This window comes from Cyprinus carpio, chromosome A20 (genome assembly GCF_018340385.1).
Source record: "Cyprinus carpio isolate SPL01 chromosome A20, ASM1834038v1, whole genome shotgun sequence".
Taxonomy (NCBI): Eukaryota; Metazoa; Chordata; class Actinopteri; order Cypriniformes; family Cyprinidae; genus Cyprinus; species Cyprinus carpio.
In genome coordinates this window covers 19,699,959-19,843,717 of record NC_056591.1, presented here as the reverse complement: position 1 = coordinate 19,843,717, position 143,759 = coordinate 19,699,959, and the positions used below count along the sequence as shown (strand labels likewise).

Sequence of the window (143,759 nt, the reverse complement as noted above, 5' to 3'; positions counted from 1 at the left end):
TAGCTAAACATTTGTGCATCTCAGTGCTTGTTAAGTTTTTGAACAAATCATTGATTCAATGATCCATTCATGAAGACAGTAACTTGCTTCATTTCTAAATGAATCAGCCATCTTGAGCAAATCATTTGAATGAAGATTCAATGAATCACTCATTAAGACCCCCACCCCCTGACAAGCTGACAAAACTGACAAGCTATGCAATACCCCGTTCATTATCGGCGATGTATCACCTGCGATTATGAACGTGATATTGCGTAGCTTGTCAGTGAACTACACCTCAGTGTATTAAATGCCGCTCCATCTGAAAGCATGTGATGGAGATTTACTACTAATCACAGAACTGCCTTTACTGACGATATGCGCATGATCATTGCATTCGATTATTTGCACAGCCCTATTGAAAAAAGTCCCAAAAAAGAAATTGGGATCTCATTTTTGTCAATATTGCACACATCTACTATTTAGCAGATGTTCACCAAGTGTAAACAGTTTGTTTTACAGATTAATTTCATTGCAACAAAAGGAAGTCACAGTGCAATACTCATGTTTCAGTACAAGTCTCAAAAATATATGCCAGTTAATTGAGACAGCAGAAAACAGTTTTACAGCTTCGCCTGAGGAAACTGCAGTGAGGGGAATGTAACTAGTGACTCAAATAAGCAGGTCATGCAAATAAAGCCAGATTAAATCTATATTCAACATCAGACACGGTATCTAAACTGCTAAAGCAGGCCTGCCCTGACCTCACAGACAAGCTGGAAACAACAACAACACTTGCAACTCCATAAATCAATAGGAACCTTGATGAACTGTGGAGGCGTAATTGTTGCAAAAGTTGCCTCATGCCTCAGCACTTTCTAATTGACTGAACTTATCCCCACATCTGCCATGCGTACACACACCACTTAAAAGGCTAAATGAATTGATTTATGGCGACTTTGTCGAAAACTGGCTCCAAAGTCCGTAAACATCCTGTCTTTGCAGAATGAACAAAAGTAGGTTTGAGAACATGGTCTGCCTTCCCACCATGGGATGGCTGAAATATGGCGATCACATACACACATTCTTGCTGCAGTCCATCGAAATCATCATTTTAGACCACCTTGGAGCAGCTTGTTCAGTGGAAAAGACAAAACACCTTCTGGATGTGCAACATGCACTGTGAAAACCAGACTGACATAAAAGGAAATCGCACACAGAGGAATTAACTAGCAATTTAGACAAATTCTCCATGACACCCAGTCATGAAGAACAAAAATAAGATCAAGAAAACTTTTTTAATAAATGGGAATGACTTCAAAACAATGGCATGACCACATGAAATGTGTCATTGTCAAATGCATTCTGTTCTAGAAAAAGTGTGCTGGTAAATTGCTTTGCACATCAGTGTAAATCAATACACTTGGATGACACCGTAGATGAATCATTTGAGAATATTGACAGACCTTTCAAGCAATGACAAAGGCAATGCATGGCATCCTCTCTCTAATGTGATGTCAGAATCTCATAGGGGATCTCAAATGAACAGTCCTACCTTCAATACACACAAACGTGACTTACACTTTAACAGTTCATTAACAACAACTAGTGGTCACATTTGTACTAGAAAATTACATGTTTACTTATGCTTATGAAAACTGAATCCTTAACATCTGAAACCTCTCTACTCAAAAATATAGACAGGAATTAATCAATTCACTTGCTAGGTCCACAAAAAAAATGCTTTTTAACTTGAAATTAACATTTAAAGAAGTTCTACTATTAACTATATACTGTGACATTGGCTATTTTTTTAGGTTAACTGACAAAAAGTGACGAGTTAAAAGCTGTTGACTTAGCAAACATGTTTTGTATGTTGAAGAAAGAGTTTGTGAAGGTATGCATTAGAATCAAAAGCATGCAAATATCGCAGTTCATTATGTAGTACTTTCTTCTTACAGGCAAGCTAAAAATTTGACTCATAATTGCCATTTACACAGTTGGCTGGCTTTGATATACATGCACAAAATCCAATATATAGCTAATAGGTATGTAAAAGAAAGAAAGAAAGAAAGAAAGAAAGAAAGAAAGAATGTATGGCTGGTTTGTATGTAAAAGAAAGAAAGAAAGAAAGAAAGAAAGAAAGAAAGAAAGAAAGAAAGAAAGAATACACTGTCTGAGTCTAAATTAAAGAGTGGAGAGTGAAGAAATGGGTCAATGTCTATTCCACAGACAGACATTCATTCATACCATGAAAGAAATGCCAGACAATAAGTGGAGAAAGGCAGGCTGATACATGCTTAATGCACCAGAGCTTACTGACCCCAAAAAATCTTATTTTCACCTTCATTTGACCCGCTTATATGCTAAACTATAAGTTATATTCTGAAATACTGATATTTTCATCTGTAGAATATTTACTGAATAAGTAAAAACATCTCTGGTGCTATAGCTATACACTATTTATCTATCTATCTATAGCTACAACATATTCATCAATGCCACAACATGCTTATTCACCATTGCAATAAATAGTCAATTTACAATAAGAAACTAACATGAAGGCTCAACACATCATTAACCAGATTAAATCTAGACAAAAATCTTAAGTAAATGTGTGTGTGTGTGTGTGTGTGTGTGTGTGTGTGTGTGTGTGTGTGTGTGTGTGTGTGTGTGTGTGTGTGTGTGTGTGTGTGGTGGTGGGGGTTATAATACAGGGAGATCAAAACCATTTTACAGCTGCCAATTTTATAAATGTTATTAAGCCAATAAAACAAAAATCAATTCGATTTGAATTAATTAATTACTGTGTCCACAAAATAATGTTAACATTTAGTTACAGCAGATGGAGATAACATTGTACTTTAATAGATAGCATACCATTTCCATGCAATAGCTATTTACCTGCCACTTAAAACAACTGAAAGTTGTTTACCTTCAATATCCATTTCAAAAACATTCTGAAGGTACGCTGACTTCCGATAACGCGAATCGCTTCTGTTTCCCACATATGTTCTTCGGTGAGCTGATATTAATAGTATTCCGTGAAAAGGATTGATTGCTTTACAGCAACAACACATGCATGTGTACGGCTATCCATTGTAATTACTACAATGCATTCCACTCACTGTAGAGGGCTCCAAAGTCGCAAAAATACACAAAACTGCATACAGTTGCTTTAATTTACTTCAAAGATTACCATGGTTCATGTAAAATAAAGCAATGGTACTATAATGATACTTTTGTGTTACTGTTTTGTTACACTTGTGTTGCATGGTGTTTACCTTCAGAGTGGTTCGCAAGATGCACTGGTTAGTATTCGTAACTTAATAAAATCTACAACGCTGGAAAACGACAGAATGCAGGTTTGGTTTCGATGGATTGTTGTTAAATTCTAAAAATCACTTTTTATGTACTTTTTGTTCCTAGTGTACTGAAGTATTGCTTTGCTGTCCAGACAGCGAATCGACTCTCCAAACTATTCAAACTACGATGTGATTCAGACAGTTGTATCGATTCGCTGAAAAGAACCGACTCAAACAGTGATTCATTTACAAACGGAAATCGATTCGCTAGTTTTTCGACGGAAAATGTTCTATTTGGCATTTTCTGTTATTATTAAACCTTTCTGTATGCTTAAACTGTTTTAACCAGACGACTGGCCATCTTAAACATTTACTAGAATTTACATTTAGACATTACATTTAGACATTTATTTACATTTATTTTATTTAGGCTTTATTGCTGAGGTTTCTGTGGCTGGCAGGCTTGTAGTTGATTCCCATAGAAGGGTAGGATGAGACGTGCAAATCCCACCTTTATATGCACTCTAAACGAGAAAGCGAGATATCGTTTATTCATCTTTATCATCTATATAAAATAAATGTTCATGATTGAGTCATGCATGGATAAATATTGCAGGCCAGTTCCCTCACAGTGCTGGCCTTGTGCCAGTTCTATAAAACGTAACCAGCTTTTGCCCTTTGGGTAAACAGAAGAGGGGTTTGCTGTACTTTTACTATAATGCTCTGTCTTATGAAAACATTGCTACACAGAAAAAGTAGTCCAGAGAGTTGTCTACTTTAGTTCACTGGCCAAATACTGCTGAATACTGCTTTTTATTTTTTCCATAACTAAAATGGATTTTTATAGTGAAAGCTGACACTATGTCTGCATTTTTGCTTATGATAATACAAAAAAATGATTCAAGTAGTCCCAACCCGAAAGAAAAAAGTGAACTTATATTTTACAAATCAAATTTAAATGGGTTGTATGCATTTAATATAGGGTTGAATGCATCTAAATTAATTTAGAAAAGTTGATAGACAAAATGATTAAAAATGCTACATTATTTTAATTTAGTATATTTCACCAAGCAGCTAAAAATTTTTTTTATTAAGATTGAAGATTGAATTCAAGACATGATACTTTTTTATATTTATATGTTTATGTTCACATATCCGATGACATCTAAAAATACATAAAAAGCCAGGTTATTGAAATAGTCAGGTTAGAGGTTTTTATGTTAAGCTACTCAACAAATTTAACCTCCTCAAGTTTACCTAAACAACATGCTAAATGCTTGTACATGCATGACTGTTCACATGCGCAGTGAAGTAAAAACAACAGAGACGGAAAGTGATTCAGAGTGATTTTAAGATAAGAAACACATGGGTGTTACATGTGCTGCTGTTATGCTTTCAGTTTTCAGTTGTTATTTAACTTGTCATTATCATTCACACACAAGCATGGCTAGATTTTTATTGACAGTTCCAGATCATAAACGGGTAAATTGGAATCATGTAACAATGTTCCAAGTGACCCAGGTGCAAACAATACAACTAGGTGCTCTGGGGTGAGAAATTATTTGAGGTTCTATACCAACTCATTTATGTGTGCAGTAAAACTCTCCTTAGCTTATATTGTCTCACGCAATGTTCTCCACTGAAGGGTGGAAAAGATGTTACACATTTGATATTTTATTTTTATTAACATGAAATAAATATCCTCAGGATCCTTCAAATTAAACCTCAACATCATGGAGTATAGCACAGGCAACAATTTATCTGTAATTTATTGTCCATAATAAACCCAGTTCTCTCAAATAAAATCATATGGCCCCTGACGGTTTTATTGGTAGGTTACAATACACAAAGTATATATTTTTTACACCATGTCTTATATAAGAAAGTGTTGTTGTTTTTTTTCTTTCAAAGGTTAAGGCACTACATTTGATCCAATGCACCAAACAGAAAAAGTCTATTGAAATAATAACAGAGCATGTTGCTTTCGAAACAAAAGCTCCCAAATCAATGAGTGTCTTCTTGTGACACAAATGTGCAATAGGTTTCGAACATAAGGCTTAGAGGGTGTAAAGCTCATTAGTTAGTTTCCCTACTGAGGCGGATTCAGGCATGACTATGGGATTAAACGGCTTTTGGAATGCTATTGTCTAAGCAGCCTCTAAAATTGAAGGAACACAGATGGGTCCAGGTCTTTCTATGTACAAACTCTAAAGATACAGATAACTTCTTGTTTGACAGAATTAGAAGAGTGTTTTTGAAATTAATGAAGTCTAATCCATTAATCTGTTGTCGATTATGCTTGTCTATTTATAGATATTTCATTAAACATGGACATTCTACTTCTGACTTCCAAACAGTGTGTCATTTTAGATCCTATTGAAATTAAGAAAAATATAGATAATTTCACCCGAAAGCTACTTTCAATCAGTTCCTGTAGAGCACCATGCACTATTACAATAGGATGGGGAAATTATGGGAAAACATTTCTGATTCATATATTTGTTTGAACATTTTTGTGTGTGTGTGTTTTATTTTTACATTGAAATATTAAAACCAAAAAAAGTGAGTTTGATTAAAAATGTAAACATTTAAAAAAAATGCATTATATATTAAACATCTTATAATATGTTTAATTATTTAAAAATTGCCCATGTTTTTTAATTAAGTTTGGTTTTTGGCCTTTCGTATTGAAAACTTCTGCAGAGGAATATGAGGAATATGTGCCTGTCCCAAAAGTACAATGGTCACATTCACACATCACACACTACAAAACATTTCAAACATGCATGCAAGTAATGATGGCCATAAAATAATTAATTAATGACCTTGTTAATGGGCCCATTAAACAAATGATCATATCAACCAATGGTGCTGCTTTCTTGTAAACACATACATATTATAATTGAACTGGAATGGCTTGTATTTAGTGTTTAGATGTTTAAAATACATGAAGCTCTGATCAACATTGCAATTAATTTTGACATTAGTGCCAGGCTGTTGAATTTAAAGCAGGTGTTGTTTTCATGTTTATCTTTCAGAACATTTTTTGACTTTCTTACCCATCTATTAAGGGCAGCATCTATATCGAGACTCACAATGAGATTCTTCTTAGAGGTAATTTTCTCAAATAATAATTTACAAACTCGTAGTGATAAGAACATATGCCTTCCATGTCAGATAAGTAGCTAAACAGCTCAAGAAGTGTAATTTGTTCACTTTTACAGTGAATGGCTTTAAGAGCATTATATGCATCTGACATAATTACACATGATAACATACATCTCTAAGGTATGGTTTGTTTACTTGATTTCTTGAGATCAAACGAACTGTCAACTGTCTCTCAGCAGGCATATTGGTTTGGACGTGCAGAACGTGAAGATTCTTTGGCAGCAGTGCACACAGACTCGTCTTATCAGCACTCCTGGGATTTAATTGCTGCTCTTTTTTTTCTTGTCCTGTTTTATGTTCTTAAATTTGACTATGGACAAAACTGACACTTTGCATTAGTGTTCAAGTTACAATGTGAACATTTAACAAATACTAACAATTGCAAATCAAATTATAACTCACAAATTAAATTATATACTTTTACTTAGATTTTTTTTTGCTTTGTAAATCCTTTTTATTTTAGAGACGTTCAACTGACTTTCAACTTTTGCTGTCATCTCATTAGGATGATGCTTATGTATCACTATTCAAATTTATAATTGGTTAAAATCATTATGTCACAACTCAGTTCAGCTCATATTATTGCAAGTGTTGGTATAAATTACATGTGCATGAAAAAATGTGTGACACGGGCACTGCAGTGTAAAGTGTCACCAGCCCTGTTTATCTCAATCAGTGTATGGTGTTAATGGATGTTAGAGCACGCACACTGCCTTTAAAACCATGTGAAACGTGATTCCATGTTTTGCTCACTCTTGTCGTGAACAGAAATAGCCGCAATGAGGTAATGTGTGCAGCGGTGTTGCTCTATGCGCGCGAAAGGCGATTGGTTGCGCGCTTCAGCTCCACGTTTTGCACGAGTACAGAGCCAGACTTTTGCGGCAAGCTGTATTAATATTTATCCATTATACGTACTAGTGTCTATTTTTTTGTGACTAGTCAATATTTTAATTACTAGTACACTGTAAAATATTTTTCGAAGTTGTAAATAAAACAAAGATTATTGGAGCATGTTTTACAATAAAATACTTCAGCTTTTCTTAAAAATTGCATGTTTATTCAGTGTGTTACTTGCATTTCTTTATAATTGTTTTTGAAATTTACTACCAATTTTTGAGTTAAATTTACTTCTACACCAATTTTTTCAGTGTAAGTAATAGTAGCATCTTTTTTTATTTTACTAGTAACTCAGATACTAGAATGGTCTACTAGTAAGCTATACTTATTTAATAGATACTACTACTTATTCCAATAGTGACTAGTATCTATTCAGTTTCATTTTAATTGTATCCCAGTTTCACTACTACTTATTGATTGAATGAATAATTAGATATAATTTTTACTAGGCCTAACATTTTTATCTTACCAGTTATAGTTGTTTTTTTCTTTGTCACGTTTAAGGGGTGTTTAGTTGACATTTTCAACTAAAAACTGAAATAAAAACTTTTTTGTGTTTTGGCCATTCATTTACATGACAACAGCACTTTGGCTGCCTGAAAGTGCAAACATTTGACAACAGGTTTAAAAGTGCACGTTTTTTAAACCAATACTATTATAGTCTCTATGTAATCTACAAAAATGTGAAATTGTGAAAATGGTGAAGTTATGCACATGCATATTACGTATTCAGTCTATAAGTTTGTAGGTGTGTAATGTTTCTCTTGCATAGTGACATCACCAACTACTGACCTGGCATGCAGTGTTTTTAGTCATTTTCGCACATCCATGTGAACAAGTATTGTTTTGACAATGTCATCATCTGAACATTCAACTTTTTAAAAAATTCTGTTTTTAATACATCGTCATGCAAACATGAACTTAGTGAAAAGTCAGAAGGACTGTTATACTTAAATTAAAAACCAAACCACTTTTATTATTTTTTTTTTTTTTTTAAAGAAAAAGCATTGCTAGTAACAATAGTAACACAATAGTGTCTAATAAAATGGTCCAAGTCTATAATAGCTATACTACACTGAAAAAGCAATTGTGTAGAAAAATGTAATGTTTTCAAACAAATGGCAAATAACACATTGAATTTAATGTGAAATTTTAAAGTAGAAAGTTAAAAAAAATAATAATAATAAAAAATCTTGTAAAACATTTCTTGCATAAAATCTTTTTGTTGTTGTTTTGTTTTTTACACATAGTGTAGGAATACTGGAACAACTATCTTTTATAAAACAGATTCAAGAAAAGGGGAAAATTTAAGAACTATCCCCAAGGAATAGTTACAAGTAAAGCTGACTTCTTCAAAGTAGTTTGGATGAATAGACTACATGATAATACCGCTTGCCACAGGCTTGAATGTAGTCAGATTGAAGGTTGGCTTTGCTCCGCCCCTGGCTTGATTGTATATGAGTGCTCACCGAGAAGCATGCAGCAGTTTTTCGTAATGTTTTTGATGCGGAGGCTGGTGCTTAATGCGGTCTGTATTTGGAGAGCATACGCTTTTTATTGACTTGGATTAGGAGGGACTGTGAACTCTTTCATCTCTGGGATTGTCAGTTACTTTTTGCTGTTGCCGTCTGCGGTGCGACGCACTCAGCAGATTCAAGCAGAGAGGTAAAGGTTACAAAGTTTAGCCTGCTTGTGAATGTTCATGACACAGTTACACGCGTGTGTTTAATCGTGCATATTGCAAACAAGCTTCGATTTAATGTTGAACTATATAAACCAGATCCTTGTGCCTTCTGACGATTTATTTACTCTATGTTTACGCAAATTGCCATATTAACTTTTGCAAACTGTTTTCCAGTGGAATGGCAGACCGCATGATGGCAATGAACCATGGACGTTTCCCAGATGCAGTAAATGGGCATCAACACTCCGCGCGCAGGATGGGAATGGGACAGTTTTCTAACGCGCTTCCACAGCAGCAGCATTATAACGTTACCATGGGAGATCACCTGCATTACGCTGGAGGGAATGTAAACGCAAACCACGGGATCCGGCATTCCATGACCTCTGGGAATAATATAAACGGAGGGATCCCCAATGGTAACTTGCCTGCCCGCTTTAACTCCCAGTTTGTCGGACAAGGGCAGCAGCTCGCTGCCAGCATGCAGTTGCAGAAGCTCAATACGCCTTACTACGGTCACCACACGCATCCTTCCCATCATCACCATTACATGCACGAACTGCACCCCGCCAGCCACCAGTTAAACGGGACAGGACAGCAGTTCCGAGACAGTAACGCCAAGCAGAACACGTCTGGGGTTCCTCTGCCTGGCCACCACATGCCTGCAGCAATGCTGCCCCCCAGCGTTATCGACACGGATTTTATTGACGAGGAGGTCTTGATGTCACTGGTGATAGAAATGGGCTTGGACAGAATAAAGGAGCTGCCAGAGCTCTGGTTGGGACAGAATGAATTCGATTTCATGACAGATTTTGTTTGTAAGCAACAGCCCAGCCGAGTGAGCTGTTAATCTCACTTTTTTTTTTTTTTGGCTTTGTCCTTTTTTTTTTTTATGAGACTGATATTACTGGTGTGTTTCCTAGATCCATAAACGAGAGGGTTCCCACAGTCCTGGATGTATCAGGGAATTTCAAAAGTTTATTTTCAGGCCTGAAAAAGTCTTGGAGATTAATTAAAATGTAAAAAGTCATGGACATCTGTGTGGTCAATATAAATTTTTCTAGATATGCTGAAGTATTACATTGACCAAAAAGAAAAAAAAGAATGCAATCTCTATATTTTTAAAAATCCTTCACGTCACAGATGACTGGAGAAGGGGTAAATGATGTAAATTTATTAGTCAGAAAGTGTGGGAACCCTGAAATCCAAATGACGAACCCACAAAACATGGAAGTACCATTCAAGAGTAAACTTTCATCAGCTGGTTCATGCCATTATGTAACAGAAATGGATTTGTTTTGCATGAGGATGGTTTGGACACCCAAGAGTCATGCTATGCATCACATACGCAGGGGCTAGAGAGTGAGAAATGCAAGGAAATCCCAGACAACTCAAGAATATCTGTTCAGTATTAATGTAGCAGACAAACTAGACAAAAAAAAATCATGTTTTGCTCCTTCAGACACTTTTAACATGAGACCTCCAGTGGTATCAGATGTCAGTGAATGCATATTCTAAATAATGTTGGTGGTTATGTGACATGATTGTAGATAATAGTGTGTAATTGTCTCAATCAGCAATGTACTATAAACTTTAGTGGCCATATTTACCAGATTCCTGTGCTGCTCAAAGATTCATTGAACTATGAGCAGATGCTTCAAGTTGTTCTTCTCTCCACCATTTCTACATCTACTCAGGCCCATGTTGCCTCCATGATGCTTGTGTGTATATCAGAGCCTAAAACACATACGGAAATTATATGAATGTGAGTGAGAGTGTGCATTTGCCGGCTACTCTATATGTGATTACATTGAATACAGTGTATCGAAAAGTCCAAGAAAAGACATTACGATCCTGAATGTCATAGTCTGGAATGTTGTAAAGGAAGGGAATGTGGAAATATCCCAACACAGAAGAGTTTCATCTTCATCAGTTTTCAAAAATAGATAGACCACTGTGCTTATAGTATGCGGTACATGGCAATACTACTGTGTTGAGGCTTTCTAGGAAAGTTTTACAGTATTTTTGTATATTTTTAGAAAAAAAAATGTTAATTTATTTTAATTTGCAAACATGAATAAAGCAGCAAAGGCTCATTACTGAAATCAATGCCCTGTTCTTTCGGGTGTCAGCATCATTTACGATTCCAAATTGTAATTATGATGTTCTATTCATGTCAGTTTTACAATTAAAGTTCTGTTCTAATCAACATAATACAGTGTTTTTGTTGTAACATTATAAAGCTGTATATAAATTGCAGCAAGAATTTCATTTTAACTCGCACTTTTTCATGATAATTGGTTTTAGCCTTTGTTGATTTGATTTGTTAATTCTACACTTAATTATATCTAAATAACATATATCTAGCTTTTATTTGGCGAAGAATGTCCTTTTTTAGTACTCTCTTTAAAAGAAGTCATATGACATGTCATATGACACTTTGGGCAGCTTGTCCATTTCTTTTTCTGGTGGAAAATGTGCACATTTAAAAGGCTCACTGTAGATGTTTATTAAAATGCAAGTCTAAGTGCTGGATAAAGAGTCCAGTTTCACTGCATGAATAATTATCATGCAAATAGGTAGCATTCAGCAGAATTTGTCCTCCAGTGAAATTAAGCTTCTCAGAGTTGACAGCTTACTAGTACCAAACACAGTCTAAAAACCATCAAGGGTTGATAGAGTGAGCATTAGCATAATTTGGAATTCAAGATATACAGAAGTGGGAAATAAGAGCTCGTCCTCATCCAGAACTGTATTCAACAATGATCTCAAATGTTCTTCTGGAGTTATATGCAATGCAAATCTGATAATGCAAATGATGATAAATTTCAGTGTGCATCAGGAATGTTAATTGCTGATGTAATAACTATATCTAGTCATGTCAGTATTTTAGTCATGTCTGAAATGTCTACATTTTTGCATTAAAATTGCTACATTCCATCACCTTTTACCCACCCTCATGTCATTCCAAACCCATAAGGCTTTGGTTAATTTTCAAAACACAAATTAAGATATTTGTAATGAAACCTGAGAGGTTTCTTTCCCTAGAAAATCCAAGTAACCAAAATTAGAAGATCCAAAAAGGTTATAAAAGCATCAAAAAACAAATCGATTTGATCCAAGTTTTGTAAAGAGATACAATCACTTTATATGATGATTCAGATTTCATTTGTTGTCTTACATCTTAACGATGAAACCACTTGATTTATATGGATTAATTTTACGCCGCCTTTATGACCTTTTTGTATCTTCTAAGTTTTGGTTACCTGTATTTTAAGTTTTGGTTAATAATGGTGTTTGGTTTTATTAAAATTATTTTGTTTTGTTTTTTTAATTTTATTTTAATTTTTGTTTGTTTGGAATGACATGAGGGTGAGTAAATGATGAAAGATTTATATTTTTGGACTAAACTATCCCTTTAAGAGCAAGTAAGTACCTTTTCTACTGGCCAAAATATACAGACCTAAGATTTAAAAGTTTGTTTTTTTTTAGTAACAATTTAATAGAACTTAAAAGAAAAAAAACTCAATATAAACTAGAAAAATTAATCTCTTTTGATATACTTTTACATTCATCTTAAGTCCCTTATTGAATTACAGTTATGTTGATAAGTGTTTGTTCAAAAGTTGCCTCTTTAGTTCTAGTTTCAGTGCTTCCCTGTGGTGATATTGACTTATAATGGATGTTTCCATAATGCCATTTTTAATAGCAGAAACCAACAGGATATCAACAACCTCTTGATAACCTGCTAAATGTGAAGCAGACCTTCAAGTAAAGAGCCTGTGGAGTCAAACTGTGTTTGCTTGATGGCTAACTTCTCTAGTTCCTTCATACATTAGTTCTTGCAAAGGTAATTATTCAGAGCTCCATTATGTATCCATTACAGCAAGTTAATTTGAAAAGAATTTTAAACACAGCTTATATCAATAATTGAGACTAATAAAAAGGAAATGTCAAAAGACTCCCAGATGAATATTGCAGAGAATATGCGGGCACACGCTCTTCCTCAAGGTCTGCTGTCCTTCAGTTTTTTGGCAGAGCTTCAAATTCTGCCACTTCATTCAGAATTAAGTAAAAAAAAAAGAGACAGACTCGTGGAAGTGGAGGAGAATTAAAACCATCTTATTTGCGATGACGAGAGAAATTACATTTACAGAGCAGGGCAGAGATAAGTAAGAATGGTAATTATGGAAACACATAGGCATCGCTATTGAAAAAGGATAAATGGAAGTGGAATGCCAAATGTCTCCAATAAGAAATCCATTTTGGGAAAATAATTTGACTGTGTCAGATATACCCTGCTCACAAATTTAATGAATGATTGCGTTAATCAATGATATATAGCATATAAATTTAAACTATTACATTAATATTTCACACTGATAGAGACACTTAACCTTTAAAGAGAGTAAAACTACATAGTACTACAGCTGCCTTGCTCAAGGAGATCTTTGCACATGGGAGCACAGAACTTTCTGAGCCAATCTCTTGAGCTGTAAATGTCATGTGACTAATCACACTGTAACATGGGAACACACACAGCCTCAATCCCATCACTAATGACTTGAACTGCGAAAGGCTGCATTAACATTAAAATACATTATTACAAATTATACATTTCTTTAAAAAAGAATTCTCCTATTCTCCTATTCTAAAAACATTTCATTAAAAAGTTTGGGGTCAGCAAGACCTTTCCCCTTTTTTAAAGAAATTAATACTTTTATTCAGCAAGAATACATTAAATTGATCAGAAATGATAGTAAAGACAAATAATTTTTTTCAACAAAAATATATTATTTTATAGAAAAATTTCATTTTTTTGAATAAAAATATTAAGCAACTGTTTGCAACACTGATAGATGTTTCTTGAGCACCAAATTTTATCATTTTAAAATGATTTCTGAAGGATCATTTGACACCAAAGGCTGAAAATTCAGCCTTGCCATCTTATGAATAAATATTTTATATTTTAAATCATAATAATATTTCACAATATTACAGTTTTACTGTATTTTTGATCGAATAAATGCAGACTTGTTAATTGGTTATTGTTATATATTTTATTCCCAAAAAAAAAAAAGTTTCATCAGAATACACTGCTGTTTTTAAATGGCCATTTATGGAAACAGATGTTTTTTTTTAGAACCAAATGGTATGGTTATAACATCTACCAGAAGGGGGTAACTAGATCATGTTAGTAACCAGTTAAAACGTTGACCTTTTTCTCTTGATCATGTTCTTAAATATTATTTCCAGTGTGAAATATTCACTTAAATCCTTTTTTTTTTTGGTATATTAATCATTCTACTAACACAGTCATAACACTAAATCAGTGTGTAGAACATTCTGTAAACAGGCAAACGCTACATGACACTGATCTGGATTGTGACATTGTTTAATATACTAAGTGTGATCCATTATAACAGTCTGTCAATGGAGGTTCTGCCCTGCTGCTCAGAGGTGAGTTTCACAACATCATGTTTTTACAGCTTAATGCTCTGCAGATGCTGTCACTGCACTGCATGAAAGAGCACTGGCCACTTACATGGGCCCAGTCAACATATCCATTAACACTGCTATGAGTCAGTCTGTGATCACCATTTTAAGGGCTAAAGAGGTATTTTTCATTTAATAAGGCTTCATAGCCATTGCTGCTGTTGATGTCTTCCTCTGAGATGTGTAATTGTTCCTTTTTGCTTGCTTTGATAACTTCGAGAGTAATTATGTTCCCATTTTCTTTTCCTAAAGGAAATAGTACTTGTGAGCCAGCAAAATAGGGTTAGATTTTTAATGAAATTATCAAAAAGGAGGAAAAAAAGGGAAGCGCAATAGACACAGTTCACATCACATGAAAGAAAAACCACAAAACAGATATGATATGATTTTGATTTTGATTTTTTTTAGTCTTGGTCAACTGTGGGATTAAATTGAGAGCAAATTGAGGCTGGCCTAACCCCATTCATCTCACATCTGTCTCCATCTAGTGTTGAGAAGTCACACATTGTGCTCAAAGTTTTAAACCAAACCAAAGTCGAATGTCAGAGAATTCTCAAACATTGTCATTAAAATTAGCTCAAGATGATCTTATGTCAACAATTGTTTCATTTTAGTTTTTCTCCTAAAAGGTTTTAGGGGAACATCTGATTCAAAGTTTAATTAAAGTCCAGGTAAAACAATATTAAACTGTGTGTTCTGAGTTTGTCACACCACAGAAAAATGTGTTATTAACCACCCAGCCAAAGTTGAATAAAAGAAAAAACGGCAAGCAAATAAAATAAGGTATCAAAATCTTGAAAAATTAAGCAATATTCTCTGCTCTCAAATGCTGGGGGCGTGTCCACTGGTGGCACTGAAACCACGCCCACTCGCTGGAAAGCTGCCGTCTCTCTCAGCTGTCAAATGCAAATAAATTTAATAAATGAGACTGAGCTGTTTTGCAAATTATCGCAACCAGGTGTTATGCATTTATGGGACATAAGCATAGCTAGAAAACTGCAGGCTGTAGTAACTAACGGTAATGACAGTAACTCGCGATTGAGCTCTAGGTATGTCGACTTGAAGCAGCACTGTGCAGAACAATCAGTGTATGAATTCAAAGTAGTACTGCGAGAGCGATTCGAAAGCAAGGAGCAATCTGTACTTTGATGACACACACACACACACCAATCGGTCTGTGCAACGCTACTTCAAGTTGAACACACCTCTTAATACAGTGTAAGGGGAGGGGCCATACTCGGTGGCTCCATTGCATCATCGAGTCATGGTTTTATGACTTTTAGAAATATCCTGAAATCGTAGAACACTGAAATGCTGTTTAAAATGTTTAACGGTATAATTGAGTAATTAATTGTTAAATGTTTTTAAGTTTTTTAAGTGTTGCATTTCTAACATTTATAATGTGTTTAGAAACAATTCTTAGAATTGCCTTTACTCAGACTTTAAGCAATATGGATTCGACTTATTCACAAAGAGCTTTCGTTTTTAAATGAATCAACGTTTTTTTTTTCCCAGTTCAATAAACAAGAAATTAAAAGTTGAGTAACTTACATTTCAGACACAATATTTGCAAGTTTGATAGTAGGCTACTACTTTGTCTTCTTTGCCAGGCTAATGAAAATATAGGCCTACCCAAAAAATGAAGACACAGTAGAATTTCCGTTGCATTCCAGAATGAATAGGCGCCTTCGAACCATAGACAGTAAAAGAAATGGACACAGCGACCCCATTGGAACTCAATAGGGCTTGGGCGTCGTGACGTCATTACTTGGCGTGGCCGCCATGCTGATGGCCTCCTTTACTGCTACTCGGACTACTGCGCAGTGTTTAGACATACTCCCTCTCAGCCGTGTGTCTTAATTTGATTAATTAAAAATCTATTTCAACCATGGTAAACCGCTGCTGTATTGTGGGGTGTAATAGCGGAACACATAATCGCCCTTTGAAAAAAAATGGATTAACTTGTACTGCTTTCCTGCTTGGAGGCGCGACCACGGAGACCAAGTGAGGTATAATATCTGAATATTAATTTATATAGCTTAAGTAAACACTGAAAATAAGGGAAATTTCCTGGGCTACTCATCCAAAAAAAAGACCGAATTTTTCTACATTCATCTTTCTGTTGCTGTCCCTCTGCTGACAGCAAAAATTCGTACTACAAAACTGCTGCATTAACTAAGCGAGATTGTGAAGCTATGTCTAACGTGACTTTGCTTACATTGGTGTGAGATCGTGCTCTCACAACAACCACGCTGTTATCTTAAAAAGGCCAATATCACGCTAAGGTTGCTTTCAAGTAACGTTAAGCAAAACGATGGTTTGAAAATATCTGTTTTGCTGGAAGGGCAACTGTGTAGCAACAGGACAACAGCACAGAGACTGACAGGTCCGATGGAAGGGCTAACGGGATATTTTACAGGAAAATACTACAACGGGAAGACAGCGGGGAAAGGAGCTCAAATACATGAGAACCCCTAAAAAACGGGAGGTTTGACAGTCTACTAACTAAACTTTTGAAACACATAAGTTAGTTAAAAGTACATGTGAATGGTTGTTAGCACTAACGGTTAGTAAACTAGCAACTAGGCGGAGTGCAGTTTTACCTTTGTACCCGGATTACTGTATACTGTTTGCCGGCTTTATGATCTGCAGCTCCTTAACCCATCCATTTGTGAACTGCACATGAGACTCCAATGACTTGTAGCTTCGGAACTGTTCTGAAGTGTAGGCGCTCACAAAACAAACAAGGTAGCCGAAGATATCTGTAATGCAAAAATGCGGCAGCAACTCGTCGTCGGTGCTCCACTCTTTGTTGGGATTTTCATATTGATCCAAACCGTTAATAGTGCCGATTTTGTCCACATACCGGTCCCTGGCATCCCTACTTAGCGTATCCCTGTAAATCCCACAACATTTTCGCGATTTTAACATAAAACATATTTTTTTCCCAACTCTGTTTCTTCTCGTTCGACTTGCTGTATGTTTACATTCACGACGCCATCAACATGGCCGCCACGTCCCAGAATGCAACGCGGCGCCCAAGCCCTATTGATCAACATGGATTTTTAGTGATTTTTTGAAATTCGGTTTCTGACGCGCAGACTCAAACTAAGCTTGATGACGTCAGCAACCTGTCTGACAGATGTAAATCTTCTAGTAGCTGTGCGTGCAAACTGCCATCGTTAATCTTGCAGAGACGGCGAGTTTGAGCGGGGAGTTCTTTGGCGTGAGTGAGCAGGAGTAAGTATTCTGATTAATTATTTTGTATAGTATTTTAAAATGTAACGACAGTACGCCATATCTCTTGTCGTCTCCCCCGATTGCCTGCGAGCTTCTCCTCCTGTCTGTACGGTAATTTCTCGACTGTGCGACAGAGAGTCGAGTGGTTATGACGCAATCGTTAGCCTATTTTTACAAAAACTGTTTTTCTACGGGGCCATAATGTAACATAGAAGGTAATGGAGCCCTTTATACATTGTCGTGTATCTTTAGAAATAAATAATGGACAAATTGAGTCTTTAAACGACTCAGATGTAAAGTTATTCGCTGTCAAAGTGACGCAAAAATGAATGGGAGTCAATGGGATGCTAACGCAAGTGAAGTTCTGCTACAAGATGGCGGCACGCGGCCGACTTCAACTTCCGGTCGACTTCCTTGCCCCCTGCTTCGAACGAATCGGTTGAATGAAGGATTTAAAAAATAACTCGGCCTCATCACCACCTAGCTTATTGGAGTAACTCTAAAAGGAAATACTACAGTCGATCTGAAACACCGAACGATACAGTGCTGTTGAACTGTAGCTACTATTATAAACGCTCTTGAAACGCTAATTCAAACAAACTAAATGATAGCCTAACACTTAAATGAAATAGGCCTATAACTGAAACTCCAAGTCTCCATAAAATATTAAACTTCTGTTAATAAGTAAAATGTTGAGATCTGTGTTGTTGTTTTTTTTTTTTTTTGTACATTATCGCATTCCGTTGCTTTTAGGGGACTGGGTGCAAATTGCAATGTGTAAAGTCATGCAGAGGGATGTTGACTGTTATAATTGCCTTCACTGTGGGAATGTTGGTCGTGCTCATAACAGCCAGCTCTGAGCCCCCCTGTGCTTTCTAGTCTCTGTTACTGTGAATCCAGACACCTCCTCCAGCCTGCATTGCAAGGAGATACTGTAGCCTACAAACAAGTCAGTGATATACAATGTCAGGAGAGCTGCTGGATTTTGTCTCCTTGAGAGCGTGAGGAGAAATTCTCACTGTTAGCTTATGCTACACGCATGTGTGACTAATCGCCCCATCAAATGCTGCTCCATCTTTGATATTTAGATATTTTGTGACAGTTTAGAAAAGTAAATATGACTCAAATAACCATCTCATTTAAATTTTTTATCATCTGCTATCAACTTTAACAACAAATCTGCAATTTAAAAATGACAAATGGCAGAAATCTTAGAATATAGCAAGCCTCATTATCAACCTTTAAATACAATGTGTGACAGAGCAAATTATATGCAGGATATGTTAGCATTCCACGTATCAGAGTGCTTTTGATAGCACCTGGAGAGAAAGGAGAGCGAGGCAGGAGGAGACGTGGACATCTTACTTAATTTGACTGCATGAGTCAGCAGCTCATTTAGAGGAGCTCTCAAGCCAAAAATAAATAAAAAATGGCGCAAGATTCTGTTGTAACTTTATCAAACAGCTAGTCTTATGCCATGGAACACAGGAACTGAGCAGTTCATAGAAATACCGTTCATTCTTACCAGCTTATCTGTGCCTATGACCGCAAAAAATAAAAGGCCAGAAACATTGGTTGAGCCCTTGCCTCTCCAGCTTTCTAAAATGCTGACAGTTGCAGCAAAATGCAACTCAAGGTTAAAGAGACATATATCAAAACACCCAAGCAAGAGACACTCTATACTCATTTGTGCTTTTAGTAAGAGCTATTGCAAATAGCAACGTAATGATTCTGATGCTCAAATTTGCTAATATCAGTGCGTAAAAATGCACTGCAAAGGACATACATTAAAGACCCCATGATATTGTTTGATGAATGGGTGAGTAGCCGTGTTTCACAGTTGCATGCCAAATATTTTTAAATATTTAGAAATGTGCAGACAAAAACACTGTTATGGAGTGAGTTTCACTGGAGATGCTAATCACTTCACAACTCTCCATTTGCATGATTTGAAGTGATTAGAGTGCAATTGACTGGAATTATGGTGGACAAATGTGATAATAAATGCTAACAGGAGCTGTGAAAACCCAATACTAAGCAGATTGTTACAAGAAATTGGTCCTTAGGCATTCAGTACACAAGTCAATAACTGTGAGGGCTGCTCAGATTTGCATGTTAACCCTATAAAGCCAAGTGTATCATATTTAATATGTAAATTTCTGAGTTCTAAATTATGAATATGATCAATACTTTGATGTTAAACCTGTTGTACAGAACCTACTAAATGCCTTCTGTCGTCTGACTGTGAGTAACCTCCAACCTCCTGACGACTGATATTTAACATGGATTTTATGTAAGTAGTCTGCTATACTGTAATAAAAATCTCATAGATTATATTACAAGCTATCAGAATTTAAATTATTATACTTTTTTGGCTATATTAATATTTGCAACTGCACCAAATTGCATATTTTTTCTTAAGTTTGGCCTCTGAGATTTTTTTGATGTATGCACTCCATATTCTCATTATATCATACTTCATATCATACAAAAACTCTGACAATCATTCAATAAATCATGCTTTTTTTTTTACTTCTAACCAACTTCCAGTTCTAAACCAGAATTACTTTTGGATTAGTAGATCTATAATAACTATCTATAATAACAAGTCTGAAGCCTTTCAAAGGATATTACAAAATTAGCTCCCCGGCAAAATTAGCTCCTCAGCCTGAGTAGAAAGATCTTGACAGGCCGATTCATTCAGAGTGTTCGGACAACGCTTTCATTGGTGTTCCAGTGTAGGTTATTTTGAGCGACTCATGCTGTCAGCTGTTGTCTTGAGTCCTTTTGGACCCTCCTCACCTCTCTTTTTCACTCTGATAAAACTCATGACTGGCTGGTTCATTGTCCTCCTTTTCTATTTGAACCTGAACAGACACGTGTAGGGTAAGTCTTGAGCTGTCCTATTTTATTTAACTTTAGTTGACGTTAAGCTGAATGTCACCAGTGTGTCTTTGAGAAACTTTTGGTTGGATTTATTTGACTGTGCGTTTTGTTTCAGTCATTATAGTGTGGTTTCATTATCGTGAATAGTAATAAGAAGACAAAACCAATGTGCTTATGTGCTTCACTCTTAGCCTTGTTTAGATGTAAACCGATGTTTAGAATAGTCATAGTTTTTTCCACTTTGCGTAAAACTGCTTCCATTGACATCAGAGTGTACGTGGCTAGAATAACAAATAGCTTGTCCATATTTAGAGGGTCCAAAAATAGCGTGTGGCTTCACAACAGGTGTCATGTTGCTGAAGGAGGAGGAGTGATGGGCGAGGAGGAGGGGTAGATGCATGCACATGCATGGGTTTGGAATGGGGGCTATAATTTTAACCTGATAAGCAACAGAGCTGGGACATCAACAACCTCTGGTATCTCAGAGTTCATTCCACATGAAATCAGCTGTGTAGAGCTGAAGGGCTTCAGGCCTTGCGCTATCAGTGACACATCAGATTTAGAGGCTCAGTGATACTCTGCCTCTGTGATTTGTGCTATTTTCTCCACACCCCGTCCTCTAGCCTTCTGTGTCACAAGCTGCTTGTTGTCTCTCTTCAAATGTCCACCAGGCATGGAGGCAGCTAAGTGATCAGATGTGACTTTCTTTTTTCTTTCATTGAAAATGTTTAAGAATTTATCTAACTGCCACTATGTAGATCTGTATCTACTCTGTGTATGTCCCCATAAGGATAGTAAAATCAGTCAGTTTTGACCTTGTGAAAACATTTTGTTTAGGTCCCCATGAGGAAAACCATAAATCATACAGAATTAAGTTTTCTGAAAATCTAAAAATGCAGGTTTGGGGGTAGGGTTAGGGTAAGGGGATAGAAAATATAGTTTGTACAATATAAAAACCACTTCACCTATGTAATTTCCCCATAAAACATGGAAACCCAATGTGTGTGTGTAGTACATTCAAAAGTTTGGGGTCAATATGTTTTTATTAAAAAAAAAAAATACTAATTTAATTTTTTCAAAGAATCATGAAAAATATATATCAGTTTTCACAAAGAATATTAAGCAGCAAAACTGTTTTCAGTATAATAATAAGAAATGTTCCATGAGCACTAAATCAGCATATTAGAATGATTTCTAAAGGATCATGTGACACTGAATACTTTCCCATTATATGATTAAATTATGTTTTTTAAAATATATTAAAATAGAAAACAGTTATTTTAAATTGGAATTAAGTAAACATATATGTAAACATGAACAAAATATCAGTACACAACCGTATCAGTGCATGTCAAAATCAAAACAAGACAAATAGATAAATAGAACTAAGTAACTTGGCCATCGTTATTACATTGACAATTTACTTCACATTTCCCTTCAGTTATATCCAATTCTCAGTTTTAAGTTTCTGCAATTATTTGTTTTTCAAGGTCACTTCTCTATTATCCGTATTGTTTGTGCCTAAGGAAAACACATTAATCAAATGTTCTTTAATTTCCCCCAAATTTAAATTCCCATTTCTCACAAATAACCTCATGCATTTCGAACATACATTCCTTCTATGCATGCAAACATACCGCAAACTGGCCAAAAGCCATCCGTCTTCACTTTAGTGGCTGGTGATTTGAGGGAGTCATATCAAACCTCTCTACAAGTAATGCTCATTTCAGCATCAAGCTAAGAGTGTAATCAAGGAATTGGCTGTTCTACCTCTGCTAATGAATCTGCTTTCTCATGAAGATCTTTAATGATATATTTAACTTGATTTTTGCAGCATATGATGGAGGGCAGTGACCAGACCTCTGAGAACACCAATGAACAAGTCAATGAGCCTGAAGAGCAGCCAGTGGACCCGATGGAGGACTTCAGCCGGCAGCTAGAGGATATAATCAACACGTATGGAGCGGCATCGAGCCTGATGCAGGAGCAGATCTCCATCCTGGAGTCTGAGGAGAAAAAGGAAGAGGAGGCAAAGGCTGATGAAGAGGCTGACCCACAAGAAGCTGGTGCCAGTCCAGAGAAGGAGCAAAAAGCTGATAAGAAACTCCTCACGGGCCTGGGTAAGCAATCTGCCTTTCATCTGTTCATTTGATAAATGGAGGAAAAGTCTTAAGATTAAACAGACAAACTAAAAGACTAAACCTCACAAAGAGAATTTTCATTTTGCTCAGCATCATAAAAGGTCAATAATTGGTCAAGAAATCACATGGGCCATTCTTTGATATAGGTGCCATTTTAAGGTTGACAACCACATAAATAATAAATTAAAATGTGCCATATCAAGTTAATCAAAAATACAGCATAAAAGTCTTTTAAAATAACTGTTTTCTATTTGAATATATTTCAAAAACAATTCCAGTGATGGCAAAGCTAAATTTTCAGCGGTCTTCATTGTCATCTGAACCTTCAGAAATCATTCTAATATGTTCATTTGGTGTACAAAAACATTTTTTATTCTTATTAATGTTGAAAGCAGCAGTGCTTAATATTTTTGTGGAAATATTACCGTGATACATAACAATGTATACATCATTTATAGGATTCTTTGATAAATAGAAAGTTCAAAAGAACAGCATTAATAATTTGAAATAGATTTTATTGTAACATAGTCTTCACTGTCATTTTTGATCATTTTAATGTGTCTGAAATCAAATCTTTTAAACAAAAAATCTTACTTACCTCAAATATTTGAACAGTAATCTGTGATTTAGTGACATGAATGACAACCGTTTTCTTAAACGACCCACAGAGCAGAGATTTCAGTGAGAAAACTGATTACTGTTTTATGTTTGAAAAATAATGCCATATGTAGCACCTCTCAATCGCACAGATGGAGAGTCATAAACAGTGATTGGGTTTTTCTATCAGCAGGATGGTCGAGTGCCATGAGTGTAGTAATCAACTGTCTGGAAAATTTCCATTCTCAAGAAAAGAATACTCACGGCAATACTAAAGCCCACTTCACCATCAAAATGCAGACAGCTATGGTGCTTGACTTAGTTTTCTGACACACTCTGGGCTTAAAGGAAAATTTCACACAAGAAAGAGAATTCACTCATCATTTACTTGCCCTCATGTTGTTGCAAACCTGTATGACTTTACTTTGTGGAACACGAAAAGAGAAAATATGAATAATGTACTGCTCACTCAATTCAATTTAGTTACAATGAAGGGGTGTACAAGCTTTTAAAAATAAAAAAGTACCATAAATGTATCATAAAATATCATAAAAGTAGTATATGACTAGTCTTCTGAGGTCATATAAATAGCCTTGTGTAAGAATAGTTATAGATAAATTGGGCTGGTAGCCACAGCAATGAGTCAATGAGTTGAACTGAAAAACTGGACCAGTCTGATTTGTGAAAAAATCATTTAGACTGGTTTTGTGAACTGGATCTAAAACTCATTAAATGATCAGTGAATAAAATAAGGTTTGGAATGAAAAGAGAGTGAATAAATAATGACAGCGTTTTCATTTTTGGATGAACTATCCCCTTAAGGCTGAGTAAATGTCTTGTGCTTTGTTTGCTTCTCTCAACCATTTTATAGTAGTAAACACTATCACGCTGTGATTTCACCACTCCTCCCATTGATTTATTTTAAAGCTTGCGTGCAGAACTCTTTCTTGTGGGCTTCTGCTCATCTTCTTTTTCTTCTCATTCTGTAATCTGAACGGAAAACGCTTGTCTCATAGGTAAAGAGGCCGCATCCTTATTGCAAAGCCTGAACATGCTCGGCTCACCAGAAGAGAAAGTGGAAATGGTGTTGAAGAAATACACTGAGTTGGTAAGTATCCAGACTCATGAGAGAATGCCACTCTCTGAACAGTTTACACCGCCGGCAACAACAATGTGTGGAGGACAGTTAAGAGGAAACAAATAGAACACAAACTGGATTGACACTGAGAGAAAATAAACGAACGCCTGGTGTGATGTTAAGAGTGGTTTCACTGATACTGCGATGACCTAAATATTCGACGCCCTGGGCTGAATATGCAAGTCTGAACACAAGGCCATATGCCACACAAGAAAGTCACAACACTCTCTTCAATTTGAGAACACAGAGATAACGTCAGGGACACGTAGAAAAGAACATGATGGAATTCTCCCAGTTTTGACAAAACCAGATCTTGTTCTCAGAAATAAACTAAGGTTCTTGAAAACTGGGAAAGTCTGTATCCCGTCATTCCAAAATCCTCTTGAGGACAACTAGACAGACATTATCTAAAGCAGCTTTAGACCAGTCAGAGGTGTATAAGATGATGTGTGGATCACATCTGTGTGTGTTTTGTGCATATGGGGCAGGTGGAGGAACACAGGACTGAGAAGAAACAGCTGGAGCAGCTTCAGCAGAGACAGGGTCTTCTGGTCAAGCAGAGAGATCAGCTTCAGTTCGAGCACAGTCGTGCCATTCTGGCCCGCAGCAAGCTGGAGATGCTCTGCAGGGAGCTTCAGAGACATAACAGGACACTGAAGGTGAGAACACGATCTACTGACAGTTTAAGAGAATTGAGTTGTGGAGGAAAAGCCAAGCTATTTGGTAGGTTTATTTTTGTGTATGTGTTTATGTACATAAAATATAACATATATTGAAATACAGTACAGTAACAGATACAGATACAGTAACACAACAGACCACAACTTGACATGTGGGAGAGTGTTGAGCACCTGACTTGTTTTCCTGTTATTACCCTGTTACCCGTGTCAGTGTTTTGATTGCTGAGATTGAGTCAATTCAACTTCCTTCTTAGAGCCCAGTGGGATGTTACTGCAGTGTCTCTGCATCTCTGTCTCGATGAGACACTAGCTTCTCAGACTCAAAGTGCTGCTGACAGGTTACTATGACAAGAGGGATAGTGTTACTGAGCTTCAGTGGCATTTGCCCTTCTTTTATAAATCAAACGTCAAAGAGAATGTCTCACTGGCTCAAATCACTGCAGAGGCCATGGCCTCCTGTTCTTCCGTTCTGTTGGTGCTACAGTGACTACATCTCCATCCCAGAGAGTTTTTTATATTTTCTGTGCTAATTTTGAGGTGAAATCTGCTGAAATTAACAGGACAACTAGATTTATTACACTTACAAGCTGTTTTATTTTACATTGAGCAGTTGAGATCACAAGTAGAGATCATGTGACTGGCTGAAAACAACTGATTTTATTGTGTATCTAGACACCACAAAAAAGTGCCATGAATAATACGTGTTCTTATACCAAATATTGCAAAAACACAAAAACAAGAACACAAGTGATCAAGTTTGCATTCGAAAATTACTTATATTTATATATTACATCATAAAGGTATTGTTTTAGTTTGTTTTTGTTTTTTCAGAAATAGCTTATATTTTTATAGTGTTACCATTCTCATTACAAATGAGAAGGTTATATAAAAACAGTCTACCCTGATTTCAAGCCTTGGTTTCGAAACATTTCAAAATTCCTATGGTTTGAGTATGAACCGAAGAACAAATGTTAGTTTTAACAGATCTTGGGTTAGTTTTATAATGTAGGTTCATTTTTAATAAATGTATTGAATTTTAATATGCGTGTGCAATATGAAAGGGAGAACAATATTTAATTGCTACCTAGTTTGCCAAGCCCTAACACACATGCATTTCACATTAATAAATAAAATAACACAAATTTGACAGAACGTCATATTTAATAGTGTTTAATTATTTGGTTATATTTAATAGACACTCTTTGTGAAAACATTTACAAGTGATTTGTAAAAGGTGTCATTATACATTGCAATTATTTTGACCAGCAGTTGCCACCATCCTGTGGTGTTCTGAGAGCATCGAAACAGTGAATCATTTTGCAAAGGCAAATGATTCAGGGTTTCAAAAAGCTTTGTTTCTCCCATCACTACCTTCAGCATTCACGCTATGTGTTTGATTCAATATAAAGAACAGACTCATACGAGTCATTAACAAGGGAATCTATATTTTTTGATTCTTTAAAAAGATCCGGTTCATAAGAGATTGGAAATCAGACTTCACTGGTCGTGCTGTATGTTTTTGATTCATGTAAACGGTTCTGAATATTAAAAACTGCAACCTAATTTGTGAATGCCTCTCTCAACTGAGATGCCATATTTGTCATTTTACAAAACTGTTATTCAGCACTTGAAATGTTTCCAGTTGTCGGATATAGCAGTCCACTCATTTCTTTCACTCCGCCAAACAATTATATTGCCTTCCAAAAAACAATTTCACCTCCATTTGGTGAATATGTACATAATATGAAAGATGTTATGAATCTTGTGCAAAGCACCTGGAGCCATTTTCTCTTTGCAGTTCAGCAACTGATTTCAGTCCATTTGTACTATTCAATGAACAGGTGCATGGAGGACTTTGTAAGAAAAGGTAGTGGTTTCTGTCCCAGCATCCACACACACACACACACACACACACACACACACACACACACACACTTTTTTTCTGTTTTTGTGGTCTGTAAGGTGACTCAGAGGAGCTTTCTAATCACATTTGTGTTGTTTTTTCTCCTCCGGGCATTGAAGATATTAAACTCTTGCTCTAATATGAACTCTGCATGCCTTTGGAAGTTGATGCTATCCTTCCCTAGAGGCTGGCTTTGACCTTGTTCACTCCACAGTCAATTTTATTCAAGTATTATGGAAGCCATTAATGAGCGGGTCAAAGCAGAACATCTAAGCCCTGTGTGTAGGTGCAACCCTCAGCTATGAGGACCGTAAATTAGATTTAATCTGGGGTCATTTCCTTTGCGTTTATGTGAGTGATTCACCTCCCAGATGAGCTTGCGTAGTGGTAATACAGCTTCACCTTTCCCAAGTGGGAGCTTGAGACTCATGTCACGTGTAAACACAGGCAGGCAAACAGATTCAGCCCTGGAGAAGAACACTCCATGTGTGGATTTCTTACAAATGGCTGAGTCAGGAAGCTGGCGCTTCTGAAACAGGAGCTCATGTTTACAAAGTGCACCCATTGGATGGCAGGCCTGTTTAACATTCACACGTCCAATCCCAGATACTAAAAAAAGAATAGTGCCACAATAGATCTCATATAGCTTAATATGTCATTAACATCATTCGATTAATATGATCATTAGCTAGCCTTCACCACTCAGACAGTGTAAGGCAGAAATAGTGCAGTTAAAGTAGTGGTTAGCGGTTAGTGCTATGGTGCTCATTTGGGCCACTCAGGTTCAAGTCTGGCCTATAACATGTACATTACATCTCTCTTCTCAACTTCCTTTCACTTTTCACTATATAAAATAAAAGCCCCTTCCAAAAGGTTGTCCCTTACTGACATACTACGTTTATTAAAAATAATACATTTTATTTTATTTTATTAAATTATGGTTGCATTACAACTCTCTTGTAAACTTTGTTACTTCTCAAATGCCTTTTTATATATATATATATATATTTTTTTTTTTTTAAATAATCCCAGACACAGACTTCCTATTCAACTTAGTTTAGTTAGTTGACAATATAACATTTCTAATTTTCATTTAAGTGTTTTTAAGTTTAGTTTTTTCATCTAATATTTGAGATTTATTTTTAATTAGTTTTTTAAATAGTGACAACACTGTTAGCATGACTGAGTTGAATTATTTAGTTTTTGTTGTTGTGAATGAAGAAAACAAATAATGGTGATTATGGTTTGTGTTAATTGTGGTTGTCAAATACAAAATGTTATATAACTGTTTGTATTAAGGCTATATAAAATGCAAACTATGAAATAAGCTTTAGGAAGAGTTGGCCATTTTATTCCACAAATGTTTAAAATATAGTTTCTTCTACAGAATGCTATTAAATACAATACATTATTTGACTTTACCATCTAGTCACAGCTTTATCTCACACCCTCACGTAATACTAGATCTAGACTGCTTTCATCACTAAAGGCTGCACATTCCCAGATTTCCCACTCATTTCCTTCTCTCTTTTTCCCTGCAGGAGGAGAGTCTGCAAAGGCTGCGGGAGGATGAAATGAAGCGGAAGGAGATCACCGCTCATTTCCAGAGCACGCTGGTGGACATTCAGAATCAGATCGAGCAGCACAGTAACCGCAACAACAAGCTATGCCAAGAGAACAGTGAGCTGGCCAGCAAACTCAAGACCATCATAGAGCAGTATGAGCGGAGAGAACAGGTACCGACAGAAAACAACACACAAAACATATCTGTACAAATGCCATCTGGATTTGAAATGCATTAAATCCACACATAAGCAGAGTTACAGCCGGCCCACCTTTCACAGTGCCTCTGCTGCATAACAAAACTCTATTTTCAGCCACACAGCACTGTGCTGTTTATGTGGGCAGTGTGAAGACTGTAACCTGTTAATATGGGCCCTAAAATAAATATGTGCTTGTGGTGTGAAACAGACCAAAGACCTGTGCAATGAAAGCCAGCTAAATGAATTGAGTATTTCAAACACCCCAATATCTAACACATCTGTCAAAGCGATTCAGTCACAAATCCATTTAAAGCTGCACCCGAGGCACAGTCGAGATTAGATTTTGATACAAGTAAGTGTGTGATACGATTTGATTTTTTGTTCTGGTCCATCTGAAAAGTTGAATGAGTCATTACTGGGCTTCCAAACTTATTTGAAATTACGTTCCAGTTTAAATTTTAGTATAATTTTGAGAATTTTTTTTTTTTTTTTTTTTGTGTTATCTTATGCTCACCAAGGCTGCATTTATTTGATCAAAAATACAGTAAAACAGTCATTTTGTAAAATATTATTACAATTTAAAATAACTGCTGTCTATTTGAGTATTTTTGATCAAGTGCAGCCTTAGTGTCCATAAGAGATTTTCAAAAACTTTACAAAATTATTCCAAATTTACATGAGCCATTTTTACAGTCACTATGCATAAAAATATATGCATGTTTTAGAGCTGGAGTCTGCCAGAGCTGTAATTTCACAACATGAGGTGGAGGAAACTACACACTCACACTTCCTAAACCTGCTATATGCAGAGCAGATACTTGTATTTTTTGACTTTGACTCAGTGATTCACGCCTGGTTTGACAGTGAATATAGCACCTTGTAGAACACTCAGTATTGTGTATCTAATCACATGAGGATGGACCGGTGGAATGACAAGCCTGATGTGTGGGGAAGTTAAGCTCAATCTGTCATGCTGATGGGTACCACAGAGGCTGCTCACACACAGCTGTGTTGTGGGCTAAATCAGACACCAACAATTGTACCAACTCGAGAATAAATTGTGCAGTGTGTCTCTACTGCCCTCTGTTGGCTGCAGTAGAGACACACACCATATGAGGGGCGTGCCTCATGCTTAATGTGATTTACAGAAGCACATGTTCCTGGAACAACATCCCTATTGACCAATCACCACCCTCTGATTTTAGGTGTAAAAGGATTGATACGAAAGCTGTTCCAAGGACAACAAAGGATGTTGATCCTGGAACCAGTTCTGCTTGTGAATCATCACACTGTGGTGTATCAGGATAGAGACAAACACTAATTTTCAGTGTTAAAATGTACTGCGTTAAATGTTGTTCCCAGAAATTACAAGAGCTGGAAAAGGAAACTACAAAAATAAAAGGAAATAAAATCCAGCATCCCTGCGACCCTAACTAGGACAAGTGGTTTGGACAATGGAATGGAATGAAATAAAATCTGCTATGACCCCATTGCGTCTAAATTAATATTCTGTATTTTTATGCAGACTTTAGAGAAGATCTTCAAACACAGAGATCTACAGCAGAAACTGTCTGATGCCAAGCTGGAAGAAGCCAACATGCTCCTCAGTCAAGCTGAAGAGAAGCACAACAGGGAGAAGGAATATGTAAGACACACAGATCTATTATTCTGGCTCTTCAGATTTGCCTCAAGTAAAATGAAGGGCAGATGAATTCATTTGCATTAGCTTACAGTGAATTTGTTTACAAGCAGGGTCTAAAATGAACAATCATCAAGTGCCAAAATGCAATTAAAAACTGGCTTATAAAAGGAACTGCAACATAATATATTAAGTTGATATGTAGGAATGATAATCTGACCTTTCTGGATGAATGTGTCATACAAATGAAGCTGTCAGCTAAAGAAAACATCTGGTGTGTGAATTGCAAGTGTTCTCAGTGGAAAATTTTCCATAAGAAGTTTATCCTGGATCTTTGTTTTGTACCTATAATTCCATGTGGCAACACATATTTGAAATAAACCTCGCAAAAAGGTACTGAAACAAAAATGCAAAGAACAAAATTACAATATTTTTATGATACAAAGTCACTTGCTCATCTCAAGTGACAAAAAAATCCATATTAGAATAGTAAAAAAAAAAAAAAAGTATAAATATTATATTTTAATAACTTAAATTGGCAAAAAAAAAGTTCATTTTGGACCCTGTTTATAAAAATGTTTCAGTGAATCTCAAGAATTGGCACATGTTAACATCTCACCATTTATGTTGTTAGTTGCTTAAAGAGGCTATTGAAAAAACAAAGAAATGCTACGCGATGAAGGAGCAGGAGTTACAGATGAAGAAACAGGTAATGCCGAGTTCTCGGTCTCTCTCACCTGTTTGTGTGTGTGTCTTGTGTTTAACCAGTTACTCACTCAGGCTGCAGAGTGGAAACTACAGGCTAAAGAGCTGAAAGAGCAGCACACTGTCATGCAGGCCCAGGTGAATATCTATCGCTGTGGCATTACCCACAATCCAACACTCTCTCCTCTCTAGCTGTGGTGTGTCTCTCGCTGAGCTGTGTGACAAACCACATAAACCAATCAATCTTTAAAAGGCAATTTATAGTGATGATTCATAGCCATTAGTCTGGATACATTTCAGTTAAGATGATAGATAAATTACAGACAGATGTTTATGAAAAGCTTTACATTTCTGTGTAGACCATAATAAAGGACTTTTAAGTGCCTCAAGAGATAATTTATCCAAAAATTAAAATTCTGTCTTCATTTACTCACCCTCATGCCGTTCCAAACCTGTATGACTTTTTTTCTTCAGTGGAACACAAAAGGAGAAATTCTGAAGAATATATTGGTCGCTTTTTTCCTTTACAATAAATAAAGGCTGAGTTTTCCAGCAACAAAAAGGACACAAGAACATCATAAAACTGGTGCATATTGAGAAATATTATTCTGTCTTTGAGCAGAGAAATCATGTAGATACTGGTTAATTCTTTAAGTTAATGTGACAACATCTCACTCTCTCTGAATCAACAAAGATGATGAAGCTCTCGAATTTGAGTTAATTATGTTTATGGCTGTATGAAGGCTTCCTCTCTCTCATGGCTCTATTGTGACAACACAGACTGAAATATATCATTTCAGTGAATTATTATAGTTCACAAGCATCACAAGTGCTGAACAGTAAATACGACCTGGATGAGTTTCACTGCTGCTATTATAAATAATAAGTGATGTCTTACACATTACATACTGAGTCATTGCAGAAAGTGTTCACTTATTTAAAGCTTTGTGTTCTGACTGGAACATTTTCCTTGACTAATTGCAGATGGATTGTGTAAAGTGCAGCTGCAATATCAGCGATTAACTCTTTCATCTTTCCATCAGGTCCATAATGTAAACAAAAGAATGAATAAGTACAAACCTGATTCCAAAAAAGTTGGGACACTGTACAAATTGTGAATAAAAACAGAATGCAATGGTGTAGAAGTTTCAAATTTCAATATTATATTCAGAATACAACATAGATGACATATCAAATGTTTAAACTGAGAAAATGTGTAATTTTAAGGAAAAAATAAGTTGATTTTAAATTTCATGGCATCAACACATCTCAAAAAAGTTGGGACAAGGCCATGTTTACCACTGTGTGGCATCCCCTCTTCTTTTTATAACAGTCTGCAAATGTCTGGGGACTGAGGAGACAAGTTGCTCAAGTTTAGGAATAGGAATGTTGTCCCATTCTTGTCTAATACAGGCTTCTAGTTGTTCAACTGTCTTAGGTCTTCTTTTGTCACATCTTCCTCTTTATGATGCGCCAAATGTTTTCTATGGGTGAAAGATCTGGACTGCAGGCTGGCCGTTTCAGTACCCGGATCCTTCTTCTACGCAGCCATGATGTTGTTATTGATGCAGTATGTGGTCTGGCATTGTCACGTTGGAAAATGCAAGGTCTTCCCTGAAAGAGACGATGTCTGGATGGTTGCATATGTTGTTCTAGAACTTGGATATACCTTTCAGCATTAATGGTGCCTATCCAGATGTGTAAGCTGCCCATGCCACACACACTCATGCAACCCCCTACCATCAGAGATGCAGGCTTCTGAACTGAGCGCTGATAACAACTTGGGTTGTCCTTGTACTCTTTAGTCCGGATGACATGGCGTCCCAGTTTTCCAAAAAGAACGTCAAATTTTGATTCTTCTGACCACAGAACAGTTTTACACTTTGCCACAGTCCATTTCAAATGAGACCTGGCCCAGAGAAAACGCCTGTGCTTCCTGATCATGTTTAGATGTGGCTTCTTTTTTGACCTATAGAGTTTTAGCCGGCAACGGCGAATGGCACGGTGGATTGTGTTCACCGACAATGTTTTCTGGAAGTATTCCTGAGCCCATGTTGTGATTTCCATTACAGTAGCATTCCTGTATGTGATGCAGTGCCATCTAAGGGCCCGAAGATCTCGGGCATCCAGTATGTTTTTCCGGCCTTGACCCTTACGCACAGAGATTGTTCCAGATTCTCTGACTCTTTGGATGATATTATGCACTGTAGATGATGATGATATTATTGCTACCTGTCCCAGCTTTTTTGGAATGTGTAGCTCTCATGAAATCCAAAATGAGCCAATATTTGGCATGACATTTCAAAATGTCTCACTGTCAACATTTGATATGTTATCTATATTCTATTGTGAATAAAACATAAGTTTATGAGATTTGTAAATTATTCCATTGCTTTTTTACTCAAAATTTGTAAGTCTCCCAACGGGTTTGTAAATTAATGGATGTATGAATGAAAAAAAAAAATAAAAAAAAAAAAAATTATATATATATATATATATATATATATATATATATATACATTCATTAATATATTCATGTTTCATAAATAAATAAATACATACATTCATAAGAAATAACAAATTCTGAACTTTTTTTTTCTTTTTCCAAAATAAGATCATTATATAAAAATTTAAAAGGAAAGCCAAGCTGATAAGTAGAAATGCCATTGTCATCATGCATGTTTCTCTAACTGTACTCAAAGGTATTAATTTACAATGATTTTCTGAAGGATGCTAACAGTAATTTTCTTCTTACAGCTTGTGTTGTACTCCCAGAAGTTTGATGAGTTTCAGAACACACTAGCAAAAAGCAATGAAATTTACATCACTTTCAAACAGGAGATGGACAAGGTTTGTTGTGTTATGCACACTTTTACTATCTAGAGCTGAAAGTTAATAGGAAAAAAGTGTGAAAAACAACTTATTCATTTTTGTTTTACTTCTATTCCAGTGAAAATATCTAAACGATAAATGTACTTGAGAAGCAACACTGCATAAAATATTAAGACTTTTTCTTCTAGAAAAAGTTTATTTAAAAGTGTATTTTGCACTGTCAGATTTTCCAACTTTATTTTAACTCTGCTGATGCAGTAAGATAAAATACACTCGTATTAATGCTACAATCTCTGAAAACAAGTCGTTATCTCTTATACAGTGTTTGACTGTAAAATTAGATAAAATGAATTTTTATTTATTTTATTTTTTTGCAGTGAACAATTTAAAATGCCTTTATCTATTTTAAAGCATGTAAGTCTTATGCTGATCACATTTTTATTTGAACAGATGACAAAGAAGATGAAAAAGCTGGAAAAAGAGTCAAACATATGGAAGACACGGTTTGAAAGCTGCAATAAAGCTCTTGTTGAAATGATTGATGAGGTAATGTACACACATGACTTGTCAGTATTTGATTATCATTAGCGTTTCACTTACTAACTGATTAACTCCACTCCAACAGAGATCAGAAAAGGCCAAAGAGTTTGAACTCTTCACTATGAAAATCGACCGTCTGGAGACTCTGTGCCGATCACTGCAGGATGAAAGAAAAAGTTTATATAGCAAGATTAAAGAAATACGGTCCTCAGAAAAGGATCTAGCACCTGCAGTGGATTTGCCCCAAGTAGATGAGCTTCCAGAGCTTGTCCAACTTCCTGAGTCAGCTCCCAACCCCATGTTGACCGCAGAGATGAAGAGGCTGCGAGAGGAGCAGATTCGTCTGCAGGAGTTTGCAGCTTCCTTGGTAAGTTCCATAACAGATGATGCTGGAGAATCTGATAGTGAGGAAGAGGAGACGGCACAAAAGATTCCAGAAATTCCTGAGGCTACCAAACTTGAGTCCACCGAACCAGTGGATAAACCAGAATCAATAAAAGAGGAACCCTCTACCACAGAAGAAAACAAACAAGAGGTTGTTAGTGTAAACCAAGAGAAGATACCCACAAATCCTGAACCCACCAAATCTGAGATGGAATCCAAACTTTCTCAAGAGCCTCTACAACCAGAGATCAGTGAACAAAAGACAGGAAAACAAGAATCAGCCAAAGATGAACCAAGCCAGGAAGAGGTGACAAAAGCAGAAGAGACGGTCGAACAGGAATCCACTCAGCCAAAGCCTGTCATGAAAGAAGACAGCAAAGATACAGCTGTTAAACCTGAGCTACCTGAACCAGAGCCGCCCAGACAAGAACTCCTCAAAGAAGGGCAGCCAAAGCTTGTCACTAAAGAAGAGTGCAAACTTGAAGCTGTTAAACCTGAGTTACCTGAACCAGAACCAGAGCTTCCCAAACAAGAGCCCTTCAAAGAGAAGCCAAAGCCTGTCACTAAAGAAGAGTGCAAACTTGAAGCTGTTAAACCTGAGTTACCTGAACCAGAGCCGCCCAAACAAGAGCCCCTCAAAGAGGAGCAGCCAAAGCCTGTCACGAAAGAAGAGTGCAAACTTGAAGCTGTTAAACCTGAGTTACCTGAACCAGAGCTGCCCAAACATGAGCCCCTCAAAGAGGAGCAGCCAAAGCCTTTCACGAAAGAAGAGTGCAAACCTGAAGCTGTTAAACCTGAGTTACCTGAACCAGAGCCACCCAAACAAGAGCCCCTCAAAGAGGAGCAGCCAAAGCCTTTCACGAAAGAAGAGTGCAAAGATTCAAGTAGCTCAATTGTTAAGCCTGAGCTACCTGAACCAGAGCCACCCAAACAAGAGCCCCTCAAAGAGGAGCAGCCAAAGCCTGTCACGAAAGAAGAGTGCAAACTTGAAGCTGTTAAACCTGAGTTACCTGAACCAGAGCTGCCCAAACAAGAGCCCCTCAAAGAGGAGCATGTTGATAAAGCCGCAGCTGCCTCTGAGGAACCCAAAGCACAGGCGACAAAACCTAAAGCCTCAAAATCTCAAGAGGCAAAAGCGAAGGCCGGCAAAGCCCAGCCTAAAAAACAAAGTTCAGCCAAGAAGAAAGGTTCTGCAAAGGGTCAGAATAAAAGCTAAGCCGAAACGTATTACCAAAGAAGTTTTTTTTTTAATCATTTCTAGATTAGTTTGTTTGTGTAGTTAGACAATCTGGCTGTTGACAAGTTTAATTCACACTGCACTGACAGATGCCAATAAAAGGAAACGTACATGTTTGTAAGGTTTTGTCTGATCAGTGTGTTAACCCTGTCAGCATCTGTTGGTGTTGTTCTGTGCTTGTTTTTGCCAACAGAATGTTGAATCAGCATTTATCGAATCTTGGAACGTCTGAGAAGTGACGTAGGCCTACTGTACTTGGTCTGCATTGGTCTGTGTCTGTCTGTGCAGTGTGATTTGGCCTTATAAGTTAATACAGATGATGACAGACTGCTTGTAGGACACGTTCCTTTAGGAAAGTTTACGATAAGGATGAATTTTTAGATTTATGAGTGTGATACTTTTTTCCTCTTGTAATACTTTCTTAGTACCTTCAAATAAACGGCTGTTTTTGACAATCTTACAAAATGTTCTCTTTCACAAAGACATAACCATATGACTAATACAAATTAAATGCGAAGTATTTTGTGAAAAAGGCAGCTAAATAATTAGTTTTCCAATGTTCTGGACGGAGCTACTTAAGGTTTTTGTTAAGTAATGAAATTTACACCACTTTCAAACTGGAGATGGAAAAGGTTTGTCACACATAAAAGATGTAAAAATGTTTTATTCCAGTAAAACATTTTAAAAAGTTGAGAACTTGGTGTAATTAGATGTAAAAGTTTTAAGTTAAATTCAAAGAATTGTGTGAACAAGGCAAATTACAGCTAAATACTATTTTTCATTTTTTTCTGAAAACAGTTGCCAGGGCGTTGCTAGTTGGTTGCTAGTGGTTTTTAGAACATTGCAATGCAGTTAATAAAAGCTGGAGTGAGCAATATTGACCAAAATATCATTTTATTTTTGTTTTGATTTTTGTCATAAAGATAGTTAATATTTTGCTGAATGTGTTTTTGTGATGGTACCTTGGCTGGTTTAGGGCAGTAGGTGGTAGAAAGTCCTGGTCTTAATGAGTGATTCATTCATTCAAATGTTTCAATGGCTGATTCAATTCAATTTACATTTATTGTTGGAACCAAATATTTAGCACTGCCGCTGTGCTTGTTGTCTTCTAGCTGTCTTCCACTTTGTATTTCCACAGCATGATGGTAAGCTCGTACAAATTTTAATAAATAAGCTTTCCATTGATTTATGGTTTGTTATGATAGGACAATATTTGGCAGAGATACAACTATTTAAAATCTGGAATCTGAGGGTGCAAAAAAATAAAAAAAAAATATTGAGAAAATCGCCTTTAAAGTTGTCCAAATGAAGTCCTTAGCAATGCATATTACTAATGATAATACATTTTTGTTATATTTACAGTTGTAAATTTACAAAATATCTCCATGGATCATGATTTTTGACACAAAAGAAAAATCAATCATTTTGACCCATACATTATATTTCTGGAAACTTACTCTTGCTAATTATGGTTTTGTGGACCAGGGTCACATTTATGAACGAACCTCTCATTTTAAAATCTTCCCGGTCTATTGATATTTGTTATGACATCTGCCTCGAACATTAACTACATTGCATGTCACATGATAACTTAAATTAACTTGACCATAAGCAAATCCACTTCACCAGACAATTACTCTTCAACACCGATGCTATATACCACAAAAACGGAGGTTCAAAGACAAAATTCTAAAGATGGCTGCACACTTGCTTCTCTGATGCAAAAGATCTATAAAATTAACAGGCCTATCACTTTTGCAAATGATATTCGGGAAAACGGCACTTTTGCTTGTGTGATATTACTGATCATATATTATTATTAAAAAATTATACAGGGATATTTTTTATAACTTAAATTATAAGGGCATTACAACTGGATTATAAGTTTCATCACGGAGTGATTGCTTTTGGACTCTCTAGGTGTGTTTTTGTTTTTTTTTTTTTTTTTTGCAAAATGAGTGATACGCCATAATCTCAGCTCGCACATCGTTAAAACGGCAATTGTTATGGCAATTGTTATCGTAGATGATAAATGTCGCACACTCCTAAAAACACATCTCCTTTCAATAAACCACACACTTTTTGAAGAAATTATTCATGCTGATAGCACAACTGCAGCAGGACAGGTTATGTGCTTAGGTTTAGAACAATTTGTGATAAACCCCAAATTACATTTTGGCCATCTTCTAATAAAAGACCTTCAAAATAAGTTAGATTGATGATTAATTATGTTAACTGCTGGTCACTGGCATACAATAACTCCTATTGCACACCATGATTTTAACTCAAGCAGTAGTTGCCATGGCAACAGCCTAAAAAGGCAAGCAGCTTTCATGCTTTCGCTGTTCAAAATGATTAAGTGTCTATACCTGCAAATGAATATGTATTGACTTGTATTTATATAGAAATGCTTTCACATAATTTTCCACTCTGGATTACAGATCCTGTACCTTGTACACATACTAAAGCATTGCAGGTCGAATAGAAATATAATTTGGATATATTTCAGTTGTACAGCATTCCTCCACATACACAAAAAAGCCTCCTTTGTCCTATTAAACACATGAAAATACACAAGCAGACCCAAATACATTTGTTCTGTAGGAAGATTCAGAGCAAGTCTGAGTTACAGTATACCTGCAGGCAGTCCTGGCTTCTAAAAGAATGTGAATTTATATCAGGAGCAGCAGTTATGGTCATGAGTGGGAATGAGAAAGCCAGCGGGTCTTAACTTGAAGCATAAAATATAAAGGCACTAAAAAAAACGTTAAAAATAGTGTTCACTTAGCTTTGGGTAAACACTGAGTACACTTTACATCATCTGATCTTGAGTTACTGAATGTAGTAGTAATGTGTAGCTACTGTGTTTGGCTTTTGTATGGCAGTAGACATGTAATCTTAGACATATATTTATAAGACTTTAAATTTTTTATTTTTAGCAGACAAAATCATGACCAACGAAAGTCCAGCAGATCTAAAGGTCTGGTAAATGTTAACTGACATTTTACAGATGCTTGTTTTATGACTTTTTTAGGGATGCTTTATTATTAGACAATAACAACCATGTGGTAGTTACTGTTTCCACAAAAGTTTGTTGTTCCACAAGAGTGCACATATTGTTCTAGTACATTTAAATTTTACCTAAAAATGTATTTATTTCTCTTACTCAATAAGCTTCTTTGTCTTCCAAGATTCACAAACCAAAGGTTGTCCACATGAGAGTGCCTCCTCAATCAAAGAAGCTGCTTCATCTGCAATAATGATGTTCACTGAGCATTTCTATTTGATATGGAAAACAGGAATTATGCAGACAGGCCCTGGGTGGATGAGATTGAGATCAAAAAGATAACTGACCAAGCCATGGAATAATTAATAATTACTCTGTGAAAAAGAAGGATCCTTTTATGTATTTTATTGTTTTCTTGTTTTGTTTTTGTACAAAAGAGCAAATTTGGCATACAGAGATACATTCACTTGTCACAGTATTGTTGCTTTGTTTTTTAAATGCAAGCTCAAACATTTCAAGGATGGCGTTAGTATATATGCAAAAGCACACCCTTTTTCTCTTAATAAAAGACACGCTCTTCGACGATCAGCATTGTATGCTTTGATTCTTTCTATTTTGTTCCTAAAGAGAACTAATTCCACACAAAGTGTCGACAAGAGCCCAAAATAAGTAATTCTATCAATAGAAAAAACAGGGAAAAATACTAGCATGCAAATGCAACTTTTGTCAATAAGCTTCGAGAACTTTAAACGAGGAGAATGGCTTTACAAAGTGATAGTCCAGATTGCCACAGTGAGGACACTGCTGTACATTGCTGTACTCAGAGAAATACTGCATGCCCACACGTACGTCTATGACAGGTTTCCCACAGTGCTTGCAGTTCAGCCGAGCCTAGGCAGACAGAGAGTGGTGGTGCATTTAAAACAGAACTTTGTTTTTTTTTATATATATATATATACACACACAATATATACACAGTGGAGATCAAAATTTGACTTAAAATTTCCTAAATTTCAAGGTCACTGCTAGGTTCTATTTAAAGTTATCCTTGCAGGAGAAGAAGGACAGTTTTTTAAGCATATTTCATCAATGTATTTTATTCTGAAGCACAGTATAAAAAACCTTAAATGAGATTTTTGTAAAACAAAAGACAAGACAAAGCCCCCGTCACACTGCAAAACAGGAAAAGCAGTTCCTTGAAGCCAAGAACACTGAAATAATAAAATGGCCCATTCAGAGTCCTGATCTAAACCCGACTGAAAATTTCTGGGAAATCCTTGGCGACAAAGTTATGGCTAAGACACCCACTACAGTTACCGAACTATGGAAGAAACTGGAAGAAGAGTGGACCAAGATCACACCAGCACAGTGTGAGAAACTAGTGATGTCCTTGTGGCTCACTCAAAGCAGGGACCTCTACACTTCCTACAAAATTTTAGCTGTAATTTTCTTTCCAGCTACTGTGGTTACTGTCCTCTAATTTTGATCACTATATTTCAGAAAAAAAAAAGTCAAGTAGTTATAGTTTGTTCTCTAACTTTGATCTCCATATATATATACAAAATTTAGTAATTTATGAGCACATACAAATTGATTACCTGGCAGCACGGTGATGCAGCCAGTATGTCGTATGTGTACATTGTGCCCAGCTGGTGCCAGCTTCCATCCCACCTGGACTTGCACTTTATACACACGATTTTGTGCACTCCTTCCAGGCAGTCCACACAGATGGCATAAAGGTGCATCAACCTCCCTTTAGAAAATAAACAGAAAACCCTTTTAAACTGCAACTAGACTCTAATTAATGAAAAAATATTCTAATAGGCATTTATTATCTGTCACAGCTGCTTTGCTTCTTTAATAGAAGAAATAAAGTAATTTATGTTTCAGTACTTTGCTCAAAACTGCTTTAGTCTTCAACAGAAGTTATATTTCATTCTCAAAAGCTACTTAATGATACTTGAATTGTTTTTGCTATGTTAAAATTAATATCATGCACAGTTTATCAACTGACTCAGCTCAACGTTATTTAATAAAAATGGAAAAGCTGGGAATGGAAAAGTTTTTGCTGTTTTTGGCATTTTAGCCATTAACAGTGTGCCTGCAATGTTCCAAAAAAAGTCAACAAACTCTTTTCTAACCAGGGCAAAAGAGACTCGATGAAAAAAAAGTGGCAATGTGAACCAACACCAAAAACAAGGTACTAACTGATATTTTTATTTTAGGTATATTGATAATATCACTACTGTAAATACATCAGTACTAAACATTTGTCAAATAATTATTTTCATGTTATAGCTGCTAACCAAAAAAAAGGGAAATATTAAATTCTATACAATTTATTAATAAAAATGCTAAAATAATAATAATAATAATTAATGATTTTAAATGCTACAAGTGAATTTAAGCATCACAGCATTATAATGTAAATTATGAAAATCAATATTCGTAATGAGATTAGTTTAAGATGACACTTAACAATGTTACTGAAATATATGTGTTTTTAAATGAGTGTTAGAATATAACAATAGTAATCTGAATGTTAAAACAGAAGAAATGAGCATGAACAATTAAATAACCAATACTGATAAAAAAAGGAAATATACTGCCTAGCAAACAATTCTAAATGTATGTATTGTGCATCCCTAATTTATATTTTTACTCCATATATAAAAAATAAAAAAACAATGTCATAAAATTGATAGAGAAAAATTGCAGTCTAAGCTGCTTTATATAATAAGTGTCTGCCAAATGAATAAATGTAAATGATTTGTCTTAAGCACTGATGACATTAAAGTGATTGAGTGTATTTCTACAGAAAAAAACTACACTGAGTAAGCTTAAAATAATACAGCAATGTTCAAACTTAAAATAATTCAGGAAGTTTGCATTAACTGAAACTTGTTTAAATGAATGAAAATGGAATTTAAACAGAACTTAAGTTCAAATTAACTCTGTAAAACTTGTGAGCTGAGAAATTTTATGGGACACAGATGTAGGATAACACTTTCCACACTAATATTTAAAAAATATATATAATAGAAGTAAATGAGAAATAGTGAGAATAGTGAATTCGCTCACCTTGTAAATGGCAAGGGACATCATACTCAATTTCATCATGACGTGAAGGGCTCAGGAACAGCGTCCCATCCACTAAAGGGAACTGCTCAAAGATGGGCAGGGTGTGATGGCAGAGGGCACAGTTCACCACATTGCGGTGACTCGCACTGAGCGCAGAGAGGATGAACTTCCTGAGATCCTCTCCCTGTCCGGCCTGGGCATCGTCCTCCATTCGCACATGATAGGTGTTAAGCTTGTGGCGGGGAATGTGCGTAAGCAGCTCAGAAAGATCCAGCCTCCTTAAGAACTGCACAGGGTTGTCTCCGGGAGAAAGCCGAGGGAGGCACATGTTAGCGGCTCCCTGCTCAAGCTGAGCCCCGCCACGTGCCACCCCACCTCCGGACAGCAAATGCTTCCTGTGGCCTTCTGTATGAACCGCGTTCTTAAGAAACTCACCCAGGTGCCTCGAACACCGCGGGCCACTGAGGGACTGGGGGGAGAAGGAGGAGAAGCCTGAAGGAGGGGACTGAGCGGGGGATTCGCAAGGGGAGCGGAGCCCGTGGGAAACCCCGCAGACGGCATTGGGAGGACCAGCGTGACATCTCTCCTGAGAGTTCTGCCAATCTGCTGATTGTCTGCGAGACAGTTCCTGACTGGAGCCACGGTGCGCTAGCTTATGGCTTGCAGATGATTTCCCTTTCTTAGACTCATCGGTAGCTTCCGGACCACCTCCGCCGCAAGCGCCACCTCCGGAGGCAGAAGCGCTGGGCTTCCAGCTCCCTTTTTCAGGCAACTTCTTCTTGCGCTCGTCCTGCATGCGTTTCACCTGGTACCAATCCGTGTCTTTTTTCAGGTGTCCCTGGCCACAGCGGCAGGAGCAGAAGCGGAAGGCCAGATCGTAGCCCTTTTTGGTCCACATGTTCTGTCGGCACTGCTTCTCGTTCCAGCTGCGGGCCCGTCCGATGCAGTTGAATTGTACTAGGATGCTGCTCTCCCACTCATAGAAGCACTGCAGGTGCATCCAATTGCCGTAAGGACAGAGTTCACTGTTGCACACCACACGCTGGTAGTCGTCCTTCTCAAGGTCAATGGGACGGCCCAGACTGCACACTAATGGGGTGGCACATGGGGCCTCTGCCAAACACAGTCAACATTATATTAATTTAGTTTTAATGCAATGGAATAGCTCACCTAAAAATGACAATGCTTTCATCATTTACTCACCCTCATGTCGTTCCAAACCAGTATGACTTTCTTTATTCGGTGGAAAAGAAAAAGAGATGTTAAAGTGATTCACTTTCATTGTAGGTGAAAAGAAGAGGCAATGAAAGTGAATGGTGACTTAGGCTGTTATTTTGCCTAATATCTTCTTTGGTGTCCCAGGAAAAAAATATGAGCTTGGAACAACATGAGGGAAAGGATTTATATTTCTGGATTCCTACATGGTAAAATATCTGTAATACAGATTACAATGAATGAATGAATGAATGAATGAATGAATATTATTTTACATGGGGTTAAATGTTTTGTACGCTAATGTAATAAATAATAACTGAATTAATAATCAAACCAAAAAAATAACATGAGAAACATTTGAATAAAGCAAACCAAATTCTTTAAAGGACATCTATTTATAGATTCAAGTAGCTTCACTGGCAGAATGTTCAATGTCAGTACATTCAATACATCGTTTCTATTTATGATAACTCTGTGGGTGCGAATCCCACTCAAATAGAACAAACATTACGCAACACTCCTATGAATGAAATCTGAATGTGTGTCTCATGAGAGACAGAGAAAGACAATTATACAGTAGAGAGCTTCATTCTTTAAATCTGATTGGAAAGTGCTGCTTTTTCTGTTTGTTCACTACGCTGCCTTTCAATCCAGACAATGTAAGTACGGAGTGACAGAATTGTGTCAATGTGTTTTCTCTGGTGAACCGAAGCAAAGTTGTATAAATTCGGCTGCAGCAACCAAACATGCTTCTGTTTTCTCAATAATCGCTCTGACTAGGTTTCTCTCACAAGTTAATTTAGGAACAGCCCTGTGGCTCCGCTCCACTCAGAAATGCGGTTCCAGTACAGATTTCAGCATGCATCACTTAATAACCTGCAAAAAGTTTTCTGAACTATTTTTTTTGGTTCATACAATTTGCCTAAAACCTATTTGCTATCCGTCAATAAATAGTAATAACAAATAATAAAATAAACATCGCGCTGTAGTACTGAATATAAAAGAGCTTGCTGTAAATATGTCATTATTCATAACTGCCACTCAAAGATAGATACCACTTCCATTACCTCAAGAGCCAATGCGATTCTATGGATTTTTAAACACTCTAACTGCGCATCATTAGCGTGATATGACCTGCCATTACACAACATTTACACAACACTGATCCCCGAATCGCATGCAACTCTATTCCAAGTACATCTACCCTTGAACAAGGCCTAAGCAACCACCTTGTGCAGGAAGATAAGTGAAAACACGGAAATCTCTAGGCAATGTCGTAACAATTCTGATGGTGATGACACGCGCACAAAACAAGTTGCTGCAAGCGAGGGAACATTAAAAGGAAGGTAACGCGCGCGCACGTCCAGAGAAACGTACCGTTTGGTAGAACATTCACTGAAGTGACGTTCTTACCGCTTCTATTGTCGCTCGGCGGACCCGCTGTCGCTCCAGTCAACACCGAGGCAGTTCCTCCTGTAACCGAAGACGCAGAGGCTCCATTTTCTTGCTCGTCCCCGCTACTGTTCGTACGTTTATTTCTCTTCCCCTTGTTGCTTTTTTGGTTGGGCATAATGGTGCGCTCAGTATGAATGCAGCCTGTCAGCGACCGCCACCGAGCAATCCTGCGGATATCATGTCGAGGGTGCTTGGCGAATTGTAATGCACGGGGGATGCAGATGTTACAGTTCGATCATCATCATCATCATCCTCCTCCAGATTTGTGCAGGCAATCTTGACAGCAGAGGGTACACCACGAAGAAGGCGTGTCCCTCTCTTGTTTTGATTCCTGCTCTGAAGAGAGAATGTTCCTCTGGCCCCGCCTCCATCTCTGATCCAGACCTAGAGCTCGGAGTTATTAATAGCAGCAGACCTAAGAGGGAGTCCCGAGCAAATAATCGACACACTGCTAAAATTATTAAAGTCATAAATGCTTTGCCACATATGGCAATAAAGATAAAACCTTCATTTTGCCTTTCGACATGATATTCTTAAAAATCAAAGGTATAATTAGAACCTAAAATGGTTTTTCCAGCCAAATTTATTTAAAGATAAAACCTTCATTTTGCCTACTTTAGCTTATTCACAGTATCCCCCAGAGTTAGATAAGTCCATACATACCTTTTTCATTTCTGTGCGTTCTGTAAGTGTTTTTTTTTACGCACCCAGCGCTAGCCTAGCTTAGCACAAAGACTGGATGTAAATGGATAATGGTAGCATAGTAATCCCAATAAGTGACAAAAATAATGCAAACATTTCCTATTTACATTGTTGTGATCTGTATAGTCACAGCGTGTACAAATAACAAGGCTATATGAGACAGAGACCATTTTTAATCGTAAAAATACTGGGAACTATATTCTCACTAGGCGTAGGAGCCAGCTAACGTTACTTGGGCGGCGGAGTGATTAGCGCAGCACACGAGACGCCCTGTTGATGGTTCCGTAAACAAAACAAACGTGACTAACTAGCTAGACGTGACTCGTGATCATGGCTGACTTTGAGGAATTGTCAGACTCAGAGGAATTTTACTGTGTATCAAACCAAGATCCAGAACCATATAGTTTTGAGCCAGAATACACAGACGAGGAGTTAAAGTGCTGTAGAACACTCATCTCATCCTGATTCACAGAAAATGTATAAAGAATTATTACAGGAATTGATATATTTGAAATGCAATTTATTACAGCTGACTAAATATATTCAACAGCATATAATACAGTAATGTTAGATAATTGCATTACAATAGCCAAGAATATGGGGAAAGTAATAGCACAAGGCAAATAGTTTTTGCACAATGAACCCACAGACAGTAACGTTAGCCTACTATTTCACAAACATTTTCTCAAAAAAGAAAACTGCCCATCCCCCTCCAATTCATTAGCAAGTTGAATGTATTAGTCCTGAGAGTTACATTTAGCGCCGCTCATTTGTTATTGAGCGATACAGTGTGTTCATGACAACACAATAATAACAATAAAGGGGATACACGGAGCCCCTATTCACGTAATAGTGTCACTACTAAGGTTATATTACATTAGCATGGCACTGTTACAGTATGGCTAATGTTAGTCATCTCAAAACATAACGGAACACTTACCGCAGCAACAGGTGATCCAATTTGTCCTGTCTTTATTATCGATGGGATGGCTGTATCCTTTAGCACACGTTTCATGGTCCGTGTGGCAACTTGCATTTTTTCAAAATAGTCGTCTACAGTAAAATGTTCAGAGCAAATGAAATACTTCGTGATGGTGTTTACAGGTGTGTTTGGAACTACACCCAGAACAAGTAGCCATCGATTCATCAGGTCAGCGTTTTTGGTTGGAATACTATGAAACATCATAGTATTACCTATTCTCCCCTGTTTATTGTCGCAGCTCTTTACAATACAGCGAACACCCATGATTGTACACTATACATTTACTATCTAGTAATTGCTGACTCTATTACTCCAACTCTGAGGGAACTCTCTGCTCCTCACCACGGCGCGTCTCGGGTGCTGCGCTAATCACTCCGCCCAAGTAGCCACTCCGCCCAAGTAACGTTAGCTGTGCTCCTACGCCTAGTGAGAATATAGTTCCCAGTATTTATACGATTAAAAATGGTCTCTGTCTCATATTGCCTTGTTATTTGTACACGCTGTGACTATACAGATCACAACATGTAAATAGAAAAATGTTTGCATTATTTTGTCACTTATTGGGATTACTATGCTACCATTATCCATTTACATCCAGTCTTTGTGCTAAGCTAGGCTAGCGGTGGGTGCGTCAAATAACTACTTACAGAACGCACAGAAATGAAAAAGGTATGTATGGACTTATCTAACTCTGGGGGATACTGTGAATAAGCTAAAGTCCCAAAAAAGTCGGAGTGTTCTCCAGCCAAATTTATTTAATTAGAGAACATTTTTAGATTAGAGAACCATTTATGTGCCTTAAAGAACCCAGAAATGTTTTTTTCACAGCTGTATCACTTGGGAACCTTGTTGTAAGTTATACTGAAGAAGAACTTTATCCAGTCCTAAGAACCATTTTAGGTGCAAATGCCTTTCAGCAATTAAAAATCAAATCTCTAAATGTCAATTTTAATTAGGCTCATTCATTCAAAGATTAAAAAGTCAGCAATTGAAATATAAGTCTTAACTCCAGTTCATGCATTTATATAAAAGAGTTTATTACACTTTTAAATAAACTGTCTCCAGCCATTTGAAAAGCAGATGAACTATCATAAGACATAGAAATCCAAATACAAACACTAAAGTTTGTCAGTTTTAAATGTTTGTACATTTATCTTTAAAAAAAAAAAAAAAGAAATTTAAAAACATTTTCAAGTTTATATGCAAACATTCTAGAAAGTTATAAACACTCCCCTCTATTTAATTGATTTATTTATTTCCTATTGCTCTTCATGCTAAGGTCTTCCTGAGCTTGAAATGGCACAAACTGCACCATTGGGAGTCCTATAACATTTGTACAGACATAAATAAAAAGAACAGCACAAGTACAATGTGGAGATGTTTTTGCAAGAGCTTTATAAAACAATATCACACTGAACAGTTGATGATTTGTTGAACTTGGTTGTTTTTTTAAACATTTAATTCCAGAAAATCATACAGCAGATAAATGCTATTTACTATTTATGTTTCTCAGCATTTGAGATTTAATGGCACATATAACTTCAATGTCACAGTAATGGTACTGCAAAGAAACAACCTCATGATTACTGTAAACAGCAATTATTCATTCTACAATCAATACAGTCAGAATAAGACATCAGAGGTATAATCTGTAAAACTGATATTAACCTGCATGGATACTCATTTCAAATAGGTTGAAAATGTTTGATGAATTAATTCAATCCCAGAAAACCAGTAACATGATCATGCACACTATAACTCTTATGCTATTTTAATGATATGGCTGTTGAGGTCTTTGAACAGGGAAGACTGCTACATTTCAAAAACTTTGTGCAGATCACTCCCCTGCTGTATAAAAAAATATTCCAATCCAGTATACAAAAATTTTGCATTCTCAAGTATATTTCCATATCAAAATATAGCAATGACATGTCTAAAACACATCTGCACTTTTTACTTGAGTTTAGAGAAGACTGTTAAATTCAGTCCTGCAGTAATATGACATCAACGTTGTCATGAACTCCTTGCAGTAAGAGCTCGCCTTCGAATGCGATGACCTTCTTTCGCTTGGCCGCTTTCAGTGTCCCAACCAGAGCTTCAAAGAGGTTGGCGCACTGGTCATCATTAAACAGGACTCCAAATTTGACGCTGATCTTCCCATCTGCATCTGTGAGACAGTGAGAGTGGTCAAGGCTCGCTCTAAATCGTTCATTAACAACCCTGAACCTATCCAATTAACATTTATGTACTTAATAAAGCATTAAACCAACATAGAATCATTGTTAGCAAATCTCAAAAGAAAAACGAGCACAGACAGCCAAATACCACAATGAGACCTGCATTTGTATGTCAACTAATAGAAACTAAATTACTAAAGACTGGAGTTATGGCTGATGAAAATTCAGCTTTGCCATCACAGGAATAAATGACGGTTTAAAATATATTAAACTAGAAAACAGTTATTTTAAATGTTAATAATATTTACAATAATTTGATCAAATAAATGCATCCTTGGTGAGAATAAAATACTTCTTTCAAAAACTTAGTGTATAAGATGCTCTTTGATGTTAATAGAAAAGCAGATCATACCAAAACATTTTAATGTTTAATTTTCGGCAGCATTTTCACTGGTGGTCTCAGACTTTATACCCTAACAATGATGTTGATCAAAAACAGCACAAGACTTACTTTTACTGCCCAATCGACGAATCTCATCAACGAGCAGTGTAACTTCATGTTCCACATTCATTTTTTGTCACTGAAAGTATACATGCATGTTAATATTCTAACTTACTCTATTTTGCTGTGTTCAGTCATTGAAAGACTTCTGGATATAGTCTATCTTTGGGTCATGCAATGCTGATTCAGGTTTGAATATGTAAACCTTTTACTCAAAAAGTGCAACTGGATTATTAAATAGTTCGTTTAAAACGTCCTTAGCATTCTTACGTGGATTACCACAGTAAACACGTGCTGAATAATAAATGGATCAACTGATTTAGATATTCATTCTTTACACGCGTCATTTAGCGCCCTCTCTGGATGAGTTGAGAATTGCAACACCGCACCCCACCGGTTTATTGCAGATGCTGCCCATTTAAAGATTATAATTACTTATCATCTTGAATTTTGAATGAGAAAATAATACGTGTGGCCTGCATACCAAACCGTTGGTTAAACATAATGAGGCATAATTAGTAAAAGTCTGCACGGCTTTCATGGAGCACGAGGATTACCATTTGATCAAGCAATGCGGAAGTAATGTACTAATCTGAACACTGAGAGTGAAAAAAATGTGTGAAAAATTGCATTTAAGCACATTGTGAATCACACATAATTTGATTTCTATCACCACAGAGACTGAATTCCCTAAAGTATAAATAAACAAACAAACAAACACTTTTTATGCGTAAATCCATTCACACCGCATCTAAGAGACTTTCATACAGATTCTGGATTATTAAAGCGTAACTCCACTGGGGGGAAACATGTATTCGGATGAATAATTCATTAATATCAAAAACATTACAAAGCAGATATATGTTGTACTCACCTTTGTGGTGGTTTTGTGCCGCCGCTTTGCTGACTATAAGCTGATTGCACTGAGAATGAGCTGCTATAGATGGCTTTGTGTCTGTGACGTCACATTAAACAGCCTTCATGGGTTAAACCACAGACTGTATAAAACAGGTTAAACTAGTTACAAAGTAATCTGTTAACCTAAAGTGTTTTTTTGGATTAATTTGTAATGGCAGAGCCCCTAATACTATGCCGCTGAGTGATGCCATATCTCAACAAAATGTATAATTTATAAGAGCTTTTGGGCGTTATTGATTTGATGCTAAATGTGTGAAAGATACTTACATTAAAAGTAGACATAACAGATTAAACAGCTGCTTTAATGGACATCTGTAATTCTAATAATGTAGGCCTAACTCTTTGTTCTATAGCTTGTTTTGGCAATTAAAATTATCTATAACCTGTGGGAATTGTATTAAAATTGTATTATTATACGTTTGATGCGTAAATAATACAAGTAATACTAATTTATTATTTTAATTTACTGCAACAATCCATGAAAATGCGGTCCATCCATAAATATTTGAACTATATGTATGAAATTTCATTTAGTAGACACCAGATGGCAGTAAACAGCAATTTATTATTGATTACTGCTTTTAATTAATGCTCAAAAACAGCAATACAAATATCAACAAATAAAAATGATAGACAATTAAAAAAAAGAAAAAGGGGGTGTTTAATACATTACAAACTGGAAAAAAAAATGGGAGACATTTCATTAGGAAAGGAATTAAACAAATGTTTTTAAAGCATTTTTGTTCTTAGACAGTTCGATCAGGTATTGCTCAAATTCTCTAATGGAAACAAACAAGAGAGGTCTGGAATTTGAGTATTTGCGTCTGTAAATGTGGAAAAGATTCACTACATAAAACTGCTTTTCTGATTACTCCTATTACGGTGATGTTTGGTTGCAGCCAACAAGCTAACTAAATTATTTTTGTGTATTGGACAATTCAGCGTTAATATAATATTAATGTGTATATATGAAATAAAAAAAAAAAATATGAAAATAAATATATATATATTATATATGGGTTGGATGGGATTGGGTTGGGTAATGAAGTGAGGTGCGGTTGATTTGTGGTGTGTGTGGTTTTGTTTTAGTTGCGTTTCTTTTCTTTTGTAGTCTACAACGTATTACGTAAGGGGGTCGGGAACTACACCGACCAACCGGCATGGCTTTAAAAACACAGCTTCGCCTCTTATTAAAGGTCGTAGTCCACTGTCATACAGACAGAGTAAACACTTGAGCATACACTCCAGGCTCGTGGTTCTGTTGGGAAATCGTTTTAGAATTACATTCATATTTTTTCTCTCAGTGGGAATCAGAAGACACCTGCAGCCTCCAATGTCTCCTGTACAAGAAAATTCGCGGTGGCCCCGAGTATCAAAGTTCACTCTGTCAGCTTGTGCTGCAACTGTTGCAGAGTTAGGTAGCTACACATCCTTTCTAGTTTTTAAAATAATGAATTTATGAATACTGATATATTAATTAATATCTACAATGCAGTATATTTTAATAATAATTTGAGTGTACTTTTGTGTGTGTGTTTATACAATTTTTATTTTAGTCACATTTCCTCTGGACCTGACCAAAACCAGACTTCAGATACAGGGTGAAGGTGGTTCCCGACAGCATGGTGGAAATGTACAGCCTCCAAAATACAGGGGCATGCTGAGCACAGCTCTGGGTATAGTGCGAGAAGAGGGGCCCTTGAAACTGTGGCAAGGGGTCACACCAGCTATCTACAGACATATAGGTAAAATGTTAATTGCAATGAGCTTTATTAACAAACTGTGTTATATGCATGTACAGAATAAAATCTTGATGCACTTGCCTGAATAATTAAATGCATGCATTTGAATCCGCTTCTGACCTTTGGAATTCCTCACTTTTAGTGTATTCAGGCGGCAGGATGTTAGCTTATGAACAGCTCAGGGAATCTGTTTTGGGAAGATCTGAAGATGGCGTTTTTCCAGTATGGTGAGGGAAACATCTGTGAAATATGAAACAGGACAGTGATTAAAGTTTAAATAGATGGATCAGCATAATGTTCTGTGATGTGTATAGGAAAGCAGTAATCGGCAGTATGATATCAGGTGCCTTGGGCCAGTTCATCGCTAGTCCAACAGATTTAGTGAAGATTCAGATGCAAATGGAGGGCAGGCGCCGTCTAGAAGGGAAGCCGCCAAGGTGAGACATTTAGACTAAAAGGAATAGTTCACCCTAAAATTAAAATGTGCTGAAAATGTACTCACTCTCAGGCCGTCCAAGATGTAGAAGAGTTTGTTTCTTCATCTGAAGAAATTTGGAGAAATTCAGCATTACATCACGTGCTCACCAATGGAGTGAATGGGTGCCGTCAGAATGAGAGTCCGAACAGCTGATAAAAACATAATCCACAAGTAATCCACACAACTCAATTAACATCTTGTTAGTGAAAAGCTGCATTTGTAAGAAACAAATACACCATTAAGGTGTTTTAAATCGTCGCTTCTGGCCAAAATATGAGTCTATAATCCATAATAACAGTTCCTCAGATGAAAAGGTCCATCCCCTGTTGTCCTCTCCTGATTCAGAGAACTTTTTCACAGGAAAAAGCAATGTTCATAGCGATGGTTTGAAGTTAAAAACGTCTTAATGATGAACTTGTTTATTACAAACATGCAGCTTGTGGTTTACTTACATAAATTATTTTTTTTTTTTCTGGACTCTCCTTCTGACGGCACCCATTCACTGCAGAGGATCAATTGGTGAGCAAGTAATGAAATGGTAAAAATCTCCAAATCTGTTTTGATAAAGAAACAAACTCTTCTGCATCTTGGATGGCCTGAGGGTGAGTAAATGTTTGGATGAACGATTCCCTTAATCCATCCGTTTTTTTATTTATTTTTAAACTGACAGAGTACATGGGGTTTACCACGCATTTACGAAGATCCTAGCAGAGGGAGGAATACGAGGCCTTTGGGCTGGATGGGTTCCCAACGTTCAGAGAGCTGCACTGGTCAATTTAGGAGGTGCAGTAGCCAAGACTTCTAGAAATCAATTGTCAGCTGCCCTTTTGTAATACGTCAAATATTTTACATTTTATTTCACATTTAGATCTCATGACATACGATACCGTAAAGCATTTTCTACTGAGAAACACCTCCATACCAGACAACAGCATTTGTCACGGATTGGCCAGGTGAAATTCTGCTATTCTACTAATGTTGCCATACATAATGATGTCATGTTCAACAGTTTGTTCCAAAACATTTTTACAGCATATGCTCAGGATTGGTTGCAGCTATTATGGGAACTCCAGCTGATGTGGTGAAAACTAGAGTAATGAACCAGCCACGGGATTCAAACGGGAGGTTCGTTTCGTGTATTTTTCAAAGCTGATGTGTATTTAAGACAACTATTTAGTTTGTTATAATAACATATTTTTATGATTCTGCTTGCAGGGGTCTTCTCTACAAGTCTTCTACTGACTGTCTGGTTCAGTCGGTGAGAAAAGAAGGGTTTTTTTCCCTTTATAAAGGATTTCTACCAACTTGGTTTAGAATGGTACTATGACTTTGAATATGACATGAGTTTATTTAAGTTTTATTGTCTTGTGTTCCTATTCTTACTCAGTTTTTGTTCCCAGGCTCCCTGGTCTTTGACTTTCTGGCTTACATTTGAGCAAATGAGACGAGCAATGGGCATCAGCTCATTTTGACAAATTTAAGAGTTGGACCTAGAATATTTTTTTACTTTGTCCCTATAAGACTTCTGAGCTGAACATTCCAGTCCTCATTTTTTAAGGGTGAATTTAGCTGTATGCAGGTACACACTAGAGGACACGGATATTAGGATGAAGTTAGGTTGTTTGATCACTGTATGTCTTGGAGAAAATAAAACAGCACAGCAATCATTCAGTCCTTTTTATAAAAACAAAATATGACAGTTGTTGTCTTCTTTAAACACATTTTTAAAATGGTTTTAGTTTTTCTTAACTATAACAAACCTGGACTACAGAGAAAATCATATTATATTACATAAAAGATTAAATTAATCTTTATTTTATTCCAGAATATTTCAGAAAGCCTAGTGAGATAAAGGTAAAAACATCTTTATTGTTACAGTATATGCATTTAGAGTCCTCAAACAACCAATAGAGGGCATCCAGTCAAAAACTAGTTAGCAGAAACGAAATAAACCCGGAACGTAAACATGAACCCGCTGGCTATGTCATTTCCGCTCTGGCTATTTTCGCGTCAAATAAAATGGCAACGCTGAGCAGTGGCTCGTCTCGGCGTTTAGTCCAGTATGTGATCGTCCGATCAGACCTGATACACACTTTGTCATGGCCTTTAGGGGCGGTTATAACTCAAGCTTGTCACGCGGCCACTGCTGCTATTCATTTACACTACAGTGACCCTGACACTCAGGAATATCTGGCAGAACTGGACAGCATGCACAAAGTAGTGCTGCAGGTTAGTACTGCAATTACATCACATGCACCATGCGATTCTGTCCCTACAGTGCAGGATAGGATGGGTAGCATGGTAGCATCATATAATAATATTTGATCTCTCTAACTGTTAACAAATACTAATAAAGCCATTAGCCGACTCACAAGTGATAAATAAGGGGATAATTAACATTTCATTAAAGTAATATGTATGTACTCTTTATATAGTTTTAAGTGTTATAATAATTTTTCCGCACAGGCACCAGATGAGGCATCTCTCTCCGCTCTTTCCAGTACTCTACTGGAAAAAGACATTGCACATAAGCTGTGGATGGAGCAGCCAGAGAATATCCCCACATGTCTGGCATTGAAGCCCTACCCTAAAGAAACTGTGCAGCCATTTCTAAAAAAGTTCAAGCTTTTCAAATGAATTCTGTATGAATTGTACAATATAAACACAAGGATTGTTCAGGATGGAATGTGGCTAAATGAATCACATTTATCATCACATCTGTGGTTTTCATTCACATTTTGTCTCTCGTTGTGGGAAAATGTTACTCACTGATGTTGTCTTAGTAATGTAAATTCTTAAATATCTGACATGAAAACCGAATGACTTTATTCTGCATTTTGATCATTTTGGGTAATAAATTTCATCAGTGTCTACAATGAAATCTGAAATGATCCCAAATGTTTTTAAAATGTACTGATGATTCATTGGAAGGGCTTTTTAAATACGTATAATTGAACAAATTAATAGTTTAAACTAAGACTTATGATTTATGAGCTGGTGGGTTAGTAGTTCTGGATTGGTGTTAAGGTTCATATGCGCGGTGTGGGAGTTAGTGACTCTTTTGAGCCGCTCGTTTTAGTGAATCGAGCTTCACTGTTCGAATCAAACTTTTACATCGCGAGCAGTGAAGCTCGATTCTCGAACGAAAGAGTTTTATGACCCTGTCTTTTTAGTTATATAGTGTATATATAGTGAACACACTGAAGTTCGATTCTCGAGTGAATGACTCATATGAGTCGGTTCATTTGAGTGAATTACACTTATGAATCAGTTTCACAATTACTTATATCATTAATGTCAGACTCAATTAACCAAGAACTGATATTGCGTTATGTTGTTCTTAATATTAGTGAGAACTACCTGACTGGTTGGTCATATGAAAAAGTATAGTTAAAAAAAAAAAAAATACACATGAAGTTTTTTGTATTGCATCAAAACAATAATGAATAAAACTGTTATTGAACAGTTTAAATTGCTTACGATTCCATTCCCTAGATATAAAGATGGCACTTGCAGTCCTTTTTTACATGGTGCTTTATTGCAATGTGTTGCATTCTCACATTCATGGATGTTATAGAGATTTGTTAGTCAAAAGCATAATTTCCTTCAAGGTATGTATCTACACCTTGGAAAAGCAACAAAGGGGCCATATGCACGAGTGAGTGTTTCTTGTTTGTCCGAGTGTACGTGTATGCGTGTGTGTGTAAATGTATGTGTGTAAACTTCAAATCTCAGTTTGAGCAGCCACAAAATTCCATGAAATGGACAAGAAAAATAAGACTGATTCAGTAGATGCGAAACAGTTTTGCAGCCCGCAGGACAATCCCGCAGGTGCTGGACCCAGCATGTGACTGATTGTCTACAACGTCCTAAGAAAGGTAGGATTCTCCAGATAAACCTGGATATAGAGAAAACAAAAAACAAAAACATGACAAAACATGCAGAAGTCTCCCAGATACATCTTCATTCATTATGTCCCACACACAGCTGCAATGATACCTCTTAAGAAAAAAAAAAAGTTCACAAGTATTATACAAAACTGGACAAAATGAGTAAAATGTATATATCTATATATATTTGTTTATTTATATTAATTTTACAGGTGAAAAGTGGAACCTTGCCTTGAAAGAACAAGCGCCGTTTCAGTGGAGCTACAAACACTTGACTTCCCTTCACCAATACAACTAATATCTGTATATTAATAAGGCAGCACTTACAATATGCGAAAAATCTCAGGTAAAAAGTAGCTACTGTAGATGATACCATGTAGAGATGACATCTGAATGACAAGGAGAGTGTGTGGTGGTCGATACGCAGGATTCACTACTATGATATGAGGAAATGCAGATTGTAAGAGTTGGCATAAATGGTTCTTAGCACTTGGCACTGAGCGTGCGGGGCCTGAAAGACTTTCAAATCCTACGACACAGACCGCGATGAACAGAAAGCAGAGTTCGATGAGGAATGTCTTCAGAAGATAAAGCCAGGAGGTCTGGACGTGAGCGCGCCGACTAAAAGGACGGGGCAAAGGGGAGGTGGAGCACCTGAAGAAGATAGGCATAGTTAGATCTACGGTTCTGCAGCAGAAAAAACACTCATGTAGCAAAGGCTCCGCTACCCTGCACTTTTAAGGGATCCAATGATGAGGGTCTGACAAGCCAAGTTCTTCCTGAAGAACCTGAGACACGTTTCGATTTTTCGTGGAAAGCAAAATGGCATTTCACTTAGCGAAAATACATTCAGGGGGTATTCATTTTTTGTCTTCCTTTTTTTTTTTTCTTTGAGAACATGATGCTATATTCCGATTTAAACATGGCCTCTTTCCTTGTAATTCATGTATAAAGTGCAAAATTAGATTGTATTCCTTGCAAGTTCCTGGTACATTTAGGTTTTTAGTAAAAAACTTCATGTAAAATACAGCAAAAGTCTTACAAAGGTCAGTATAAGAAAATCTTCATAAACAAGAAAACGTTCATCAAATGGTGAGGAGCAGTCCTCTATGCTGAAAATATGTACAAGAGGCACCTCAAATTTGGTATAAAGAATCCAGCTAAATAAAGTCAAATATCTAAGTATAGTTGCATCAGTATGGTTTTCTCGTTTTTAGCCCGAGTAGCTTGAAACCACTTGTTTCGAACTACAAATGATGTATATCCTTGAGTTAAAAAACAAAATAGAGGAAAAACAGGAGATATTTGTTAGCATGCATTGTTGGAATACTGCATTCAAAGCAATAATCCATTTTGAGTTGTCAGTTTTAAAACAAAAGCCAAATGCTTTTCATTTAACCTCTGAAGGTGCATAGCTAGCGGTTAGAAATCTGTCTTCCTGAAAACACTGACTAAAGTTTCTCCCGTAGAGGCATTTGCATGTTTGGTAGATCAGTAGCAATGGGGGAACATCTGAAGAAACTTGCTACTGAACGTCTTTGAAAATAATCAAACCAGCTAGGGGAATATGTCCAGAAAGTAAAGACAAAATTGTAGTGTTATAAACATGACGGGATATGGGACACCTATTCAGGAAAAACTCAATGCTACATTTGTCCAATTGCATGAACCTTGCATATGATATGGATCTTTTAGTATCTTGAAGCTTTGGTCATATATCCGTTCTTGTCTTAAGAGCGTTCACACATGGCAAAAACTACATCAGGCAGTTGACAAAAGCCCACTACAATAAGCCAGTGCTGTTCTCAAACCAAGGTTCCACTTCGTCAGAGCTGTTTAAACTTTGACAACAGAGAAATTAAATAATATGGCCTTTTTTGTTTTTTTTTAAATTAACCCGTACAAAAGCCAGTCCATGCTGCTTCTCCCTCAGCAAAGTCACATTCAGCAGTCGCTAAACCATTCTCACATATAGAGCAATCTCAACACCCACAGGAAAAATTGCAGGTATTCCAAAAAAAAAAAAAAAAAAAAAGGAAAATCAAAATCAGGACATTTGTCTGTTTTTCCATTTTAAACACCAGATATACAGTATTAGTCACACACATACACGCTTTCAGACAGCCATACACATCAAAAAAAAGAAAAGAAAAAAACAAATGGAAGCAAGTAGTTATTACCACAAACTCGGAGCACTACATTTTGTTGATTCTGAACAGATACATATTCACATTTATCTGTTATATACACAATACTTTGATAATCCAGGTTCTGAATAGTTCTATTGTACCTTGATGTTGTGTATTGACTGTGAGAGCCGTTATAAATGAGAAAACAAAACAATAAAAACAGTATTAATAGGCGCTGTTTGCTAGTTTGGTATATTTGGCATAAACATGGTAATGATGACAGGTAGGGTTCATTAAATGAATCTTATCCACTGCAAAAAACATTTGTATCTATACAGGAATGCCTGTTCCCCAAAGAGGAGGGCAGAGTTTATTAATTACGACATCGGTTGTTTTTTCGGTGAGCCAAAAATGGGAAAAACACAGACTGGCTTAAATGACTTAAATGTTATGTATGTGTCAATTCATCTCGCATTTTGTAATGTCTATGTACATTATATATAGCAGAAAGTGGCTCGATCTCAACAGTACATACTGTTGGCTGAATTTCGTAGACGAGTAAGAATCCGCTTTACGAAATTAGACTTTTTTAGAATTAGATTTTTATATAGTGTCACGAACAAAAGAACACTGTTAAAGGAGAATGAAAATACGTGAGACGGTTGCGCATGCAACACGATTTCGAGCTGTGCTCCAACGATTTGTGAAATACCTCGTGCTCAAACGGCGAGACATCAATTTCGACCACAGCAAGTCTTTTTGTTTTGACATCTTTGATCAAAAAAAATAAAAAATAGTTTGATTTTCCATTAGTACGTTTCACGTAAACTAGCGAATGTTTAGGTTCGAAATCAATCGGGCATGACTAGTAGGTAAATGAACAAAGGATAACGCTGATGAACAGTGTGTGACTGGGCAACAGTAGTCTCATGAGCAGTCAAAGAGCTGGAGAATGCAGCCGACGGTGCGGACGTTGCGCAAAACAACACCTCGCTCCTCCAGTCAGGAGAGAGCACCTGTGGTTTTGAAGAGCATCCTTGGAAACACTCAACTGTATAATGAAAATCAATGTACAATCTACATTTTCGCACCTGCGTGCAATGCAACAGAGGGTTTGTAACATTTACCGGGGTGTTCGATAACCAATATCAATCGTAAAAATTTTAGTCTCTTGATATATAAGAGCCTGCTAGAGCCCCATGGATGATTACTTTTTAAATAACAAAAGTGACATGACAGATTCTCAAAGTCGTTAGAAAGGAACTGGTGTTAGGTTGATGCGTTCGAAACAAGAGTTGCCTGTAATTTGATGAGGTTTCATTTTTAAAGGAAATTACAAAGTGTGAGTTTGTCCCAACTTTGTCCATTTGTGCTGTACAATAATACCAACCTGCACAACACCTCGCCGCAAACAACACTGATAGGCTGAAGTTGACCCTAAGTGGCTCTTATTCACAGCTGCTGAGGGGGGAAATGTGTAGGACATTGTTAAAAAATGTCTGCTGTTTCAAAACAGTGCTGCCAGGAAAGCTCGGCAGACGGATACGCACTACAGAGCAGTCTCCCATCCTGGCGATGCTTGTTCTGAAAACGACAACAGAGAAAAACAAACCAAACCAAAAAAATAAAAATAAAAAAATGACAACAAACAAAACAGACTAACAAATAAAAAGAGGTGGGAAATTCCTCCCATTATCAGGCACTGCTGAGGAGAGCCTATCAGTCACAGATCCAGCTGAAACTGAGCAATACACCATGAATATAGCGACACCATGACAACAGCCTGCTCCAGTTTCCATTTCGACCAATCCAAGCTCAGCTGCTGCGCTGCTCTCCAAGAAGCACGGCAACGTTGGCCTGACCGACAGGACGTGCAGCCGGCTGAAGCAGCAGGTCCTTTTTATTTTGATTTTTTTACAGACTTGGCAAATTCTGGAACGTGATCCTTCCTCCTTTCTGGAAACAGACATTTAAAAAGGTGACCAGGAATGAGCACTTTGTCGAACGGCTATGAAAGCTCACAAGCCTGGGCCCAGACACCGACCCTGCAGATATACTGTATAGAAACCAAAGGTGAAGAATAAAAATCTCTACATGTGGAGACAGTCCTCTGGCAGACGGTGGGCGACTCACTCGGTCAGGAGCTGCTGAAGGAGGCTTTTCTGCTGAGACTGGGCTGTGGGGGTCCCACTCGGGCCCTTTTGGGACCCGATGGGCCCCGACTGGTTAAGGTAGGAGTCACTTCCCACCAGGTTTACCGTGCACTGGACATCAGCGAACACCTGAACCTGCTGTACCTGAGAAATGGGAAAAAGGAAAGACCGTCATGTATTATTCTTTTAAAAAAAAAATTGCACTTTTATTCAGCAAGAATTCATTCAATTGAACAAAATGACAGTTAACATTTATAATATTACAAAAGATTACTAAAAAAAAAAAAAAAAGCTGTTCTTTTTAATTTTCTAGACATCAAAGGATCCTGAAAAAAATGTGTCACGGTTTTCACAAAAAATATTAAGCAGCACAACAGTTTCTAACATTGATGATAATAATACAAAATGTTTTTTGAACACCAAATCAGCATATTAGTGTGATTTCTGAAGGATCATGGGACACTGAATACTGTTCTAATGGCTTTGAAGATTCAGCTGTCTTCATTACAGGAATAAATTAAATTAAAAATATAAACTAAAATATAAAAATTTAAATATAAACATATATTAAAATACTGTTAAAAAACTTAAATTGTAATTATACTTCAAAATATTACTGTTTTACTGTAATTTTGATCAAATAATGCAGCCTTAGCATTTTTTAACTTTTGAATGGTAGTGTACAGTTATTATCATTAACATGTTCAGTGCTTGAAAAAAATAAACATGAACTGAAATAAAATAAAATAAAATATAAAAATGTAAACTTTAAAATAAAAATTACAGCAGAAAATATACAGAAATCTAAAATCAAATTCAAAATATTAACAAAAACTATAATAGTATATCAATTATGCTAAAATAACACTGGTGGTGTAGTTACAATGAATGGGGACTGAAACTTTCGAGCTTCAATAAAAAAAAAAAAGCAAAACATATTTCTTTACTCTTTTCCGCAGAGGAAAAAAAGTTGCACACAATATACAGATTTAAAAATGGTATGAGGGTGAGTAAATGAAGACTCAATAAGTAACCAATGACCATCTCACCTGATCGTTACACATTGAAGTGACGTTGCCAAGGTTATTGTTGCCCATGCCGACAGATGGTCCAATAGGAGGTAGAGTGCTCACCGCTCCTGACCCTCCAGCCATTGACACGGTGATGCTCATGTTGTTATACACGCCTTGCTGCCCAAAGCTCTGAGAGACAGGCTGGCCTGCCTGGCTATACATACTGGCACAAAACAAGATGAAATGGTTTAAATGGAGATGAATACACATAAACGCAAACAACAACAAAAAACTAATTGCATAGTTTTGTGACCTTTTGGTGATTGCTATCAAACACCATACCTGTTGTTGCCCATGGCCCCTTGCTGCCAATTCTTTATGTCAGGTGACTGATAACCAGGTGGAGGCTGCGCTTGCTGGAGCAGAGGACTCTGGGAGGTTGAGTTCTGAGGTGAAAGCAGGGGGCTGGTTGGACTAAGCTCAGGAGCGAAGGATGGATCTGCTTGCTGCATCATGCCTGTGAGAGAGTTGTACATTGGCTCTTTTAGGCATCATGACAGAAGTATTAAAAGTTGTAATTATTTTTAATTGCATTTTTATATTTTCCATTTATCTTTTTTGACATTTATTTATTTTTTTTAATGTCTACAAAGTTTTTACTTAGTTAAGTTTTTAGTTAATTTAGTGCATCATGTAAACTAAATAAAAATTAGAAATATCTTATCTGAAATAAAATAAGTCTACAATTTAAAATATTTTATTTCAGTTAAATTTTATTTTATGGTTTTAGTTTTAGTTAGCTATAATAACACGGGTGATGATAAATTAGTAGCTAACAAATGAGACATACCAGACCCCCCAAACTGCTGGAAAAGTCCCTGCTGAACAGGAGTGTTCACAGGCCCCCCAAATTGCCCTTGAATGCCTCCCATAATGCCTTGGTTTCCCATGCCCCCCCTGGTAGGTAGCTTGGGGTCCAGAGGTCCTCCCATGGGGTTAAAATGGCTTGGGGAGGTAGGGGTGTTTCCAGGCACGGCGTTGTAGCCTGGAGAAAAACCGAACTGCTGCTGCTGTGGTGGCTGTTGCTGCTGAGGGCCCTTAGGAACTCGCTGAACCCCCAGAGGTCCTGTGTTCATCCCCTGCCTCATCAGCAATACCTTCTGCTGCATAAGCTGCCGCTGGCGGTGCTGGAAACTATAAAGCTCCCGTTGCCGCTGGGCCATCATTTGAGCGTTGAGTGGAGGCTGTGAGAGAAAAGATGGGTTTTCAGTTTCATTGACAGACACAAACAGAAAAACAAATAACGATTGCGAAAGCAAAAATGCACAGATGCATCAATGACAATGATTTCTGTACAACTACAATAATAATAATATTAATATAAATGTTTTTTAGATTTTCATAAAAAATGCAGTGATCTTGTAAATGTATATAAAATATTTTTTATTTTTCTTAATAAATAAATCTTTATAATTTTTTATAAATGTATAATCAAAATAATATATTATCATATTTATAATAATAATAAAAATGATTTGTATACTTTAATTTATTACAAATAAATCAATAAACAATATATCAAAATAAAGACGATTGTATAATTTAATTTATTACAAATATATCAATAAACAATATATCAAAATAAAGACGCATTAATATTTTTCTATCCATTTCACCTATTATGTTCCTCTCTCTCTCTAATTTAGCTTTTAAATAAAATAATAAAAAACAAGAAAAAAAAATAAAAAACAAGAAATGATTGTATCTTCAGTATACAGTATATATATATATATATATATATATCTATATATATATATATATATATATATATATATATTTATTTTTTTTGATACTGAAGATACAATCATTTCTTGTTTTTTATTTTATTTTATAAAATTTTATTTTATATTTTATATAAATATATAAAATTTATTTTAATTATATATATATATATATATTATATATATATATATATATATATATATATATATATATACATATATATATATATATATATATATAATTATGAAGCATACCAAAACTAATCAAACTTAATTGTAACCAAGATTCAAATCTAAGAGCAAATGCTTGCACCCCTACAAATGACATTCATTATTCGTCTCGATGCATGTGACACTAACCTGAGAGGGCATCTGAGGCTGCTGCATGCCCTGACGCATCCCCATGGCAACATGCCCCCCTTGTGGGAACTGACCCATGGCCGCAAGCCTGTTCTGGAGCTGATGGAGAGATGAGATACATCACCACTAAACAAGTGCAACTAATCACACGTTCACTCAGCAGCTGCACTCGACAAAAGAATAGGTTAGTTCCACAGCATGTTATTTGAAAGGATGAAATCAAAAGTATTCACTGGATCTGTTACACAGTGCAAGAAAATCCAAAAGGGGGATTTAGAATTTGTGCGTTCACATTTATTTTTACACAATGAACTGAAAGCTGAAGCTCTACCTGCTGTGGGCCTTGCAAACGTTGCTGGAGCTGGAGTCTCAGCTGGTTGGGAGGTAGCCTCAGCTGGTTGGGCACACCAGGAGCTCGATTAATGCCGGGCCGCACCGTCATTCCCACGTTGCCTGGAAACGCCATCCGCGGGGCCCCGAAACTCATGCCCTGTGCTGTGCCCATCTCAGCAGGAAACTGTGAGGGTGAGGTGGGGAACTGAGAGGGATAGCTGGGCAGCTTGGGGTCCATGGGTACAGGTGTTGGAGGCTGAGACTGAGGAAAGGTCTGGGTGACAGGTTCGAGGCATCCACTCTGTAGGTGAGGCAGTAAACCAGTCAACCTCTAGACACACTTTTCTTGTAAATGTAAAAGGTATGAGAAGAATGGTTTTCTAATAATACTAACTTGAACAATCTTGTCGATGCCCAACGCTCTGTCCAGCTCGGCCAACTCACTCTCGTCAGTGCGGCTCAAGAAAGTGACGAGCTGCTCCAGCAGGGCCTTCTCGTCGTTACAGCCCTCAGGTGTGGTGGGTGGACACAGCATCTCATCCAGCGGACATGGAACACACTGCCTGCTTAGAGCACAGAAAAAAAGGCAGTATATGATTTCTGTGGCTGGTTGCATAAAAGGTTTAGACTAGTATTAAAAGTAAGTCATCTAATTTCTTTCTTTAAGGCTTGTCAATTTTTTTTTTTTTTAATTCGGTTACATGACACTTAGATTAGTCTAAGCTGAATCCAAAATATAAGACTGATTACCCCTTGGCTAACTGTTAGTTGGTTAAACTAGTTCTTAAGACACTGGCCCCAGATCATGATGGAACTTTGGGCAAGCGGCTGACAGTTCTATGTCATACTGTATGGTTAACTGATTTGGCAGGTAAGTTGAATCTGGATGAAAGTGCACATATGCTTCCCTGTGACTGAGATATGTTTATAGCAGTAGTTCTGACTGGAAATATAAATATTTCTATCGATTCTTCAGAGATGCGACAAAACATTGCACTTGCTAATAGTTTTTAAAATAACAATTACACATAGATATTAATCAGAGATAATTTGCTTGAATGTTCCCAACACATATAAACAACAAATGCAAAACTAAAGATAATTAGAAATATTTAACAAAAACAAATTAATAAATACAATATAGGCACATAACAAAATTACTTAAACTTAATTTAAAAAGAAAAATTAAAATATTAAAATAAAGGCCAATTAAAATGATAATGAGTCACAACAAAGTCAAACAAACTCTGGTGAGGGTTTTTAAAAATTTGTTAATAGTTATATTTTTAATTAATAAAATATACATATATGATTACATCTTCTGGTGTCAATCATAATATTCAGCACCAACTCCACCACCCAAATTTGAAAGAAATGTAGGGACTTTTAAATTAATTGTCTAATTACATAGGTTCTTTTAGTAGTTAGCAAGCAACACCAATAAAAATAGCTAGGGTACGCAACACAAGTGAAAAACTGACAGAAACAAGAGGTTTCAATAAAGTGTAAATAAATAGTTATGTCACTCAAATTCTTTTGTTCATTTCTGTAGCACTCACTCTTGAGGAGAGGACAGAGGGGCCTGTGTCTGGTTGCCCAAGCTGTTATCGAAGGTCATTGGTTCAGCTAGGGACAAGGGCTGGAACTGCTGGGACTCAGGAAGCTCCAGCTTGGCCAGACCTGAATCACCAAAAAACATTTTTAACAGTCTTACTTCTCCCCTTCGTTAAGTAATTAAACCGTTTCTGTTTTCAAACATGGTGACACATTCAATCCTGCACCTGTGTTGGTGTTGAAAGAGTTGAGGCTGGTTGAATTGGCAAAGGGGCTGCTGCTCTCCTTGGGTGGCTGAAACGGGTCTGTCTGCCCAAGATCCGGCGCCTGGACCTGACCTTGGTTTGGTGTAGAGGGGTCACAGAACTCAAAAGAGGACTGATTTGAGAGGTTTGATCCATCAGGGAATGCTACAGAGAGATGGAGGAGGATAAAGTAGTTATTGAGGACTTAAGATAAATTAAATATTATGAATTTTATTGTTACTCCACTGAAATGGGCCTCACCTTGGCTTGATGTTCCTGGTGACTCTCTCTTCACATTCAACCCGATGGAAAGGTTGTCCTCACTGGGCTGGACGAGCACTGGTTCCTCTGCTGCTTTACCTGCCATAGAGCTTCTCAAAGTGGGCAAGAGCTGGTTCAAAGTGTCCAGATCGGTACTGGGAAACTGCTACTCATGTAAACACATACAGAGGTGGAATGGAAATAAAAGCAAAAGTCACCAACATCAAAAGGCACACTAGAGCACAAGAAAAACAAAGTCCACATGTGATTGCCTCAAATCAGCACATGGGTTTGACAGTTTAAGAACACAGTAATAGAGTAAACACAGCAAGGGAAGGCCTACAAAATTTACCAAAATTTCGGCGGCCGGAAGATAAATATATCTGATATTTAATATTAATATATTTTCTGTCCGATTTTAATTGTTACTTTCAATAAAAGTTATTTTATTAGCTTGAGTTTTAAAAATTCTTTGAGTTAAATTAAAAAGTCTTACAAATTTCTTTATATTGTTTAATAAAATAATAAATAATTATTACAATGCATTTTCGATTTCGCCTTTCAACCAAGTGCATCCAGCATTTTCGGTTTTGGCCCAGAACTTTCATTTTCAAACCCAAACAAAATATATTATTAATATTCATGCTTGAGTTCACGCTAAAGCTGGAATTTATTTTCATAAAAGACATTTCCTGTGACATGAATGATGAGATGTGGGCATGTATAGCCTGAAAGATGAGAAAAATTTGACTACCAATGGATGTGAAGACATCAGAGTTTTGGAAAGTTGAAAAGGTACTGTGAGCAATTATGCTATTCAATATTGATATTTGCCCACATAAAGCAATATAATATAATGAAAGATATTTGCCCACATAAAGTAATATAATACAATGAAATTATTATATGGAAAACCACGTCAGAAATTGTAGCTATTACAAATCAGTTTAATGTGTGCATTGTTATAATAGCAAGCAATATTTTTTAAACTATTTTTTATGTTATTCATAGTAACTGTCTTCTGGCAAAAAATAAATAATATAAAATGTAGTTAATGTCATCATGTCAAAATCAATCATTTTTGTCTGTTTTATTCCGTTTTAGTCTGAATAAAATGGTAACTAAAATATAATTTTACTTTATTAAAATATGCAAAATTATATCAACCATTTTTAATATTAACTTAAAACATGTATCAACATTAAACAAAAACATCTGAAAACTGAACTTGCTGTGAAAACCTGAGCTTCTGAAACAACAATATAATAAGTACACCATTGCAATAAAATGCCGTTAATTCTTTATGCTTTCTTCAGTATTTTTTAATTAAAATTGTTTAAGTATTGTCATGATGTGCATTTTTCACCTAATTCTCATTACCAGTTTTGAAATAAAAAAAAGAACCTTCAATAACAAATAATAACTTGCTGCTGAGATTAATACGGAAAGGCAGTAAATAGTCAAAATAGATTTCCATCGGCCAAACATCCTATTTGTGGTCAAATTTTTAGAGCTTTCAAAAGTTTGGGGCTAGTCTTTTTTTTTTTTTTATACTTTTCAGCAAAGATTCATTAAATTGATCAAAAGTGAAAGTAAATTAGAGTGCTTTCTGAAGGATCATGTTACACTGAAGACTGGAGTAATGGCTGCTGGAAATTCAGCTCTGCCATGATAGGAATAAATTAAAATATTATTTTAAATTGTAATAACATTTTACAATATTACTGTTTTAACTGTATTTTTGATCAAATAAATGCACACTAGGTGAGCATAAGGAGCTTCTTTCAAATTTTTTTTTTTTTACAAATTCTTATCAACCCCAAACTTTTGAACAGTACAGTAAACTTGACTTGAGTTGTGAAGGCCCTGAAAAATGTTAATAAGGCACCAGGACATTAAGTAACATAGTAACATGCACATAGAAAAAATGGTTAAAAATATTTTTCCATAATGTACTTAAGATACATTCATTAAGTACAAATAATGAAATAAGGATGTAAATACCGGGCTGGGCTTGTCACTGCATTGAGGCGAGCAAGCGACTGCAGACACGGTGGTGGTGGCGGTAGCAGCAGTGGCACAGGGCACATTCTCTCTGCTCCCTTTCTTCTCCGCCTTCACCTTGACCGTATGGAGGCTAAAGACGGCCGGAGGTGGTAAGTCCTCCAGGTCCTTTTCATCCGTATCCAGCAGAAAGCGCAGCAGCTGGTGGTCCTGGGTTTCCTTCCCATGCCCCCGTGCCACCAAGGCCGCGTTGGGACTGGTCGGAGACTCCTTCTTGATGTCGGGCTCCTTGCCTGCATCTGCAGGGCTGCTGTCCTGGAGCAGGCGGTGCAAAATCTTATGCCGCTCAGTCAGACTGCTGTGTGAAGCCGGACACTGGGACCCGGGTGCGGGACGGGGTTGGGAGTCATGTTCAGGGGCACAGTCCAAGAGCTGGTTAAGTTTGGGGTTGCCTGCCGCAGCAGCTTTAGGCTCATCAGCAGACGCTTCCGGCGGTTTGGCCGGGGGCTGACGTGCTGGGGAGCTGCTGGGGGTTGGAGTCTGTCTGGGGGGTAAGGGAGAGGGGAGAGAGAAACTGACACTGTCGCCACCAGACTGCTGCCTGGTCAGTCCGCCAGCGGGCGAGTGGATGCCGGGCGCAGAGGGGGAAAAAGGATGGCCGGGTACGCGTGGGCTGCTGGCCAGGCCTGGGCTTCCCCGTAGAGGTCGGGGTGACATGAATGAGGTAGGGGTGGCAGTGAGAGGGCTGCCAAGTGGAGAGGGGCTGTTGACCTGCTGGGAGGGCCCAACGCGGCTGGGCGTCAGGTAGCCTGGTGGAGTGGGTGTTGGGGGTCCAGGAGTGGCACAGGTGCCATTGCTGTTGTTGAGATGGAGGCTGAGGTCACTGGAGGGCTGCAGGGCAGGTGAGCGGGAGGGTGGAGCAGCAGGAGACAGAAGGCTGGGGGTAGTGTTTTCCTGAGAGCTAGCAGTGTTGTGTTCCCTAAAACACATTCAATCATAAAATAATATATATATATATATATATATATATATATATATATATATATATATATATATATATATATATACACACACACACACACAAACATGATGCAATAGTCATTATTGTGTGATATGCTCATATAAATGCAAAGGACATCATCAGCTACCTGTCTATAGTGTGAATGCCCATGATGAAGGGCTGTACGTCTGGGTTTGGGGGGCAGCAGAATTTGCAGCGTGTCTGCGCACTGAGGGACGTCCCGTCACTCAGTGTGAAATGGTACAGAGGACTGATGGCCATGCCGTGGGTCATCACTGTCAACACACAAACACAGAGCCTAAAAACTAGTTTGTTTTAGAGTTACCACATTTACAAATATCAACTTAGTGACAGTAAGTCTCATTTGCTAACTTTAATTGCATGCAAACATATTCATTCAAAAACCATGATTTATCAGTAAACCTGCAACCTACACTACATATTCTCTAAATTTAGGATAAATCCACATGTATGCTGCATATTAACACTACTGTTCAAAAGTTTGCTGTCAAAAATGAATTCTTTCATACAGCAAGATACAATAAATTGATAAAAATGAACACGAAAACATTAGTTACAAAATGCATTTTTTTTAAGAATCCTGAAAAAAAAAAAAAATCACGTTTCTACAAAAACATATAGCAGTACAGCTGATTTCAACATTGACAAGAAGAAATGTTTTTTGAGTATTAAATCAGAAATAAGCACATTTCTGAAGGATCATGGCGTAATGGCTGGTGAAAATTCAGCCATATGAAATTAATAAAATATACTAAAATAGAAAACAATTCTTTTAAATTATATTAAATAGTATTATAAATATGATTCAATAGTATTTCACAATTTTACTGTATTTTGAACTGTAATGTATATCTTATATTCATAAATATACATTTCTTGTATATCTTGCACTTTGACTGAAGGAAAATAACATGTTTGTTCAGTAAAACAAAAAAAACCCTGATTTTTCTGACAAATAAAAACTGGCTACTGGATTAATTGAAGAAACAATACACAGATTGATCAGTTATCAAATATCAGATCAGATATTAGGCAGATTAGAACACACTGAACAAGTGAATGAGACCAATGTTATGAATCAAAATGTGAGTAAATCATCAAATAAATCATAAACTGTCATTCTCTAGGTCAAGAAAGGCAAGGGCAGATCATTACTGCTTTAAAATGTCAAGTACTACTCAAAATGGCTAGAATGGAGGTGAAAGCGCTCACCCTCATGAAGCAGCTTCTTGGCATGGGAGGGCTCATTGCCCTGAGGCTGGAAGAATGCGTAGATGCACTTCCTGACCAGGTCATCCCAACCTGGTCGGCCTGTGGCCCTCAGAGCACTCGTCTCAATAGAGATGATTTTCCCTGCGTGCACACACACACAAACACACATCAAACACCGGGAAAGATTATTAGATAGGACTTCAGGTTCAAGAGGAGGAAGCTTTTTAAATCACAGATTTAACAACAAATCATTTTGCACTTCCTTCTGCAAGAACAGAAAAAGAACGTATTTTCTTTTTCTGTTCTTGCAATTGGTTTGGAGTCAGTAAGCAGAAAAGCAGTCTTTAAAACAAGTTTCTTATACTCACTAAGGCTGTAATTAAGTGATCAAAAATACATTAGAAAAGTAATATAGTGAAATAAAATAATAGCAGCTATTTGAAAAATAAATATTTTGTAATATTATAAATGTCTTTACTGTCACTTCTGATTAACTTAATATGCCCTGGCTGAATAAAAGTGTGAATTGCTTTAAAAACAATCCAAACTTTTGAACAGTAGTGTACAAAACTAAGCAAGCTTTCTTTTAGGGAGAAAGCCATGTCTGTATTTAAACAGGAATTATGGGAAACAACAATGTGTCAGCTCAATGTACCTGTCGCTTGTTGATACAAAATAGAGTGCAATGAAATGTAACAAAATGAAGGTGTCTGGAGGTGCGTTTTAAAAAGTACTTATAATCAAAATCATTATCATCTCAAGAACAAGATGCTGAAAAAACAGAGACGTACTGCAAAAGAGCAAGACAATCTAAAGTCTAACATGTTTACATTTGCAGCATTTAAGAACATGTTCTGTGTGAACTCCAGTGTCCATTTTTGTTATCGGTAACCTTACTAGTTTCTCGATAACTACAGATACTATTTAGATACTTGTGTGTGTGTGTATAATGAAACACTACCTGTAGGGTCCTGCTTGGTGATGAAGGACTCTGTACTGACAGGGATCTGAGGTGGATGGGGTATTCGGCATGCTATGCAGATCAAACAGCTCTGCAGGTCTGTGGACAACAGAAACATAATGGTTTGGAGTGCTATATGCAACACATACCAAAAATTTTTTCATAAATCTGTACAGATCATGATTAAATATAATTCAATTAGAAAAATGCAAAATAGAGGAATTTTTATTAGTGGACTCTTGAACTTCACCCCCGACCCACCCTAAAAAAAACTGATTTCATATTTGAACACTGGCGTGTCAATGACAGCTTCATCAGACTCCTTGCACTAAGCTAAATATTTATATGGGTATGACTTTATGAGTATGTGTGTGGTCTCACCCTCGCCCTCCTCCTGCACCGCTCTGGGCTGAGAGACCGTGAAGCACTGCATGAGCTCATACTGTTGACGGGCCTCCTGGTTCTCTGCGTCCACCTCGTCTGGAGGTCTTTTCAGCAACCTGCAGTTAAACGTGTGGCTGTTCCTTCGGCCTTGCTCCTGAGGCCATGGCACACCATTTACTGAAAACACACACAGATGCGCAAGGTAAGTATGAGATAAAAGACCACCAGTCGAGTGTCACTGAGCTCTAAAATTAAAGAGGTTGACCTCTAACCTTTGTGCTAATATTTAAAACAGAACCCTACCTGCCTTTAGTTTTTAGCTAGAAGGCCTTGTCATCACTAACCGCCCACTGTGGGATCTCTATCAAAAAGAATATACATGCTGATAAACTAAATAGCTATTATTCACAATACGATGGAAGCCGCAATTAACGCAAGTGAGGACATTTACTGGGCCGCTGTGCCAATAATAATATTATTTAATATAAACACTGCTTGTTTGTAATGAAGTGTCTGTGGCTAAGTTGAGTTTCATTTGACTTAAATTTATCTAACCAATCTAACCAATGGTGCCCATGGCAATTGATAGCCCCGCCCACAAAGAAATCTCATTGGTCCAAATTCCTACTTTCCAAAACTATACATTAATCATCAAATATCTTCTGAATGGTTGTAACTGTGTCATGTCGCATCGTGTCTGGTTAGGTGTAAAATTTCTGTTAAATCTTTAGCTATAATTCTGCTCTTAATGTGGCGCTTCTCACCGAGAGACTCACCAAGGCTCTTGGGTAGCAGGTTGCGCACAAACTCATTGTGATCACCCACATGAAGGATGCTGTAGACGCTGGAGGTCATCAGCTCTTCCTGGGTATAACCCAGATAGCTGGTGACGTTCTCAGACACAAACACAATGCGCCCCTCGTGGTTCACGGCGAAAAAGAAGCCACCCAGGGCTTGTGGAACAGAGATGGGAGAAAAAAAAATAAGATTTATGTTGCACAAAAGTTTGTCATTCCCAACTATAGGAACTGGGCCAGGTTTAGATGAGGACAGAATAAAAATACTGGTCTACGGCAACACTCTGACAATATACAACCTCAATATCAGTTTTTTCAACAGATAAACAGTTTAAAAAGTCTAACATACCTCCAAGAGAAGAGGCCCAAGGGCTTCCTTCTCCATCATGCCTTGACTGCTTGACGATATGTCACTCTTTTGCACCTCATCATCTGGAGACATCAGAGCTGCTTTCTCTGTGGACACACAAAGAACATCATTTTTAAATCCCAGATAATTGATAACAATGTTGTCTAAATTTGAGTGCCTGAATATACACTATGGAGTCATCAAACATAAAAACTTAAAACTTCATTATTTAATTATAATACAGTATGTAATGCAATGTGAAAATATATTTATAATGTCATAAAATATTTATTTTAAATAAATGCTGTTCTTTTAAACTTACTGTTCATCAAAGCATCTTGAAAAACAAAATGTATCATGGTTCATAAAATATTTATTTTAAATAAATGCTGTTATTTTTAAATTAGTGTTTTTGAATGCGATTTCTAAAGAATCATGTGACACTGAAGACTGAAGTAACAAGAAAAATTAGAAATATAAGAAAACAGTTATTTTAAATTGTAATATTTCACAATAATTTAACTGTATTTCTGATCAAATAAACGCAGCCTTGGTGAGCATAAGTCACTTCTTTCAAAAACATAAAAAATAAATCTTACCAACCCCAGATATTTGAACGCTAGCGCAACACAGCGAAACACATTCACATTTTTTTTATTAATTTTTTTTGCGTCAAGTTTTGGTTCCTGGTTTTGAGAACAGTTTTTTGTTTTAATGTAATCCACACCTTACAAACAAATCTTACACATTCCTATCTATCAGAGCTTTCTCTAATGTGCAAGTGGCTTTTTATACACACAAAAAACATGCATCATTTCCCTATTGTCCTCCTTCCTCTCTTGGACTGGGTGGATGAAAGCTATGCAGCGGAAGCCTCTCTAAGACTAATGTGAGCAAAGTGGTACTTTTGGACAGGAGCCAGCCGCAGTAAGTGCAGCGAGCACTCTTGAGAAAAGCTTGAGACCGAAGAGTCACAATTCAGTCACTCCCGTCCCGGTTCGACTCAAAGAGACGATATAAAGTGTCAATGATTATTCTGTGGCCAAACTACTTAACCTTCTTTCTCCTCTTGAGATCAAAGCTTCTGAAGGACCGCATGAGAACACGACTCAGTCCAGCAGCTGGAGAGAAGAGAGGACGAGACTGTTTGTTTTGGGCTGCATTTTAAGTCAAGACTTCTTGAAGGAAAGACTAAATTTAGATCAGAGCTCAATCGCCGTATTTACACACATAATAGCAACGTATTTCTCACCAAGGAACTTCTGCAGATCGCTCAATAGTAGCGTTTTTTTCACAAATGATATTATGGTGTTTCTCACCGAACGCAAAAGTTTAAAATGAGGACAGTCTGGTAAGGAGGAAAAAAACACAAGAGTTTGGGGGTTTTAGAGAAGAGACATTAGGTGAATGCTTGGCCAATTTATTGTAAGTAAAAGGAATGATAGTTAACTTTAAATGTCCGCACAACTATTTGCCCTAGTGGTCAATCAACGTGGATTTTTTTGATGGCTGATGGAACTTCTGCAGATCGCTCAATATCTTACAGTGTGATCATACATACATAACTGAACTATGACATTATCGTAAACCCAGGTTGTAGGGACTGAAATGAGTCACCGTGTGGTTAAGTCAGTGGAAAAATAATACAAGAATCTGTGGAAGACGCAAAAGTGTGGTTATGTAAGTGTATGTGTAATAGAAAAATTTACGATTCGCCCTTAACAAATGAATACAAATGGGACTCCCAGTCAATTCCACAATCAGCCACCCTGGCTGATCAATCACAACGTTCTGACATCACTCCCACTTCAAACACAGCCAGTTTCCATGGCAGCAGTGTTACTGTGGCAGTGGTGCAGCAGGCGATACCTGATCTCATAACAGTAGATTTCCGATCTGCATGATGTAAGGGCTTTATGTGTTCGCTGTGTCACACGTACACAGACAGCTGGCCTATAGATACAGAACTGCCAGAACCCTCCTACTCTTTTTCAAAGGGAAAACAGATTAATCAAAGCAGAAGACTTCAAAATTCATTTATTACTGTTGTTTGCCAAGGCATGAATCACCATTACTATTGCTCATGCTTAGGGTTAAGGCTTTGTTCAAATCCCTAACCATAAGAATTAAACTTTCATAACTCAACCTACACTGGTTGTAATACTAACATGTACAATACTATTAATAATTAAATTTTGGTTATTTTTTTTTTAATGTTTTTAATAATATAACACAAATTAAAAAAAAAAAAATAACAAAATTTGGAGACAAAAAGGAACATTGCTGATTGTTATCGATGTACTGTTGATTGACAAATCCAGTTCCAAAATCAGAAAGGGGAAATCACATGGATTCCTACTGAAATTATTACATTTCACCCAAAAAAATTCACTAAACAGGCACCCTAATAAGGACATACCGCATAACAAACAGCTTAAAAAAACCTGAAAACACCAACAAACCATCAACCTGATGACTACCTACACCACCTTAACATCAAAGCCAATTTTAAATTTGAGCACCCTGATAGGAAAGCAAGGGATTCAGGGTGAAGTCAAAAGATTCATTGTGCAGTTTAGACAACTTAAATTTAAATAAGTTTTACTAAACTTGAAGCTAAAGTTCACGTAAATATTTATTTGTCCATCTGACAGTAAAATTTAAATGTGAATTTTTAATAAACTTGAAGCTAAAGTTCAGGTAAATGACTAGTAAAATTAAAATGTATGACTCTGGAAATCTATTAAAATAATTTACAACTTCAAATAACTAATGAATTGTGATTATTATCTCAACATGTTTGTTATGATGCATAAATCTCAATTTAATAATATACACATAACAATTTATTCTTAATCATAATATGGTTTATTTCTATTAAAGGGGTCATATTATGTTGCTAAAAAGAACATTATTTTGTGTATTTGGTGTAATGAAATGTGTTCATGCGGTTTAAGGTTAAAAAAACACATTATTTTCCACATACTGTACATTATTGTTTCTCCTCTATGCCCCGACTTCTGAAACGTGTAGATTTTTACAAGGCTCATCGCTCTGTAAAGCGAGGTGTGCTGTGATTGGCCAGCTATCAGCGCGTTGTGATTGGCCAAATGCCTCAAGCGTGTGACGGAAATGTTACGCCTCTTAACATACTGTGATGCCCTGTCCGGCTGGAGCGACGAGACGTAAACATAAAACCCATTATAAACGTGATATAAACATGATTTCTAGTCGTGTCTTCTTTTGGAAGGCCAAACAAAGTATTTTCGCTTTCTCAGTGAAACCGCGTCACAAACCGCTGCCTTGAGTGAGCAGAGGCCGGAAGCCAAGAGTGAACCGCGGCAGGCTTGAGTGAGCAGAAGCGGGCGGCTTGAGAACGGTGCGGCAGGCGGATTTTACAAAGGAGCATACCTTGGGCTTGCAGCAACCACATGTGACGACCCTGGGCTGGACTCCTCTTCATCCACAGCTTCAGGCATGACGAAGCGGATATCATCATCTTTTGGAAGGCCAAACAAAGTAGTTTCGCTTTCACAGTGAAACACACAGCGTCTATACGACAAGGTGGCAGCGGGGGCAACAACAATACTACAACGAGAATAAAAGGTACGCCTTCTTTCTTTGCGTGAACATCTGAGCAGCGTTATGCAAATCTTCCCACATACTGACATAGAGATGTGGGGGCGTGTTAGAATGTCCGATTCAGGGGGGTGTGGACGAGTGTTAACTTTTATAAAGAATATCTCTTTGGGTTTGAGACTTTAGTCTTTGCAACTTCACAGATCTTCTTTATTCACCAAGAGCTTGTAACACTCCAAAGAGAAAGGAAAATCGCATCATATGACCCCATTAATATATCAAAGGCTATATTCTTAATATGTAGCTCTACTTGACACATGACACATTTTGTAGCAGGAGGGTCCCAGCTCTATGTCTCTATCGCCTAAGGGGTCCTTACCCTGAAAAACGTCAAAGACCCCTGTTCTAAGCCATCTTACAACAACCAGTCATGGTTCGCCATCATGAAATAGTCTATATTTTAAAGTAGTGAATGTATTTAAATGCATCGAGAATCATACTAGAATCAGACTGTGATTTACTGAAGTGCAACAGATAAAATTGTGAGGTGTATAAAGTTTCTCCTTCTATTAAATACATCATGTCTCTTTACATATGGTTGGCAAAGTGAACAAATTACTATCATTATACACAGTCCTCAAAATAAGCTGAACAATTCAAGTAATTTCACCCAGGCACTGAAATTCACAGTGAGCAAACAAAGCTAATGGGTGCCAGTTTTCATGACCTTTACCATGCGAACCATGCTCTGACTTCATTTCTCAGGTTTCAAACTGAATCGGATTTAGATTTTTTTTCAAGTGCATTTTCTGAGGGGCTGGAATGTTAATGAAGTGTGCTGTGCTGTATGAGAGCATGGCTGAAATGCGAAAAATGTCTTTGATGTACCCTTCATCTAACTGAAAATGACATTTAGTCCTAGTGTCCTAGTTCATATCATCCGGCAAACACATCGACAACCGTTTTCATAAACACAAACAGACAGGATCAATGAAAAGTAGCCTAAAAAAATTTCAAAGTTGCAAATGATTCCATGACAGATCTGAAGAATTTCCAGCTGATATCTTGTTATCTGCTGAAGGGCGGCTAATTAAAATCTTCATAATTTTATATTATGGTGACAATAAATAATGATTACAATTATTTTTTTCTGGAAATTCATTAAAAGATGGCTCACAAGACACATCCTGCTCTCTATTTTTTCACATTATTCAATGTTTCATCATCTCTTTCACACACATAATCTACAACGGTATAAATGGACACACTTCTCCCATTGCACAGTATTGTATGTCATACTGTCAAGCTCTAAAAGTGTCATAAAAGGTCCTGCAGGTGACAGTTCAGGTAAACACCTTAGTACACATCTGAAAGGTTAAGCTCAAGAGGTGAAAGCGTGTTCTTGTCTGAACACATTTACACCACCCTGAAGCAGGGGTATTAGAGGAGGGGCGGCAAGTTCCTGTTTCTCCTTTCTCGCAGAAAGAGAGGGGAAGTTGAGGTCTACGAGAGGCCCTCTCTTGCACAAGGTCAGGGGGCAGGGCAGCGTCGCCATTGGCTGCGCTCTCGCACGCCCCTGCGGCCCCCCCTTTCCTCAGGCTCTGAATGAAAACAGAGAGGGCCAGCGCTCTGGGTGACAAACTGTAGAACGAGAACAAGCGAATGAGTGAGATGACACTATTGAAGAATGACAAGAACCAAAATTGCAGTACTTAAGACTTAAGCGTTTACGCTGGCGGGAAAACTCCAGCGAGACCTTTAAGTGTCTGTGACAACATGTTTACAAATGCTTCTCATTACAAAGCTACCTGAAATGTGTGAAAGCATAACATGCTGTAATCATCTGTCCACAAAAATGTTGGAAATTATGCAAATGTTAACAAGTATAACTGGCGCATGATGTGTTCCCAAATGCGGATCACACATATCTTCCTTCATTTATATTCATAGAGACTTATTACATTTCCTGCTTAAGCCATACTTTCTCCTGTGTCACCTATGCAGCAGTTTAACCCATTTCCCGCTGCTTTAAAATAGCTAATAATAATAATGCATTTCCTCCTGCAGCGCATGCAGATGTGCCAGATATAGCAGAGCGGCTCCAGCAACTATCTGTCAAGTGCCATTTTAAAGGATTATGGTGTATACATTACAGTCCTGCAAAGAATCTAGACACAGCTTAAAATGTTTGTGCTAGCCAGTGCCTGCCCGCCTAATATGCAGACCCCACAGCTTTCTGACATTGATGAATTTTTAGATCTTTGGATAAACATCCTCTCATGGCCTCTTTGCATAAGTGATATTCACTATTCCAGGGGCTCCTTAGTTTGCCATGCCAACAAAACCCTTTTTAAGCCTGCAAATCATGAGATGACATGTTTACCGCTGTCAAAATGAAGAATGATCGAGTGCATGTTCTGAATTACTTTCAAGTGTGAGATAACAGGGGTGGATTTGGAGCTAGCTGACATGCTTTGTTCACACTTCAATTTACTTCTCGTTTGGAAATAACAGCGACAACAACAGCAATCCAAGTCAGTTACTGAAGCAAATGTAAATACCAGCAAGTTTCATGATTTAGCAATGCCAATGAAATTAATACTACATTGTAGGGCTGGGCGATATATCGCATGTGATTGTCACGCGCATTTCGTCAGTAAAGCCGGTTCCCTGATTACCGCTATATCGCCATAACCTGCTTTCAAATGGAGCGGCATTCAATAGACAGAGCCGTAGATCACTGACAAGCTACGCAATATCGCGTTCATTATCGAAGGCGATTCATTTGCGATAATGAACGCGATATTGCGTAGCTTGTCAGTGATCTACGGCTCTGTATATTAAATGCCACTCCATTTGAAAGCAGGTGATGGCGATTTAGCGGTAATCAGCGAACCGGCTTTACTGATGAAATGCACGTGACAATCTCATGCGATATATCGCCCAGCCCTACTACACTGGTTGAGCTTTAAGGTCAACCAAAAATAATCACCTAACAAATAAAACAATCAATGATAAGTAAAGGAGCTTGGGTCACAAGGACTTTACTCAACTCAAGGTCGCACCGGTTGGTCTCAGACAATATTTAACCATTGAGAGGAAATTGCAGTCTACTTGTAGTCAGACTGGTCCAGGTATACTATATTTTAAATAGCCTTTAAAGCCAAGACAATAGATATTTAAGAAATCAATTAAATTATAAAAGTGATGCAAGAAAAACTAAAGATATCAGATGCAATAACTGCAATAAATAATGTGCTGAAATATACTGTCAATCTTTCATTTAGCCTTTGTGCCCACTGCATGCTTTAAGGCATTGCTAAATACACACTGCCAAAAATAATTATTTATGTACCAAGCAAACTCAACATAATCTTAAGCAACCAGTCTTATAAGGCCAAAATACTTCACTCCAGATCCGTGTTTAAACATAACACAGACATCTAGCTTTGATAAGAGCTAACACCTAATGATCGGTCAACACTGGGCTGGCCACAGATCCAAAATGTCTGGTTTAAAGGAATAGTTAAGCCAAAAAGCTGGCATCATTCATTCACCCTTATGTCATTCCAAACCTGTAATATTTTCTTTCTTCTGTGAATGCTACAAATGGACCATATAAGAAGTTCATACGGCAATGACAACAGTTTTGAACTACTTCTATTAGCACTACTATTAGTATACTACTACACAATTCTATTCTACACTACTACACAATGATATTTTATTTATGTTTCTGAAAGAAGTCTCTTATATTTACCAAAACTCAATTTAAACAATACAGTAAAACATTTAAATTGTGAAATATTATTAAAATTTTAAATAACTATTTTCTATTTTAATATATTTTAAATCGTAATTTACTCTAGTAGATTTTCAACAGCCATTTCTTCAATCTTCAGTGTCACATGATCCTTCAGAAATCTTTCTAAAAGGCTGATTTCTTATTATCAAAGTTCTAAAATGCTATGCTGCTTAATATTTTTTTTTGAAAACCATGAAACCTTTTATTCAGGATTTTTTTCAAAAACATTTTTTTTTTTTTTTTTTTTTTTCAAATATAAATCTTTTGTAACATTATAAATGTCTTCACTGTCACTTTTAATCAATTTAATCCATCCTTGCAGAATACAACTATTTCTAACAAAAATATAAAATAAAATATACAACTTTTTAACGGTGTACAGGAAGTCAACATCCCAGCAGAACTTCAAAAATGTACTTAATCACTGACTGTGTCTTGGAAATAATTTGTGATCTCTTCATTTTATGGCTTTGTCTAAGAGCTCAGTCCAGTTACTGATTAAAACAAACCAAAGTAACAAGCAAATAATAACATCCTCTGGGCCCCCCAAAAATATCAGCGTAACTGATATAGAAGCTCGTAAAAAAGGAGTGGCGAACAAACAATGTCGTTCTCACCACTGTGATTTACAGCCAGTCCAACAAACTTTATTTATTCACTTTATTTCTTGTTATCCAAATTTATTTTGAAGATGACTAAAGGAACACAAGTTCTTATCAGATTATGCATGTCAACAAACCTACCGTCATAAGCACTAAATAATTTTGCAGTGTGCAACTGTGTCAATTTCCTGTCTGTACTGTGAAGTATATGGAAAAACTTGTGCGCAGCCTACGCACAGCCCCAAAGTAAAAGCATGGACACTGGCTACTCACCCTGCTCACGCCGTTTGATCTGCTGGATCTGGTCCACGGTGCTCTTTAAGATGTGGCATTTGTCCGGCTTCACGTTCAAGCTGGCAATGTCGCTCATGTTGGCTGACAGTAACTCAGCCAGTTCGTCAATGTAGTGGCATTCCAGCTCCCGTCGCCGCTTCTCCACACTACCGTACAAATATGAACAGAGAGAATTGTAAATTTTTTTTTAGAACTAACTTAAAAGAACCTTAAGCACTGTACTCTACAATCATACATTATGTATTTTGAAATATTTTTGAATATATATATACACATACACACACACGTATAGCATTATAGCTATGTAATTTATATAGTTTCCACAAAATTATTAAGCGGCACAACTTTTTTCAACTGTGATAATAATTATAAATGTTTCTTGAGCACCATATAAGCATATAAGAATGATTTCTGAAAGATCACGTGACACTGAAGACAGGAGAAATCAGGTTTAATGAAAGAGAGAAGTTATTTTAAATTACAATGATATTTCACAATAATCACCCTTTTTGCTGTATTTGTGATGAAATAAACTCAGCCTTGGTGAACACTTTTAAAAACGTTTTACAAAACAAATCTTACCTACCCCAAACTTTTGAACAGTAGTGTAAATTTTGCATATTTAAGCATATTTTAAAATAGAAATATACAGCATTTGAATATACGTTTTCTATACAATTAAAACAGCATATATTATAATGACTTATATATTTTATTTATATATTAAATACATTTTTAGATATTAACCTTCACCTGAGGGGGAAGACATAAATAAATAGATAAATAAAAACACATGGCAATATCTGCTGGTTCATAATAATGAAAATAACATGAATCATCGTCTTCGTTGAAAATTACTGAAATGCTAATTACAATACAAAAAAAAAAAAAACAACACTCACAAACAGCTCTCCCTTCCTCTGCTGGCACATGAACAACCAACTGCACTCGGAAAAAAAAATTATAATAAACAAAAGAAAAAAGCCAGCCTACTACTGCTCTGTTACGATGTTTTTAAGACAAAGCCTTGAATTGGTAAAGTTTGGCACAGGGGCTGAATGGGCATTCTGCAAGGACTTGGGCCCTGAATAATTCATGATGCTCAAAGAGCACTATGATCACAAACAGCCCCTGAACCCCGATTTAGTGGTCTCAGCATTCTGCCACCTGATAGAGGCAGAGGATTTGGCAGTTGAAAGGAGGAATGCTGGGCGAGGGGAGACTATAGGTGCACTCAGAGACAAACTGTGGGTGGCCTGGAACCAGAGCGAAGCTAAAACGCACACTTTTACACAGATGTATCATTGTAGAGCTAATAAGGGTTGGGCTGCATACAGTCCCTGCACTAGCAGGCATTCCTCAAAGGCTTCTGCTGCACATGGGTTATCAAGCTGAGAGGAGACACTGAAAGAAAGAGAGGCTGAATAAGAAAGAGAAAGACAGATGGTCAGGGGCTATGGTGAAGTAATGTTAGATATCAATGGAATGCAAAGGCTTCAGATCTGAGCCCATTTATCATCCAGTCAAAAACAAAAGATCAGCGAAGGCAAGGTGAAAAAGCGCTGTAACTGAAGGCGTGCACCGTGTTAAAAGTAATTGAAAAGATTTGACAGAAATGAACGGATTCTAAAGACACAGAATAAGGGAGTTTCAGTGGCCAATGTTTATTCTTCAACGCATAAAGAGTATAGAAACGTGTGTGCGAGTGTGTGTCGTACACCAATGGTTGTTTTATGTGTGCAAGGATAAATAAATGCTGTTCTATTGAAGTTTCTATTCATCAAAGAATTCTGGGGAAAAATGCATCATAGTTTCCACAAAAATATTAAGCAGCTTTCAACATTAACCAATAATATTCCTTTCTTGAAAAGAAATGTTTCTTGAGCACTAAATCAGGATATTAGAATGATTTCTGAAGGATTTATGACTGCTGGAAATTCAGCTTTGCATCACAGGAATAATTTACATTTTAAAATATATTAAAACAGATTTTTTTTTTAAACAGCAATAACATTTCATGATATTACTGTTTTTACTGTATTTTGATTTAAAAAATGCAGCCTTGGAGAGCATAAGACTCTTTCAGAAACATAAAAAAAAATCTTATCAACCCCAAACTTCTGAATGGTAGTGTATATGTGAAAAGAACTAAAATAATTCTTAAAAGTCTAAAGCACTGTACTTTACAATGTAAATGAAAACAATAAAACATTAAAAATTAAAAATGTAATATTTTAATATATAGGCATGGGCCGGTATGAGATTTTGACGGTATGAAACCCTTTAGCAAAATTTCACGGTTTAACGGTATTGTTGTTACAGCTCTGAAATGTGTTTATTTTAAATGACTGGGTAAAAAAATATTTATATTTTTTCCCGCTGGACACAATATATATTTTGTTTTTAAGCAACATACATAATATTAGAAAAAGTAGAATTAGTTTATTTTTTTCTTTGATTTGTTTCCTGAAAAGAGAAAAATAAAGACTGACATTTTTATTTAACCTAAATCTGTAATTACAGTTATTTAATTTTTGTTATATAATTCATATACATATCATTTCATATAATTTAGTTATATAATAATAATCATACAAATAATCTGATTTAATAATAACCCAATCTGAAGCAAAAACAGAATGTTCTGACAAGCTTTGTGAAATTACACTATGTAAACTTTTCAGAAGACAGTCAGCTCCCCTCAGAAACACATTCATATAAACCCCCAACTCAATATTGAGGATTTTCTTCCAATAGTTTGTGCATCATGAACAGTGAGTGATCTGCCTGCTCATTATTTTTCTCTGTGCGTCCGTCTTCAGCGTCTCTGGCCTGTGTTAACGGGCATTAACAGACTTCATATTTTCACATAAATTTTGGAAAATGATTGCATTGCAACATTTGTTTAAGTCCAGAACAGAGAGTTGCAATAAGGCAAAAACAGCCGGTTGCCGATCGCGTAAAGGCCAAAGTATATTTCAGCCGTCCGCGCACCGACAGCATTACGTTATTTTCATCATCAAGAGGGCTTGCGGACAGCCGCGCACCCCGTGGTACTGCACATGTGTAAAGCTTCTCCGTCCGCGCTCATCTACGTTTGAGTATACTTTTGAAAGCTGTGCGGACGCGGCTGCTACAGGGCATACCGCAGGAAAGGTATAATGGAAAATATTAGTGGTTTTGAAACTTTCAAGTTACGGTATACCTTGAAACTGGTAATCGGCCCATGCTTATTGATATATAATATTTTCTATAAAATAAAATAATATTTTAATTATATTTATGTATTTTTATCATATATGTAAATATATTTCAGAATCAGAATTCAGAATCAGAAAGAGCTTTATTGCCAAGTATGCTTGCACACACAAGGAATTTGTTTTAGTGACATAAGCTTCCAGTACACAGAGACAACAAAAACACTGAAAAAAACAAAACAAAAAAACAATTATTTATCAAGTGCTATGTTATCCAGGGAAATACGTAAAAGCTCTCCCTTCCTCCAGAGTGCGCCGTGCATGCGTGACCAACGGCTGCCATACATGTGTGAGGATTGAGGATGTTTTTGGTCGTGCTGCTCCTGGGTGAGCAATTGCATGTACATATGAATGACTTGCAAGTGTGAGCGCATTTTAAAGTGTGTGTGTGTGTGTGTGTGAGGGAGAAGACGGCAGAGAAAGTAGGTCAGTGCTTCACTAAGGTTGTGCGCAGACGCACTGCTTACACAGGTCAGGGCGCTGCGTGGGGTTGCTGTAGAAACAGGCTATTACTTCAGCCCCGCCAAGGCCCTATGGACGAGTATCACCCAGCCAGACAGACCAGTTCTCCTCCAACCAACCCTGACACAAGGAAACCTTCCAAAACAATGTGCTGGCCAGCTATATTACACCTAATAACAACCCACTTTTGGACCTATATCGTGCATTCCTCAAGACAGATACTTTTGGGACATGGCTTTTAGTTTTATTTATAAAACTGTTTTGTGCACAGAGTTGGGGGGTGTGAATCCGGTCCGGGCTGTCACTTTTATTCTAAAATTTAAAAGACTTTATAAACATTTTTGAATTATAACATTTGTTTGAATAACAAACAAATGTTGTGAAAATTAAAATGTCTAAATTGTCATCCATATTCTAAATTCTAAAAAAAAAAATTATTATTATATTAATAAATAATTTAATTTTTTTGTTTTATTGTGGTTTAAAAAATCTTAACTGTTGCCATTATTCTAGTATTTAAAAGGCTATTTTAATAAATACTTGTTAAAATATTTTATTTATTGTAAAAAAAAAAAAAAACACGATTTAAAAACTAAAGTGTCTATGTGTCTTATTCTAATATTTAAAAAATGTTTTGTTTATGGTTTTGGGGTTTTGTTAACAATCACAAAATAACAAAATAAAAAATAAATAATATTTACATTTATATTTTACATTTAGTCATTTTGCAGATGCTTTATCCAAAGCGACTTACAATTGGTAAATACATAAAGCGCTTCTTCTTAAAGAGGCAAACAAACACAGGAAGTGCTTGTAATACCAAGTTTAAGGCATTGTTCAAATAAGTACAAGCTAGAAAGAGAAGGAATAAATAAAGAGAGAGACTTTTTTTTCCAAGTAGCTTCGAAAGCGATGAGTTTTCAGCTGTCGCTTGAACAAGAACAAGAACAAGAACACACACAAATTGCATTCTTGTTAAAATAGATTTTTGCCTGCTATTCACCATTTGGTGCATTTCCTCTGACACACCTTGACTGCATTGTCTGCTTGTAAGTCGTTGTATTACATAAATGACATAGCTCCTAAGATCTTATAAAACCCTCAATAATGTGAAACACTCCGAACTGGAGAAGAAAGACAATCTTATACTTCACCTGAGACCAGAGGTATCACATGGAGAGCCCTTCCTCTTCCGTGACTCTGGGGTGTCAGGGTCAAGGGCATTCTCCCCTGCAGCACTCATTTTCAGCATATGCACACCTGCAAAACAGGGTAGTTACAAGTCAGCCAACAGAGTCAAGCTCGAAGGAACCATTCTACTAAATAAACACAATGCAGGACAACGAAGTTAAGTCATCCAATGAAATCCAGTAAAAATGAGTAATGGAAGCTGTCATTGTCTGATACCTATATGTTGTTGTTTATAACTGATTTGATAATATCATCTAGAACTACAAATAATGGTAGAAAAAAAATCCTGATTGGAGAATCATATAGTTCATATAGTTCTATGAATAAAAGCATGAAAAAGTTTTTGAACAGTACTTGGAAGTGGGGAAGTCGTGGACTAGTGGTTAGAGAGTTTGACTCCTAACCCTAAAGTTGTGGGTTTGAATCTCGGGCTGGCAATACCACGACTGAGGTGCTCTTGAGCAAGGCATCGTACCCCCAACTGCTCCCCGGGCGCCGCAGCATAAATGGCTCCCCACTGCTCCGGGTGTGTGTTCACGGTGTGTGTGTGTGTTCACTGCTGTGTGTGTGCACTTGGATGGGTTAAATGCAGAGCACGAATTCTGAGTACTTGGCTGTATGACAAGTCACTTGTCACTCACTTGTCACTTCACTTACTTTACTAACAACTGTAATTGAAATAATATATCATTATTACTGTTACATAGAATTCTCTTTTCATATTTCAGAAATAAGAATGAGATTATATTCTGAAAAAAAAAAATTTGAGAAAATGTTAGAAAATCACAACATCAAATTGTCTACATCCGGTTAACTTGAGCAAATGTTCTCTACAAGCATCAGGTGTCTTCAGTTGTAGTATGGAACCATAGAAACAGGACACATTCAGGCTGCACATAAGGAAATCCTAAAGAGCATTCACAGCACACATATACAACAAACATACATACCACTGCAGGTATTCAGAACCAATACACTGTTGACTTGTCCACAATCCAATCCTTCATACATAGAAAGCTCTGTAGCTACTGATATTGACTATATAACCATGTTAGGACAGAATTTCAGCTTATAAGACTTCAGTAATGATGAAAAGCAAGGTTACTACCGCAATACACAGGGTGAATATGGTTAGCTGTGGCAAGACCACACATGGGACAGCACTATATTCCACCAGATAAACAATTTCAACTTGATGTTCAATCAAATAAAAAACCCAAGTTAAAAAACAATGAAAGCTATAGATGTTTGAAAGTAATAATAGTAAAATAACTAATATATTAAGAGCCAGTGTTTCTTCACCTTTTACATGATAGCGCTTGATCCAGCTCCCCTGGTGCAGGATACACCACCCCTTAATTTGGTGACATCAACAGCAATTGTTCACCTCGGATGGCCAACTAAAATGCAACTCTAAAGTAAATCCTGCTCTACCTGGAGTTTTTACAATCACTTCAGTTTGAAGAAGAACATTGATTAGCCATATCTTGTGTTAGTGTTTTTCACTCAGGGAGGCCACCACCTAGACCAGTGCCTGGCTCCACAGGCATAGTCCACTTTGATCTGCAAGGCCTGAACAGGCTGCTATTGTGGGTCTGTTGAAAACCTCCAGCGGCCCCTAATCCCTGGCAGCTCCATTTCCAGCAAATTCACCTCAAACAGGCCCATTTAAGAGCAGGGGGGTTACTGAATTTTGGGCTGGTTTTAAAATTTAAACACTTGAACGCCTATTTCAGGAGAAAAAGCAAGTGATTTTCTTATATTACAAGCTTTATCATTGACACATTCCACAATAAGAAATCACTGTTGAAGGATCTACTGAATATAACACCTATACTTAAAAGATCAACATAAGCATTTACAATCTAGAACATAATAAAATCCCCCTGATTCACACATTTGAGCATTTATTTAAGAAAGTTTGGTGGAAATAAGGGCACATTTTGAGTTTACTGCCCCGTTTTTTGGGGCCCCTGAGCCTTCACTTTATTGCTCTGGAGAATGTGAAACATGACCATGCATGCGAACATGCAAAATTGTTCAGAAATTAGGCTAGATTCTAAAAAAAAAAAAAAAAATCCACCAGGACCTAATGACTCCTGTGCATCTGAGCGGCCCTTACTGTAATTACCAACAGCTTGCACCAGTGTGTTCAGTGTTTAGTTCAGCCCTGCTCAGCCAAGTGTTGAGGAAAGCCAACCGACAGGTAATGAAGATACCTGTGCTTAGACTTGAGTATAAATAGTCGCACTGCTCGTGTTGCGAGTTAATCTACATCAGCTAAAGCTAACGTTAAAGAAATGGACATGTGATTTACACAAAAACATTCACAGAACCTTAGTATATTTCAACTTCCCAAAACTTGTTTTGAGCACTTTTTTCACAATTGCTAGCTAATGGGACACCATTTCTGTGCCTTTATCTTCCAAAGAGTGATATTTCAATATCTCAATGCATGTCCATTCACATTAACAACATTTTACATTCCGCATTGTAGTTTAATAAGAAAAACAATAATTTGTCGCATTAGCACATTAGTCTTTCAAACAAGTTAGTCTTTTACCGTCTGCTGGAGCTCATATTTCTTGCTAGATAAGAAATAATTGGCATCGTCCAATCTGATTTCAAATTCCCTCGCCAAATGCAGTGGATAAAACACACTAAATGCTAAGCTGTACGAAGTTGACGAAACAGTCATGAATCTTGTCTATAGGTCAGCTTAGTCCTGTTTATAAACTCTGAGTCATCAGTCTTTAGTTGCGTGTAAGTTTGCATGTAAGCTGATGCTTCTATCTTATATCTGGTAATAAGTTGTGGGGCTATTTAATGGAGCTATAATTAAATCTCTTTGAAAGAAATGGATAAGAGAGAACATACTGTTATCTTCTTCTGCCAAGAGGTAAAAAAAACCCTTAATGCCATCATGTAACTCTAATATCTAAAACTTTTTTTTTCCACACTGAAAAAAATTTAAAAAAAATCTGAGTGGATGTAAATGTCATGTAATTAAATCAGTGAAATCAACAATAAAATGTTAAGTTTTTTCATCTTTAGGTGAATATATCTAGTTTTGAATTAATCTGCATTTGTTCAAGACAATGTGCATTTTTTCCATTGCAAAATTTATCTATGTAATCCCAGCCAATCTTCTTAGGTACACACAACAAACAATAACCTTGTTTTATTTACTCAGTACAAAATAATTACTACGAAGCGGAACACGCGGACTAAACATAAGGTAAGAATAAAGTTAGCAAAGTAACATTAGTAGGTTAGGTACATGTCCACAGTCTTTATAGTTTTCAAGTTGTTGTACAAAAACAAGGCTTTCATGTAATTTGAAGCTTTATGCTTTATGTAACTTAATAGTTATAATAGTTAATGGTTACGTAATAGAAAATAGTTTTAATTTAGAACTCTTAAAGTTATGTAGATCACACACAAAAATGACTAAACAGACAGAAAAACTATAGAAAGACTAACACATTTCCCATCTTTGCATTTGCTTTTAGTAAAAGAATATCATGAGTAGTGGTGCAGCGGATCACAAAACTCACGGTTCAGATCATATTATGGATTTTGAGTCATGGATTGGATTGGAAAATTTACTGAAAGATTACTTTAAGAACTTCTATACTACAGCAAAAACTAGTAGCTTAACTAATAAGGTCAGTAATAAAACAAGAACAATTACACAAATTACAAGCATAGATGAATACTACATAACACAGTTACAAATAAAGTCAGTAACAGTAGTATTCAGGTGCAGAAATGTTATAATTCAGTGTAAAATAACACAATAGGGCTCACACATTAAATAAAGATTAATTTTTGTTAAAGCTGTGGTGTTATTTGATAAGCGGACATAAGAAGGTATTTATTGGCTGCTGTCTCTTTAAGAACAAATGGACTTAATACTGATATACATCCAGTTTCTTTCTCAGCTGTTTACTTTCACTTAAGGTATAACCGACTGTTTTTAATAGAATACTTACCAAAAGCACACAAGTTAAAATTGCTTGAATGTGTAAATTGGCAAGACAAAACATGTGCAAATGATAAACTTTCACTCTATGATGGTTAAACTTAACAGTTAATCCACAAATCACATGTGTGCCAAACAGATCAGCTACGATCCGTTGCACCCCTAATCATTAGTATGGTAAGACTTCATACCCATTATCACAAGAGTTTACCCAGAGAAATCAACAGATGTTGATTGAGATGTTGATGTCTAATGATTTATCAATACAAACGAACACAAACACAAACTAACAAGCAATGTTACAATGCCCAATATAACCAAAACAGAGTTCTTTATACATCAAAATAAACGAGATAAAATAAATTAAAATGTTTTCAATTTAGCTTCACCAGACAAACAATCATGTGTATACTTGTCTGTGTGTGTGTGTCTCTCTCTCTCTCTCTTTATATCAAGGGTGTGACTTTTCCCTGGTGCCAATCGGCTACCTGTGCTGGCTGGCTGCTGACCTGCTTATGGGAGGTCTTTTGTCAATTTGAATGCTGTCTTCGGTACAACCCACTGCTCAGTCTTCAGACGTCTGAGTTTTGATGTCTCACTGCATATTTTGTAAGCATAAATGAATGTGCTGGGTGAATATGTATGGGGTGCCTCAGGGCTCAGTACTTTGTCCCCTATTAGTCTCAATAAACACAATGGGCTCTATGATAAAGGCACACAGCTTGTCCTATAATTGCAGACTGTATGTAAGACTACCCATCATTTCAATCTGACAACCCTATCATCTCATCTTGTATCTGTGATTTCAGACATCTCGGCCTGAACAAAGGATCACTACCTTTAGGGTTCAACAATACAACTGTGAGGGTAGTGTTTGCTGACCTGTTAAAGTTCACTTCCAACATGTTGAGGACCAATCCTGCAGATTTTTTTTACAATATCAGAAAACAGATCCCATGTGTCTAGGTATGCTGCACAGTATTGTTGGGCGATATGTTCATTTTTTGAATTGTCATATCGTCAGCCCATGAGATCGACCATACACGATATTATCATGCATGGGTGGAGCAAGAGAGAGACTATTTGTCCTTGTCATAGCATAACTATTTGGTGTTTTAAGCCACGCAGGTGCGAGAGAGCCTATGAAATCACCAATAATCGAAAAAATATACTTTCAAACATACTGATAAACTAACTTTAAATATAAAAATACTGTATTTAAAACAGCTAGGTCATATATAGTCGGACGCAACTGTCATATTGCGCGTCCTGTGACAATTGCCGCATCTGCGCACGGAAGTTATCAGTCTAAATGCTCTTCAAACTCAGTCAACGGTGAAAATCAATAGTTTCATTTAAAGTCCAACAGTTTAACACTAATATTGGACATAAACGAAAACTTTAAATACAAAGTATTCAAAACAGGTAAGTTCATATATTTGGAGTAAAGTTCAATTGAACTGATGCATCAGCCATACAGCGCTCCGGACTGTGCGCCCCATGATGAGCACGATGCACCACCACAGACACAAGAATGAGATGCATTCTAACATAACTGTGGCATTAAACTCAGTTAGTGAGGGCTCGTTTAAAATATTGCACATATATAGGCCGTTCAGATTACTTGTTAAATTGCAATGAAATACCTTATATCTGCAGACGATGTATGTCTGTTTGTGGATGGAGACTTCTTCACTGGCTACAGGCTCTAAACCTCATTTGCCCACGCGTGTGTGTGAAATGCGGTGCTGAAGTGAAATAGCTGGGCAGTTTGATAGCGAATTATAATAGGCCACCTAATAAAAAGAAAAATAATAATAATTATTATTATTAGAATTTAATACATTAATAGGAGAATGAGCCTAATATCGTCTTGACTATCGACAGAGACATCTGCTATAGTCGATATCTCTGACTATTGTCGATACACAATACTATCAGCACAACCCTACTGCACAGTTCTTAGTTCAGGTTCTCAGCTGACCTGAAAAAGAAAACTGACCATAAAAGATGATAGAAGTTTACTCTAATGCAGTGGTTCCCCTCCTTTTTGATTTCAAGGCCCCCACAGTCAACAAGAATACTTAAAGATGCCTCATCCTTTAAAAAATAAAAAATACAAAAATTAGAAGCGTTACAATTAAATGAAGTAATTAAAATAATTACTAATAATTACATTGCACAATTCAAGAGGTTTGGGGTTAATTAAATTAGGAAATATCTTGATTTGCAGTTGTTCATGCTTATTTTAAAACATTTAAAGTCAACTTGAGACCCCTTGGAAGTTTGCTGAGGCACCTAGTGGGCCCCAGCCCCCTTGCCTGAGAACCACTGCTCTAAAGTCTATTATAGCACCCCCTGTGGTAACACTGAGAATGCAATGCATATTTGTGTCTCAATGTGAATTTCAGAATGAAACATTGAGTGAAAGTGAGCTTGCATAGCTAGAAGCAATCACATACTTGCATAGAGTAAAACAACATTCATAAATTTCCCTATTTAACACTGATTAAATATTCATGGAGAGCACAGTGTGAAGAACACTTCAAAATCAAGAGGATCTCACTCATTCTACTAGTACAAAAACAAAAAAACATTATCCTCATTACATCCACAACAACATTTTAAAATGTGAACATTCTAATCTGCGCTCACTTTGGTCACTCACTCTCCATGCTAGTGTGTAAAATCTCCTCACACGTCCATAAGCAGACAAACAAACTATGAAAGCCCTGGGAGGCCTGCAGTCCCTTCACATGCTCGGCACACATACTCTCCCACGCGTATGTGCACGCACACACAGTCAGCCTGAAAGTAAACAACCTGCTTATGGGAGAAAAACAGTGGAAGGGATTTTCCTTTTCACTCGCTCTTTCTCTCGTTTGCTCACTCACACACTTGAGGCAGGGCTCAGCTGTCACCTATGAAGTTGGCCAACTCAGCCTGTCCGGTCAGAGAAAGGTCCATGACAGTTGCGCTAACCCCTCTGTAAGCACGAGCTGTGGCCGTGTGTCGTGCCATTTCCCAGGATACGGGGCTCCTTCTCGTCGAGAGCTACACTAATCACCTCACGCGCAGACAGAACAGCAACGTATGTCACTGAGCGAGAGGGACAGACCACCATAAACCGAAGGAGAGGGGATGAAAAGTATTGTTTACACACTCTTATCAGTGCTCACGCCAGACGAAAAGAGAAAAAGTGTCTCATAAAAGTGAGCTAACAGGGCACAGCTCAACACGAGAGGGGAGAGGCCCTCGTAGAGGAGACCAGCAGCAGAACAAGGAAGTTTCGAAACAGACAAATCCCACGCCTGACTTCACACACCCGGCCCCCTCCATCCGTCAATGGTTTGCTCCATGAGAAGCCGTGGAGTCACTGTTGCTGTCTACCTCCCCATAGCGATGCAGAAGAGAGAGAAAATGTATACAGCTCTCCCTGAAAATCTGAACACAGTGTGAAGCTGAAGCAACAGTCGTGACTCATTCTTTGATGATGTGCCAAATAATTCAATATTTCTCAAAGAATCGTGAGCTTCCCAAAGCAGAAATTTGACCAAAATTATTTTGAAAAAATTGACAATGATCCAAGGCATGTGCAAAACTACATTTTCAAAATGGATTAGTCAGGAATTTGTCTGAATGAAAAACAAGCTTGTAATATATATATTATAATATATATATATATATATATATATATATATATATATATATATATATATATATATATATATATATATACATATATACACACACACACACAAATGGGAACATATTGTTTGACACAATTGTTTATACCTTGATTCAGGATATTTACTTTGATCCTAGAGATCTTAGTCTTTTATACTTAATACGCAAATTTCTAAGACCTCTAAATTACTTACAGGATCAAAATTTTGATATACAATCGGACACAATCTTCTACATGTTTGCTGCCCTCTGATTGAAAGTTTTTATTTTTTTTTAATTCAGTAAAATTCTAAAAACATCCACCTTCAGGTCTTTTTGCTGTGAAATATATAAAGTAAAGGTTGGAATAACTCATAGTGTTAGTAATATTTCATGATTAATGCTTACAGATACATCTGGCTTCTGGATCTTAACTTTCATCCCAAAACATATTATTGGGCAATACAGAGTCACAAATTATATTTATATGCATTTTAGGTAAGTAAGCTTCTAGAAATCTCACTGAGTCACATTAGAAGCTATAAGGATTTTATCTTACTTTTTAGCCAAATAATTACCAGCAAGTCAACAAATTGTATATTTTTGCTCAGTTTGGGCATCTGAATGCATCCTACATCATACCTACTGGGCCATAAAAGCCTAATGTATCAAATATTATACTTAACAAAAAAATTTTTTTTTTTTTTAATTCTGATGAAAAAAAAATGAACTATTATCTTTATTATGTCTGGCATTACAGGGTTAAGAAAGAAATAGTCCAATGCAGCAGGGCTAATTTCAACAGCACAAAGAAGCTATAGTTGCAGCAATATGCTCTAAGTGACATAACTACAGAGAGACAGGATCTGAACAACTCTAAATTATAGTGTCAGCTTCGATAGCATGCAAACAAGTCTGGCTTAAAATGAGGTCAGTGGATTCTTATGAAGTTGGAGAAATAAAGAAAATCAATGTTATTTTAAAAGTGTGTTTACTTGGACAGTGATAAAAAAAACACTATGGAAATCTCCCTCTGTTTGGTGTCTTCATTCATGCACATATTCTGCTTGTGCACACAAATTGATAACACACACAAAGCCACATGCTTGTGTTTTACAGGCTTAAAAACAAACTCAGAATCTGTTTGAAAACCACTGTGCTACAGCCTAGCTTCTCTTTGCTATTCAGTGTAATTGCACCCTTGAGTATGCACTTGATTTTCCAATAGTCTCCATAGTATTTTTTTTTCACCTCCTCTGACCCCAGGTTGCAGTCTTGCAAAGGAACAAACGTAAAACTGAATACAAATGAAACACAGAGTATTAATCATGAAAAAATTGTTGTTCTGAGCCTTATCAGCATTAAATTACCCAAACCTTACTGTATAACACTGTACTCTCGACATGAGAATAAGATCATGGGTTCCATAACACAAAACACATGTCAAACAAAACCCGATAATTATGGGGAAAATTGTTGGGAGAGTACAACCTAAGTATGCGGAAGCAGTAAAGAGAAGTCTGACAACTGCGGCTAAGAAACCAGGTGTCAAAGCACTGTACAATCAGCACAAACACCTTTAAAGAAAACACAGGCATGCAATCATCGTACAAGCGAAATAAACTGCCTTATTCCAAACTGAAGGGTTTTTGACTAATTCATGCAAGTCAGTGATTACCCTCATATTAAAAGGGAGGTCTGTCAATTCAGCTGGTTTCCAAGCAACTAAGTGATCAGCATGAGCATTTTTCCATACATTAGGAAATGGAGCAAATTACATTTTAGTCGGGGGTTTTTGCATTTGATTACAGCTTGTATGATACCAGTAACCAGGATGAAAACATACCATCTGACAGCTTTAACCTACATCTCTGTATGTATGTTGTGTGCTTTGCATCTTAAAAACATGCACACAGGTAAATGCTGATGAATTTTTTTATGCTTTTACTTCACAAATTTATTACCGTTTTAGTTACTTTAATTCACAGAAATGAAAGTATGGAGGAAGAATAAAGCACTCTGTCTCACTCCTTTAATCTGCAGTATGGTAAATCTTTTATTTAATGTAGCTGGTTGGATTTACTTGCAATAATCTTATTAACTGGGACTTTTACAAACTAATATAAGCCTGTTTGTGAAAACAGAATGAATTACACTTTTTCATAATTAATACATCAAAATTGAAGGAAACACTGCACAATCCTAGATTAAAATATCTATCACAAAATTAAAGAAGGTTTGCACTATCACAAAATACATAAAATGCTATTAGGTAAGGTGTACAAATTTTTGACTTTTATGCAAGGCAGATCACTAATTTCTCCCAGTCACATTGATTTTCTCTTCTTCATAATATCAAATGTTTCATAACTTCTACAATCAATTTCTTCTTGCCTATATTTGAAGATTAATATACATGAGGATCTGTAATTTAGACCAATTAGATTTTAGTGTGGGCAGAACTAGAACGGGAAACCAAGCAACCCAATAACAAGGGGTGGAGAGTCCTTCTAAAGCATCAAAGACAATAATACAGCAATCAGCAAAAGCGGGTTCTTTAATGCATACATTAAACCATGCTAATAATTAAACTACCCAAGTTTGAGTGTGAAAATTTAACTGCAAAATAAAACAGTGAAAATAGATGCAGTGCAGGCACAATGGGGTTTCACATTACCATGACAACAGCTGAACTACCACTACACATCTAGTATAAGCAATCGCAGAAAACACCATGCAGTAGGGTAAGGAATAGTGTTACACCTGCACCGACTGTCCCTAGCACCAATAATTCATATCTGAAACACCTCAAAGTAGTGTGCTGTACTGAATACCTTACTTGTTTGAACAGAAACAACTGTCTTAGGGACACAATTTATCGGTTAACTTTGCAGTGATGACATTAGTTGACAGTTGTGATTCCACAATAAGAGGACTATGATATACAGTTTTGGAAGCTACTTACACTTTTATATTTATTCATTTAATAGATTTGTTTATCCAAATAAGAATAATACAAGCAGAAGTGAAACTATTGTGTGCCAAGATACAAACTACTGAATATTTTTAAAAAGCTACACAAGTTACAAAAAAACAAAAACAAAAAAAGGGTAATATATATAATTATAAAGCAATTAAATTATATAATTAACTGAAAAAAAAAAAGAACGGGCAGCTAGACATGTGCACAAAAAAAATGATATATTTTTAATAATATTAATGTTAAAGGGATCAAACCCATAAGACTTCTGTTCATCTTCGGAACACAAATTAAGATATTTTTGATCAGATCCGAGAGCTTTCTGACCCTGCATAGACAGCAACACAACTGACACATTCAAGGCCCAGAAAGGTAAGGACATTGTTAAAATAGTCCATGTGACATCAGTGGTTCAACCGTAATTTCATGATGCTACAGTCAGAAAGCTCTCGGATTTCATCAAAATATCTTAATTTGTGTTTCAATGATGAACGGATATCTTACGGGTTTGGAACGACATGAGGTTGAGAAGTATAAATCAGCCTTTAATATGTACGCTAATAAAAATATAAACGCACCCTAATTTATATAAACAGATATAAAATGCATTAACAAATTTACAATACCATTCAAAAATTTTAGGTTTGAGATTTTCAGCAGCCTTTACTCTAGTCTTCAGTGTCACATGATCCTTCAGAAATCACTCTAATATGCTGATTTTATACTCAAGAAACATTTATTCTTATTATCAATTCTTAAAACAGTTATGCTGCTTAATATTTTTGTGGAAACCATGATCAAAAAATTTCAGGATTTTTGATGAATAGAAAGTTTAATAGAACAGCCTTTAGAACAACAAATAAATCTTTTGTAACATTATACATGTCTTTACTGTCACATTTGATGAATTTAATGCATTCTTGCTAAATAAAAGTATTTATTTGTTTCCCCCAAAAAATCTGAATGGCCTAAAACATTTGAATGGTGGAGAATTTAACATTTAAAAAAAAGTCACTATAAAACAATGTATGAACAAACCATTTGAATCAATAAAATAAACACCCAATATTATGTTACGAGTATCTGATTTTTACCTCTGCACACGAGGCTAGACGTGTAATATAATGTGATATAAACAACGGTGATGTAATGTTTAGTCATGCCACCACTGTTTGGAGAAAATAGCTTGTTACTGGAAGCGCTACACTATTTTGAAAATAGCTGAGCTACTGTCACGCCACTAGAACACAGTCCAGTTAGTACCATCACAACTTGTAGTTAGTTACTCCAAAACACTAGATGATTACGTAAACATTTCCTACTATAAAATGCTTGTTACGGCTGGATCCACAGTTTCAGCTATTGCCAATACAGGTTATTTTAATACAGCTTTGAGCTTCTGCATGATCTGCTGACTTACTTGATCTAGGGCTCCAGAGGGATGCTCATTGAGGGGAACACTATGGCTGTGGTCCACTGGGTTTATGGTGGGAGAGATCTCAAGGAGAGGGGGCTATGGTGCCACACCCTCCCTGTCATGCAGAACCATCCCACCAGGGGGAGGCAGCAGAGAATGGACACCCAGTGTAACCTGTGCAAGAAGTAAAATTGTGTAAGGCTGTGTGTAGGCAACATTTACACAGCAGTAGAATATGGTCATCAGATATTTGGTGCTATAATTAGGGATGTAACGATTAACCGCGAGCTGGTTGAAAATCGATTCAAATATGTGACATTTCAAATCGGTTGAGATGCTAAACAAATCGTGATTCATTAAGATGGTATTTCTTCTTTTTATCTTGCATCTGTATAATGCACATTAAAGTTCACAAGTGCAGCGCTGCTTTGTTTACAGCGGAAACCAAGGAAAGGCTTTAAGCGCCACCTGCTGGCAGAGAGTGAATCTGCATCTCATTCAGCTCGTCCGCTGTTTCATGCAGATATCTGTTATGTAAGGTTTCACAAAACTGAAGTCAAACCATTCTGTTTTTGCTTCAAATTTAGAAATTATACAATCTAATTTAAAGTAAAAACTGCTCATGTTGCATGTATGCAGCATCTTTGTTTGAATCATGATTAAAATGCAGTGGTTGACTATAATTTTTAATGGAAAGAGCACAGACAAAGCCTTATTTTGCTTATATGAAGAGATTTCTTTTATTTGTGTTGAATATTTATTTGATTTGGGGCTTGTTCTAAAATTTCAATTTGGTTTTGTTATTTACATTTACATTATATTAAAATTTTGTCATATAGCAGACGCTTTTATCCAAATGAGGACAAAAGAAGCAATCAAAACCAACAAAAGAGCAATGATATGCAAGTGCTATATTAGTATATTATTATAGTGTTAATAGTGCACAAAGAAATGTGCAGCATTTTGGTCAAGCAATAATAAAAGGACACATTTAATTTATAATTTGTCTTAAATCTCATTTTGTTAAACAAAATCTTGAATCGAATCAAAACGTGAAATCAATAATAATGAATCAAATTGAATCGTGAGTTGAGTGAATAGTTACATCCCTAGTGCTATTACTATTAACTGGCAAAAAAAATATATTTTATTTTTTTAATTATTTCAGTTACTGAAATTAAGCATTTTTAGTATCTGAAATAAGCACTATAATAAAAAAAATAATAAAATTCAAAAGAAAACTAAAAATATCTAAACCTAATCAAAAATATAAAAACACTATAAAAGTACATAAATAATATTAAAATAACACTGCTTTTTTTTGCTTTTTAAATAAACTAACCTGCTTGTTTTTTACCTATCAGTGTAAAATGAAAATGTAACAAAACTGCAGAAGCAAACAGAAGTTATGTAACATCAAGCATACATGACTACTGTACATGACAAGTCATGTTATCAGTGAATGTAAAAAATTCAACAGAAGCCAAGACTAGTCTAGTCATAAATGCATATGTGTGCAAAATAATTTTTTGCATTGCCATAGCAACTGTAAGGTCTGATACACTACATCTAGTTATAAGCCACACGAATAAAGCCTAACCAAGGCTTGGCAAAGTGTTTATACAATTGCACCATATCCACATCAATAACCTGCTGCACATCAGCACAGATTGTGACTTTACGAAGGACCTTGATAGTTAAAAAGTAGTCTGTGGATGTTTTAAATGAAAGTTACTGAAGTGTACAGATAAAATCTATCTTTTTAATACCGGAGGTCGCTGGGTTAACTAAGAGTCTGGATCTATAAAACTCAATGTGGCTGACTTACTTGATCTAGAGCTCAAGAGGGATGATCATTGAAGGGAACACTATGGCTGTGGTCCGCTGGGTTTACGGGATGGGAACTGGAGAACAGAGAGGGGGTTACAGAACCCCCTCCGTGTCATGCAGAACCATCCCACTAGGGGAGGCAGGAGGAAATGGGCGCTCAATGCAACCTGTGGATGAATCACAAGAGAACATGAACTGGGGATGAGGAAGCAAAATGAATTACACAAACATCAAAATGGCAAATTTTGCAAATCGCTGGCATTGTGAACACGTCTTAAGGCACACATTATATAACAGTGACGAAAGACTGCACTCTCAAGCTTTGCCATGAAGTTTCATGAAAAGAAAGAGATTATAAAATGAGGAGCTAATCTATTTGGATAATGGCTTCAGGCAAGCAGCTGATCGGTGCTGAGCTGTGATCAAATCGAATGATTTGTATACAGGGAGAAGATCAAAGTGAAGATTTCCTGCTGCGTCAATTAAGAACCTTTTACTTCACCTCAACAGATGTAAGACCTAGGGCAGAGAGCACTGAGGGTTTGATTGAATGTGTGCTTGTATGCATTCTAGATTATAGCAACCAGGAAACCATAAAGCTTTTGACTTCAAATTGGCCTTTGTTCTTGTTCCAGACCAGTATTCTCTAGAAACAATATTGATTCTCATGGGGCCCTTAAGGTATTTGAAGAGTAGGCTATCAATTTGCGCACCAGTGGGATCATAACTTTTCATATTTAAAGAACAAAGCTACTAGTAGATTTAAAACAAAAACTGCAGGACTACATATATTAATAATGAATGCTTTGTTCATTACTTTGAAACACAACCTAGATATGTACTACAACACCATGATATTCAGCTATATAAGCCAAAAACGAGATTAAAATGCATTGGGTATTTAATACAAGAAACTGCCTGGAGTTAAAGCCTGCTTGAGATAAAACAAGTTTCCCGCAATGTCATGGGAAAGTAAATGAGAAAACTGAAGCACAGCAGAAAAGAAGGCATTTAGAATGCTTGAGAACTATTGATTAGCCCTCATTATGATGAATAATACAAGTCTTTAAAAAAAATCTATGGCAAAAGAATGCATCACCACTAATTTTCCTAAACACTAGCCAGGGCTTGACAATTAGGGCTGCCCCCACGGGGCCAGCATGAAAGATGCTCAGGACAGTTGACGAATCGTCACAAAAGTTTATCATTTGCATGTGTTTTCAAGCCTTACTGATTTCAAAATTTAAAGCGATTTTAAAGCATTCAAACAAGATGCGAAAGACAATTCCATTCAGTACTCACACACTGTGTTCTGTGTGTACAATGCGCATTCTTGCACTTGAACAGACAAAAACTTACAAAAGTATGTGAAAATACCTGTCTTGACGAGTAATTTTTTTAGCTTTAACAATGATTAATCTATATTTAATTAATAAAGTGGAGTACAGATGCACTGGTCGACTGGCCATATTTTGTTTTATTTGAACCAATTTTCCAGTTTGAGTCTCATTCAGCCCGTCTGATGTTTTTCCATAAAGCATCATTTCATTTGTATCTTTGTTCTATATATAAAGTTTTGCTATTGTTTGTCATTTATTCTTATTTACTCACTGTTCACTTGTCTTTAATAAATGTAATATTTGTCAGGCTAGTAGTTTTTGCTGTCGTATCAAAATTGGAATTGAGAATTGTAAAATTTAAATGGTATCTAAAATGTTGGTGTCATGTATGCTTATCTATGAGAAAAAAGATAACAAGCAACTATTTTATTGTTTGTGGCACGGCAAGTAAAAATTTTTAAAAATCCTTAGCGTTGAGCCCTGCTAGCCATACTGTATATTAATCACTGTTGTTTCTAGACCAATGGCAGTACCAGACAACCTCAAAATCAAAATCCTTCTCATATAAAGTTTCTTACTTTTTTGCAGAGGTGGCCTTCAGTATACAGTAGTCAACATTTAAAGAGCATCAAAACCTTTTAATCAAAGTTGTCCTAAAACCAAAAACAATACCTGTTCTTGTCTTAGGACAACTTTGATTAACTTTTTTGATCCACTTCAAATGTTGACTACTGTATACCATGTATTACATGATATGGTCTTCTGTGCCCCAGAACTATTAAGCCTAAATATATGGGATACATTTAGCAAATAGGCTATTACAGTGCAGCATAAAAGTAAAGCTAGATGTGAATCCAATGGAATACACACAAAATTAAAATCTTGAAAGGTAATGTTCAGAGCTATAACTTGAATGAAAATGTTCTATTATGCACTTATTTCATAGCTACATACTGACTAGCCTAGATGGGCACAAATTTCTGTTTTATGTGAGAAGAAAGAGACTGCTGAATGATATGAGAGCTGTAAAACTAGAACAGCTATATAAAGGAAACTGGTTGCAGTCTGTTAAACAGTTTGGTATTCATTAGACTCGTTATATATAAAATATCTGACTGAAGAATGCCACAATCAACCAATCAGAATTAAGTATTTCAGAAAGCAATATGTTAAGTGATCATAACATACGATGAATTTTATATGTAATGCAATAGGATTTGGCCATGTATGAGAAATACCATTCATTAATCAAATTTAGTGTACTGTGGAGAAGAAAATCTCAGCTTTAAAATGTCAGCATGATCACAGAATACCAAATGCAGTAGCTGTTGTCACTTAATTTTTCTTTTATGACAACATCATGTAAGCACCAGCGATGTCAGCATTGTCTTTTTTGTTTGTTTGTTTTTTTAAATGTCACAATCATATGCTGTCCTAGTACAGAATGATGAGAAATCCAAGATATCATGAAGTCATCAGTGCATTTGCACTGAATGCAGATGCACATTTTGATTTGGAAATGTTATTAAACCACACTGTATTATACAAATGAGTGTAAAATAAATACAAGCAATGATAATGCATGAGCAAAATGCAGCAATTTTACAAGCAAATGCAGAAAACAACCACAAATAATGCGGCACTTCAGTTCCCAACTGTAAAAAAAAAAACATCTTCACCTGCATTTCACATATTGTCTTTTTTAGCTGTTAATCATAGAATTGATTCTTCAAACATGTAAACAACCGTTCAAAACTTTGGGGTTAATAAGATTTTTTTTCTTGAAAGAAATTAATACTTTTATTCAGCAAGGATGCATTAAATTTATCAAAAGTTTCAGGAACATGTGACAGTGAAGACTTGAGAAACGGCTGCTGAAAATTAAGCTTTGCCATTACAGGAATAAATTGCATTTTAAAACTTTAATATAGAATACATTTCAATACAAAACAGAATGCATTTTAAATGACATGAGGACAAAATAATGCATAAAGTCTGAAAACTTGACAAACTCTTGTCTACCTATTCTGTTACTCATAAAATATTTCTTAAGTATTTCTTTGAGATGTCAGGGCACATATTATGACAAACTAAACAGAATAAACTGAGATTTTGTTGCAGCTAGCATGTCAGAAAAGAAACTTAAAAAAAAAAAACACAAATAACAAAAATTTTCAAAATACATTCAATCCTTCTAGACAGAAATCTGTAGAAAAAAAATAAATAAAAAAAAACACAAACAGAGCCAGAAATCAAAAAGCAAAGGAAAACAGATTAGACTCCATAATGGCGTATGCGAAACTTTGAGGATCTCTCTTTTAAATTTTCATAGAGCTTTTAAATAGTTAATGGCTGTTAAATGTAAGTATATAAGTAAATCTGACTGAAACAGAAATAAGAGAAAATTAATTTCAGGACTAGAAAAGCAGGATGCTGCTCACCATGTTTAGTGTATCTAATAGAAATACATTATAATGCTGCCCTTTTGGAAGTCAATGAAGGAGGATAATATGAAAAGCAATAGAAAAAGGACAAAGAAAAGAAAAAGGTGTGTGTTGTCATACATAAAAAAACAAGGCATGAAGCTTTGTTTGAAGAAAGGTCAGATTTTCACTGCAAATAACAGATATATTGACTCTTCTAATGTGTTCACAGTTTGTGCAGTAATTACTCACGTCTCCAAACAATAATAGATCTAACGAACATCTGTAGATGAGAACTCTGAACACAATTTCCATGCAAGTAACATCTGTGTATAGACTGAAATGACTTTCAGGAAGCATTCAAATTCAAAACACTTCAAGAAGCATAATGACAATAACCTCTGGAGAAACAGGGTGAATTAGGACATAGAAGCAGATTTCACTAAATATTTCCATATGTATGCTCTGTTGATAGAAGAAGAGAGACGTTAATCTGGACTACTAACTGTTTGTTAGTAATAATAATCTAGTCTACTTCCGCATCGCTCATTGTTACAAAAACAAGTACCTCTGAATTTACAAACTCAAACAGTAAACCTAGTGATAAAATCTTTGATATTTATTCATTCATTTGCTTAATATAGTCACAGACTGTGAATACATTTATGAAAGCTAGAGAGCTAGCTTACAACTTTTGTCTCACACTACTAGTCACATGGCTTCCAGACTAGAAGACATTTAATAGTCATTTGTTTACACATACAACTCAATGGGAACTAACACAACAGGATTGTTGAGTTGCCCTGCAAAAAATGATTTTCTTACTTTGAATTTTTGTCTTGTTCTCCAGCACAAATATCTAAACATTTTAAATTAAGATATTTACTTGAGAAGTAAAATTATTTAAAATACCAAGCATTGTTTTTTTTTGTTTTGTTTTTTTTGTTTAAATAACAAGAAAAATATCTGACAATGTCGAACGAAATCTTAATTCAAAGGAAAAAAAACAAGCTTATTTTTCTTACAAATTAAATATATTTTTAACTGATTTAAGCAAAAACTCACAAAATTTTGATAAATGGAAAGATTTAATATCCTGTCATTCGGCTCATAAAATAAACGTCTTGATTTAGGAATGTTTAGATAATTGTACTGGAAAAGAAGACAATGAGTAAGTTTTTCTCTTCACTGTAAAAAAAAATAAAAAAATAAATCACATTATCTGCAATGTGTATTATAGAAATTTATCTTTAGACTAATTAAAGAAACTAGTTTCTAGATGAGCATTGTGTTGTTTCATTCTAAGTCAAAACAACCCCATGCCAGATAAAACTTTCATTAAAGCATCCTTATTAAGTCACAATTACTTAATTAAGGAGAAATTGCCTTAAAACTTATTATAAGGGATATTAAAATGTAATGCTTTTTATAACAATTAACAACACAAACCAAAAATTAAAAAAAGATTATTACCATAGAAAATTAAATTAATTGATAGAAAATGTCATTTCAATGACAAAAAACTAAAATATGCATAAATGTTTTATTTTTAGTGACAGCTGAGAAGTTTCAAATTGAGAGAGTGGAGAGGGGTGTCAAAATTTGCAAGGTTTCTAATAGCAGAGAGTGTGGCACATGTTCTCCGTGGAGAAACTGATGTTTCACTCACACTGAGTTTGTTACAACATCCTGTACTTCTGAACTTTAGGGGCGAGACTGTCCCTCCCACCTCTGCTATCTGTAAATACAACTCCTGAGGCAAAGGAAGCAGTTAGCAGATGCTGCACTCGCAGAAACTGTTGCCCCTCGCCCAAACTTCCATACAGAGGGGAAGTGGAGTTTGCCCATCTTGTGCAGTTCCCGTGCACTTTAAAAAAATAACCCCGAGTTGTTGTTAAGCCTGGGCATGGTCTGATAACAAGACATGGAACGCTGAGCCCCGGGTCCCGCTCTCGCCATTCTCGTTGCACAGGGTGGGCGTCTGTTCGCTGGCTTGAGCAGGCTTGCTTTCCTGTCCCTCTCACTCGTTCATTTGCTAGTTCGCTCTGGCGCGCTCTCCCTACCCCCACACATTCTCACAGGCTGCTGCACAAGCTTTTTTCGAAAGAGATGTAGGTCAGCTCTCTGACGTCTAGGGAGGCACAGCTGAGCGCCCCTCTCCATGCTGCGGCAGAGAGAGACGCTCGCAGGGAAAGAAACTTCAAGAGTGCGTAGCATGATATCGTCGCCTTTTGGTCACACTGGAATCTGGATTTGACTGCTGATCATTTACTCATTGAGTTGTGAGCATATGTAAACAAAAACATTAGGGACCTTCGTAAGACAATACAACGACTACATTAACAACAGTTACTTTGTATGAAAATACTTCAATTACTTGCCTTGAGATTTAAAAAAAAAACTATTTATTACATAATTAGCTGGACTTCACCAATGAAACAAAGAAAAACTGAAAGCCAATTAGTTATGAATAACCAGATTATTTACACGGTTCTTTACAATCAAAAGCTATCTGCTTATTTCAATTCATAACATACATATCCATGAGTTCCTTCACTGGAAACTGTAATAAAGTTAAAGTTATAAGGCAGCTACACACTCTTGTTTAGCCAAACTAAAGTGTAAACACAATGCAATTTGAAAACACAGAAGTCCACATCTTCTATCGCTCTCCTGGCAGGTTCGTGTAAGGGACATGCTTATATGAATATGTGCTGGAATGTAGAGGCGTGACAGTGAGCTGTGAATTCTGACCGCGAGCTTTGGATATTTGGGCCCTTAAAAAAGTATTAAAGCATTTTCCAGTGGCAAGCTAAGAAAGCACTAGCACAAGTAAAATAATATATGGCAGGATAAAATCCTATTTGATGCACCTGATCAGTCAAGGACGGTAAACTAACAACAACAATTATTATTATAATTATCATTTTATTGTCAGCAATAATAATAATGATGACAATGACAATAATAATTTCTAAGAATAATCAACCTCATAGCATTATTAACTAGATAATTATTACTCTTATGAAATTTAATATTGTCAGAAAATCTTTACTCTCAATTATTCAATTAAATCTAAATTAATTCATTAAAATCATCTGATTTTGAAAGATAACTAACTGCACTTCAAAAAAAAAAAAAAAGCCATAAACTGAATGATACAGACAGGATAAAATAATATTATATGCTACTGATCAGACAATAATAACAACAAAAATTGGATGGATAGTAAAATAATAACAACATGAACCATTCTTCTTATTATTATTATTTAGTATTATTTTTTAAGTTGTAAATAAAACACTGTTGGAGTACATTTTACTATTTCTGTCATTCTGCTTCAAAATTCCATGTTTAACTCAACGTTTTTGCTGATAATTTATAATTCAAAGTATATCCTACACCTATTTTTGTCAGTGTAAAATGAAATATGGCAGGATGAAATAATACTTTATTCACCTGATCAGAAATAATAACAACAATAATCGTGAACTGGTTGGTAAAATAATAAAACAATAATAATTATTATACAATATTATTATAATTGTTATAATACCAACATTATTATAATTATTATCATAATTGTTATTAATATTAGTGAAAACAATTATTATTATTATTATTATTATTATTAATTATACATGCTGAATATTGTTAGACAGTTTTTTTTACCTTTATTAAACTCAAAGAACTTAAAGATCCAAACAGCTGCATTCTCAACTAAATCAAAGCACTTCAGTTTCAAACCTGCAGATACAATTTGACACCGTCAAACTTGAGATGTCAGCAATCACCATGCTGAATCTCTTGACATGACGTGCAACGCAATCACATTTAAACATCCAATGCAAATACTTTGATCTCACTATGCAGGTCTATAATTCACCGTACGAAAAAGAGAATATCTAATCGCTCGAAAAGCAGTTTGTAAAAACGCCACATCTTTTCCACCTGTCTGGCAAACTAACCCATATCTCTAAGCAATGTTTATGCATCTGGTTGTTCAGATCAAGTAACCTCTAGTTGGTCCAGCCCCCGTTACATGATCTCTTTACTAAACATCAACAAATACAAAACATGAACGCATTCCAGTTACCTTTTTGGTCCGTTCTCCTCTTACAGATGCTCGTTGAACTTTGAGAAGGCTTGGAGGATGGTGTTTGCTGGCTAATATTGCCAGATGGGGCGATTAGTTATGCATTCAATCAGATGCAAATATTTCTACAAGCCCAGCGCCTACGACTGAGCTTGCATTTGAGAGATAAATCGAGAAAAGCGCAGTTCATCTTATTCTGACAGAATATTTCCGTTAAAGTGGTGCTGTGGTGTGCGTTAAACCTTCCAGTTGAAGGCTAGCTAAGCTAACAAGGTTAGCGGGCTAATTTCAGGAGCTATTTTAAATCCAGGACGCAGTGTTCCCCCGTTAAACTCCGGGTGTTTGTTGTTGTAAATGCACTTTTTTCTGACGATAAGCTACTAATTTATTCCCTCACGGAGCCGCAGTGCTGCTGTCATCCAAGTCAAATGGTCATTTGTGTGTTTGATTCTCGCGTTGATCTCTCCCCACCGCCATTTTCATCCTCGAGCTACACAAACAAACAGGAGGATTGCTCACGTCACGCAGAAGGTGCGCGACTGCACTGATCTCTATGGCATAGTCTGAGGCGGTTGCTTGGTGACGCATGATTTGGAAATCTGATCGGCTGCGCAGAAGAATCGCTGGGTTGCGTAGTGCGTGGACGTACAATGACGAGGCCCCTCAGGCAGGGTATGGGCTTGAATGAATATGACCGAAGTTTTTGTTGATTTTGACAACAAAACAAAATTCCACAGATATCAGTTATTCATTAATAATTCTACCCTGATCGTGCAGTTCAGGGGTCACAAACCTCGGTCCTGGAGGTCATTGTCCTGCAGAGTTTAGCTGCATCTTGCCTCAACACTTGCCTGGAAGTTTCTAGTATACCCAAGACCTTGATTAGCCGGTTCAGGTGTGTTTAATTAGGGTTGGAGCTAAACTCTCCAGCACACCGGCCCTCCAGGACCGAGTCTTGGAGACCCCTGGTCTTAAACATCAAGGAGCTCATGTCCGCCCTTTGAACACAATACTCTCAAGATGTAGGGCTGAACTGGACAATTATCAATGTGTCTGTCCAGTAACTAATGATGAACACGCAGTTTGAAGAGAAGTTTTTGATTGGGTTTGTCCACTTGTGTTGAAGGTATAGTTTGCAGAAAAATTAAAATTTTGTCATCGTTCACACTCACACAAGTTGTTCCAAACCTGTAATAATTTATTTCTTCTGTTGAACATAAAAGAAAATACTTTGGGTAACCAAACAGTTTCTGCTCCCCAATGACTCTGATAGCATTTTTTCTCTACTATGGAAGTTACTGAGGACCAGCAGCAGAATTTTAATTTTTGGGTGAACCATACATTTAAAGTGGCAGACACATCTGTGCTTCTAAAGGCATACCGCTATCGTTTTATTAAAATTTGGATAGTCTGATAGAGCTTGATAGACATAATTATTATATTTTTAGACATGAATTAATAGATTATAATTAATGTTAGACTATTTATTAATTTATAATTTATATTAATCATAAATATATACATAATAAATAAGCATATGTTATATACAATTTGACATTTTAAAAAGTTTAAAAAATGCTAAATTATTTAGATTTAATGTAGTCCGAATTTAAGCAAGTTAATAAAAAAGAAAATTAAAATTAATCTAATCCAGGTAACAGCTGCGGAACTGTCAAAAAATACTAATAAATAATTATAATTTACATACATGAGCATGTTTTCTCATGGTGTATTGTTGAGCTATGAGTTCCTCACTGATTGTTTGTGTCCTTGGTTACTTTCGGGGGTGTGTGCATAATATACATAATATACAATGAATAACAAAAAATAAAGTAGCCTACTTTGAAAATATAATTTTTTTAGTTTTAGTTTTTAATTTGTTATAGGCCTACAATAACAAATAACTTTGCAAATTTGTTCCCACACAAATGAGGGAAACATATGGACCCAAACAAATTTTGGTGGAAGGGAAGAAATATTAACAAAGAGAGGTCTAATTGACTTGTACTGCACTTATCATTAATTAAATCAAATTTATCTTTAAAATATTAACAAAGAGAGGTCTTGTTTTTTTTTTTTTTTTTTTTTTTTTTTTTTTTTAAATTTATCTTTAAAAAAATCTTTTTTTTTTTTTTTTATCATTAATTAAATCAAATTTATCTTTAAAAAAATGTTTGGAGACCTAAGTTCTAAATAAATAAATTAATAAATAATTTTGCATATATATATATAAATAAAAAGAAAGACAGACAGACAGCTAGATAGATAATTTATTAAATGTGTTTATTATATTGTGCAGCATGTTTACGCAATTTCATTCTATATTGGTGAATGAGTCACTTGGTGGCCAGCTGGAGTCTGAGTCTAAAGTGAACTGTAATAGACACTCCAAACGGCAGGGCGGCAGTATTACAAAAAATAGAAGCGAAATTAAAACGTCATTTCCGCGCGACGGGAAATTATCACAGCAGACGCGATGGCAGAATCAGGGTGCGTATTTAGAGTTTACTGATACATCTTAATCCATCTGTGACTAAGGTATAAAAGATTCTTTAATAATTTTCATTTTTTAGTATATATATAATGGTTATAATTTTTTTGTGTCATTATTTTTCAGAATAACAATATAGTAACCAAAGTATATGAAGCATTATGTAGAGCATGTAATACAGCCCGGTAGCCAAGGCCTATGGTTAATATAATAATTGAATAATGTTATAATTTCTATATAAAAATAATATAGAATATATATAAACAGTATATATAATATATAAATAGTATCTCGAGGCCACGACATTAAAGTGTTATTTGCTTCTGTATGACATGACGTTTGATCGCATTGCTGAATACCTGATGAGAGTTTGTGGTTTGTTTTGTTCAGAACTGAAAAAGTTATCAAACTTGTACCGGAAAACCTTCTCAAGAAACGGAAGGCATACCAGGCTATCAAAGCTACTCAAGCCAAACTTGCATTGCAGCAGAAGAGAAAAGTGAGACTTCTTTCTTAATAACCTGCTTTTATGAATAGTCCAGTAATTGCTTCAGAACAAAACTGAATTTGTCAAAACTTGACCAGGTTCAAAAAGGAATTCCCTTGAAGTTTAAGCGCTTGGAGGAGTTTTTGTGAAAAAGCAGGAGGAGGAGTAGTGGTGATGATAGTCTGGTGGGAATAATAAATAATCCTCCGCCGCCCATGCCGCCTGCAAAGAACAGCCTGGCGTTTGCTGTCCGCATCAGAGAGTAATGTCCACTTATGCATCATTCACAATGAGGTTAAAGGGATACATGACCAAAAAAATGAAAATTCTTTCATCATTTGCTCACCTTCATGTCATTCTACACCTGATGGAAAAAAAGTACATTAGACTCAACTGACATTTATTCTGTGGACAAAAACAATCTTCAAAATACTTCTTTTGTGTAATGTTTGAGTGAAATGATTTTCATTTTTGGGCAACCTATTCCTTTAAGACTATTTCTTTATTGATTGTTTCACATCTGCTTGAACTTTTTTGTTTTTTGTTAAAATACTCTTTATGATTGCTTGTAGGATCAAAGGTGTGAGCCACAAAGTGATCAAGGCCATTCAGATGCTGAGGCTAAGGAAGATCTTCAGTGGCACCTTTGTGAAAGTCAGCAAGGCTTCTATAAAAATGCTTAAGACTGTGGAGCCTTATGTTGCATGGGGGTGAGTAATCATAAAATGTCCATTTTACTTTAAAAAATATAACAGATTTTAAAAACACCAGATCTGCAGATTGGCTTTGACTTTCAGCAACTGTTGTTGAGTCTTCCAGACTGTAAATTGGGACAAAAAACTGTGCAATAGTTCCAGCATTTTAGGTTTATTTGGATTTAAAAGGCTGGCAGTGTATTATTATTATTATTATTATTATTATTTTTTTTTTTTTTTTGTCTGTCTTTTAGTGAATTTCACTTGTTTAATTTATTGTTGTGATCTCTTAACAGTTATCCCAACTTGAAATCAGTCCGTGAGCTCATATTGAAAAGAGGTCTGGCGAGGATTGATAAGAGAAAGATTCCTCTGACTGACAATACGCTCATTGAACAGCATCTCGGTAAGTCTTTGACACATTTCATTCAGTGGGAGATTGGGGATTTTGGGGTACCTCACAAAACTTTAAGAATGAACTTTAACAAGAAAAAGGAATTATGTAATCAGCTTTTGCAAAAAGGGGGCAGTGTAAATTATATTGGACCTGACAATAAACATATATGGCTATAAATGTAAATTATTTAAATAGACAGCAGCAAAACAAAATCTTAGTAATTATGTAATGACAGTTATCTAATAGGATTCATATTTATACTGCCAGTTTTAAATGAAACGTATAGTCTGAATGGGTTTCTTCTGTTTGTGTCTCAAGGACAATATGGGATCATCTGTTTGGAGGACCTTATCCATGAGATTTATTCTGGTGGAAAGAACTTCAGGGTGGTAAACAACTTCCTGTATCCGTTCCATTTGTCAGTACCACGACATGCTGCTAGAGACAAAGTTGGACTCTTGAAAGATATTGGTGATCCTGGACCCAGAGCTGAGGACATAAACTCAATCATCAGGAAACTCAACTGAGCTAATTACCTTCCTTCAGATTACACCAACAAAAAGAATAGAACTGCTCCACTATGCCATTAAAACGGAATGTTCCGTTTAAATGTGTGATTATTTTTATTAAACAATGTCAAATTTCACACTCTTTTTTTTTTTTTTTTTTTTTTTTTCATAAGCTTTTTTGAGAATAAGTTCTATTCAGAAGTAATTATCCCTTTGCTCCATTCCCTTTAAGCAGTCACACTACACACTTCATTCCATTGACTTCCATTCATACACTTACGAATGTGGGAGAGCAGAAACGCAAGCTCATGTGAAGAAGTTTCATGTTTTGCTGTGGTCCAAGGTTCAAGTTTGGTGAATTCTGACCTGTGAATTCATATCACATGAAACAAACCGTATGACCAATAGATGATTTATACATCACAGCTTGACGGGAAGGGCATAAATGACAGCAAAAGCATCCGTTTAAAACTTAAACATTGCAGGAAAGTGGAGAAGATTGTGTTTTTACATTTTGGATTCATTATTGTTGTGTTAAATTCAAGTTTTAAAAAAATGCTGCTGAGTCTGACATATCTTGACCGTTGCAGTGTCTAAAGAAATTTGATATGTTCTAGTGTGCAAGTCTAGTGTGACCGCAGTTTTAGGCTTCATACTCCACTTTTGAGGATCAAAGGGTGAAGGACACAAAAATAGTTAATTCACAACATTATCATTTTGTTTTTGTACTTTTGTTGGGAATGAAACTTAAACATTGCTATGATTATTCTCTCTTAAAAGAGCCCTTCAAAGGCACAAAGGCATAATTTATGCAGATTGGGAGACACTGAATTTTGGGACATGGGACAATCTAAGTTGTGAAGACTGTGTTCAGTGGTCACACACTTTAACTAAAATTGATATCCATGCCATTTAAGAGATTATAAAATACTTTATATTAATGCAAATTCAACAAGAGGATAAAAGGAAAATTTCAACATCATATATTCATGGAGTCAACTATCAAGCCAAAGTACAATTGGCAGGATTTACCTCAAATATAAGAGATACAAAGTACCAGATTTAACTAGTTGAACCCTCTCACACTGAAGCAAGGGATCACTTGTAAAGTTTTATCTTACATCAATAAACACAATCACTAATTTGCAATGTGACATTACAATACAATTTCTTAGACTATATGCAGTACCAAAACTGGAGTTTTTTTTTTTTTTTTTTTTTTTTGAGAGTTGTTTTACAGAAAATATTATTTTTTACATAACCACATAGTAATAAAATTTACAGAGAAAATAGTTTTATATACATTGTGTTTCCTTTTTTAAATCACATAATTTATAAAGAAATTTGGTTTTCAAAGTGCCCACTCATTCTAATGTATTCTGTACATTATAAACATGTCTAAAACCAATAATAAAACACACAATCCCATATAGATATATATATATGTATATATATATCTATATGGGATTGTGTGTTATATACATTGGATATATATATATATATTGCACATATAATATAATATATATAAATAATGTTGCACAGGGTTTTGTTATTTATTTTCTTGGCTACGCATCTCGGAACTTTTGAATTTTATGGATTGAAAAAAACTTTTTGAATATATATATGGATTTTTTTTTTTTTTTTTACCATTTTTTTAGATATATGGAAGGTTTTGGAAACAATCCATTTATATATATATATATATTTATACACACACACACACACACACCCATACATATATATATATATATATATATATATATATATATATATATAATTTCTTAGAATCTTATAGGCGCTAATCGCTTACTTTGCACTCAAAGTTGGAAATAATTTTTAAAGTGAGAAATTTTTTTGCCTTGCAGTCAGATCATTTAAACTTGTGTATGTGAACGTTTACCATTAAAATATGTCGTGAGTGATTTTTTTTTTTTACCATGACAATAATCACTTGTATCACATAACACTTCATGAGAGTTTTTTCCCCGCTTGGGAAAGCATGATTACTTTATGAATGTAGTGAGTGAGGTAGCGATGGTGACGTTCCAGCAGCGTGACGTCGGAAGCACGTGTATCAACTGTGGAGCAGCAACCTTTACTGTGATGTCAAGGAGAGTCCGTTAGTGGTCTGAACCGAGACTGGTTTAAACCTTTCTCCATTCATCACTCATTTTTCATTGGATGAACTCTGACCAAGGTAAGAGGATACATGATGGCTGAGCAGAATGCATAGACATATATGAGCAGAATGAATGACAAGGTAGGCTAGCTAACAAGCAGCTTCGGTGATTATAATGGAAGTGTTCTCTTTATTTGCGACGGAGCGCACACGTATTACTGTATGTTCTCGTGGGTAGCGCATATTTCGCTCTGATGTGATGACAATTTACATCAGCATTTCATTTCTTCAGGCATCGTGCAATTCTCCAAAGCTATTGCATGTAAGGACACAAGACATCCACAGGAAACATTAGCGCGAACACGTTGTAGCTGTCAGATGCAGCTCTTCGTAGCTGTACTTTACATCGGGTTAAATCTGTAACTCCTCTAACTATGAAATCAAATGTCAGAGCCGGTCTCTCTTTCTCTCTCTATTCCTGTGAGTAGTAACTTACACGCGCAATCTATTTCTTCTCGAGCTCGTGGCTCTGGTGCTCGCGCATAGCGCGTGGGTTGAGACAACTGACTGAAATAGTAAACCATCTTCGTTCAACTAAACGCCATTTTTCTTTAATGTTACGCTCATCAAATGTCGTTTTTATTAATATCGTGATGGACTGAAATTCACTTCAAAACAGTGTTGTATCCCGCTATTAAAACGAATTATGAAAATGTCATGGTGTCAGTGTTTGCAGACCCGTAATCTTAAATTAATATCGTGATGGACTGAAATTCACTTCAAAACAGTGTAGCCATATTTTTTTTATTAACATTTTATTTTGGAGTCTCGCACTCATGGCTGATCGAAATTCATCTTTGTTAAGGACTTATTAAAAGTGTCCAATTGGTTAAGGACATGGGTGGACTCAACCCAATACACAAACATAGGACCTTTTTTTGAGGAACATTGAAGCTATCTGATTTGATTAAAAAGTTCCAGGACAGTCATTATGTATCAGTATTCCAGTAAGTGGCTACGATAATTTTGTTTGTCAGATCTCATGTGGACTGATTTTGATCTTTGAACATTAATTTCTGTAGAGAATTACAGCCAAACATTGTTTTAGAAATTCAGCTTGCATAATAGCTATTGTAAAAAGATTTACAGCTGTGATTAATGTTTTGTTGGATGGAGAAGTTTAAAGGGATAGTTCACCCAAAAATGAAAATTCAGTCATTATTTACTCATCTTCATTTTTGTTCTAATGCTGCATGAGCTTCTTTCTTCTTCAGACCACAAAAGGAGAAATGTTAAAAAAAAAATGTTCTGTTCTTGCTCGTTGATATAATGGCAATGAATAGCTTCAAGCTTCAACAAAAAATATGCATGAATGATTACATATGATTTGTGCATATAGGGGCATATAATAGGATTATTATTATTATTTTTTTTATTTTTTTTTTTTTTGGAAACAACTTGAGGCTGAGTAAATAATGACAGCATTTAAAATTTTGGCTGAACTGTCTCTTTTTAGTGTCTTGGCGGTTTACATTTAGTCCAGTTCTCTCAAGTGCTGGTGAAACAATGACTTTTCAGACGTTGTTAATCATGATGGTTCTCACCAGTACTATAATTCACATTGGTACTTGTTCTATTAAATGTCTTTGTCTTGTTTTATTTACTGTTGTCAGCTATAGTGAGAGATTAATATGATTCTTATGACTCTAACATAGGAATTCTGGTCTGTGTTGGAATATAAAATTGCTGTGTTGGAATATAAAAGATTATAGTTATTTTTACTTGTATATTTATATTATTTTGCATTATTATTATTATTATGGATATATCATTAATAATTTTTTTTTAATTGTAAAGCTGTGTCTATCATCTTATTAGCCTTATTATCTTTGTTATTAGTTTTTCAGTTTCAGATATTTTTACATTTTATTATTGTTAGTATTAATAATGATGTCATTTCTGTGTACAACTTTCTGTTGTACCTTCAGTTTTTTAAAGATGCTGGTTTGAGGATTAATTTCTGACACACGTAATATAGGAACATATTGTCAGTTGTTATCAACAGTTCCCTGTTATGAAAACCAAGATAAAATTTAAAAAGATGAAGTTGTTATAACATAAAATGTACCTGACGGACAGCCTTGCCATGTAGCTAGGGCTAGAAATTGAAAGTGGTATTTCAAGGTAGAAAACATTGGGTTTTAGAATTAATTCCACTAAATTGACAGCCCTATTTATAAGACAAATATTGTGCCTTTTTTTTTTTTTTTGAATAAGGCAAATTATAGCGGCACCCAAGCTGAAGCAGCATAAATAATGGGACAGTTGGGTTGTTAGTTGATTGGATGGTTAGAACAGCTGATATTTACTATTAATTGTTGATGTCAGGGTACGAGTGTAATACAGTGGGTTCTGATGCTGCTGGTGTCCGTATGCAGGAGCAGGCCTTGATCATAGAGGCTAAACAAAATCAAACAGACACTTTGCTATGCCGTTATCCCACTGTTTGATCATCAAAAGCCTTGTGACCATAGAAACGATACAGGTTTGTCCTTATTTCGCCCCTTGATAGGCTACATCTCATTTAATTTCTTATCCATCATAGATGTTGTATTTTTTTAAAGTACTGAACTTTAAAACCCAGGCTATTTTGCAGAGTAATAGGAAAGAATCTGAGCAAACAGTCCATTTTGACAGCGAACCATGGCTTGCCAAATCTTTGCCTGTGTGTTATTGCATTTTTCTTCACTGTTCTGCAGATAAGAACTGGTCTGTCCTTTCTTTAAGAAGTTAGAAAGATTAAATTGGTGTGAAACCCTCCATTCCAACCCAAACATCTTTTGTGCAGTGTTGCTATCTGAGTTGTAACAAGAGCTTCTAGGTCAGAGTCTTTCACTCATGTCTTTATCATGCCACACGTGAGACTTGCCTTTAGCAAGCTAGCCGACACAACAGCTTTGATAACACAAAATGAACCTTGATGATCCACAGCCAGGGTTTGAAATATATGTATATATGAAATATATGTATGGTCTTTTTTTTCTTTTTTTTTGTTGCACATATTGCACAATGCATTCGTGTATATGTTTCCTTACTGCTAATTTTGCAAATCTGTAAATCTAGACAGTCAGTAATTATAATTTGGATATTCTGTTTGCATTTTTGCCTAAACGGTCTTTTAATTTTTTATAGCACGTCACCTACAGTTCTTCATGATTCACCTTACTGACCCTCCACTGACCCTCCACTGATAATCCAGGGGCCACATCACTCTGTGTGCTCCTCCCCACACCTCACGGCATCATGGGGGACATAGTCCTAATGCACTTCAGCACGGTGGATTATGTGATTTTCGTCTTGCTGCTAGTAGCCTCTGCAGGAATCGGCCTTTACTATGCCTTCTCAGGGGGTCGTCAGAGGACCACACAGGAGTTCCTGCTGGCCGACCGCAGCATGAGCTGTCTTCCGGTGTCCCTTTCGCTGCTGGCCACCTTTCAATCAGCGGTGGCCATCCTGGGTGCCCCATCTGAGATTTACACACATGGCACACAGTACTGGTTCCTGGGTTGCTCCTATTTCCTGGGCCTGCTCATCCCTGCGCACATTTTCATACCAGTTTTCTATCGGCTCCACCTTAGCAGCACATATCAGGTAGCACTTTAGAAATTCACTGTATTTGTTTGTTTGAGAGACTGAAGTCTGTGTCACTGTTTGGGAACTGGAGTTGGTTCTTTTGTTAATGAATCAGTCAAACTGGTTCACAAATCAGTCAGTAAATGATTCACTGGTGAATTAGTCTGAATTTATCCTTATTCAGTTATCATTAAACAACCAGAAAGTTAATGGGGGAAAAAAAAACATGTATATTCATTCAAAAACCTTCAGACCTTAGAACCCCAATGTTTTATAATAAGGATAACAGACAGTCAGTCGGTCATAATAGCAAAATAAACCCCAACATTATACAGAAATATTTAATAGCAGAATTCTAACCAAGCAGAATCAAGCATTCCAGAGCTCAAAATATAAAATTTTATGAGTAAACGTCTTAGTAAATAAGATGCACAGTATCATTCAAAAGTTGTTTTTTGAAAGTCTTTACTATAATTTTTGATCAATTTAATGCACCCTTGATTTAAAAATATATATATATATTATATATATATATATATTTTTTTAATATATATATATATATATATACAATACATATATATATATATATTTATATTACACACACACACACATATATATATATATATATATATATATATATATTATATATATATATATATATATATATATATATATATACACACATATATTAAATTGACAAAAATGACTGACCTATACCTGACCCCTGATCTTAAAAATCATCAAAATAATTGGGCTAGTAGCCAGTCCATCTATATGATTGAATATCATTTTGTAATTTTTGTAAATTGTAGTCCTCCCAACATTCCAAAAACTTTCTATATTTCTATTGATTGTGAATTCTTTTTCCTCTTTATAGTATCTGGAGCTTCGTTTTAGTAAAAGTGTTCGGATATGTGGCACTGTGACCTTCATCTTTCAGATGGTGAGTTGTGTCTAGCACCTGAATGTGTGCAATAGGATAATAATCTAAATGAATATTGTCTTTTACTCCAGTTTTGTTAGGCACAAAGACACCCTGTTGTCAGTATAAAAATTGGACTTTCACTTACAAACTTATTCTGACCCCCACCCCCCTCTGACATAATATTGACACAATATTTTACTCAGCGTTGTTGATCTAAAGTGTAATGATTCTCAGAACTATCAGTTACTAGACAGGGGGAATTTCATAGAAAAAAGTTATTATGTCCTAAAACAGTCTAGTGTGCTTTCAGAAAAGCATAACGGCTGTTTCATCTGTCTATTTATGTATTTTTATGCAGGTGATCTATATGGGAGTTGTTCTGTATGCTCCAGCACTTGCACTTAATGCAGGTAATTAAGACTACTGGTGCATAACTAGACATGCATGGTGATGTATCTATTTATGTATTTTTATTCATGTTTTTTGTTTTTTTATTGTTTATTTGAATTTGTTTGTGATCACAGTAACAGGTTTTGACCTTTGGGGGGCAGTGCTGGCCATGGGATTGGTGTGCACTCTTTATACAGCTTTGGTAAGTTGGAGACATGCATCAGTTTACAGAAGCATAGGGTCAGTAAAAGAAAATGAATACTTTCAGTTTTTAAAAGGAAAGGAATACTTTTAATCAGCAGGGATGCATTCAAATGATCATAAGTGACAGAAAAGACTATTATGTTACAAATTAATTTTTCAAGTTTTGAAATTTCTATTGATCATATAATACAGAAACAAAATCATTATTTACACCAAAATATTAAGCAGCACACCTGTTTTCAATGTTTATAACAATAAGAAATGTTTCTTTAGAACCAAATCAGTATATTAGAATGAATTCTGAAGGATCAAGACAAGTAATTAATGGAAAATTCAGCTTTTCCATCATAGGAATAAATTACACTTTCAAATGTTTTAATGTAGAAAACAGTTATTCTAAAATGTAATACTATTTCACAGTACATTTTTTTTTTTTTTTTTTTACTGTTTTTTGATTAAATGAATGTAGCCTTACTGCACATTATAACACACCTGTTCTTCTTTTCTCTTCTCTGCTCCAGGGTGGTCTGAAAGCGGTGATCTGGACAGATGTGTTCCAAACAATCGTGATGTTTGCGGGGCAGCTGGCAGTGATTATAGTGGGTACCCATCAGGCAGGTGGCATCGCTGAAGTATGGAAGAAAGCACAAAACGGCAGCCGTATCTCAGGCCTTGAGTGAGTGATGCGATTTTATATAATTTTACATTTATGCATTTAGCAGACGCTTTTATCCAAAGCGACTTACAGCGCATTCAGGCTATACATTGTTTTTACAGGTATGTGCGTTCCCTGGGAATTGAATTTTGTTTCATTTATGACTATCTAAACTATTCCGTTAAAATTATCTAACAAACACTGTACCAGAACTGTAACTGAAGCTCACATTCTTGTTCTGTGGTCCCCATGGCAGCCTGAACCCTGACCCTTTAGAGAGGCACACATTCTGGACTCTGGGAGTGGGGGGGGTTTTCCTCATGCTGGCCCTGTATGGAGTGAATCAGGCTCAGGTCCAGAGATACCTCAGCTCCCGCACAGAAAAAGTGGCCATAATGTAAGAAAACACTCAGCTCTTCCACACTCTGGTTAAGTCAATAGAAGTTGTTTTATGCACCATTTTTGCTCTTTCTGCTGTGTTGTTAAATTACTGCAACAAAAGGTTTTTTTTTTTGTGGTGTCTTGTTCTCCAGGTCCTGTTATGCAGTGTTCCCATGCCAGCAGATCGTGCTCACAATGGGCTGTTTAATGGGTCTGGTTATGTACGCCCGATATGGGGAGGAGAGCCCGCTGGATAAGGGCTACGTCAAAAGTAATGACCAGGTCAGATACAAAAAAAAAGATTTTTTTGACAGAAATGAATTCTTTTATTGAGTAACAATGTATTTGATTGATCAAATAAATGTACAGCATTTTAGAAGCTTTTGGTCTTTCTGTTTCATCACTGAGTAATGAAAAAATTTATCATCAAAATGTTTCCTCAAAAATATTAAACTGTTTTCAACATTGATAATAGTAAGAAATGGTTTTGAGCACCAAATCAGCATAATAGAATGATTTCTGAAGGATCATGTGACATGATCATGCTAAAAATTCAGCTTTGCATTACAGGAATAAGTTACATTTTAAAATATATTAAAATATTAAAATTGTAGCAATATTTCACAATATTTTCAATAAAATACATGCAAACATTAAAAACTCTTACCAACCCTAAACCCATATATATATATATATATATATATATATATATATATATATATATATATATATATATATGATATGATTGTTTATTTTTATGCAACAACCTGTCATTTTGAAAATCATTAATACATTTAGTTTTCATGATAAGGTGTTATAACCTTTATCATTCTCTTCTGTATGTGTTTATCATTTCTTGTTATCCTTCGATGTCAAGATCATCACACCATTGCTGAACTGATGTTAATTCGTCAGTTATTATGGGGAAGTCACGTTCCACCTCTCTCTCCTTCTGCAGATGGTGCTGTACTTTGTAATGGATGTGTTGCAAGATCTTCCTGGTTTGCCAGGACTTTTTGTCGCCTGCCTGTTTAGTGGAGCTCTTAGGTATCAACCAGATTTTGTGATGACAGTTCCTCCTATTACAATTTTCAAATTTTTTTTTAGTTTTTTTTTTTAGCTGTTGATCTTAATTTTCTTTCTTTAAATGGTGTCCAAATTATCTTACAGCACAATCTCATCTGCCTTCAACTCCCTGGCAACAGTTACCATGGAGGACCTGATCAAACCTCACGTGGCACCCATGACAGAGGCCCGTGCCACCTTGTTATCAAAAATGTTGGGTAAGCTATTTTTCAATAACTGTCTGAAAGGCAGAGCTTATTATTTCACTTATTAGTTTCTTTATGAGTTGTCCACTGGGATCATGGGGTAATCCTTTTTGTCATTAAATTCCCCACAGCACTTGGCTATGGTCTTGTGTGTCTGGCAATGGCATACATCGCCTCTTTAATGGGTTCTGTGCTTCAGGTGAGGTCCATTAATATCTAACATAGAGATAATAATAATAATAATAATAAAGTAAATGCAGATAAATACACAGATAAGTGTATTTTAGTGTAATGTATTCATACAGTTAACAATAATCTATATCTATGTATATTTTCCTTATTGTTTAACATCTTTAGGCAGCACTCAGTATATTTGGGATGGTGGGGGGACCTCTTCTTGGCCTTTTCTGTCTCGGGATGTTTTTCCCTTGGGCCAATTCCACTGTAAGTCAAACAAAGCATCCACATGTATACACAAATGTTCAAAAGAGTGGGGTCAGATTTTTGTTTTATAAGTCTGTATTTGTAAGTCTTTATATGACTGTATGCTCACCAAGGCTGTATTTATTGGATCAAAATACAGTAAATATGAAAAATACAGTAATATTATCAAACTTTTCTATTTTCTTCTAATATATTTTAAAATGTAATTAATTCCTGCGATGGCAGAGCTGAATTTTCAGCAGCCATTACTTAAGTCTTCAGTATCGCATGATCCTTCAGAAAACACTTTTGGTCAGTTTAATTAATCCTTGCTGATTAAAAGTATTAATTTGTTTTAAAGAAATCTAAATGACCCCAAAATTTTCAATAGTTTTGTAAATATCTTTTTTAGCAAGTGTCTTGTCACTAATGCATTTGGTGGAATTTGGTAGATATTTTCATGGTATGATTTCATGGACTGAGTGTGTTTTCAGGGTGCTCTTGTTGGGCTGGTATCAGGGCTGGTCATGGCTTTCTGGATCGGTATCGGCAGCTTTCTTTCACGAATGTCTGCATCTGCACTACCTGTGATGAATACCACCATCACACCTGATGTAGGAAACATGACAACAGCTCTCATGACGACGCTCATCACATCTAAACCCAGGTGCAAATTTTTAAGAAAGCAGTTCTCAAGAAATTCCTGTTTTAAAATGCTTTATTACTTCAGACCAAGCAAAAATCAATTCGTTTAGCTTCTGTGGCCAGTTGCATAAACTTCTTAGACAAATCGTAAAATTTAGTCATAACCAGAAGGCAGTTGCATAAAAACAATAATTGGCCTAATTTGAGACTGAAAAGTAAGACAATTCATAACGCCTTTTGAAAATGATAGCTATGTTACAGGCCAAACTGGCCCATTTATTCTGTTGTCTTGTATTTTCAGGCCTTCTGGAGTTCAGGCTCTGTACTCTTTATCATACATGTGGTACAGTGCTCATAATTCTGCCACAGTTGTGGTGGTTGGACTACTGGTCAGCTTTCTTACGGGTAAAGTGTGTTTCCAAACAAATCAAACACTCTACGTTTAAAGTTTTGTTTTGATGCTGATAAAGCTACCTTTGTGAATATGGCTCATCTGTTGTTTAATCTGTGAGACGTTAAGATAAGGTTAGAGTTTAAGTTTAGAGTAAGATTGCACAAGGAATTCATCTTAACTGTTCTTGAGTTTTTTTAGGATGTGTTTTCGAATGTGGGTGCTTTTGGTTTTGTGTAGATTTTTTGAGATGTGTAAAGGCAAAAAAAAAGATATATTTTTATATATGCTCAAGGAATTCATCTTAAATATATTTTTTTTTTAGATACACTGTTAATAATAATATCATCAAGTTTAGAATATTAAAACAAAAATGCTATGCAAATAAATTAAAGCTTATATTATGGGTAGATACACTGTTAAAACTAAAAAGAAAATATATCAAGATAATATTTAAATGACCTTTTGCTTGAACGTGCTTGTATTTTTACAATGACATATAGAAGCTAATCATATAAAAGTGAATTGACCTTATCATAATTGGCGAATTAATTTGCGATTATTAATAACGATTATCACAATTTACAATTAATGATGTTTATACCATTGTTTGATGCAACTGCATGGCATATTTTTATATAAAAATAAACAAGCTAAAAACACTGAAAACGGAAAAACTTTTAGTGCTTTTGTATAGTATTAAGCCTCAAATGTCAACTATATACATCGGATTGGTTTCTTCTTTAAATTGTAAAAAAGTAAAAATATGAATGGTATTATAATGTTATACTAAAACTAAAATTAAAATAATGGGAAAAACCCTTAAGATAACATGTAGAAAGAAAAAAATGCATAAGCACACAGAATAACCGCTTTGAACGATTATATAATTGTGGCATCCATAATTGTAATCGTGATTAGAAATTAGATTAATTGTGCAGCCCTAAATACATAATTGTAATCGTGATTAGAAACTGGATTAATTGTGCAGCCCTAATGTATATATTTAGTGTAGTTTTGGTCTTTTTTTTTTATTATTTTTTTTGTGCTTAAAAGTTTGAAAGTCCTTGGTGTCGGTTATACATTGGTTTTTATTTTAGTTTTTCATCTAATATTTATAGTTTTATTTCAGTTATTTAAATTACCAAAAGCTAATTTTAATAGTTTTAGTATTTACAATGTACAATAACAACATTGATTATTAGGCTGCAACAAGGTTCTTTTTTTTTCTGCTTTGTGCACACTCAGGACCCTCGAAGGAGAAAGATTTAAACCCAGGTACGATTTACCCTGTGCTTGGCAATTTGCTGTTCTTTCTGCCCCAACGCTACAGGGAGAAACTCTGCTGTGTTACCCCACTGGATGACAAGGTAACTCACTTAAATGCTCAGCTGAGCTGCACTTATGAATCAAAACCCAGTTTCAAATACAGCGTTCTTTCTTCTGTTATGAATGGTTATGTATGTCTGTGCCTATGCTATAGTCTAAAGTCATGGATTGTCAGCCTTACCTGATGACCCGGAAAGAGAGCAATGGCGTTGCCTATACTGAAGAGGAAGGAGAACAGAAAACCACCCAGCCTACTTGCAACCTGGCCCATACGGTGCAGGAAACAGCCTTGTGAAATGTCCCACACAGCGACAGTCCTAAAGGGTCTTAGTTTCCCACAGGATGTCAGTTATGATGCCAAAACTGCGTGCAAATTCACAATCTCACTGTTTTCTCCTGTTGAATTTGGTAAGAATCTTGAGTGCATAAGTTGTGGTTTGTATTGTGGGCCCTTTGCAATATTAGTACGCTGTTCCCTCAACTGCCAGTGATCTCGTTTATATGTGGTACTTTCTGATGTCAGTGGTCTGTGTCATAAAAATTCTGTTATGTTTAGATCTTGAATGATTTGAGATGTATTGAGCGATACAAGTGATCACCTAAACCTAGTTTACATGTCCTAAACTGAATCTGAATATTGTTGAATATTGTATATACACACACAAATCAAAGAAATCATACTGAACGTCAGGTTATTGGATGGTTTATCAACCGAAAGAACTCAGTGTGCACAAATCTATAGTCGTTTAATGTCAGTGCCATTCGAGTTTTGGGGGTTTTCTCTCCCAAAGATTTTGTTTCATCCAAAGTTCACTACATTAGCCTTTCCATTCTGTTTGCCTTGAATGCACTACTGTCCATGTGTTTGTTCTCTAAACGGAGTTCAACGTTTACAGTGAATGAAGAATTGCTAATATTGCAAATGTAAATGTAGTAAACTTTTAGCTTGACATTCATGAAAAGACCATCCGACATGAAGAATTCTCGTGTTGCGATAAATAGAGTGAATCTAATGCATGTTGAATCTCTAGTTCCCTCACTGAAGCCCATTGTTTGTGACAAGTGCCTCCTCATATGAATGTATGACGTAGTTTTGTGACTGGATCATTGCTTTAGTTTGCAGTTTCTTCAACTAGCCCAAATGCCCAAATGGTCTTGACCTTGATAGGATCATTTTTAAGTATCTGGACACTTCACTATTGAACTCCCATGATGCTTTGCATTGTGAGAGCCTGGCTAACTATACTTTAGCATCTCCGAAAAAGTTTTAAATTTGCCTGTATTAAATATTGTTTTGGTATGGATGATTATTTACCAAACGGTCATGTTAGAAATGTTCTTGTAGACAAGTTGTTTAAATGTTATAATAGCCTATTCAAATATTTGATCTTAGATATATAAGTAAAGATATGTGTTATAGTATCAAGATTAACGGCACAGAATTGAAACCTTAGTGTGTTACTGACAAGAATTCTCAGTATTAGCATATGGATTGATTTGGTTGCACTTGTTTTCTTGTAATTTGATTCGTTTTTTTTTTTTTGTTGTTGTTTTTTTTGTGGTTTTTTGATGTTATAATGGCATTTTTTGTGCTTTGCTGTCTAGTCTAAATTCATACCTCAGTCTAAGCCATACCATTTTTGGTTGCTGTAGGATTCCTAGGTCCTTGTATTGTGCCTATGACTGGAATGAAAGCTTTCTCTGAACCTGTCACAATCTCACAAGCACAGGCAGTCGGTTATATTTTCAGGTTACGCACTCTGGGTCAATAGTCTCTCATCCATCATCCATTTTTTTTGTTTGTTTGGGTTCGTTATTGTGGGTGTATCATCTTGGTCTGGTGGCAGGTTTCAGTTTAACATTCGTCTCCAAAGAATCATCCTATTCGGAATCATGTTAGTCATGTGTGGAAACATTAGTCGGTTCACACAGAATGCATTTTTGCATTCCACTGTGGTGTGTTGTTTAAATTATTTTCCAAAGTAAACGCACTGTTGCGCTCCATCTCCTTGATTTTTCAGCATCCCACTCATGAGCGATGCATTTTTTACTGTTTTAAAATAAGTTAAAATACAAGCGTTAAAATAAAGTGGGTCGAGACCCAGTTTTTTTAAATGCAAGAAATACTGAGATCTTTTATCACTGCGCTGCTTCTCGTGATTTTAGATTTAAGAATCACATACAACTTTTATCATTGCGCCACTTCTCACTCGTTCAATTCTCATTCAGTTCGATTTTGTAATGCTGTCTTTTTGTTTTTAAGCCACTTTTTGTCCATCTGCAGTGTTTTTCATGCAGCTTTTAGAGCATCACACGCAGTGAACACTATATATTTAGGACGCTACTTCATGTTAAACAAGCATGAAATGGACCTCAATGCGCCTTCCTTTCCATTGCAACCCCTGTTTTTGAACACAATTACACATCGTGTGTAAACGGCCCCAAGGGTTTTGCATTTAGTTAAGTGATGACCACTCTACATATCAAATGAGCTTCACACTTATATTGACAGCAATGAATTATGACATTAATCTCCAGCCTAACAGTGTAAGATTCAAAACTAGACAAGGGATAGTAGTTGGTGTGAAATTTCTGCAGTGGAGCAGATTTAAGTTTAATGTTCTGTCATTCTTTAACACGCAGTGGTATTATTTTTTTTTTAATTCATCCCGTTCAATCTATTAGAATAATGTTGACATTCAGGTATGAAAATAAGAAATTGTTTGGATTTTGTTAACTTTAGTAACATTCCAGTCAAAGGGTCCAACACAGATAATCTCTTTATTGTAAAATGTAAACATAACTTGATTTTTCATAAGATCTGTCACTATATTCAATGTGTAAAAGCCTTTTTTTTTTTTACATTATTAGTGTCATAATGTACGTATGAGTCAGACTGCATATAGAGCTGCCATCTGTCATACCTGAAATTACTTGAATTATGTGTGCAAAATGCTTTAAAACTCCCATATTTTTAATAGTACAGAGCACTTGCATTTATAGACTGAATATTGCATCTGAATTGTTCCACTGATCATTTCTCTTTGTCCTAAGAAAGTCTTAATTCAGAATGCATTTCCCCTGTGAGCAATCAAAGGAGGAATAAATCACAAGGACATTTTAAAACTGCCTACAACAGGACAAACTGTTAAGGCACAGGCAGGGATCGACCTATTATAAACTATGCTGTCCTACAATCTAAAACTGTGTGACCCTAAGAGAATTAACCTTGGGGGCCTGTGTGGGGAAAAAAAAACACTGAACTGTACTGTGAGAATTGTTTATTTTTAAATACTCATTTTATATGATAAGCGCAACTCTCATAAGTGCAAAATAAATATTTCGATACATGATATTTATGTTTATATAAATATTATGAGAATATTTATTTTTTATAGAAGTTTACCTATTTTATTTTCCCAAATATGCATTCCAGAAAACCATAAGCAATGGAGTCTGACCAGCTTCATTGCTTTGGTCGTGCCTTCACTTAGTGTCTCTTTATTTGATTGGTCATGAAAGTTCTTGCCAAGAACTTTCCATTATGTGAAAAAGAGGCCAGCAGAGCATCTATAGCGATGATACCTTTATTTATGTAGATGAATGCAGAATAGAGGAACAGATATACTTAGCCACTCTAGTGGGCATTACTTTGAATCATGAACACTCATTTTTCCTCTTGACGAAATGTTTGTAATGAGAAAGTGATATAAAATTTGTCTTGATAACAATAAAAATGTCTTCCCGACTGTCTTTTGTCATTTCAGTCACTGCCACATTATCATAATCATTCAATAACTGCACTTAAGAGTGCTTTAATAAAGGATTGACTATCATTTCATACAGTTTAACATCAGCATTAAATTGATTCCTGTCCCACTCAAAATCACTTCAGAACACTTCAGCATCTCTACAAATAATCAGTGAAATGTCTAAAGCAAGCTCCTGTCATCATTTAATCATGTAATCATTTAAATTGTAATAAAACTAAGGCACATCGTACAAATAAAATATTGTGTTAATATATTCCTAGGATTAAACAGTGCTATTACTTAAAAATGAACATAATATATTTGTTTATAATAGTTTTTGACACAGTAATGATTAGGATTAGCCATTGGTTGTGCTCCAAGGGCTGTTTTTTACTTCCATTAGCCCATGAAGATGAATAAAAGGACAGAGAACTATTTATTTCTTCTCTCTCTTTTCCACAATCTTGACAAAGTTCTGAACATCCTCTGCCAGTAACTGCGGCTCCTCCATAGCAGCAAAATGCCCCCCGCGTGCCATGGGAGTGTAAGTCTTGAGCTTATAGTATTTCGGTGTCACCCATGATTTAGGGGAGTGCGTCAGCTCATTAGGGAAAGAGGCCACACCTGTTGGAACGTAAACTGGAAGCCTATTGGGTAAAAAGAGACATTGCATACTAATGTTGCGATTTTGCATTGTCATTTGGGGTCAGTAAGTTTTTTTTTTTACTCCATCAGTTACTGCATTAAATTGCATTGCATTGCATTAAATTTACAATATTACCGTTTCTAATTTATTTTTCATCAAATAAATGCATCCTTGGTGAGTACAAAAAAAAAAAACATCAAAATAATTTTCCAATCCCAGACAGCAGTGTACATATTTACACATAGCCCAAATGTCTTTAAATACTTAAGGGAACACAATATTGATGAGTACTGAACAGAAAACACAGCTTCACGTAATGTTAATCCAAGCCTGTAGTTCACTTACTTTGCATGGGGCTGATTCAGGCCTTTGCTGAAGTTCTCCTTGTAGAAACGCATGGAGGATATGATGGACCCAGAGGTCCAGTAGATCATCACATTCGTCAGAAGATCATCAAGAGAAAACTTCCTGTTGGGGAATCAACATTATTTAACTGAAAAACACACTTCACCAACCTATAATAAAGCTGAAATCAAATATGACTACCTCTCCAGTCCACCATCCTCAAGGTTCTTGAATTCAGGATCAGTCCAGGTTGAAAACTTCTCCAAAATGTAGGCAGCCAAACCAACGGGAGAGTCATTCAATCCACGGCCTGTGCAATACAGCTTCAAATCAAAGTCTATTGTCTATTTAAAGATGCACACATTTTAAACATTTCAATATGTCTCTCACCTGCAGTGTCAGGTTTAGTGGCCTGTATGTGCAGGTATCCAGTCTCCCTTATTCTGTCTACTACAAGCTTTTCCATAGTGGGGAAAAGGCGTTTCACATCATGCTCGGTGAAGCCAAAGAGTTTGGGAAATCGGCGACCAAAAAGTATGGACAACATTATGAGAAGGCCTCCTTTACTTGGAGGAGCAAAGTTAATGTGGAGGCCTTTCACAGCACTGAGGAGAACAAAGATAAACAACAAAAATCCTTAAAATCTTTCAATTACTTTTTACACTGTTTATTTCTAAACACATCATCTTCTCTAACCTTGAGGGTTATCTGACTTTAAAGGGTTACTCCACCGCAAAATGAAAATTTAGTCATTATTCACTTACTCCATGTCATTCCAAACCTGTTAAAGCTTCGTTCGTCTTTGGAACACAATTTAAGATATTTTGGATGAAAACCGGGAGGCTTGAGACTGTCCCATAGACTGCCAAATAAAAATTGTTGTTTTTTTTTTTTTGTAGAAAAGCTACAATGCCATTTTGCTCCAAACTGAATGCATCTAATATTATAATTACTTCCCAACTTGTAAACATGAACTTCCCAGGGGGACTTAAATGTTTTGGATAAAGTGGGGCCTTGGAGTCAAAAAAGTTGAGAAGCACTACTTTTATACATACTTGGGCTCCAGCTGGGCCATATTAGTTGTAATAAGCGAGCCCCAGTCTCCTCCCTGAACATAGTACTGGTTGAAACCAAGCCTCTTCATCAGTTTATTGAATATGTGTGCTGCACATACACTGTCAAAACCTGTGCAAAGTATACATTTTGATTCTTTTTTTAAAAAAAAGCAAAACAGGGAAAATATTTAATAGACTAATCCACATTTATTTGAAACAATAAAATATCTGTTAGGCTGGGTTGTTTGCCCTTTACCTTTTTTATGTGGGGCCTCTGAGAAACCATAACCAGGTATTGAGGGACAAATGATTTCGAAGGTAATGTCATCAGGACTGGATGGCTCCGTAAGCAGGGGGATCATACCATAAAACTCATAGAAGGAGCCTGGCCATCCATGTACAATCATCAGAGGCACAGCACGGGTTCCCTCAGCAAGGCTCTTTGGTTTCACGTGAATATAGTGAATATCAATACCTTTATTTAAACAGAGAACACAACACAAAACAAAAATGAAATTAGTTGTGGAGTATTATAAAATATCAAACAGAAGCATCTTCTTGCACAGAAATGTAGTTCTTTAAGGAATAGTTCACCCAAAAAAATAAACATTTGGTGAAAATTTAATCAACCTCATATCATCCAAGATTTAGATGAGTTTGTTACTTCATCAGATCAGATTTGGAGAAATTTAGCACTACATCATTTACCTACCAAAGGATCCTCTGCAGTGAATGGGTGTCATCAAAATGAGTTCAACCAGCTGATAAAACATCACAATAATCCACATGGCTCCAGTTGATCAATTAATGTCTTGAAGCAAAAAGCTTTGTGTTTGAAAGAAGCAAATTTTTCAAGATGTTTTTTTAACTTAAAGTGAAATGGAGGCCAGCTGGTAAGAGCTGTGCAGGTAAACCTCACTCCCCTGATCTCAAGAGGCGCACTAGTGACTGATGCTAGAGGCTGCGGTCTTTAGCATCCTTGTTAGCATGCATACCTTCCATGCCAGCAACCCAGGTTTGAGTTCTGCTCGGAGCGGGGTGGTTAGGACCAGAGGTGTTACATTGGCGCAGTGACCCAGATGGGAGTGAGGTTTAAAAATCTTAACCACACAGCTTTTCACAAGATGTTAACTGATGGACTGGAGTTGTGTGCATTACTCATGGATTATTGTGATGTTTTATCAGCTCATTTGGACTTTCATCCTGACGGTACCCATTCACTGCAGAGGATCCATTAATGAACAAGTGATGTAATGCTGAATAGCGCCAAAAAATCATACCATTACTATGGCTGTGTACTAGTCAGGGCTCACCTTCGATTTTGGTTTTGAAATGAGGGTATTTGTTTAGCTTATCCACTTGTTTTCTCCAGTTGAAATCATTCCTCCAATAAGACACAACCTTCTCAAGGTATTTGGAGTTAAAGCCATAGTTAAACTGACTGTCTTCAAGAGAAGGAAAGGAGCGGGTCTGATCTAGCCTGCGGTGTAGATCCTAAAGATAATAAAGGAGATTTTGCTACAGACAATACACACCAAAATGTATTTCCAGTGAAACATCTATATGAAATTTTATTCTGATCATGACATCAGGAATTACCTCAATCTCTTCTGAAGTTGTTTCAACTCTGAAAGGGCGGATACTGTCGTCCTCGGGTCCTTGGGGACAAGCTCCCACACCCCACCACCCATCATGTGCTTTAAGGACACTCTTTCTTCTTTTCTTCAGGAATACCAGGGCTACCACAACTCCGAGCCCCAATGCCACTGCCAACTCGATGTACATGGTTTAAGGTCCTAGAATGAAGCAAATAACATGTTTATCTCCTTGGAGTAAGCTGGAGTGTCTTGCGCAAGGTAGAAATGATGATAGTTAGCTCATGGATCACCCCTTGAAGAGTCTGAACCTTTTATACGAGCACTACCCTTACAAAAAAGAAGTTTATTCAAGTGTGCTATTAGTATACTTCTTTTAAACAAAAAATAGGAAAGTATGCTTTTAGTTTACTTTTTATGTACTTCTCAGAAATGGGCTTTATGTACTTCTCAGAAATATACTTAAAATGACATTTAAGTATACTTGACTTATACTTACAAAAAGTCTAAATATACTTGAACTATACTTAAGTATACTTAATAAAATAAACTTGAAGTATACTACTTTTTGGTAAGGGTAAGCAACATGCTTTTATTGCATGCATGCAGGAAAATGGAGCAAAGGTTTATTGCTGCACAGCATTCCCAGCACTGGGATTAGGATGGACAAAGCTCTGTGGTTACAACATCTGGGGAACAATTCATGACAAAGCACTTCTCTGTCTAACTCCCAACGCACACTAAACACCCTGTAAACAGGAATGTCAGAATGTGGGCTGTTCTTTTAATTATGTATTATTCACATAAATATCATAAATTCACCTGACATATTACTTTTTCTACACAAACAATTTTTTTTTTAAATATCTGAATAATTATTTTAATCTGAGGCTAAATAATTTTAGTGGAATTCTAGTAAGAGACTAATAAGCAACTCTTTTTTTAGTCTTTTTCTTGAAAGAAAAAAAATATGAACCATCAAGTAGCTAAAATAACATGCACAGTAGTGACTTCTTAATTGCATTTACCTTAATAAACTTATTATTGAACGAGGAAGTGCAAGCATAACCAGTGATTTGATAATCATAATTACACATGTACAGAACGTGCTATAGCAACACGTTAACCGATTGATATGCTGTTGCTTTGGATTAATATTAATGAAAAACTAGCTTAATTCTGCAAAAACGTCATGATTAAAAACACCAGACATGAAGCACACTCACCTCAATAAGTAGCAAAGTAAGTAGACGTCACTCCCACGGATCGTTGGCTAAACGTATGATGCATATCATAGACATCATATGATCATATGAAAAGTGGAAACACTTCAGGAGTGTCGAAGTCGTCATCGGATTGGTTGAATTCTACAGGATTTCCGAGAGACGTGTGTTTCGCGTTTTTATAGTCTACGTTTCTTTAACGTTCTGTCCGGAAACAAAGATACCGTTGTGCCAAACCCCCTCAAGAAAGAAGAAAGCCGTAGTATTTACAGGTGTGACGACGAACGCTTATCAAGATCAACTAAACACTGGAGTTTCAAATGTATGTGAAATATTTAAAGTTCGCGGCACAGGATCTTTCAATTACTTCGAGAGTTTTACACCACCTGTCTGTGATTGCAAGAGTCTGTTTTTTTTTTTCACAATGTTGTGATTGTAATTAGGTAATAACCTTTTGCAATAAGTCGTTCTAGAAATCAAAATATTTAAAATGTAACCAAAAGAAAACGTTTTACAAATATAATTGAACCATGGTAATTTGTGATATTATTTTGGCTTCGTGTATGGAAGAAACAGATGTGAAGCACGAGACGTTTTGCCTGTTACAGTTGACTAGAGCAGCGCACGCTGGGTTTTCTGAGGTAATAATACACTTATGTTTCACTACAATTTATATCCGTTAGTTTGTTAAACTAACATATTGGTGTCATGATAACATTTGTGTAGGTTACCTTAAAGAACGATGACAGCGCTGAAAAAAATCTCCCTGCTCAGCATGGCCTACTCACAAAATACGATATCCATGGTTGTAGCTTATAGAGAGAGATTTATTCTGCATCCATGTCTTAACATTTACCACAGTGGCTGTACATCCTCACACGATTTTTGTCCGCCTGAGGAACCCAAGTTGCTATTTTAAACATGACCGTTTAAGGGGGTAAACTACTGGTAGGTCATCCTAAGCAGGTAGGCCAGATTTCCTGTAAACAATAAATTGCATCTATCAACCAAAACAGAAGTTTCAGTAAAATTAGATATAAAACCGAAAATTTAAATAGTTCAAAAACTACGTTACAATTTTGAGAACTTGGAGTAGTTGTAGTTGTTATAAAACTGACACCCTTCACAGCTGTTCTCTTATCTTAAGAAAAAACAGTTTTTTGGACAGAAGCATATTGCCAAATATTGAAATAAACAACAACTGCTTTTTAAATGATTTTAAAACACTCATTATTTGTAGACAGTAATGCTTGTAGAGTAAAATAAAATAATAATAATAAAACAAAAAAAAAAATTTGGGTGTGTGTGTTGTTCATGCATGGATATACAAACTTCAGGACTGGGATTTTATTGTAATCTAAGAAATGAAGAAGGTCCTGCTTCAAACTGTTTTCTTAAATGTTGTCGCAGTTAAAACGTACTTTCTCCAAACATAAAATAATAGGCAGACCAAATGAAAACAGCTGTATGATCATTATGACATTGTCCGATCTCCAAACAGGAACACAGAAATCAGCCTCTTGTAGGATGTTCTCGCTGCTTGCTCTCCAAACGAGCATAATCTTAAACATTCTCAGTAAACAGTCACTATACATCAACCAAACTTGATCTCCATCCTCCTGCAGGTCCATCTCTTTTCACTGCCAGTAGTACTGAGCAACAAACAACTGTCCAATCCCAACAGGTCCTTTGATTCATTCAGTCTGTTTCCATGGCTCCACTGTGGGACTCTTTGGAGACCATTAATCTCATCAGCTTCCCATGCAGTTTCTCGATCTTCTTTACATCTTGGGCCTGGTCAGTTTTGTACTGTAAACACTAAAAGAAAACATAGTCAAAACAACGTGACCTACACAAGACCACAGACAAAACCGTATATTTGCAGGAGCTCAAAACTTACCACAGCATCATCTGTGACTTTCAGACATAGATTTCCATCACAGTGTCGATATTTCAGAACCACTCTTACCTGAAAAAATAACATTAACAAAACAGTTACGTACATTCAAGTACAGTACACGTTCAGTTAAGTACATTTCAGGGCTTATACAGCAGCCTTTCTCTGCCCGACAGTTGCATTTAGACGCAATATATACATGACATCATATATTTTACGCACAGACGACATATCAAATTTACTCTAAAACACATTTCCAAAAATTTGAATAAGTTGCTTTTGACTGTAAAATATGTGAACATGAGCTGTGCCTGTAGCCAGCAGCCTCAGACTAAGAGGTTGTTTATCAGTTACCTTCATCGGATCCGTCAAATAAAGCTTTTCTGCCGCTCGCGCAAACTCTTCCCACGTCTGATAATAAGGCATGATGTCATAAACCGTAAATAAAGGGTATCTTATTAAATATTTTAACGGCGTAGCAAAATACAGCTGTTTGAAGCAAAACCCAGGTGGCATAAAATATGGCCACCTTCAGTCGTAGAAAAATGCACTCTGATTGGTCGGCAGCTGAACTGGCAAATAGAAAACATGCACACTGATGCGTACACACTACGTAGTCTACGTGTCGGATTTGAGGCTCGTGATTGGTTCATAGGAATAGAATGCGCGTGTGGAACTGTGGAATGACCAGCGTTAAATGGGTAGAAAAACGGGCGGAGCTTGTCACGTGGTACTTGTTTCATTTCGCGGCGCTGGGTGGATCAATCATAGTATTTGTGATGACTGTATTTAAAATCATTTTTATAGTAATTGCTAAATCGGAGTTCAGTAGTTATGTTAGTTACATGTCCCTTAGAATAACAGATAAACTATTACACGTGCTATTCATGCGCCCTCTGCCTAGAGGAATATATAAGAACTGTCATACATTTTATAATATTTATCTTTAAAACTGAGCGTAGTTGTTTTGCACAACATTATGTTTTCTTTTTTAGAATTTATTTGAAACGACACGTGAGTTCAAAGAGATGTACATTGTACTTAGAATGCATAAATTCTAAATAGCAATGACATACAGTTGTGGGACGGATAAAACTATACACGGGTCCTGAGACTAAAGCACGAGAATGTTTTGTTCAAATATGCATGTGTACTAAACTGTATAAGAAAGTACCGGTAGATGGCAGTGTAGGCTTTTTTTTAAAGGTGCAATTTACACAAATTTTGAAATTGTATTCAAAATAATATCCCTTTCATTTTGCATTCAGTCATATACCCAAGCCACATATACAGTAGGTAAAGAAAAGAACCAGGCACCTTTAAAATAGTCAAATTTTTTTGCTTTGCAGTCTGAAATGAAGACAGACATGGTTTTTGTTTTATTCAGCTGTATTTACTCAGTGGAACTTATATCATCCAAGTGAAAGATATAACACCAACATGTTAGGAAAAAAAAGAGTTGGAAAGAGGATCACCCGCTTGTGTCAGTATTTTGTTGAACCACCTTTTGCTTTAAATACAGCTTTTAGTCTGTTGGGAAATGTCTCTAACTCTGCACATCTAGACTTTGCAATATTTGCCCACTCTTCTTTGCAGAACTGCTCAAGTTCAGTTAAATTTGATGGTGACCGTTTGTGGACCGCCGTCTTTAAGTCATTCCACAGATTTTCAGTGGGGTTTAAGTCTGGGCTCCGACTAGGCCATGCAAGGACATTCAACTTTTTCTCCTTCATCCACTGTGTCGTCAGTTTTGCTGTGTGCTTTGGGCCAATGTCATGTTGGAAAGGAAACCTTCTTCAAATTGACAACTTTCTGGCAGAGGGCAGCAGATTTTCCTCAAGAATTTGATGGTATTTTGCCCCATTCATTTTTCCATTTTATCCTGATAAGTGCTCCAGTCACTGCTGCAGAAAAACATCCCATAACAGGATATTACCACCTCCATGCTTTACTGGAATGGTGTTATTTGGATGCTGAGCTGTATTGGATTTCTGTCAGACATATCATTTGTGTTGAGGCCAAATAATTAAATTTTAGTCTCATCTGCCTCAGAATCTTCAAGGTGTGTTTTGACAAAGCTCAGTCATGACTGCATGTGGTCTTTCTTGAGGAGTGGATTTTTTCTTGCAACCTTCACAGACAAGCCACATTTGTGGAGAATTTATGATATTGTTGTCACATGCACACCACTCTTTGTCATAAATTCCTGCAACTCTTGGTATTCTCTCTGACCAGTTTCCTCCTGGCTCTTTCATCTAGTTTGGAGCGACGTCCTGATCCAGGGAGGATCTGTGTTGTACCAAATACCTTCCACTTCTTAATAACAGACTTCTCTGTGCTTCTAGGCATTGATAAAACCTTTGATTTTTTTTTTAGAAATCCATCTCCTGGCTTGTGCCTGTCCACAACTTTATTCCGGAGATCTTGCCACCCATAGTTGATCGTTTGCTTCAGTTGCACCACCAAGGAATGAAATGCTCCAGGAAAGCTCTTTTCATGCTCTTTTTCAGCTAATCAAAATGACCACTGATGATCACAGTTGAAAGTCAAATTTCTTTCTGTGCCATTGAGACAGAGATTAGCTACAACTGATTGAGTTTACAAATCATTTTTTAGGAGGGAGATGATCCCTTTTCTAACTCAGTGATTCTGTTTATTTTTTTTCTTCTGACATGTTGGTGTTATATGTTTCACTTGGATGTTATTATGAGTAAATAGAGTTGGAAAATGGTGTCCATCTTCATTTCAGGCTGCAAAGCCTTCAAAATGTGATTATTTTAAAGGGGGTGATTATTTTCTATACCCACTGTATATAAATACATACAGTTCGTATTTATCCATATACAGGTGCATCTCAATAAATTAGAATGTTGTGGAAAAGTTCATTTAATTCAGTAATTCAACTCAAATTGTGAAACTGCACACAGACTGAAGTAGTTTAAGTCTTTGGTTCTTTTAATTGTGATGATTTTGGCTCACATTTAACAAAAACCAACCAATCTCAACAAATTAGAATACTTCATAAGACCAATAAAAAAAAAAACATTTTTAGTGAATTGTTGGCTTTCTGGAAAGTATGTTCATTTATTGTACATGTACTCAATACTTGGTAGGGGCTCCTTTTGCTTTAATTACTTTCTCATTTCGGCGTGGCATGGAGGTGATCCGTTTGTGGCACTGCTGAGGTGGTATGGAAGCCCAGGTTTCTTTGACAGTGGCCTTCAGCTCATCTGAATTTTTTTGGTCTCTTGTTTCTCATTTTCCTCTTGACAATACCCCATAGATTCACTATGGGGTTCAAGTCTGGTGAGTTTGTTGGCCAGTCAAGCACACTAACACCATGGTCTTTAACCAACTTTTGGTGCCTTTGGCAGTGTGGACAGGTGCCAAATCCTGTTGGAAAATGAAGTCAGCATCTTCAAAAAGCTGGTCAGCAGAAGGAAGCATGAAGTGCTCCAAAATTTCTTGGTAAACGGGTACAGTGACTTTGGTTTTCAGAAAACACAATGGACCAACACCAGCAGATGACATTGCACCCCAGATCACCACAGACTGTGGAAACTTAACACTGGACTTCAAGCAACTTGGGCTATGAGCGTCTCCACCCTTCCTCCAGACTCTAGGACCTTGGTTTCCAAATGAAATACAAAACTTGCTGTCATCTGAAAAGAGGACTTTGGACCACTGGGCAACAGTCCAGTTCTTCTTCTCCTTAGCCCAGGTACGACGCCTCTGATGTTGTCTGTGGTTCAGGAGTGGCTTAACAAGAGAAATACGACAACTGTAGCCAAATTCCTTGACACGTCTGTGTGTGGTGGTTCTTGATGCCTTGACCCAAGCCTCAGTCCATTCCTTGTGAAGTTCACTCAAATTCTTGAATCGATTTTGCTTGACAATCCTCATAAGGCTGCGGTTCTCTCCGGTTGTGCATCTTTTTCTTCTACACTTTTTCCTTCCACTCAACTTTCTGTTAACATACTTGGATACAGCACTCGGTGAACAGCCAGCTTCTTTGGCAATGAATGTTTGTGGCTTACCCTCCTTGTGAAGTGTGTCAATGATTGTCTTCTGGACAACTGTCAGATCAGCAGTCTTCCCCATGATTGTGTAGCCTAGTGAACCAAACTGAGAGACCATTTTGAAGGCTCAGGAAACCTTTGCAGGTGTTTTAAGTTGATTAGCTGATTGGCATTTTACCATATTCTAATTTGTTGAGGTTTTTGTTAAATGTGAGCCAAAATCATCACAATTAAAAGAACCAAAGACTTAAACTACTTCAGTCTGTGTGCACTAAATTTATTTAATACACAAGTTTCACAATTTGAGTTGAATTACTGAAATAAATGAACTATTCCTCAACATTCTAATTTATTGAGATGCACCTGTATATCCATATAAATACCGCAGTTCAGAATCGGAGATGCATGAGTGACAATGATAGTTGATCTAGTAGCTTACTGAGATGTGGAGGTTTAACCCTGCTCAAGTCACACTGTTCAAACACTTGTGATGAACCATCAGATCCCTTACTGCCATCAAAGCAAGCACACCATTAGTTCTTTTTATGGACAGGTGACAGTACACAGATCATAGTCAGATGACATACGCTTGTCAAGCATCTTAATATGGTGATAAAGCTTGAATGAATATTATCAAATATATAGTCTTTATTATTATTTTTATTATGTATTTAGTATTTTCGCTGGAAAAACTATGCATTGGTATTTATAATAGGCTACTAGATCTATATATGTTAATCTATATATGTTAATATTTAGCTAATACTGACTGCTCATTTGGATAAATTGATTTATTAATTTCCGATTTACTTACCAATAATGTTTGTGTTATACAAATATTACAAATCTGTCTAAATTAATAGACTGTAGGTCTAAATACTGACAAACTACCATATGGGGGCGTGGCCCGTACGTCTCTTGCGTGTTGACGTAGCCCACTAAAGCGCAGCGTCGCTGCTGTGACTGTAGAAGGGAATCCAGCGGCACATTGCCGCTATTAGAAGATCAGGAGCTTGCAAGATCAAACAGAAAATTGCGTTCTCACTTACATTTTTTTGTGCTGCAGCATCCACATAAGCGGTGCAATGCGGTAGATCATGTAGACCGAGTTCTTTTTTTTATTTACTTTCATTTTTATTTTTTTTACTTTGCGGGATACAAACTCTCTCTGGTCCTGCGGCGTTTCATTCATATCTTTTGTAATCAAGTGCGAACTTTGTAAACTCTCTGAAATTATATAACAACGAACATATTGCGTGGAAATCACCATGAGGTAAGAAAAATCTATTTTGATCTTAACCCACAGGGATTTAAGATTGATATATATATAGAGAGAGAGAAAGAGAGAGAGAGAGAGAGAGAGAGAGAGAGAGAGAAAGGGCTGAACATTTTGTACGCGTGCTGTTTGCGCACTGCCTATAAATAATTCATAAATAAACAGTTGTTTTAAATTCATCCCATTTATGATATAGATTGTCCTCGCAGTCTTGGAATTGATCGTATTGTAAACATTAATCGTTCAAATTAACAGCTAAATTGATCAGTTAGTAAAATCAGGTTGAGCTCTGCTCATACTTGCATTATAACCTACTTCATAAGGGGTGTGAGAAAAAGACGTGCATATGCATATACACGTGCTTTTCAGTTTGAACAATCATGTAAATAGGCAGTTGTTGCAATACAGCAATGCACTAAACTTGAGAGATGTTTAGAATGCATCATATAAGTGTAGTTGAGTTTATGTGACGACTTTGACACTACTGTTCATGTTATAAAGAAAATGAGCATAACAGTATTTTTACACACTGGGTTCATTTTATATGATGATGCCAGTTCTAATCAGTAATCCCCCCCCCCCCTTTATTATAGGATTAAAAATATTGTTTTTTTTGATATACACTAGACTGTTTGGTTGATTGAAGATTGGATTCATTGCATTACATTGTGTTGTAGGCATGTTCCAGGTGTTTGGTGATCTTGTGAGAGCATGTGTTAAAATGTTCAAGCCTTGCTTTGGTTATCAGAATAACTAAGTATTTCCTCCCACACTCCCACTAAAGACACATGAAGGAAAAGAGCAAGCTGTTGGCAGCCTTCAGCTAAAATGAGCTGCCCTAAAAGCAGAGTTTGTATGATGTGACATAACCTTCCCCTTAGGTTTAGACTAATCTCTTCTGTAGTATTTGGCCTGTCTTCCCACAAACTGTGGTGTTGCATAGTAAATCACCTCACATGTATGTGGGTTGCCTCTTGTGTCAAAAACAGGATTGTCTCTTGCTTTGGAGGGTGATTGAGCGGAGGCGAATGTTCATGTTTGTTAGCCATAACAGGTGTGGTTTGTGTGAATTTTAGACCCAGGCTGTTCCCTCTTACTCATCACGAGCATGTTGGGAAGTGTCAAGCTTTTAACTGTGTGACACGACCATAGGTTTATTATGTGTTTGCAACATTTCTGAAAATCAAGTCGATTGCTCAGTATGGATTTTGTTTTCTAAGTTTTTTTTTGGTTTATTATGTGTTTGCAACATTTCTGAAAATCAAGTCGATTGCTCAGTGCTCAGTATGGATTTTGTTTTCCAAATTTTGGACACACTTGACTACATTTGTTTCTTTTGATCTTAAAAAAGTGCATAATTTCTTTACAAAATTATTATTATTTTTTTATAAATTATTGCTTTTTAATTTGTCCAATTATTGAAAAGTAACTCCTTCAATACTGATAAAAAGTGTTATTTCCATACTTCAGTCTGTGTTATTTATTAGGTGACTTTTTTTTGCTTAAATGTAGAAAAAGTGGAAGTGAAGAATGAGTAGTGTGTCCGAACATGTGTGAATTTGAGGTTAGTAACTTACTTAATCAACCCCCTGAAAGGCTTGTTCCAAGATTTCCAAAATTCCAGGAAGGCCAGGTAACACTGCTCTCTGGTTCATAGATCATGAAAGTGCCTTTCAAGTTGCAGATAGCCTGGCTGAATGGACTTAAATAATGTGGGTCATGTGTTTTCATCTGAAGTTGATAGAAATCAACTCAACTTTTGTCTTGAGCACTTTTGTATCTTTTCAGACTGTTTAAGCGAATTTAAATCAGGCTGCTCTGATCTTTAGGCCCAATCAAGGCTTTGTAGAGGGGAAAGTGTTTGTGCAAATTCATCAGTATGCTCTTGCTGTATCTATCTGCCATTTAGAAAGGATCAGAATATTCATGCCTAATCAGAACAGAATAATATGTGAGCACTGTTAAAATGAAGGGGCCATTTAAACTTTTTTTCTTCCTTTTCTTCTTATGCAATTACTCTCTTTGGTAGAGATAGGGGTGGGGGGCAGATGAGGTAGACACACTATCTCTCTATTACACCCTGTCACCCATTATATTTTCCATTTCATCTCTCATTTAGATACAGAGCTCTTTGTGAAAGTTCTTTATCCTTGACGTCAGTGACTCAGACTCATTCTGTTGCACTCCTCGCTTACCACAGGCCCCACTTTGTTTCTAGAGGAATTTAGATAAAGCAAAAGCAATCAAGAATGCATTTAATCATAGTGGATTACCGCTGATTTGTACTTTGTTTAAAGCAAATTCATAATGTCAGTGAATATCTATGCCTGGATTGTACCAAAACAGGTTTGGACTGACTGACATCATTTTGCTACTTGTAGGCTAATGGACTAAATTTTGTTACATGCAATGTTGCACTCTGTGATTCCTAATACACAGAGACAGAAAGAATGTATTGCATTATAACATACATGCTTAGATTACATTTTGTAATGCAACATAGATTGCAAACATTTTAAACAGTGTTGCTGAGTGCTGAATCTTGATTATCATGAAATGCCTCAAATGGAACATGAACATAAGTTTTCTTCCATTATTATTCAGGTAACATGTAATGGTATGTAACAGCATTTGCAAGCAATGTTAATAATAATAGATGTCAGTATAATTACCCCTAACACTTATTGTTAGTCAATGAGACATTGAAGCACAACTTTTAGCTCACAGTCACCTTGAAACTTCAATTATTTTCAAGGGCTGAAGCAGATGAAGCTTGAATTTGGGTAGACAGATGAGCATCGAATCAGGTGGTGTAGGATCATTGTCTTAGATTGACTGGCATTTTAAGAACAAGATTTTGGATCTACCATAGTTCTGTTGATAAAAAATAAAAAATCCTTTCATCATAGCTGCACTTCTAAATTCAGTCAGTTAGACTTCTAAATTCAGTCAGCTAGTCATGCTAGGCATGATCACATCTGCTATCATGGGTCTCTGCAGTTTGGATTTCAATGAATAGATTCAGTGGCAAGCATTGAGTGGAGTGGTTTTGATTGCCTATTATGCCCGCACTGTCTCCCAGATGCTCTATGGCCACTTTAAGGACAATTAGCCTTCCAATGTGTTTAAAGGGATACTCCA

General features: G+C 36.2%; 11 protein-coding genes across 23 annotated transcripts; 6 read left to right on the top strand and 5 right to left on the bottom strand.

Annotated features, from left to right (window-relative positions):
• Nucleotides 1-8,823: 8,823 nt before the first annotated feature.
• LOC109080237 (cbp/p300-interacting transactivator 2-like) lies at nt 8,824-11,139 on the top strand. The gene is made up of 2 exons (XM_019095320.2): nt 8,824-9,014; nt 9,208-11,139. Exon 2 carries the CDS (start codon nt 9,212-9,214, stop codon nt 9,878-9,880), a length of 669 nt encoding a protein of 222 aa, XP_018950865.1. The 5' UTR covers nt 8,824-9,014; nt 9,208-9,211; the 3' UTR covers nt 9,881-11,139.
• Nucleotides 11,140-20,479: 9,340 nt separating this feature from the next.
• On the top strand, nt 20,480-36,676 carry LOC109080223 (beta-taxilin-like). 5 transcript variants are annotated; one of them, XM_042778041.1, is made up of 11 exons: nt 20,480-20,652; nt 22,487-22,772; nt 24,407-24,498; nt 25,008-25,187; nt 28,653-28,847; nt 30,400-30,519; nt 31,148-31,222; nt 33,976-34,068; nt 34,501-34,596; nt 34,676-35,699; nt 36,006-36,676. In XM_042778041.1, the coding sequence occupies exons 2-11, from the start codon at nt 22,490-22,492 to the stop codon at nt 36,188-36,190; spliced, it is 2,343 nt and encodes a 780-aa protein (XP_042633975.1). In that variant the 5' UTR covers nt 20,480-20,652; nt 22,487-22,489; the 3' UTR covers nt 36,191-36,676. The 5 variants fall into 5 exon arrangements, with proteins under 5 accessions (XP_042633975.1, XP_042633974.1, XP_018950853.2 ...); XM_042778040.1 differs by lacking the exon at nt 31,148-31,222 and adding an exon at nt 31,282-31,356 and having other exon boundaries at nt 25,017-25,187; nt 34,676-36,676; XM_019095308.2 differs by having other exon boundaries at nt 25,017-25,187; nt 34,676-36,676.
• Nucleotides 36,677-39,311: 2,635 nt separating this feature from the next.
• Nucleotides 39,312-45,373, bottom strand: LOC109080233 (headcase protein homolog). Of its 4 annotated transcripts, none has more exons than XM_042778034.1 (5): nt 44,892-45,373; nt 43,503-43,532; nt 42,300-43,412; nt 40,817-40,971; nt 39,312-40,109 (listed from the first exon to the last, which is right to left on the bottom strand). In XM_042778034.1, the coding sequence occupies exons 1-5, from the start codon at nt 45,082-45,084 to the stop codon at nt 39,945-39,947; spliced, it is 1,656 nt and encodes a 551-aa protein (XP_042633968.1). In that variant the 5' UTR covers nt 45,085-45,373; the 3' UTR covers nt 39,312-39,944. The 4 variants fall into 4 exon arrangements, with proteins under 4 accessions (XP_042633968.1, XP_042633970.1, XP_042633969.1 ...); XM_042778036.1 differs by having other exon boundaries at nt 44,928-45,369; XM_042778035.1 differs by lacking the exon at nt 43,503-43,532 and having other exon boundaries at nt 44,892-45,370.
• A 2,658-nt stretch (nt 45,374-48,031) lies between these two features.
• LOC109080249 (costars family protein ABRACL) lies at nt 48,032-50,350 on the bottom strand. The gene is made up of 3 exons (XM_019095335.2): nt 50,207-50,350; nt 49,342-49,411; nt 48,032-48,820 (listed from the first exon to the last, which is right to left on the bottom strand). The coding sequence occupies exons 2-3, from the start codon at nt 49,400-49,402 to the stop codon at nt 48,636-48,638; spliced, it is 246 nt and encodes an 81-aa protein (XP_018950880.1). The 5' UTR covers nt 49,403-49,411; nt 50,207-50,350; the 3' UTR covers nt 48,032-48,635.
• Nucleotides 50,351-51,390: 1,040 nt separating this feature from the next.
• LOC109080238 (mitochondrial uncoupling protein 4) lies at nt 51,391-54,162 on the top strand. Its single transcript, XM_019095322.2, has 9 exons — nt 51,391-51,668; nt 51,807-51,995; nt 52,135-52,219; nt 52,307-52,429; nt 53,141-53,253; nt 53,339-53,423; nt 53,503-53,595; nt 53,686-53,788; nt 53,871-54,162. The coding sequence occupies exons 1-9, from the start codon at nt 51,584-51,586 to the stop codon at nt 53,940-53,942; spliced, it is 948 nt and encodes a 315-aa protein (XP_018950867.1). The 5' UTR covers nt 51,391-51,583; the 3' UTR covers nt 53,943-54,162.
• A 225-nt stretch (nt 54,163-54,387) lies between these two features.
• On the top strand, nt 54,388-55,351 carry LOC109080240 (putative peptidyl-tRNA hydrolase PTRHD1). 2 transcript variants are annotated; one of them, XM_042778033.1, is made up of 3 exons: nt 54,388-54,699; nt 54,937-55,117; nt 55,179-55,351. In XM_042778033.1, exons 1-2 carry the CDS (start codon nt 54,490-54,492, stop codon nt 55,105-55,107), a joined length of 381 nt encoding a protein of 126 aa, XP_042633967.1. In that variant the 5' UTR covers nt 54,388-54,489; the 3' UTR covers nt 55,108-55,117; nt 55,179-55,351. The 2 variants fall into 2 exon arrangements, with proteins under 2 accessions (XP_042633967.1, XP_042633965.1); XM_042778031.1 differs by having other exon boundaries at nt 54,396-54,699; nt 54,937-55,351.
• A 635-nt stretch (nt 55,352-55,986) lies between these two features.
• On the bottom strand, nt 55,987-108,689 carry LOC109080239 (nuclear receptor coactivator 1-like). Of its 3 annotated transcripts, XM_042778029.1 has the most exons (22): nt 107,866-108,689; nt 100,005-100,173; nt 98,180-98,350; nt 86,092-86,197; nt 81,198-81,364; nt 72,939-73,045; nt 72,569-72,746; nt 71,790-71,969; nt 71,409-71,507; nt 70,448-70,588; nt 69,342-69,489; nt 68,194-69,172; nt 66,190-66,355; nt 65,911-66,093; nt 65,689-65,809; nt 64,524-64,692; nt 64,128-64,430; nt 63,797-63,895; nt 62,506-62,899; nt 61,998-62,172; nt 61,692-61,878; nt 55,987-60,786 (listed from the first exon to the last, which is right to left on the bottom strand). In XM_042778029.1, exons 4-22 carry the CDS (start codon nt 86,187-86,189, stop codon nt 60,619-60,621), a joined length of 4,062 nt encoding a protein of 1,353 aa, XP_042633963.1. In that variant the 5' UTR covers nt 86,190-86,197; nt 98,180-98,350; nt 100,005-100,173; nt 107,866-108,689; the 3' UTR covers nt 55,987-60,618. The 3 variants fall into 3 exon arrangements, with proteins under 3 accessions (XP_042633963.1, XP_042633961.1, XP_042633964.1); XM_042778027.1 differs by lacking the exons at nt 98,180-98,350; nt 100,005-100,173; nt 107,866-108,689 and adding an exon at nt 93,035-93,664; XM_042778030.1 differs by lacking the exons at nt 98,180-98,350; nt 100,005-100,173; nt 107,866-108,689 and adding an exon at nt 93,012-93,064.
• A 1,531-nt stretch (nt 108,690-110,220) lies between these two features.
• Nucleotides 110,221-112,581, top strand: LOC109080248 (60S ribosomal protein L7-like 1). The gene is given in 6 exon segments (XM_019095334.2): nt 110,221-110,355; nt 110,747-110,855; nt 110,942-111,105; nt 111,416-111,553; nt 111,835-111,944; nt 112,254-112,581. Coding segments are annotated over 6 exon segments (744 nt in total). The 5' UTR covers nt 110,221-110,341; the 3' UTR covers nt 112,463-112,581.
• Nucleotides 112,582-114,481: 1,900 nt separating this feature from the next.
• On the top strand, nt 114,482-128,559 carry LOC109080241 (sodium-dependent multivitamin transporter-like). 2 transcript variants are annotated; one of them, XM_042778023.1, is made up of 16 exons: nt 114,482-114,641; nt 117,756-118,214; nt 119,074-119,139; nt 119,480-119,531; nt 119,646-119,713; nt 120,237-120,391; nt 120,627-120,767; nt 120,904-121,033; nt 121,710-121,798; nt 121,922-122,034; nt 122,154-122,221; nt 122,380-122,466; nt 122,940-123,112; nt 123,392-123,495; nt 124,730-124,851; nt 124,965-128,559. In XM_042778023.1, the coding sequence occupies exons 2-16, from the start codon at nt 117,867-117,869 to the stop codon at nt 125,103-125,105; spliced, it is 1,857 nt and encodes a 618-aa protein (XP_042633957.1). In that variant the 5' UTR covers nt 114,482-114,641; nt 117,756-117,866; the 3' UTR covers nt 125,106-128,559. The 2 variants fall into 2 exon arrangements, with proteins under 2 accessions (XP_042633957.1, XP_042633958.1); XM_042778024.1 differs by lacking the exon at nt 117,756-118,214 and having other exon boundaries at nt 114,483-114,641.
• Nucleotides 128,560-128,600: 41 nt separating this feature from the next.
• Nucleotides 128,601-134,293, bottom strand: LOC109080243 (epoxide hydrolase 1-like). 2 transcript variants are annotated; one of them, XM_042778026.1, is made up of 9 exons: nt 134,158-134,293; nt 132,208-132,404; nt 131,922-132,102; nt 130,865-131,083; nt 130,609-130,738; nt 129,944-130,158; nt 129,755-129,863; nt 129,554-129,676; nt 128,601-129,209 (listed from the first exon to the last, which is right to left on the bottom strand). In XM_042778026.1, the coding sequence occupies exons 2-9, from the start codon at nt 132,391-132,393 to the stop codon at nt 128,999-129,001; spliced, it is 1,374 nt and encodes a 457-aa protein (XP_042633960.1). In that variant the 5' UTR covers nt 132,394-132,404; nt 134,158-134,293; the 3' UTR covers nt 128,601-128,998. The 2 variants fall into 2 exon arrangements, with proteins under 2 accessions (XP_042633960.1, XP_042633959.1); XM_042778025.1 differs by lacking the exon at nt 134,158-134,293 and adding an exon at nt 133,430-134,118.
• A 465-nt stretch (nt 134,294-134,758) lies between these two features.
• On the bottom strand, nt 134,759-135,839 carry LOC109080247 (signal recognition particle 9 kDa protein-like). The gene is made up of 3 exons (XM_019095333.2): nt 135,678-135,839; nt 135,327-135,395; nt 134,759-135,244 (listed from the first exon to the last, which is right to left on the bottom strand). Exons 1-3 carry the CDS (start codon nt 135,837-135,839, stop codon nt 135,125-135,127), a joined length of 351 nt encoding a protein of 116 aa, XP_018950878.1. The 3' UTR covers nt 134,759-135,124.
• Between the last annotated feature and the right edge of the window lie 7,920 nt (nt 135,840-143,759).

Bases quoted from the DNA above. Each gene is read 5' to 3' on its own strand.
- LOC109080241 (XM_042778023.1), top strand. From the start codon at position 117,867: ATGGGGGACATAGTCCTAATGCACTTCAGCACGGTGGATTATGTGATT. The intron at 120,392-120,626 runs GTGAGTGATGCG...TCCCCATGGCAG, and splicing joins AGCCGTATCTCAGGCCTTGA to CCTGAACCCTGACCCTTTAG. The intron at 122,467-122,939 runs GTAAGTCAAACA...GTGTGTTTTCAG, and splicing joins TCCCTTGGGCCAATTCCACT to GGTGCTCTTGTTGGGCTGGT.
- LOC109080243 (XM_042778026.1), bottom strand. From the start codon at position 132,393: ATGTACATCGAGTTGGCAGTGGCATTGGGGCTCGGAGTTGTGGTAGCC. The intron at 129,677-129,754 runs GTAGTCATATTT...ATTCCCCAACAG, and splicing joins GAGGATGGTGGACTGGAGAG to GAAGTTTTCTCTTGATGATC. The intron at 129,210-129,553 runs GTAAGTGAACTA...TTTACCCAATAG, and splicing joins CTGAATCAGCCCCATGCAAA to GCTTCCAGTTTACGTTCCAA.
- LOC109080249 (XM_019095335.2), bottom strand. From the start codon at position 49,402: ATGAATGTGGAACATGAAGTTACACTGCTCGTTGATGAGATTCGTCGA. The intron at 48,821-49,341 runs GTAAGTCTTGTG...ACTGTCTCACAG, and splicing joins TCGTCGATTGGGCAGTAAAA to ATGCAGATGGGAAGATCAGC.
- LOC109080223 (XM_042778039.1), top strand. From the start codon at position 22,490: ATGATGGAGGGCAGTGACCAGACCTCTGAGAACACCAATGAACAAGTC. The intron at 22,773-24,406 runs GTAAGCAATCTG...CTTGTCTCATAG, and splicing joins GAAACTCCTCACGGGCCTGG to GTAAAGAGGCCGCATCCTTA. The intron at 25,188-28,652 runs GTGAGAACACGA...TTTTCCCTGCAG, and splicing joins GACATAACAGGACACTGAAG to GAGGAGAGTCTGCAAAGGCT.
- LOC109080247 (XM_019095333.2), bottom strand. From the start codon at position 135,839: ATGCCACCTGGGTTTTGCTTCAAACAGCTGTATTTTGCTACGCCGTTA. The intron at 135,396-135,677 runs GTAACTGATAAA...TTATTTTTTCAG, and splicing joins ATTTGACGGATCCGATGAAG to GTAAGAGTGGTTCTGAAATA. The intron at 135,245-135,326 runs GTAAGTTTTGAG...GTTTTCTTTTAG, and splicing joins AAGTCACAGATGATGCTGTG to TGTTTACAGTACAAAACTGA.
- LOC109080240 (XM_042778033.1), top strand. From the start codon at position 54,490: ATGGCAACGCTGAGCAGTGGCTCGTCTCGGCGTTTAGTCCAGTATGTG. The intron at 54,700-54,936 runs GTTAGTACTGCA...TTTTCCGCACAG, and splicing joins TGCACAAAGTAGTGCTGCAG to GCACCAGATGAGGCATCTCT.
- LOC109080233 (XM_042778034.1), bottom strand. From the start codon at position 45,084: ATGCCCAACCAAAAAAGCAACAAGGGGAAGAGAAATAAACGTACGAAC. The intron at 43,533-44,891 runs GTACGTTTCTCT...CACCGAATAAAG, and splicing joins AGTGAATGTTCTACCAAACG to AAAGTCATACTGGTTTGGAA. The intron at 40,110-40,816 runs GTAATCAATTTG...CTGTCTGCCTAG, and splicing joins CTGCATCACCGTGCTGCCAG to GCTCGGCTGAACTGCAAGCA.
- LOC109080239 (XM_042778027.1), bottom strand. From the start codon at position 93,134: ATGGCACGACACACGGCCACAGCTCGTGCTTACAGAGGGGTTAGCGCA. The intron at 69,173-69,341 runs GTAGCTGATGAT...AATGTGTTTTAG, and splicing joins GGCATTCACACTATAGACAG to GGAACACAACACTGCTAGCT. The intron at 66,356-68,193 runs GTATTTACATCC...TTACATGAGTAG, and splicing joins GCAGTGACAAGCCCAGCCCG to CAGTTTCCCAGTACCGATCT.
- LOC109080238 (XM_019095322.2), top strand. From the start codon at position 51,584: ATGTCTCCTGTACAAGAAAATTCGCGGTGGCCCCGAGTATCAAAGTTC. The intron at 52,430-53,140 runs GTGAGACATTTA...TTAAACTGACAG, and splicing joins CTAGAAGGGAAGCCGCCAAG to AGTACATGGGGTTTACCACG. The intron at 53,789-53,870 runs GTACTATGACTT...TTTTGTTCCCAG, and splicing joins TACCAACTTGGTTTAGAATG to GCTCCCTGGTCTTTGACTTT.
- LOC109080237 (XM_019095320.2), top strand. From the start codon at position 9,212: ATGGCAGACCGCATGATGGCAATGAACCATGGACGTTTCCCAGATGCA.